Source organism: Neoarius graeffei, chromosome 4, assembly GCF_027579695.1.
Source record: "Neoarius graeffei isolate fNeoGra1 chromosome 4, fNeoGra1.pri, whole genome shotgun sequence".
In the NCBI taxonomy this organism is placed as follows: Eukaryota; Metazoa; Chordata; class Actinopteri; order Siluriformes; family Ariidae; genus Neoarius; species Neoarius graeffei.
The window spans coordinates 45,527,014-45,671,192 of NC_083572.1; the positions used below are offsets into that span (position 1 = coordinate 45,527,014).

General features: G+C 43.8%; 1 protein-coding gene across 1 annotated transcript; it reads right to left on the reverse strand.

Annotated features, from left to right (window-relative positions):
• Positions 1-21,278: 21,278 nt before the first annotated feature.
• Positions 21,279-119,831, reverse strand: rbpjl (recombination signal binding protein for immunoglobulin kappa J region-like). Its single transcript, XM_060918425.1, has 10 exons — positions 119,719-119,831; positions 117,602-117,672; positions 117,338-117,453; positions 113,857-114,031; positions 101,210-101,347; positions 100,433-100,545; positions 75,238-75,378; positions 72,547-72,702; positions 31,025-31,128; positions 21,279-21,552 (listed from the first exon to the last, which is right to left on the reverse strand). Exons 1-10 carry the CDS (start codon positions 119,829-119,831, stop codon positions 21,279-21,281), a joined length of 1,401 nt encoding a protein of 466 aa, XP_060774408.1.
• Positions 119,832-144,179: the final 24,348 nt, after the last annotated feature.

Sequence of the window (144,179 nt, forward strand, 5' to 3'; positions counted from 1 at the left end):
CTGCAGCCGACTCCCCCCCCCCCCCTTGGTGGGAGAGGAAGTCCGCCACGACCATCTGCGCTCCCGGCCTGTGGACCACCTTGAAATTAAAGGGTTGGAGTGCCAGATACCAACGAGTGATCCGCGCGTTGGCATCTTTCATGCGGTGGAGCCACTGGAGGGGCGCGTGGTCCGAACAGAGGGTGAAAGGGCGCCCCAGCAAGTAGTACCGGAGGGCGAGGACCGCCCACTTGATGGCCAGACACTCTTTCTCTATGGTGCTGTAGCGCCCCTCACGCACCGACAGTTTCCTGCTTATATACAGGACGGGGCGGTCCTCCCCCTCCACCTCCTGGGACAAAACCGCCCCCAGCCCTCTGTCCGACGCATCGGTCTGCAACATAAAGGGGAGAGAAAAGTCAGGAGAGTGTAGAAGTGGCCCCCCACACAGTGCAGCCTTTACCTCTGAAAAAGCCCGCTGGCATTGCTCCATCCACTGGACCGGATCTGGTGCCCCCTTTTTAGTGAGATCAGTCAGCGGGCTGGTGACATCCGAATAATTAGGTATAAACCTACGATAATAGCCAGCCAGCCCCAGGAACTGTCTCACCCCCTTTTTGGTCTTGGGCCTCGGGCAGGCCGCAATCGCTGCGGTCTTATTAATTTGGCGATGCACCTTCCCGTTGCCCAAGTGGAAGCCCAGATACCGTACTTCCACCCGCCCAATTGCACACTTCTTTGGGTTGGCTGTGAGACCTGCCCGCCTCAGCGACCTAAGGACGGCCCTTAGGTGTTCCAAGTGCCTCGGCCAGTCATTACTATATATGATAATGTCATCCAGATAGGCGGCCGCATAGGTGGCGTGGGGGCGGAGGACCCGATCCATCAGCCGCTGAAATGTAGCGGGCGCCCCAAACAGCCCAAACGGAAGTGTGACGAATTGGTGTAACCCAAACGGTGTGGAAAAGGCCGTTTTTTCTCAGGATAGTGGAGTCAAGGGGATCTGCCAATATCCCTTCGTCAAATCCAGTGTCGAATAAAAGCGAGCCGTGCCTAGTCGATCGAGCAGCTCGTCAATACGAGGCATTGGGTACGTGTCAAATTTAGACACCGCGTTGACTTTCCTATAGTCCACACAAAACCGGACCGACCCGTCGGCCTTGGGTACCAAGACCACCGGGCTGCTCCAGTCACTGTGGGACTCCTCGACGATGCCCATTTCGAGCATGGTCTCAAGTTCTTCCCGAACCACCTTTTTTTTGTGTTCGGGTAGCCTGTAAGGGCGGCTACGCACTACCACCCCCGGGGGCGTCTCGATGTGGTGCTCTATGAGGTTAGTGCGACCGGGCAGGGGCGAGAACACATCCGAAAACTCGGCCTGCAACTGGGCGACCTCCGTGAGTTGGGTCGGGGAGAGGTGGTCTCCACAGGGGACCGGAGAGGTACGTGATGCCAATGTCCCCTTTTGAACCTCCGGCCCCAGCTCCGCCTTCTCCGGAACCACCGACACCAACGCCACGGGGACCTCCTCGTTCCAGAGTTTAAGCAGATTGAGGTGGTAAATCTGTAGCGCCCCACCCCTGTCTGTTCGCCTCACCTCATAGTTGACGTCCCCGACTCGCCGTGTGACCTCAAAGGGTCCTTGCCACTTGGCGATCAATTTGGAGCTCGACGTGGGCAATAGTATGAGTACCTTATCTCCCGGTGTGAACTCTCTAAGGCACGTACCCTTGTTGTACAGGTGGGCTTGCCGTTCCTGGGCCTGCCGCAAATTCTCCTGAGTTAGGTGGGTGAGCGTGTGGAGTTTTGCGCGCAGGTCCATAACATACTGAATTTCGTTCTTACTTTGTGAAGGTCCCTCCTCCCAATTTTCCCGCAGCACGTCCAGGATGCCGCGCGGCTTACGCCCATATAATAATTCGAACGGGGAGAACCCCGTGGAGGCTTGGGGGACCTCTCGCACTGAGAACAGCAAGGGTTCGAGCCACTTATCCCAATTACGTGCGTCCTCACTTACGAATTTCTTAATAATATTTTTGAGGGTGCGATTGAATCGTTCCACTAAACCGTCCGTTTGTGGGTGATACACGCTGGTGCGGATCGGCTTAATCCCCAATAACCCATACAGTTCGCGCAGTGTTCGTGACTTAAACGTAGTGCCTTGATGAGTCAGAATATCTTTCGGGATTCCAACTCGGGAGATGACGTGGAAGAGTGCCTCTGCAATACTGCATGCTGAGATATTGCGCAGAGGCACTGCTTCCGGGTATCGCGTTGCATAGTCCACCAGAACTAATATAAAGCGGTACCCTCGTGCTGACCAATCTAATGGCCCGACGAGATCCATCCCAATTCTCTCAAATGGGGTCTCGATTAATGGTAGAGGGCGCAAAGGCGCTTTTGGAATGGCCACTGGGTTTACTAACTGGCATTCGCGGCATGCCGCACACCACCTACGGACATCGCCGCGAATCCCCGGCCAATAGAATCGGGCCATTATTCGGGCTAGTGTTTTATCCTGCCCCAAGTGTCCAGCCATGGGATTAAAGTGAGCTGCCTGGAATACCAATTCCCGGCGGCTCTTCGGAATTAAAAGCTGCATGACTCGCTCTTTGGTTTGAGTGTCCTGCGTCACTCGGTATAATCTATCCTTCATAATCGCGAAGTAGGGGAAGGACGGGGTGGCGTTCGGCTGGAGTGTTTGACCATCGATTACTCTCACTTGGTCAAACGCATGCCGCAGAGTCTCGTCTCGTGACTGCTCTAATGGGAAATCCGCGAGGGATTCCCCAATAGAGAGAGGAGCCGGCGGCTCCTCACTCTGACGCGGAGATGACGTAGACGGCTCTGTGACAGCTGCTCCCGCCAAAGCGACACCGGGACCTCCCCCTGTCAAATGGCAGGACCCACTCTCTACTAGGCGTGTCATTAAACCCCGAAATCCCGGCCAATCAGTCCCCAAAATTAGAGGGTGGGTAAGGCGGGGATTAACCGCCGCCTTCACTATAAATTTTTCCCCTCAAAAAATAATGTGGACCGACACCAAAGGGTAGCTGTGAAGCTGCTGTGCTCCAGGTCCCGGGTTTCGGCACCACTGTAACGGTTCAGCATTTGTGGGTGGAGCACAGAGGACGGCAGGACAGAGATCAGGTTTGACAGCACGTTTATTTGCCACACTTTTCAGTCTAACAATTATGTATGCACTTTTCAGATACATATTCACACACTCAGCGCCTGGTTCCACCAGCACTCCTCTGCTCTCGCTCTCCCTCCTTAAGTAGGGCGCGGTCACTGGGAAGACACAAACACAGGTTAATTGCTCTCAGGTGTAGTGATTCTGCCACTCACCTTCCCTGACTCCGCCCTTCTGTCACAGACCGGCGCTTGACCACGCCCCCGCTGCCACAGACTTATTTTTGTACTTCATAATTGTGTTGGGCATACTTTGCATGGAAGGAAAATTGACGTGGTGATCTTTGTTTACATGAAAGTAGTATCGTGCTAGCTAGTAGGGGGTAGGGCTTTCCTTAATGTCATGCAAATGAGCACCTTTATGTGCCCGCCCTACACCCAGAGTAGCTGAGATGGAAAACTTTGAGGGTGATTTTCTCCCTTTTCTGTTTTAAGAGGTATACACTTTCAAAAAGCCACACATTCTTCAAATATTGTCAGATCTCCACATGGAAGGCATCATTGGAAAGCTTAGAAACTGTACTTTCTGAATCTGTCAATAACTCAAAATGCCCCCGGGCAGACATGTGTCCCTGGATTCTGTGATCTGCCACAAATGACCTTATGTCTCGGCTGGACATTGTTTGGGAACATTTTGCTTATTTTGATATGAAATGTGTATTATTGATCAGAGATATGTCTGGATAGCGCCAAGGTCTGCAATGATGTCAGATCAACCCACACACACCCGCACAGCTGCATAAGCTAACATATTTGGGAATAAAAATTAAACTTAAAGCTATGATTTAAGTTAGTTTTATAGCTAGGATTGTGATTTAAGAGTGTTAGAGTTAACCAGTTCCTTTAATGTTGAATCTGAAGTTGAAATGATTGAATGTTGGATGTAATGGTAGCCTTATTGCTGCACAAAGTGTTAAGATCCTTTATTATTTTTGGACTATTGCATATACTATGGCAGTGATTTTAGATTTAATTGTTAGGTCTAAGATGCATTTTAGTGATTAATGTTAGTTTTATAGTTTTAAGTTAGTTTTATAATTACAGAATATAATTTAGGATTGTTAAGACTTTATGATTCTAATGTTTTTAGTTTAAAAACATTAAACTAATTTAGTTTTTAGTTTTTGTTATGAGCTTAATCCTGAATCCTGTTTGACCTTCCTCATTTCTTTGGTTTGCCAGACATATTCTTATTTTTCTTATGTTTCGTAGGACTTTCTTTGTTTAAGTTTATTCTTATTTTTGTTTACTTTCTTTTAATATATCTTTGTTTAAAATTGTTAAAGACATATTCTTATTTGTTATTTTGCTTATGATTGTCTTACTACATATTGATGAAATCAAGATGTAATTTGCTGACTTAGCACACATTCATGTGTTAAGAAATTATGATTTTAATATTTTAGCTTTTAAATCCTTTAAACTATTTGTTCAATTTGGCATTAATTTCTGATGTATTTTTCTTTGACTAAGACTTAGTAGACTAGATATATTATCTGTGTTTAAAAATTCCATCACCATCTTAAGTACATATTGCCCTATGTTATATCTGACCTGAAGGGGTGTACGTCAGCAAAGACCTTTAAAATCTGTCTGTACCTTGCTATCATGTCATATGATCAGAAATATGTTATGATGTTATGATTGATTCAAGATTTATACACACACACATTCCTATGCCACATTCCTATGACTCACACACATAACACACACACCCACCCCTATTGACGCACACACATAGAGCCAAGGTCTCCAGTGATTCACACACAGAGACATGCCCACACTCTGCCTTCAGAGAGATAAACAAAATGTATAAAAAAGTCTCTATGAGTTCTCCATCTTTGACGAGGGAACTGTGAATAAACTGGCTGTGAAACCATATTTCTGGTTTTCCTGGTCTGTTTCTTTCGCGGTGTCTCTGTCCCGGATCCGTGGGGGCACGAAGGCATTTGGGGTCTCGAGAAATAAGGACCGTTCAGACTGGGTGAACCTAAGACGTTTCACCTCTCATCCGAAAGGCTTCTTCAGTTCTGTCTGACTGGTAGGGAACATCAGGTATTTATCCTCTCATGGATGAAAAGCTCATCTAAGGTGTCATTCAGTGCGTTTACATGCACATAGAGAGAATCGAATTTCTGCCGTTGCTCGACTGAAATCGAAGTTCAAAATGCCATGTATACACCTTAATTCGGCTGAAATTGAACCGAACTTGATTTCTCGGAATCGAGCTACACAACCTAGATTATGCGATTTCTGCTGAGCTACTTAGTGCATGTATTCCCTATCGAGCTACGTATTCGAGCTACTTACTTCAGCACTGCCCCTTCTGGAAGTGACGAGTGACGAGACCACAAGCGGGAAACACAACAGCCTCGGTCGGCATGACAATGGCATGAATCTTTTCTTTTTGTGGCATTGTTTGCACTGTTAAAATTTAGCTCACTTACTGTATCACCAAATACATCTGTACAGCTGTTGCATAGCTGTGAATTGTGTACATAAACAAGTCACTGTATTTGTGTGTGTGTGTGTGTGTGTGTGTGTGTATATAGATGTCCAACATCTGAAGAATGTCAATAAAAACAAAACAATTGAACTTTGTGTGTTTATTAAGACATAAGTTAAATTGTAAGCAAAAAATGGACTTTAGAAAAATATTTTTGTAAGCAAAAAATGGACTTTAGAAAAATATTTTTTGTAAGCAAAAAAAAAAATTTTTGTAAGCAAAAAATGGACTTTAGAAAAATATACAATTGTGCAAAATAAGTTGTCTTACAAAACAGTGGTCTGCGCAGGACAGTTTGTAGCCATACAGTCTGTTAGAGCAAGCCTAACAGCTTGAACAGGAACTTGTGAACACAGAACTGCCAGTGTTGCCAGATTGGGCGGTTTTAAGTGCATGTTGGCGGATTTGAACATGTTTTGAGCTGGAAACCGTCAGCATTATCTGGCAACACTGCTGATAACTTTGTTTATAGACCCTTTTCAGTCATGTGACCTTCGTAAATGTGACCACCATTTTGGACATGTAGTGGACTTCGGCTTGAATCGGTTTGAATGGGAGGTAGGCGACAAACATAAAAGAAAAAGGAGCGAGATGCAGAAAACTGTATTTACTAGTTGACTGTAATTGTGATCTGGCAGCTATTTACACCGGATCCAGTGTAAATAGCTGCCGGAGCCAACGTCCGAGCTTGCCTGAGCGTGCTCCAGCTGGCCGCGAGCTAGCGCGCCCCGGCCGGCCGCGAGCTAGCGCGCTCCGGAACCTCGGACGTTGGCTCCGGCAGCTATTTACACTGGATCCGGTGTAAATAGCTGCCAGATCATAATTACAGTAAACTAGAATGGAATGTTAACAGCAATGTAATGCCTTTTCTGGCTAATTTGATTCGTCTTACCTCCAACAAAGTGATCACTACACAAGCGTTGGTATGCCGCTATCCATCTTCTCAGTCGGTCAGCATCTACCAGGATCCGATAAAATGATAACCCTTGCCTTGTTTGTTGATGGTTACTACATCCAGGTGCACAACAATATAGTGGCATGATGGAAGTCTTGCTGAAAATAAACACTTTCTTTGCTGCCGTTCCTCAATGTTGGCTGTGGTAAACTACTGGTAGTACATGTCCAAAATGGCGGCCGTGTTTGTCGTGATGTCACATGAAAAGGGTCCATACTCTTGAATAGCTCTTCTTCATGACGACAATCGGAAGTGTACCAACACGATGGGGCGTGTAGCGCCACCTGTGGCTCGGGTGCACAATGTACCTCACACAATAGCTCGATTTCCTTGTGTGCATGTAGGATTGGATTTCTCTGGCACCCCTGCTGGGACCCTTAGCTCGATTACCGACAGTAGCTCGATTTGGATGTGCATGTAAACGCACTGATTGAGTCATCCTGTTGGTGTGGGTCACTGAGGGCTGGTTGTGAATGGCCTCAAAAGTCATTAGGATGATCAATGGATTGCCCGTTAATCCATTGATCATCCTAACGACTCTCGAGGCCATTCACAACCAGCCCCCAGTGACCCACACCAACAGGATGACTCAATGATACCTTAGATGAGCTTTTCATTAATGAGAGGATAAATACCTGATGCTCCCTACCAGTCAGACAGAACTGAAGAAGCCTTTCGGATGAGAGGTGAAACGTCTTCAAGAATCTTCAAGCAAGTCCAGTTGCTCTCTTTTACCACCCACAGTTTACTATGACCTGGATGACTGAGAATCTTCGCAGACATACCTGGTCAAAGATTTACATACACCCACTTAGTTTATTAATTCAGTGGTGCTGAAAGTACCAAAATGTCTTTGAGTACAAGTTATTGGGATGTGTAGCCATTTCCCCAAGCCAGTTTGCTAGAAGAAGATTCACATGGTCACAAATGAGTATAAATTATTTTGTATGGTCAGGGACAACTCAAGGCCAATTTATGCTGACAACCCAGTCCTCGCAGATAGCGTCGCAGACAGTGTCTGCGTAGCCCCCCCACCTTCGCAGACGCTCTGCGCGCACCTCCCAAAAATTGTGACCACCGCAGAAGCCTCACAGACAGCGCCGCAGACAAGAGGGCTCTGATTGGTCCACTCTACATCCGCTGTACACGCACTTCCGCTTCCCTACTTTCCCGGTTTGTTTTGTTTTCACGACCGGCATTTTTAAAAACACAAGCGAAGATGGAGCAGCACGAAGAGCGGTTGATTGAGGAAGTACGTACATCTATACGACTCCAGTTCTAGTCATTATAAAAAAAAAAGTTCTAGTCATTATAAGTAACCGGAGGATAAACACTCCACTAACCACACCCACCAACTACTCCTAGCGACTTCGCGCCCCCTTGCGTTATGCCGGTGAATAACATCACGCACGCCTATACTCCCCGCTCAACGATAAATTACAACTGTCTGCGAAAAGCTATCTGTGAAAGCCTTGTCGCAAGAGCATGCAGAGGCCTTCAGAACCCACCAAGGCACAGGCTTGTCATAAACTGGAAGCTGGTAGAACACTGTCTGCATTCAAATGAATTTTACATCACAATGGACCAAGTGGCTGCCATTCAAGAAAGAAGCCACAATGACCAGAGGTATGTCTGGAGGTATAGATAGTTTTCACTGACGTCACGGCATTCCGGGGAACACCCCCCAGCTGCCATCTTGGGGGGCAAACAAAACGGACCATCGCCACTACCGGCTACGTTATCTCGGACGAATTTATGAAGTTATATAGTCAGTTTTCTAAAATAAAGATCAATGTCGGCAAAATCAAGCAAACAGAAGTATATAGATACATTAGATGACATCTCACGACAACGGTATGCAGCCAAACTGGCCTTGATTGGTGGAATTGACCCCTACAAAGTGGACAAAGATGCATTTTCAAGTGATTATGCAGGGCTGCCAAAGCCTGAAACTACCAAAGCCTGCTCCAAAGCCTGAAACTGACTTAATCAAACTTTAAAGGCTGTCTGATATATACAACTCTATATATTCACAGCGCGCCTTTTGGTGGATGCCGCCTGAATCGCGCAGATCCGATTTTTTTTTTTAGGGGGGGCGTTGGAGTGTCTGATTATAATTTCAAAGTAAATTCTGTATTAAAATTACTAAATAAGCAAATCCGTTACAGTCCATGAAACAGGAAGTATAAGGATGAGAAAAAAAAACAGTTTAAATCGGGAAGCTGCACACATTTGCGCAGCCTGAGCGGTGTGCAGGACTGCGCAAATGTGCGCAGCTTCCCGATTTAAACTGTTTTTTTCTCATCCTTATACTTCCTGTTTCATGGACTGTAACGGATTTGCTTATTTAGTAATTTTAATACAGAATTTACTTTGAAATTATAATCAGACACTCCAACGCCCCCCCCCCCCCCCAAAAAAAAATCGGATCTGCGCGATTCAGGCGGCATCCGCCAAAAGGTGCGCTGTTTGCATCCCAAACACAAATCAAATCATACAGAATAGACCTAAAATGTTTTTCAAAAATGACCCTTGCGTGAGTGAAGTGACAAGTTTCAAATAGAAACGTGACAAACGAGCGATATTAAGTGTGCATTACAATGTAAACGTACACTCAGCGGTTCCAGTTAGGCATTCTCCAGAGATTGTTCACATGATGTTTTGGTTTCCAAAAACAAACTTAAACACAATTGATTGTTTATTTAAACAACTTACCACTTATAAAATGATCGGAGCAGACTTTGCTGTGTTTGGAAGGCTGATAATCCTTGCGGTTGATTCTCGCAAGCCATAGATTTCTCCTTTGTATGCTGAGTTTGTTTGCTCACCTTCGTGCTCCCGTACAGTGGGAATTCCATAAAAACTCCACTTGACTTCATCATTTGACCTATTACGACAGCCGTGAATACAACAGGTGTGCACCATTGCTAGCTTTAAATAGCCTGCTTGGGTTCTTTTGAAGACTTTGTACTCGCGCGTTACAATGTGTGCTCAGTCACCCGTACGGTAAGCTGGACCCCCAAGATGGCCGCCACTAGGGAATCCCCGACTCTGTGACGTCATGTGAAAACTATCTATAGAAGTAAGGCAATCCCAAGAGCCCTGTACCAACTGTTAAGCACGTTAAAACAAAGTAGATGGAATAATCAGAATTAATTCATTCATTTTCCATACGGTTTATCCATTGCACTGGGAGATAATCCCAGTTGACACTGGGCATGAGGCAGGGTACATCCTGGACAGGTCGCCAATCCATTGTAAGGCCAACAAAGAGAGACAGACAGCCATTCACACCTATGGACAATTTAGAGTAGCCACTTCAACTAATCTACATGTCTTTGGACTATGATAGGAAACCCATGTAGACACAAGGAGAACATGCAAACCCCACACAGAATGGCCCCAGTTGGCCATGGGGATTGAACCCAGAACCTTCTTGCTTACCCCCTTTCCACCAAATCAGTTCCAGGGCTGATTTGGGGCCAGTGCTGGTGCTGGTTCACAACTCGTTCAACTTGCGAGCCAGCTGAGAACCAGTTTGCTTTTCCATAGCTCGCGGTGCTAAGTGGAGCCACGTCATTACATCGCTGTATACGTCATTACGTCACTGTATATGTCAGTTATGTCACTGTATACATCAGTTACGGCGCTACGTTTACATAAACCTTGGCACGAATATCAAAGCAAAAACAACACGGAAGAAGCAGCAGCAGCGGCAACAACAATAATAACAATGGATGACTTCGCGTTTGGGGGGCGGCACGGTGGTGTAGTGGTTAGCGCTGTCACCTCACAATAAGAAGGTCCGGGTTCGAGCCCCGTGGCCGGCGAGGGCCTTTCTGTGTAGAGTTTGCATGTTCTCCCCGTGTCCGCGTGGGTTTCCTCCGGGTGCTCCGGTTTCCCCCACAGTCCAAAGACATGCAGGTTAGGTTAACTGGTGACTCTAAATTGACCGTAGGTGTGAATGTAAGTGTGAATGGTTGTCTGTGTCTATGTGTCAGCCCTGTGATGACCTGGCGACTTGTCCAGGGTGTACCCCGCCTTTCGCCTGTAGTCAGCTGGGATAGGCTCCAGCTTGCCTGCGACCCTGTTGAAGGATAAAGCGGCTAGAGATAATGAGATGAGATGAGATGAGACTTCGCGTTTGTACAGCTGCTACTTCTCATCGCTTAAAAATGGCGATCTTCCGCGGTCTTGTTATTGTTGTTGGTCTTAACAACTCTGCCCCCCCCACTGACGTAAGCGATTCTTTCCTCTGGCCCAGCAGAGAGTTGGTGCTAGCCTGGAACCGGTTTTTCTGGCCCCAGAGCCAGTTCTTTGTCAGTGGAAACAGAAAACCCGGTTCCAAACTAAGCACTGGCCCCAAACCAGCCCTGGAACTGCTTTGGTGGAAAAGGGGCAGCTGTGAGGCAACAGTGTTAACCACTGCACCACCTACCTCAGTATTAGCCAGCATAATTTCAAACCATCAGAAAGTTGGCCACAATTGGAATACCCAATAGGACAATGATCCCAAAAAAACATTAAAGATGGTTGTGGAATTGATAAAGCAGGTTAAAATTAAGCTTAAAACAAGTTCTAACCTCAACCCTATCAAAAATATGTGAACTGTGCTTAAAGTTCAGGTCTGTGCCAGGGAACCAACAAATTTAACTGATCTTTTCCAGTTCTGCCAAGAAGAGTGGTCACATATCCAGTTCTGCCAGAAGTTTATTGGTGATTACCAGTAGCATTTGCTCATAGTGAAAGCTGCTTTGGGACATTTAACCAAACATTACATGTGCTGGGTGTAACATTTTGACCCTGTATCTATAATTTTGATTATGTTTTGACTTCAGAAAAACTTGCACCAAATTCTTGTTTACAACTCCATCCATCCATTATCTGTAGCCGCTTATCCTGTCCTACAGGGTCACAGGCAAGCTGGAGCCTGTCCCAGCTGACTATGGGCGAGAGGCGGGGTACACCCTGGACAAGTTGCCAGGTCATTGCAGGGCTGACGCATAGACACAGACGACCATTCACACTCACACCTACAGTCAAATTAGAGCCACCAATTGGCCTAACCTGCATGCCTTTGGACTGTGGGGGAAACCGGAGCACCCAGAGGAAACCCACGTGGACACGGGGAGAGCATGCAAACTCCACACAGAAAGGCCTTTGCCGGCTGCTGGACTTGAACCCAGGACCTTCTTGCTGTGAGGTGACAGTGCTAACCACTACACCGCCATGCCGCCCTGTTCACAACTCCAGATCAGAAAAAGTTGGAACAGTATGTTGAAATTTAAATTGAAAACAATGATTTGTAAATAATCTTTGACCTCTATTTCATTGAAAACAACACACCAACACAATATTTGATGTTTTATTGTTGTTGATTTTTTTTTTTACAAAATAAGCACATTTCAATTTTGATAAATTAAAATAAATTAAGTATTTACATATACAAATATAAAAAGAATAAGATATGGGGAAGAGAGGAAGGGGGAGAGAGGGGGAAGGAGGAAAAAAGGGGAGGGGGCGGCAGGAGAGATATTGCATTTTATATTGCACATTATATTGCACATTGTCTGGTATTGCTTATTGTTAGGCTAGGCTACTGCTTCTTCCCGTCCTCTGTCCTCCTGTTACCCCTCCTCCCCCCAGAGAGGAGTTGCACAGTCTGATGGCATGAGGGACAAAAGCGTTTTTGAGTCTGTTTGTCCTGCACTTGGGAAGGAGCATTCTGTCACTGAACAGGCTCCTCTGGTTGCTGATGACGGTGTGAAGAGGGTGACTGGCATCGTCCATGATGTTCAATAGTTTGTCCATAGACCTCTTCTCTGCCACGGTCACCAGAGAGTCCAGCTTCATGCCGACCACAGAGCCGGCCCGCCTGATCAGTTTGTCCAGCCTGGATGTGTCCTTTTTGGATGTGCTGCCCCCCAGCACACCACAGTGTAAAACAGAACACTGGCAACCACAGACTGATAGAACATCTACAGCAGTTTCCTGCAGATGTTAAAGGACCACAGCCTCCTAAGGAAGTATAGCCTGCTCTGTCCCTTCCTGTATATGTGTTTGGTGTTGCAAGTCCAGTCCAGCTTGCTGTCCAGCCACAGCCCGAGGTACTTGTAGGAATCCACAGCCTCCACCTTGACTCCCTTGATCAGAACTGGTCGTGACCTTCGTCTGGACCTCCCAAAGTCAATGACCAGCTCCTTGGTCTTTGAGGTGTTGAGCTGCAGATGGTTCCTGTTGCACCACACAGCAAAGTCCCTCATCAGGCTCCTATACTCCTCCTCTCTGTTGTCACTGATACACCCAATGATGGCTGTGTCATCAGCAAACTTCTGAATGTGACACAGCTCCGAATTGTAGCAGAATTCCGCTGTGTACAGGGTGAAGAGAAGAGGGGCCAGCACCATGCCCTGGGGTGCTCCAGTGCTACTAATCACAGTGTCAGACGTGATGTCCTTCAGCCTGACATACTGCGGCCTGTTAGTGAAGTTGCTGGAGATCCAGGTGACCAGGCAGGGGTCCAGTCGCATCCTGTTCAGTTTATCCTGAAGCAATAGGGGCTGGATGGTGTTGAAGGCACTTGAGAAGTCCAAGAAGAGGATCCTCACTGTGCCATTTCCCTTATCCAGATGTGAGTGGGCTCGGTGTAGCAGGTAGAGGATGGCGTCTTCCACACCAACACCTGCCCGGCACGCAAACTGCAGACAGTCCTGGGCATGTTGTACCTGGGGTCTGAGGAGGCTGAGGAAGAGCCGCTCCAATGTCTTCATCAGATGTGAAGTGAGTGCCATCGGTCGGAAGTCGTTCAGCTCACTGGGCCAATTCTTTTTGGGAACTGGAACGATACATGATGTCTTCCAGAGGGTGGGCACTCTCCTCAGCTGCAGGCTAAGGTTGAAGATGCATTGGAGTAGTTCACCCAGTTCAGCAGCGTAGGTCTTCAGTAGTCAGGGATACACCTTGTCCGGGCCTGCTGCTTTCCTGGGGTGAAGCTTCCTCAGTTGACCTCTGACCTGGTCTGCAGTAATGCATGGAGGAGTCTGTGTTGAGGTGGGGGATGAGGTGGGGGAGGAGGGGGCTGCTGTGATGACTGGGGGGAGGTGTGTTGAGGGAAGAAGGAGAGATGGCTGCAGTGAGGGAGAGGGTGGGGGGGACGTGGGCTTGTTGAACCGATTGAAGAAGTCCTTCAACTCATTCACCCTCTCCACTGTCCCCTCAATGACTCTGGTCTTTGTATTGTGGCCTGTGATGTTTTTCACACCTTCCCAGACCTCCCTCATGCTGTTCTCCTTCAGCTTCTGCTCCACCTTTCTCCTGTAGCTATCCTTAGCTTCCCTCATGAAGCATTTTACCTCCTGCTGTGCTGCTTTCATTGCCTCCCTATCCCTGCTCCTGAAGGCAGCCTTCTTCCTGTTGAGGACAGCTTTGACTTCCTGTGTTACCAATGGCTTGTTATTAGGGTAACTCCGTACAGTCTTAGCGGGGGAGACCACGTCTGCACAGAAGTTAAGGTAATCCGTCAGACAGTGTGTCAGCCCCTCTATGTCCTCACAGTGTGGGCTAAGCAGCACATCCCAGTCCGTGATGTCATAGCAGTCCCTGAGGGCATCTTCCATTTCAGGGGACCACCGCCTGATAGAGCTAGTTGTTGCAGGCTGCCTTTGAACCAGGGGGGTGTACTTCGGCTGTAGATGAACCAGGTTATGGTCAGACTTCCCTAGTGGGGGGAGGGGTGTGGCTCTGTATGCATCCCTCACATTAGCATACAGTAAGTCAATTGTCCTGTTGTTCCTTGTTGGACAATTCACAGCCTGGTAAAAAGCAGCCAAAGTAGAGTCCAAAGTAGCATGATTAAAGTCCCCAGATATGATCATAAATGCCTCAGGATGCTGTGTCTGCAGCCTTGCTGTGACAGAGTGAATCCTCTCACATGCAGCGGCTGCGTCTGCCCTTGGAGGGATGTAAACACAGATGGTGATCACGTGACTGAACTCCCTCGGCAGATAATATGGCTGCAGGCTAACGGCTAGCAGCTCCAAGTCTGGGCAACATAAAACTGTCTTTACGGAGATATGTCCCAGGTTACACCAGCGGTTGTTAACATAAATGATGAGTCCCCCACCTTTGCTTTTCCCGCATGTGTTAGTGTCTCTGTCGGCTCTCAAAGCAGTGAATCCCCGCAGGTCCATGTTAGCATTTGGTACAAGGTGTGTTAGCTATGTCTCCATAAAGATAAATAAGCTGCTCTCCCGGTAAATCCGCTGGTTGTTCAGAGCGGAAAGCTCATCGACTTTATTTGGCAGCAAGTTCACATTCCCCATGATAATGGAGGGAATGGATGGTTTGGAGCGTCACCAGTTGTCCACTAGCCTAGCCTTTAGCTTAGCTCCAGCCTTGCAGCCCCTGGGTTTCCTCCTCAGCTCAGCTGGGATGGGGTGTCGTATCCCAGCTCATCCCATTGTTTTCAGGGCCAGCAGCTTCTCTCTCGAATAAGTGAGAAAACTGGCTCCTGGTTGCATGTTAAAGTTAAAAATATCCATGTTATATAAGTAAAACACACTCTGTCTTTGTAAGAAGAGCAGAAAAGTAAAAAAAGGTGGAAAAAAAGAGGTTTAAAGAGCTAAAAACTACAGAGCTACTGGAGAGGCAGCCGTCTCACACAGCGCCCATACTATGCCTCTAAGTTTAGGGACTGAAGACACAAACTGATAGTGTTTCAGGTGTTAATTTTGTCCCATTCTTCCTGCAAACAGGTCTTAAGGTGTGCAACAGTATGGGGTCATTATTGTCGTTTTTAGTTTCAAAATTCACCACACATTCTCTACTGGGGACAGAGGGGACAGGCACCCTCTTGTTCTGCAGCCATGCCTTTGTAATGTGTGCAGAATGTGGTTTTGCATTGTCTTGTTGAAATATCCTTGGAAAAGGTGTTGTTTTGAAGGCAGTATATGTTGCTTCAAAATCTCAATGTACTTTTCTGCATTAATGCTGCCATCACAGAAATAAAAGTTACCTTTGCCAAGGGCACTGACACAACCCTATGCTATGACAAACAGTCTCTTTTGGACTTGTTGCTGGTAACCATCTGGATGGTCCTTTTCATTTTTTGGTCCGGAGCACACACTGTCCATTAAAGAACAAGACCTGGAATACTGATTGATCTGACCACAATACACATTTCCACATTATGATGGTCCATCCCATATGCCTCTGAGCCCAGAGAAGTTGACAGTGCTTCTGGACACAGTTAACATCAGGCTTTCTTTTTGCCCAGTAAAGTTTTAATTGGCATTTGTGGATGTAAGTCCATATTGTAGTGCTTGACAAAGGTTTGCAAAAGTAATCCCATGCCCATGTTGTCATATCAACTATAGATGAATGAGGGTTCTTGATGCAGTACTATCTGAGGAATGGAGATCACGGGTGTTCAGGTTTGGCTTGCGTAGTGCTCTTTACACACCAAAATTGCTCCAGATTCCTTGAATTGTTTAATGATATTATGCACTGTAGAGGTTGATCTATCCAAATCCCTTCCTATCTTTCTTTGAGGAACATTGTTTTTAAAAAAATTAATTTTTTCATGCATTTGTTGACAAATTGGAGATCCTCAGGCTGTCTTTGCTCCTCAAAGAGTAGGCCTTTCCTAGATACTGATTTTGTATGAAATTATGATTTACAATCACCTGTAGACATCACCTGCATTAAATCACATCATTATTTAATTGTTTTTACCTCATGACTGGTTTCTCTGCAGCAATTCAGCCTTGATTCATGCAGTCTCCTCCGAACAGTTGATGCTGAGATGTGTCTGCTACTTGAACTCTGTGAAACATTCATGCTGGCTCTAATCTGAGGTACTGTTAATTGGGAATTTCTGAGTCTGGTAACTCTAATAAACATATCCTCTGCAGCAGAAGTCTTCCTTTCCTGGGACAGTCCTCATGAGAGCCAGTCTCATCATCACATTTGATGGTTTTTGCAACTGCATTTGAAGATACATGCAAAGTTCTTGCAATTTGCCAGATTGACTGACCTTCATGTCTTAAAGGAATGATGGGCTTTCATTTCTCTTTACTTAGGCCCTGTCCACACGGCAATGGATTCAGGTGAATCTGATAAAATTTTTTATCATTTCGGCCTGGCATCCACACGGCACCGGCGTTTTGGGTGCCCCAAAATGAAATCTTTTAAGAATGGGTTCCAGAGTGAAAAAATCTGGCAACGGCGCCGTTGTGAAGTCGTCTGAATGAGTAGAACGGATTTGTTTACGATGATGTCACAACCACATGACTAGAACAAGCAGCACTCTCGCACGCATCATTCGTAACAACAGAAATTGAAATTATTTACACATTAACCTGACTGACCTGCCAGACAGACAATTTACACCTGCTTTGATGAACAGAAAGTACAGCCTTCCACACAAAGCAACAGTTACCTGACTATAATGGAGGCAGAGGGGAAAAGGGTCAGGAGACCCTTCAACAGACTGTTTTGTATGAACCACTGCATTGCATTCACTTTTGTATACAGCTTTTCTTTTAAATAAACAAGTAACTGAACCATTTCTTGAATTTCTTTTTTTTAATTGGATAAGACTGCTTTTCAAAATGTTCACACACAATATAAAAAGTTATATAAATTATATAAAAATGCTTTTCAAAATGTTCACACACAATAAGAAAATTAAGTTATATAAAACTAATTTGTACACACAGAAGACACGATTTCCTCGCGTAGTCGCAGCCATCTTCTTGTTGTTGTTGTGTATTTGTTCCTGTGAGTGCTTCACGCCGGATAGAAGAAGGGGTTTATGCGTGTAACAGACGTTGTGTTGTTCACCAGTCTTTTTATTCTGAAGAAATGAGACACAAATACATTGCTGAGGACGGGCTGCAAACGTCCAGTGGCATTGGCGCTTACATTTCCAAAACGAACTGAAAGAGGCCAGCGCCTCGTTCCCATAACTACCTGCGCTCTTAAAGGGCCAGCGCAGAATTTCCCCACCACTACACACAATGACAAGTGGAAAAAAAAAAACCCGTTACATGCGCATGCGTCCTACTTCTTCTTCTATTGTTCTGGTGTCTCCGATAGAGGTGTGGCATATGTATTGCATCATTTTCAGCAAGCGTTGTGTTGCCATATGGACCTGATATTTTACTGATCCGTTGCCCATGTGGACGCAATATTTTTTTTACCCGCTAAAAAAAAAAAAATCTCGTTGCCGTTGTTGTGTGGATGTAGCCTTAGTTGAGCAGTTCTTGACATAATATGGATTACTACAGTTATCTAATAGGGCTATTTACTGTATACCAGCACTACCTTGGTACAAGACAACTGATGGTCTCAAACACATTAAGAATGGAGGAAATTCCACTAATTAAATTTTTACAAGGCACATCTGTTACTTGAAAAGCATTCCAGCATTACCTCATGAAGCTGGGTAAGATATGTTGTGGAAACTCTCAAAAACTTAAACTCTCCCAAGCAAAAATGATTCAAAGTCAAAGAGGTTGCAGAAAAGTTTTGACTTTTATTAAATCAATTAATAAAAGCTGAGTTTGGTCTGCAGAGTGGACTGACTCAAAATCACAAAGTTCTCATATTATACAGCTTCAAAAACAAACAAAAAAACCCACAGTGTATACAAATAATCTCATTGGTTAACATGTCACGTCATATCACTTCAACATTTTCTATTGGGCAGTACATCTCATGCTTCTCATATTTTGCATCAACCGGGCCAAATTTTCCAATATGAATGGTCAATTTAGGAAGAATCAAAACATATGATAAGAAGTGATACGTCATGAACAACACAGCATTCAGAGCATACAATATATGATTCAAAATGACTGGAGCCAAATCAGGTTAAAGATTGATACAGGCTGCAGGTGCAAATGAGCACAACACTCGTGGCCTTGGCCAGTCTACCACAACATAGGAAAAAAAAAATGTACATTGCAACTGTAGAGCTTGTGCTGTAGCAATAGCCAATTCAGAATAACTTGATAAAATGTTTTATATTAGCATGCAAAACATTCCAGAATGAACTGCTTAATTCAACATGGCCTTGGCTCACTCATTACAAAATATGATAACTCTGCAGGCACTGGAATTAGGATAATACACTTTTTGAATAGGCCTGTGATTTAGCAGAAAACAACCTTCAGTATAAACAATCTCAGTGTCTTTACTGTATTTTACTGTAATTATGATAATTCATAAATCAATGTATTATTACTTTTAATCAAATCAACTTCATTTACTCTTCACTGAAAATCAACATACTTGGCTTTGAATTAATATATAATCATTATAAACCACATTACTGCTTATGTGATTACATCAAGGTGTGTGTGGTTACATCTCATCTCATCTCATTATCTCTAGCCGCTTTATCCTTCTACAGGGTCGCAGGCAAGCTGGAACCTATCCCAGCTGACTACGGGCGAAAGGCGGGGTACACCCTGGACAAGTCGCCAGGTCATCACAGGGCTGACACATAGACACAGACAACCATTCACACTCACATTCACACCTACAGTCAATTTAGAGTCACCAGTTAACCTAACCTGCATGTCTTTGGACTGTGGGGGAAACCGGAGCACCCGGAGGAAACCCACGCAGACACGGGGAGAACATGCAAACTCCACACAGAAAGGCCCTCGCCGGCCCCGGGGCTCGAACCCAGGACCTTCTTGCTGTGAGGCAACAGCGCTAACCACTACACCACCGTGCCGCCCCGTGTGGTTACATATGAATCAAAATACATTCATCATAAACCAAATTATTGTTTATATGATGATATCAAGGCATGTGTGAATGGTTACATATGGTTATATTAAGGGTATAGAATCACCACAGATAATGCAAATAGTGTGCAAAACTGTCATAAAGGTAAATGATTACTACTTTGAAGAATCTAAAATATGAAGCATATTTTTAAATACTTTTTTGTTTACCACATAATTCTATATGTGCTCCAGATGTTATTTCATAGTTTTGGTGTCTTCAGTATTGTTCTACAATGGAGAAAATAGTCAAAATACAGAAAAAACATGAGGAGGTATGTCCAACCTTTTGACTGGTATTGCATGATTACCTAACCTACTTATTTCTAGACATTTTTACTCATTTCAGATTTGAAATCTTTTTTTTTTAATTCTATTGGTAGATAATTTTCGTCTTTCTAGAAATAAATGCGACAAATTAGCAAAATCGTCTGCCAATAGAAAAAGACTATTTTTAGCTGGACATGAGTACAAATAGAAATAAGCTTAATAATCTTGTCAGGTGGCAAAGACTGCAGCAGTTGCAAAGAGTGATTTTTATTTAAAGAACTGACAATAACAAAAAAGTCAAATTGTGAAGCAGAGCTCAAGGTCAAAAGGCAGGCAAAAGATCAGGTGACATGCAAACAGGTTATCCAAGAGCAAGGCAAGAATCATAAAACAATCACTGCAAAAAATGATATCTTAGCAAGTGAAAATATCTTGAAAATAGTTGAAACGATCTAGCATTTCCTATTAGAAGAAAACAAGACACCAATTCTGAGATTATTAAACCTAGTTCTAGATTGCAATCAATTTATTCTAAGATGTCTTATCAAGTAAAAATATCTGTCAATGCGGCAAGATAATTTCACTAGTATTAAGTAATTTTCTCCTCAAATTCAGTTTTCAATTTTTTGCAGTGATGTAACAAAAAACAGAATCAGCAAGCACGAACAAAAGGCTTGGTACATAAACACAGTGCTGAACAAATACTTCACAGCGTGAGTGACTGTGGAGTGTGTGATGTGGATTGTGTCTGTGTGCGCAACCAGTAATCAGGTAACTGAACATGATATTGAATGTGGCTTAGTGTTGTACTCCAAGGTGTCCATGTTTGTAGTTGGAGGTGCATTGTGGGAAATGGAGTTTGTCATTGATTCCAGTGATGACATGAGAAATTGATCTCATCTCATCTCATTATCTCTAGCTGCTTTATCCTGTTCTACAGGGTCGCAGGCAAGCTGGAGCCTATCCCAGCTGACTATGGACGAAAGGCAGGGTACACCCTGGACAAGTCGCCAGGTCATCACAGGGCTGACACACAGACACAGGCAACCATTCACACTCACATTCACACCTACGGTCAATTTAGAGTCACCAGTTAACCTAACCTGCATGTCTTTGGACTGTGGGGGAAACCGGAGCACCCAGAGGAAACCCACGCAGACACGGGGAGAACATGCAAACTCCGCACAGAAAGGCCCTTGCCGGCCATGGGGCTCGAACCCGGACCTTCTTGCTGTGAGGCGACAGTGCTAACCACTACACCACCGTGCCACCCTGACAAATCGATATTTGCTTTATTATAATCTTATAATAGGAAATGCTAGCTAAATCTGACTATATTGAAAGTATTTACATTTGTAAAGATGTCATTTTCTGGAGCGTAATAGTTCTTTAGAATGGAATGTTATTGGTGTGTGTGTGTGTGTGTGTGTGTGTGTGTGTGTGTTTTAATGTTCCCACGCATGTCCAGCTCATTGACACAAAACTATGCATTTTATTTTTGGAATGGACAAAGCCAAAACATTTTACATGAGTTTGTGAAGATAGGATTAGTTTCTTTGTGTTTTACACTCAGTCTCTCTCAACTCTGCATGAACAGGTGAAAATTGGTTCTGGTGAACTCCTGGTGTATGGTGTCAATGAGTGTGTCTGAGTTGGCAGTTCTCTCAGCAGTAGCACATGTCTCAGAGGAAGAGTTGTGTTCGGGTGTATATGTGAATGTGAATGAGCTTCTGTAGATAATCCCATCCAATCGTATCAGAGACAAAGGTACTGTGATGGGCTGTCTGAACCACCGCCACTCTCCACCGAACACTGAAATATCAGGAACAACACACAGCAAAGACCTTGGACTCCTGGCAGGAAAACAGAAGAATTGTGATGGCATGTTATTATATACATACATTTCTTCTTCTTTAGTGTTCTGCCTGATGGCAAGTCCACTCTGATGGCTTCAGCCATCAAAGTTTCTCGGGAACTTTAGTTAGTAGCAGTTAGTAGCGGCTACCCGTTGCTTTCTACTGGATTATTATAGAGGTGTCCTCCTCTCAACCATTTACACACACATTCACACATATGGACCATTTAGAGTATCCAGTTAACCTAACTGCATGTCTTTGGGCTGTGGGGGAAACCAGAGTGCCCGGAAGAAACCCACACAGACACTGGGAGAACATGCAAACTCCACACAGAAAGGCCCTCGCCGGCCCCGGGGCTCGAACCCAGGACACACACACACACATATACATACAGTACATACATACAGTGCCTTGCAAAAGTATTCATCCCCCTTGGCATTTGTCCTGTTTTGTCACATTATATGCTGCGTCATGGCGCCCCTCGAGGCAGACGTGTTTGCTTGCTCTGCTCTTGAATGCCGGCTTTTATTTTTTGTGTTTTTTTCTGCCATGCACAAATGTCATGCACTGCTAACATAGACAGGCACTGCTGGACATCGCTAACACACACAACCATTTGGAATTTACTGGCTTTATACCACCGGAGTTACAACTCATTGTTTGCTCCCGCAACCACCACCAGGCCCAGGAAGGCCCTGAAGCACTGGGCCCGAGTGAGCATACTGACCCCAGGAGACTGCTCTGGAGATGGCGACGCAAGCGAGGCGGGGGGGGGGCTCCATGCTAGGCTAAAAGCTTGCGCTAGCTGACCACCGCTACCCAGCCTCCTGCTAGCCAACATGTGGTCTCTGGAAAACAAACTGGATGAGCCAGAATCACAGCTCAGTGGGAAATAAGAGAGTGCTGCGCTCTAATTTTCACCGAGACCTGGCTCTCAGACAAAATCCCAGAATGCGCCATTCAGCTATAGACTCACTCTGTACACTGAGGAGACTGGACCGCAGCCTCGGGTAAGGCTAAATGGGGAGGTGTGTGTGTATTAACAAATCTTGGTGTGGAGATATACAGACTGTTTATAAGCACTGTTCACCAGATGTGGAGCTGTTATTGCTGAAATGCCGCCCCTATTATCTCCCAGGGGAATTCACTGCTGTGTTTTTGGCTGCTGTTTACATCCCCCCATGAGCTAACTCCATGGCAGCACTCAGTAACCTCCACGATGACATCAGCGTGTTAGAGACGGCTCATCCCGACGCTGTTTTTACCATTGCCAGTGACTTTAATCAGTACAATTTACGGACTGTATTCCCTAAATATTATCAACATGTGGACATCCCCACCCATGATAAAAACACACTGGACCATGTTTACAGCTACATACGCGGTGCATACAGGGCCACGCCCCACCCCCACTTCGGACACTTGGACCACATCTCTTTGTTCCTGTATCCGGCCTACAGACAAAGACTAAAACAAACAAATCCTGTCACCAAACAAGTCAAACTCTGGAGCCCAGAGACTGAGAGCACCCTTCAGGACTGTTTTGCTCAGACAGACTGGGATGTGTTTAAAGCTGCAGCCACTTTGGAGGACTCTTCTGTCAGTATACAGGACTTTGCTGAGTATGTGACTGGGTACATCAGCACACGTGTCTGCAACATTGTGCCCACCATACAGATAAGGAAGTTCCCCAACCAAAAGCCTTGGGTAAACAGTCAGGTACGACGCATGCTGTGTGCTCAATCTCTTGCATTTAGATTCAGGCAATGAGACAGAGTATAAAGCGGCGAAGTAGGGACTGAGAAAAGCCATTACAGTGGCCAAGAGGCAGAACAGAGAGAAGCTGGATGGCTTCTATTCTACTGCTGACCCCGGGTGAATGTGGCAAGGCCGGCAGCACATCACAGACTACAGGACCACCACCAGCACCATCAGCTCCATAGACAGCCTGCTGGATGACCTCAACACTTTCTACACCTGCTGCAAGACCACCAGCTACAGCACAGAGAGGAGGCACACACACACCTGGACCACCCAACCCCTCTCCCCCCACCAACAGTCTCATCAGGCCAAGTACACAAAGCTCTGAGGAAGAGCAACCCCAGGAAGGCAGCAGAACCAGACAACATCCCAGGGCGGGCCCTCAGAGTATGTGCCAATGAGCTGGCTGATATTTTCACCACCATCTTCAACCTTTCCCTCAGCCAGAGCACCATTCCCTCCTGCTTCAAGACCACAACCATTGTCCCTCTTCCCAAGGTCCAGACCAAGGCCACGACCAGTTCTGATCGAGGGAGTCGAGGTGGAGGCTGTGGATTCCTACAAGTACCTCAGGCTGTGGGTGGACAGCAAGCTGGACTGGACTTGCAACACCAATCACTTTTACAGGAAGGGACAGAGCAGGCTATACTTCCTCAGCAGGCTGTGATCCTTTAACATCTGTAGGAAACTCCTGTGGATGTTCTATCAGTCTGTGGTTGCCAGTGTCCTGTTTTACACCGTGGTGTGCTGGGGGACAGCACATCCAAGAAGGACACATCCAGGCTGGACAAACTGATCAGGCGGGCCGGCTCTGTGGTCGGCATGAAGCTGGACTCTCTGGTGACGTGGCAGAGAAGAGGTCTATGGACAAACTACTGAACATCATGGACAATGCCAGTCACCCTCTGCACACCATCATCAGCAACCAGAGGAGCCTGTTCAGTGACAGAATGCTCCTTCCCAAGTGCAGGACGAACAGACTCAGGCCAAGTTTACATTAGAGCGTATCTGTCTCGTTTTCTTTGTGGATGCACTGTCCGTTTACATTAAAACACCTGGAAACGCCGGGAAACGGGAATCCGCCAGGGTCCACGTATTCAATCCAGATCGTGTCTGGTCCGGTGCTGTGTAAACATTGAGAATACGCAGATACGCTGTGCTGAGCTCTAGCTGGCGTCGTCATTGGACAACGTCACTGTGACATCCACCTTCCTGATTCGCTGGCGTTGGTCATGTGACGCGACTGCTGAAAAATTGCACGGACTTCCGCCTTGTATCACCTTTCATTAAAGAGTATAAAAGTATGAAAATACTGCAAATACTGATGCAAATACTGCCCATTGTGTAGTTATGATTGTCTTTAGGCTTGCCATCCTTCCACTTGCAAGTGGTAAGTGACGCGCATGCCCGATATGCACTGGGATCACACACACAGCGGCTCAGTCCCGAATCACTGCTCGTGCGCTTCACTCGCGCGCTCTGTGAGCTGCACAGGGCCGGAGTGTGCACCCTCCAGAGGGCACTTGCTGTTCAGGGTGGAGTGATTTGGAGCGCAGGATGCCTGCGGAGCCGAGCGTATCCATGTATTGGCGTTGCTGTGTGCACGCGAATCGTGTATTGGCGTTGCTGTGTGCACGCTAATCATTTTAAAAATGTTAATCTGATGATCCGCTGATACGGTCTAATGTAAACCCCACCTCAAAAACTCCTTTGTCCCTCATGCTATCAGACTGTACAACTCCTCTCTGGGGGGGAGGAGGGGTAACAGGAGGACAGAGGATGGGAAGGAGCAGTAGCCTCGCCTAACAATAAGCAATACTGGACAATGTGCAATATAAAGTGCAATATCTCTCCTGCTCCCCCCTTTCCCCCCTTCCCCATATCTTATTCTTTTTATATTTTTATATGTAAATACTTAATTTATTTTAATTTATCTAGAAGTTTTCTCTATTTCTTTTCTGTTTATCTGTAATGATGCTGCTGGAATCTTAATTTCCCTGAGGGAACCCTCCCAAGGGGATCAATAAAGTTTTATCTAATCTAATCTAATCTAATCTAATCTAATCTAATCTAATCTAATCTAATCTAATCTAATCTAATCTAATCTAAGAAGAGCCCACCCACCTGCCTGAATGATTACAGGCCGATAGCACTCACGCCAATCATCTCAAAGTGCTTTGACAGAGTGGTACTGGCCCACATTCAGAACAGCATACCGGAAACCCTGGACCCCCTGCAGTATGCCTACAGGCCCAACAGGTCCACCTCAGATGCCATCGCTGCTGCCCTCCATTATGCCCTCTCCCACCTGGAAAGCAAAGACTCTTACATCAGGATGCTCTTTGTTGACTACAACTCTGCCTTCAACATGGTCATCCTCCACAAACTCATCCATAAACTGTCCACACTTGGTTTGCACCCCACCTTCTGTGACTTGCTCCTCGACTTCCTGACTGGCAGGCCCCAGACTGTCAGGATTGGTAATAGGACTTCATCCAGCATCATCACAAACATTGGCACCCCACAGGGATGCGTCCTCAGCCCCATCCTCTACACTCTGTTCACCCATGACTGTGTCGCCTCCCACAAGGACAGCATCATCCTGAAGTTTGCGGATGACACCGTAGTGATAGGACGCATCACTGGTGGTGACGAAACAGCCTACAGGAGGGAGGTGGCCAGTCTGGTGTCATGGTGTGAGGACAACCTCACCCTCAACACGGACAAGACAAAGGAGATGATAGTGGACACAAGGAAAGAGAGGAGACCTCATCGGCCACTGTTCATCCGGGAGCTTGAGCAGCTTCAAATACCTGGGTGTTCACATCAGTGAGGACCTCACATGGACACTTAACACCACACAGCTGGTTAGGAAGGCTCAACAGTGACTGTACTTTCTGAGGAGGCTGAGAAAGTTTGGTATGTCACCCAAGATCCTCAGCAACTTCTACAGCTGCGTGATTGAGAGCATCCTGACCAACTGCATCACTGTGTGGTACGGCAGCACTACAGCAATGGACCGCAAACGCCTGCAGAGGGTGGTGAAGACTGCTGAGAGGATCACCAAAACTCCACTGCCCTCTCTGTAGAGCATCTACCACCGCAGAGTCTATAGGAGAGCTGCCTCCATCCTCAAAGACCCCACCCACCCCAGCACGGACTGTTCACGCTCCTACCCTCAGGCCGGAGGTACAGAAGTGTGAAATGTAAGACTGTCAGACTAAAGAATTCTTTCTTTCCCACCGCCATCAGACTCCTGAACAGCTGACAGGAGTCTATAACCATGGATTACCTCCCTGTAAACTGTCCTTGACTGTTTACATTTGTTTGCACATTACTGCCCTTTTTGCTGCTGTTCCTTGACTGTTTACATCTGGTTACATTGTTTGCACATTTGCACATTATTGCCCTTCTGCTGCTATGTCTGATCATTGCCTTATTTTTGTATTACACTACCTATTTTTCACTATATTTACCTTTATTTTGTACTACACTGGGTGTTTTTGTTGCTTTTGGTTTTCTTTATTTTTGTACTATAATGCCTTTACTTTGTATTACTTCTTCCACCTATTTATTTATTTGTAATTGGCATTCATGGTGGACAGCAAACTAAGAATTTCATTGTGCAAGTGGACATGTCCTTACTGTGCATATGACAATAAACACTTTGAACTTGAACTTACAAGCTGGAATTAAAATGGATTTTTGGGGGGTTAGCACCATTTGATTTACACAACATGCCTACGACTTTAAAGGTGCACATTCTGTTTTTTTTATTGTGACACAAACAATAATTAAAATGAAAAAAAAAAACAGAAATCTAGAGTGTGCATAGGTATTCACCCCCTTTTTGTATGAAACCCCTAAATAAGAGCTGGTCCAACCAACTCACTTCATAAGTCATATAATTAGTTGATTAAGATCCACCTGTGTGTAATCAAAGTGTCACATGATGTCTGTATAAAATCAAACTCTTCTGGAAGGACCCTGACTCTGCAACACTACTAAGCAAGCAACATGAAACCAAGGAGCACTCCAAACAGGTCAGAGACAAAATTGTGGAGAAGTATAGATCAGGGTTGGGTTATAAAAAATATCCCAAACTTTGAATATCCCAGGGAGCACCATTAAATCCATTATAACAAAATGGAAAGAACATGGCACCACTACAAACCACTGAGAAGGCCACCCACCAAAACTCAGACCGGACAAGGAGGGTATTAATCAGAGATGCAACAAAGACACCAAAGATAACACTGAAGGAGCTGCAAAGATCCACAGCGGAGATGGGAGTATCTGTCCATAGGCCCACTTTAAGTTGTACACCCCACAGAGTGGGGCTTTATGGAAGAGTGGCCAGAAAAAAGTAATTGCTGAAGAAAACATGTTTGAAGTTTGCCCAACAGCATGTGGCAGCAGACTCCCCAAAACACATGGAAGAAGATTCTCTGGTCAAATGAGAAAAAAATTTAATTTTTTGGCCATCATGGGAAATGCCATGTGTGGCGCAAACCCAACACCCTAAGAAAACCATTCCTACAATGAAGCATGATGGTGGCAGCATCATGCTGTGGGGATGTTTTTCATCTGCAGCGACAGGAAAGCTGGTCAGGACTGAAGGAAAGATGGATGGCACTAAATGCAGGGCAATTCTGGAGGAAAACCTGTTTGAGTCAGCCAGAGGCTTCAGACTGGGATGAAGGTTCACAGTCCAGCAGGACAATGACCCTAAACATACTGCTAAAGTGACACTGGAGTGGTTTAAAGGGAAACATTTAAATGTCTTGGAATGGCCTAATCAAAGCCCAGACCTCAGTCCAATTGAGAATCTGTGGCAGAACTTAAAGATTGCTGTACACCAATGCAACCCATCTAACTTGAAGGAGTTGGAGTGGTTTTGCCTTGAGGAGTGGGCAAAAATCCCAGTGGCTAGATACGCTAAGCTAATAGAGACATACCCCAAGAGACTTGCAGCTGTAATTGTAGCAAAAGGTATCTCTACAAAGTATTGACTTTGAGGGGGGTGAATACCTATGCACACTCCAGATTTCTGTTTTTTTTTTTCATCTTAATGTTTGTTTCAAAATACAAAAACAATTTGCACCTTTAAAGTGGTAGGCATGTTGTGTAAATCAAATGGTGCTAACCGCCCAAAGATTCATTTTAATACCAGCTTGTAATGTGACAAAACAGGACAAACACTAAGGGGGGATGAATACTTTTGCAAGGCACTGTATAAATATGCAAAATTTTGATTCACTGACTCTAGAACTAGCACCTAGCAATTTACAGGACCCTGTGAAGAAGACCCAACTACTAAAAAAAAAAAAAAAAACACTTCCTGGCCAAAAAAGTCACAGACACTAATATTTCATTGGACTGCCTTTATTATGGCATGGTTGAACCACTTCTTAAAGTCTTCTCCAGCACATCCTTTCAATAGGGTTAAGGTCAGGATACTGTAGTGGTTGACTCACGTGAAAATTATTCCTCATGCTCCCTGAAATATACCCATGCCATCAGAGAAGAAAAAAATCCTTTTACGGGATAATCTGGTCATTCAGTACATTCAGGTAGTTAGCTGATTTTGTTTTATTGCCACATAACCTTGCTGAGCCTCAACCTGACCAATTGAAGCAACCCCAGATCATAACACTGCCCTCAGAAGCTTGTACAGTGACCACTATGCATGATGAGTGCATCACTCCATACACTTCCCTTCTTCCCCTGATGCACCCCTTGCTCTGGAATAGGGTAAATGTGGACTCCTCAGACAACATGACCTTTTTCCATTGCTCCATAGTCCAATATTTATTCTCCCTCAAAAACTGAAAGCTTTTCTTCCAATTAGCCTCATTAACAAGTGGTTTTCTCATGGCCACACAACTTTTTCGTCCCAATCTTGTGAGTTCTCATCACACTGTGCGCGTAGACATGCTCTTACTTTCACTTTTAACAAGTATGTAGCTGTGTGTTCCACTGTCCTTTTTTATGATTTGACTTCACAAAGCATTTAAGCTATCTCTAATCATGATCAAGAGTTTTTCCAACCACATTTCTTCCTCAAAGTTGACGGCTCACCACTATCCTTCCAGGTTTTAATAATGTGTTGGATAGTTCTTAACCCTTTCACCACTACAGACCGCTATTCCAGTCTCATTGTAGTCGGGAAACCCCTGTGTATTTTATACGCCAATTGTTTGAGAAGTTGGATTCCCCAGGATTTCCTATGACATAATTTAGAGAAGCACAATGTTATTTTATGTTAATTTGTCAGCTGGGTGAAATATTCAACCATGGATGGTTGGAGACGGATGTAAGTGCAGAAGATGTTTATTATAGAAAAGACAATCAGGCAAACAATCCAAATCGGTGAGCATAAATCAAGAACAGTGAAACAGGCAATTGGTTGAGTGAGGTACAAACAGACTATAATAGACTCGGCAGGATCAAAACAAGGAAACAGGAAATCAAGGATCAGGAAACCAGGAGAACAATCAAGGAACAAGGCTTGGTAACATGTCAACAACACGACTCAATACTTCGCAAAGTGTGAGTGGTTTTAGAGTCCTTATATAGGCATGTTGATTGCACCTTAATCCCGTGCAGGTGTGAGTCAATAGCAGTGCGCGCGAGTCCATTTGGAGCACACACTGTCCGGAGCATTCCCAAGAGTCCATCTGTAGCATGTGCCAAAGCGTGCAGGTGTGACATAATTAGGGTGACACATCTTTCTTTCAGTAAATATTAGTGGATAAAATGCAAATTTACCTGTGTTCAGTTTGTTGTCATACATGTTACATATTCTCAAAGCAGAATTCCTTTAATTTCCAATAGTACCAAATATGTCACGATGGCACACAATCTAGTTTGTTATATTTTCTTTTAAAATTGTGTACTGGCTTATATTGAATTTATCACAAAGTTACTTAATGTTAATGATATTTCTGATATAAAGTTATATAGTGTATACAGCATAGGCTCCAGCTTGCCTGCAACCCTGTAGAACAGGATAAGCAGCTACAGATAATGGATGGATGGATGGATGGATGGAGTGTCTACAGCAGTCTGTAAATGAAGTTATGCAGTGGTGAAAGGGTTAACTCTCTTCTGACATGGTTGTCTAAGAAATGAGAAGCTACTCATTGCATCAATTAGGGTTAAAAGAACTTTTGCCAGCTGAAACATATTAATCACTGCAGTAATTATCCAATCAAAGGCTCTTAAATATTTCCTTATTAAAATTAACTTTTCTTTTCCATCTACTGTATATTGCTGTTTATAGTAAAGCTTCACAAGTTAAAATGCCATTAATGGTTTGCTTTGAGATCATCTTAGAATGTGACATACCTAAATTATAGTTTGTTTGCTCGCTTGCTCTCTATTTTTGAGCCAAGTCTGCACCTTCCCTTGTGTAGTATAGACTGCCCTCCTCGTTTACCTTTATGATATGTTGTATTGAGTATAATTTAGGAACAAGTTACATGTTTGATACAGATGGGAACACTGTTCATCATTCATTCCTTTAGGAAAGAGGAAGCCTGAAAATTATAGAAGATTCAACTAAAAGTAGAAGACTACTTGTCTGGAAATGTTGCATGATAACATTTTTCTCCCAAATAAGCACAACTTCACAGAATAAATCCTACATTTTGGGAGGAGATAAGAGAACTGTTACTGTAACCAGAATAAAAGAGACTGTCCTTACCTGAACATAGTTTCAGCCTCCGTGTTTCCAAACCAGACCTTTATGTAAGGACTGAAGTTTTCTCCATGGAGCTCTAACATGGCCACATGGCCTCCTCCATTTAGCTACAACACAGAATTAGTCAAATGTGAATCCAATTCAATTTATACCACCTTTTATAGAACAATAAAAGGTGGTATAAAAAGTAGACGTTATTTTTTGTGATATGAAATTAAAATGTAATAAGATAAAATTATGTTCAGTTTGTATTTTGTAATGAAATACTTGTATGCATCACAACTGCACTACCTTGCGAAAAGTATCAGCCATGTGCTTCAACACATGGATAATATTGCTATTTAACATTTTCTCTTTGCTTTTCTTTTTTTTTTTTAAGATATTTTTTTGGGCTTTTTGCACCTTTATTGGATAGGACAGTGTAGAGACAGGAAATGAGCGGGAGAGAGAGAGATGGGAAGGGATCGGGAAATGACCTCGGGCCGGAATCGAACCCGGGTCGCCCGCATTCATGGTATGGCGCCTTAACCACCTGAGCCACGACGCCCCCTCTTTGCTTTTCTTAATGTCTTGGAAGTGTCTATCACTTGTACCACACAAATGGTCATTTGAACTACACGAGACAAGATTATATAGTAAAAACAGATTTGTTTTAAAAAGCACTTGACCTGTTCTGCAAGTATAATATAGTTAAAAGTTCATAGCAATTTCCTTCAAAATAGAACCATGGCTCTCAGTAATAGCTATTATTGTTATTCTTACAGTATATTAAAATTACAGTATGTTTGGTAGTCTTGTTACCTATCTAGCTATCTTATGTTAATTAATTTCTGGATACACAGTTATTTATCCAGCAAAGATCTATCCATTGTCCGCAACCGCTTATCCTGTGCAGGGTCATGGGCAAGCTGGAGCCTGTCCCAGCTAACTATGGGCGAGAGGCAGGGTACACCCTGTACAAGTTGCCAAATCATCGCAGGGCTGACACACAGAGACAAACAACAATTCACATTCAATTTAGAGCCACCAATTAACCTAACCTGCATGTCTTTGGACTGTTGGGGAAACCAGAGCACCTGGAGGGAACCCATGCAGACACGGGGAGAACATGCAAACTCCACACAGAAAGGCCCCCATCAAACACCCAGAACCTTCTTGCTGTGAGGCGAGAGTGCTAACCACTGTGCCGCCCCTTCCAGCAAGATGTTGCTTACAAATAATAAAACGAAACATTATTGTTTTTGGACTCCTCATAAGTATAATATTTGAAAACATATTCAGAAAAATGTGGGCAGTGGCAGCTTGGTTGCCTGTATAGTGTTCTTGAGTATATAAAACCCAATCTCAATATAGTAAATAAAATATATTTATTAAAATAATATGCATTATTTTGGTCCTATTTACACTTGGAAACCATTTTCCCTGTCTTTGTTTTTTAAATACCCTTTTTTAATGGAAATTTAATCAATATAAAGAGTTAAAAAAGAGTTAAACTTTAGGCTTCCAAGGGCTCATTTAATCAGCTTCGCTTGAGCAAAGAAAGTAATAGAATGGTGAAGACCAGTTAAAGATGGTGTATTAAAATTATTTTAATACCTCCTGGGACCAGGGCCTTTTTTTTTTTTTAATAAATGGTGTAAGAAGTTGCTTAGGGCCCTCTGACCATTAAGGGGTTCTGTGAGTTTTAAAACAGATTAAAAAACAAAAAACAAAACATGCATACTTAATTGTTAAAATGACTTATTATTAGGGAGTCATATGGGGCTCCACTGTGGTGTGAAAAGAATACAAACTTCAATTTACATAGCTAAATTAGATAGCTAATGTAACTAGCATCAGAAGATCACAAAGAAGCAGTGATAAATAATAAAAACAATTAAAAAAACATAAAAAGAAAAAGCTGAAGAGAAGAAACAGACCCAAATTGGCATTTTTAATAACAATCGGATTAACTGGATTTAATCAATTTGTCTGCTTTCTTGTTTCCACTTGTCAACATAATCAAACTGGATAGAGTTAGTACTATAACTCCTGTAACTAACTGGCTAGTATTTAGAGTAAGAGTGTTAGGCTTATGAAGGATTACAACAGCAGCATGTTGATTTTAAAGGTGTTCACTCCTCAGGTGGTGAACACCTTAAAGTTCTTTTCGGAACTATAGCAACTCAGATTTTCCTGATCTCAAACCTTTCACCATGCTAAGTAGCACAATTATCATTGTCAAACAATGAAAACATTCAGAAAGTCAAGCGACTGGCAAATAGATTGAACCAAGGCAAAACGAGCATCAAAAGTATACAAAAATAACCACAGTTCATACAGAATAGCAATCAGGGAACAAAAGTATAAAATTGTTGTTAGTGCTAAGATAGATAGATAGATAGATAGATAGATAGATACTTTATTTACTAAAACATTGCAGCCATATTGGCTGAATTCCGTTTAAGTTAACAAATGCATAAGAATGAGAAAAAAAATTACAAAAATAGAAAAATGATTTGGGTGGCATGGTGGTGTAGTGGTTAGCGCTGTCGCCTCACAGCAAGAAGGTCTGGGTTCATGGCTGGTGAGGGCCTTTCTGTGCGGAGTTTGCATGTTCTCCCCGTATCTGTGTGGGTTTGCTCCGGTTTCCCCCACAGTCCAAAGACATGCAGGTTAGGTTAACTGGTGACTCTAAATTGACCGTAGGTGTGAATGGTTGTCTGTATCTATGTGTCAGCCCTGTGATGACCTGGCGACTTGTCCAGGGTGTACCCCGCCTTTTGCCCGTAGTCAGCTGGGATAGGCTCCAGCTTGCCTGCGACCCTGCAGAACAGGATAAAGCGGCTACAGATAATGAGATGAGATAAAAATTATTTTATATTGGCAGACTGGGGTGGTGGTCCCCCTTTTTAAAAAGGGGGACCGGAGAGTGTGTTCCAACTACAGGGGATCACATTTCTCAGCCTCCCTGAGAAAGCCTATGCTGGGGTGCTGGAGAGGAGAGGCCAGTTTCTCTGAAACTGAACAGAACCTCAGATTCAGGAGGAACAATGTGGTTTTCATCCTGATCGTGGAACACTGGACCAGCCCTTTTCCCTTGCAAGCGTACTGGAGGGTGCATGGGAGTTTGCCCAATCGGTCGACATGTGTTTTGTGGACCTGGAGAAGGCTTACGACCATGTCCCTTGTGGTGCCCTGTGGGGGGTGCTTCGGGAGTATGGGGTTCAGGGCCCACTACTGCAGGCCATTCAGTCCTTGTATGACTGGAGCAGAAGTTTGGTTCGCATTGCCGGCAGTAAGTTGGACTCATTCCCAGTTCATGTTGGACTCCGCCAGGGCTGTCCTTTGTAACCGGTTCTGTTCATAACTTTTATGGACAGAATTTCTAGGCGCAACCAAGGGGCGGAGGGTGTCTGGTTTGGTGGCATCAGGATCACATCTCTGCTTTTTGCGGATGATGTGGTCCTGTTGGCTTCATCAATCTGTGTCTTACAGCATGCACTGGGATGGTTTGCAGCTGAGTGCGAAGTGGCTGGGATGAGGATCAGCACCTCCAAGTCCGTGGCCATGGCACTCAGCTGGAAATGGGTGGAGTGCCTACTTTAGGTCAGGGGGGAGTTGCTACCTAAAGTGGAGGAGTTTAAGTATCTCGGGGTTTTGTTCACGAGTGAGGGTAAGGGGGAGCAGGAGTTGGACAGAAGGATTGGGGCAGCATCAGCAGTGATGTGGACGCTAAACCAGTCTGTTGTGGTAAAGAGACAGCTGAGCCAAAAGGCAAAGCTCTCAATTTGCTGGTCCATCTACGTTCCCACTCTCACCTATGGTCACGAGCTATGGGTAGTGACCGAAAGAATGAGATCGCGGATACAAGTGGTAGAAATGAGTTTTCTCTGCAGGGTGGCTGGGCTCTCTCTTAGAGACAGGGTGAGAAGCTTGGTCATTCGGGAGAGACTCGGAGTAGAACCGCTGCTCCTCCACATCGAAAGGAGTCAGTTGAGGTGGTTCGGGCACCTTGTAAGGATGCCCCCTGGACACGTCCCAAGGGAGGTTTTCTGGGCATGCCCCACCGGGAGGAGACCCCAGGGCAGACCCAGGACATGCTGGAGAGATTACATCTCTCGGCTGGCCTGGGAACACCTCGGTATTCCCCCAGAACAGCTGGTGGAGGTGGCCAGGGAGAGGGATGTCTGGGCTGCTCTGCTTAGGCTGCTACCCCCGCGACCCAGATCCGGATAAGCGGGAGAAGATGGATGGATGGATAAAAATTGACTTAAACTTTAAAATTTGACTACAACCCCGATTCCAAAAAAGTTGGGACAAAGTACAAATTGTAAATAAAAACGGAATGCAATGATGTGGAAGTTTCAAAATTCCATATTTTATTCAGAATAGAACATAGATGACATATCAAATGTTTAAACTGAGAAAATGTATCATTGAAAGAGAAAAATTAGGTGAGTTTAAATTTTATGACAACAACACATCTCAAAGTTGGGACAAGGCCATGTTTACCACTGTGAGACATCCCCTTTTCTCTTTACAACAGTCTGTAAACATCTGGGGACTGAGGAGACAAGTTGCTCAAGTTTAGGGATAGGAATGTTAACCCATTCTTTTCTAATGTAGGATTCTAGTTGCTCAACTGTCTTAGGTCTTTTTTGTCGTATCTTCCGTTTTATGATGCGCCAAATGTTTTCTATGGGTGAAAGATCTGGACTGCAGGCTGGCCAGTTCAGTACCCGGACCCTTCTTCTACGCAGCCATGATGCTGTAATTGATGCAGTATGTGGTTTGGCATTGTCATGTTGGAAAATGCAAGGTCTTCCCTGAAAGAGACGTCGTCTGGATGGGAGCATATGTTGCTCTAGAACAGGGGTCACCAAACTACGGCCCGCGGGCCAGATCCGGCCCGCCACCCCCCTTTGACCGGCCCCCCAGCCCCTCTGCCCCCCATCACTTGAACCGGCCCTATGAGGCAATCCCCAAAAGTGGTCATGGCCTATTTTTTTAAACTGCTTTTCGGCAAATAATAACATGTCTGCATCTTGTATTTTGTTGATTTTATCAATTAAATTGATATTTAGTTATAAAATGAACTATTCATATTTTCCGAATTTTCGTCATATGCTCGCGATCAAGCAGTGACCGACAGCGCACGCGCAGAGAACTGCCAGTGTTCAGGACAGCAAAATGGCGAGCGGTCAGCGAAAAGCTGACAGAGAGTGCAGAGTTTTTAAAGAACAGTGGACCACCGATTATTTTTTCGTTCAGTGTAAGCAGGGTTCGAATTATAAATTTGACCCTATGGGGGTCTCTATTTAAAAAAAAAAAAAAAAAAAGCAATGCATACTCGCTCTCCTGGACCAGCGCACTTTTGCGCACTGCAGTGCACAGCTTTCACACACAGGTGCGCGCATGCACGCACCCACACGGTGTTGCATATATATATATATATATATATATATATATATATATATATATAGTTAAACAAAGGAAGATCGTTGTGAGATAGAGGACAAGTCTTCTTCGGACTTAACTTCACATTCGATTTCGCAGGCTGCAAATTTCAGTTTGCGCGCATAGTGGTGTGGTGGTGAAGTACAGCCGTACATGTTGCGGTTTAATAACACATTCAATACAAAGTTATGGCTGCATGGTGATCGGAAATGAAATGAGTTTTATTTATATTTATATGGTGATATAGGCTATTCAAGCTTATTATGGTGATATATGACGTATTTGAGAGACTTCCACAGAAAATTAAGTTTGCTTCTTTCATGGGAGCCTGAGGGAATGGGAGCTCAGCTCCCATTGGCTCCCACGTAATTCGAACTATGAGTGTAAGGACCGTGCAGTTTGTCTTGTATGTAAAGAAAGTGTGTCGGTTTTCAAAGAATATAATCTGCGTCGTCACTATGAAACCCGCCACAAAGAGTATGCTAGTTTGCGAGGGCAAACAAGAGAAGACAGGATTCGGAGGATGAAATGCGGACTGGCTGCACAACAGAATGTATTCCTTCGCCAAACCCAGATCAACCAGGCTGCTGTCCGAGCTAGCTATAAGGTAGCTCACCTACTGGCTACTCATGGAAAGCCGTTTACTGATGGGGACTTTGTTAAAGTATGCATGCTTGCTGTGGCCGAGGAGGCGTGTCCCGACAAGAAGGATGCGCTCAACGCGGTGAGTCTCTCCGCACCTACTATGACCAGGCGAACCGAAGATTTGGGGGACAACGTGTATGACCAGCTGAATGAGAGAGCGTCAGAATTCGAGTTTTTTGCTTTGGCCATGGATGAGAGCAATGACGTGCAGGACACAGCACAACTGCTGTGATCTATTGCTCATATTATTATAATTTCACTGTTTTTTTAAATGTATTTATTTTATAGGCCTATTTATTTGACCTTTATTAAGTGCTGCATACAATTATTATTTATATTATTAATAATATCAACAGGCCTACCTACAATTTATAATTTTCCACTCACCTTTGCCAGTGTCAATCACCTCAACTAGGCAGATGTTTCTTACCTTGACAGCTTTGATGTTATTTTTATTAGAAAACAAATAAATGGAATATCTGTGGTATTTCAAATTAAAACAAAGTGTGAAGACTCAATTACTACTTTTGCAAACCACTAGTAAAGATAAACAAATATGTGCCAGGAATCAAGTGTTGATATAGTAGTGGGGGATATAGTAGTGGGGATACAGTAGTGGGGATACAGTAGTGTGCATATAGTAGTGTGGGTATAGTAGTGTTGATATAGTAGTGGGGATATAGTAGTGGGGATATAGTAGTGTTGATATAGTAGTGTGGGTATAGTAGTGGGGATATAGTAGTGTGGATATAGTAGTGGGGGATATAGTAGTGGGGATATAGTAGTGTGGGTATAGTAGTGGGGATATAGTAGTGGGGATATAGTAGTGGGGATATAGTAGTGTGGGATATAGTAGTGTGGATATAGTAGTGTGGATATAGTAGTGGGGATGGCCGTGCCAGGCTAGTAATCTCTACTACACAATGAGGCCTGCTGGTGGTCATATTTGTCTGGGTCATACAATTCTATGTGATATAGCTGACCCGACCCCGGCCCCCCATCACAGTCAGGAACGACAATGTGGCCCCCAGAGAAAAAAGTTTGGTGACCCCTGCTCTAGAACCTGGATATACCTTTCAGCATTGATGGTGTCTTTCCAGATGTGTAAGCTGCCCATGCCACACGCACTAATGCAACCCCATACCATCAGAGATGCAGGCTTCTGAACTGAGCACTGATAACAACTTGGGTCGTCCTTCTCCTCTTTAGTCCGAATGACACAGCGTCCCTGATTTCCATAAAGAACTTCAAATTTTGATTCGTCTGACCACAGAACAGTTTTCCACTTTGCCACAGTCCATTTTAAATGAGCCTTGGTCCAGAGAAGACGTCTGCGCTTCTGGATCATGTTTAGATATGGCTTCTTCTTTGAACTATAGAGTTTTAGCTGGCAACGGTGGATGGCACGGTGAATTGTGTTCACAGATAATGTTCTCTGGAAATATTCCTGAGCCCATTTTGTGATTTCCAATACAGAAGCATGCCTGTATGTGATGCAGTGCCATCTAAGGGCCCGAAGATCACGGGCACCCAGTATGATTTTCAGGCCTTGACCCTTATGCACAGAGATTCTTCCAGATTCTCTGAATCTTTTGATTATATTATGCACTGTAGATGATATGTTCAAACTCTTTGCAATTTTACACCGTCGAACTCCTTTCTGATATTGCTCCACTATTTGTCGGCGCAGAATTAGGGGGATTGGTGATCCTCTTCCCATCTTTACTTCTGAGAGCCACTGCCACTCCAAGATGCTCTTTTTATACCCAGTCATGTTAATGACCTATTGCCAATTGACCTAATGAGTTGCAGTTTGGTCCTCCAGCTGTTCCTTTTTTGTACCTTTAACTTTTCCAGCCTCTTATTGCCCGTCCCAACTTTTTTGAGATGTGTTGCTGTCATGAAATTTCAAATGAGCCAATATTTGGCATGAAATTTCAAAATGTATCAAAATGACATTTGCTATGTTGTCTATGTTCTCTTGTGAATACAATATCAGTTTGAGATTTGTAAATTATTGCATTCCATTTTTATTTACAATTTGTACTTTGTCCCAACTTTTTTGGAATCGGGGTTGTAGAATTGACATATTAACATGTAAATGCAAAACTCATTATAAAACTATTCTTAAAACGTTCAGTCTTGCAAGGGGGGCAGGCAAACTTCCTAGAGTTCCTGAGGCTACGTTTACACTAGACCGTATCTGTCTCGTTTTCTTCGCGGATGCACTGTCCGTTTACATTAACCCCCCTGAAAAAGCGGGGAAACGGGAATCCGCCAGCGTCCACGTATTCAATCTAGATCGTATCAGCTCCGGTGCTGTGTAAACATTGAGAATACGCGAATACGCTGTGCTGAGCTCTAGCTGGCGTCTCATTGGACAACGTCACTGTGACATCCACCTTCCTGATTCGCTGGCGTTGGTCATGTGACGCGACTGCTGAAAAACGGCGCAGACTTCCGCCTTGTATCACCTTTCATTAAAGAGTATAAAAGTATGAAAATACTGCAAATACTGATGCAAATACTGCCCATTGTGTAGTTATGATTGTCTTTAGGCTTGCCATCCTTCCACTTGCAAGTAATAAGTGATATGCGCTGGGATCTCACACACAGCGGCTCAGTCCCGAATCGTGGCTTGTTCACTTCACTCGCGCGCTCTGTGAGCTGCGCAGGGCCGGAGTGCACACCCTCCAGAGGGCACTCGCTGTTCAGGGCGGAGTGATTTGGAGCGCAGGATGCCTGCGGAGCCGAGCGTATCCGCGTATTGGTGTTGCTGTGTGCACGGCTAACGGTTTTAGTGTAAACGCGAATCATTTTAAGAACATTAATCTGATGATCCGCTGATTCGACGTAATGTAAACGTAGCCTTAATGTGTAAGTGCAAATGTTCCTTGCAGGGAGGAGCTTGTAGAGCCTGTGCTGCGGGTTAGAACTCATCTCACCAAACAGTTTGAATGCCCCTGCCTCTCTTGTGGGTGGTAGAAATGGGCAACTGGACTTGCTTGAAAATTCTTGAAAACGTTTCACCTCTCATCCAAAAGGCTTCCTCAGTTCTGTCTGACTAATAGGGAGTATCAGATATTTATCTTCTCCTGGATCAGAATCAGAATTCTGATGACCAGCTCATCTAAGGTGTCATTGAGGCATCATGTTGGTGTGGGTCACTGGAGGCTGGGTGTGAATGGCGAGTCATTAGGGTGATCAAAGGATTGCCCGTTAGGGTGATCAATGGCAATCCGACTCTCTCTGTCCTCCTGTGAGTCACCGAAAACAGCTGGGTCCTGGCGTACATCCAGCCGTATGGGAAGAGTGTCCAAGACCGCCTTGGCTCAAAATCGGCTCAAAATCTGGCTTGTTCTTTGCAAAGCTAATCCTGAGTTCCTTACATTTGATTTCATTCAGCCGAAATCCTTCAGAGCTAGATTGACTGGAAATAGTGTCCACAACAGATTGAATGTTGGTCTCCTGGCCTTTCTCCACTACTTCTGAGATCATGGTGTCATCTATGTACTTCCACATGTTGATCTGTGCATCAAGGTCGTTGATCATAATGAGAAACAACCAAGGGCCTAGTTTGGTCCCCTGAGGAATGCTAGCAGACACAGAATTCCAGAAAAACAGTCTTGTGCTAATTTAACGTGCTGCTTTCGGTCCATCAGGAAATCGACGGTCCAGCTCTTAATCTGCATTGGAATATGTCGAAAGTTTCCTAACCAGCATGTTATGATCAATTAGGTCAAAAGCTTTACAGAAATCGAGCAAAACCACTCAGATCGTGGGTCAATTTCCATCAGTTGCCAGTGTACCAATTATGCAATATGCTAATAAGTGCATGCGTGGTACATGAGTGAGGCACAGATAGGATTTGCCAGGTCAGCGGGCAGTAAATCACGTATTCCCTCAAGGTGACAGACGGACTTCAGCACATTGTCCTTGGTTGCAAAAGAATTAGTGACGCCACCCAGTCGCTTTATTTCTTTCCACCAATCTGACGGGGAACACTCCTTTAGATGCTGTACCTTTCTCTCATAATATTTGGATCGACATTTCTTGTGTTCACGATTGATACGGTTCCACAGGTATCTAAATTCAATATGATTGCCTTGGCTGAGAGCTCTTTGGCTTTTTTTTTTTAAACTTAGTTTTTATTTCAGTTTCATTCAAAATCATATATACAGAATCATATTCATCATAACTGCTGTTTTTCAAGTTTTTCAATACACATGGTAACAACTATGATACAACAAGGGAGACGGAGACTATAATGACAAAGAAAAATATAAAACAGAATAAAACAAAAGATAAAAGAAATAGAATTTTAAAAAATCAGATTAATAATACAGATCGGATTCATATTGTATGGGTTCCACACTATAACAGTATACCCACAGCAGGGCTCCACCTTCTAGTGAATATATCTTTTTGAAGTCTCAGGGAATATGTTATTTGTTCCATTTGATATATTTCCTTTATTTTTTCCGTCCACATATTGTATGTTGGAGGGTCAGGCTTCAACCACCTTACTGTAATGCATTTAATTGCTGTTGCTAGCAGTATCTGTAAAAGATATTTTTTTTGGCTCTTTCTTTGATGCTTCTTGGTAATAGACCTAGTAGAGCCACCATTGGGTCCATTGTAATATTTCCACCAAATACTTTATTAAGTGTTTCAAACACTTCCTCCCAGAATGTTTCCAGTTTCGGGCATAACCAAAGTATGTGGGTCTGATTGCCAATGTGTGGGCCACAGTTTCTTCAGCATTTATTTGAGCATATAGTGCTAAATTTAGCCATAATTTCAGGTGTCCGAAAGAACCTCATGATTACCTTCCATTTAAATTCCCTCCATACATTCGAATTAGTTACCAAATAATTCTAATTCGAATGTATGGAGGAAATTTAAATGGAAGGTAATCATGAGGTTCTTTCGGACACCTGAAATTATGGCTAAATTAGTTACCAAATGTACTTCAGTACAGTGGGCGGCACGGTGGTGTAGTGGTTAGCGCTGTCGCCTCACAGCAAGAAGGTCCTGGGTTCGAGCCCCGGGGCCGGCGAGGGCCTTTCTGTGTGGAGTTTGCATGTTCTCCCTGTGTCCGCGTGGGTTTCCTCCGGGTGCTCCGGTTTCCCCCACAGTCCAAAGACATGCAGGTTAGGTTAACTGGTGACTCTAAATTGACCGTGAGTGTGAATGGTTGTCTGTGTCTATGTGTCAGCCCTGTGATGACCTGGCGACTTGTCCAGGGTGTACCCCGCCTTTCGCCCGTAGTCAGCTGGGATAGGCTCCAGCTTGCCTGCGACCCTGTAGAACAGGATAAAGCGGCTAGAGATAATGAGATGAGATGAGACTTCAGTACATATTTCTTCCCACATATCATGTGATATGTTGGAGTTAATTTCAATTTCCCATCTCTCTTTAATCTGTGCAGTATTATTCAAATTCATGCCCAAGAATATTTGGTAGCAATAGCTTATTAATTTCTTATCCCACTTTCTTGTTTGTACTTTCATCAATAATTCTTCAATTAGCATTGGTTTAGCAACTTTGACCCAGTCTTTGTGTTTTAATAAGAAATCCCTTAACTGTAAGTACCTGAAGAAATCTGTGCTTGGTAGTTTAAATTCCTCCTATAGCTGTGCAAATGATTTAAAGTTGCCAGCATCGTGGAGTTGATATAAGTTGGTGAGTCCATACTTCGACCATTTTCTGAAATCTGTATCTCATTTAGAGGGCACAAAATCATTTATATATCCAATATTTGTAAGTGCTGAAATTGTTTTAGACAGGCCAAATGTATATTTTATTGTCTTCCATATTTTTAACGTGATTTTGGTCCATTCTCCCATATTTATTTTGCTTGAATGGACATCTAGGAATGGCAAGGCCTGTAAAGGTCTTTCACATAAACTCTTTTCAATATTGAGCCAGTGTGTATATGATGGGTCCTGAATCCATATTATTAATGGTTTTAGTTGCGCAGCCCAAAAGTAATATCTCAAATTAGGTAGTTTGAGCCCTCCCTTTGCTTTAGATAACTAACATTTTTAGTCTGATTCTTGGTCGCCTTCTCTGCCAGATAAATATTGAGATTAGTTTGTCCAATTTGTCAAATGTAGTTTTGGGGATGTCAATGGGTAACATTTGAAACAGATATAGTAATTTAGGCAGCACATTCACACGGACACTCTCAATGCGGCCCAGTAGAGATAGAGGCAATATTGACCATCGGTCCAAGTCCTTACTAATGTTTTGGATTAAACTTTTGTAATTGAAATTGTACAGTTTTTCTAATGAAGGTGGTATATGAATGCCCAGATATTTAATGCCATTTACTGGCCATTTAAACCCATCCTGCAATTTAGTTGTATCTGAGATGTTGCCACCTATATCCATGGCCATTGTTTTGTCCACGTTTAACTTGTAGCCCAAGAAGTATCCATACTTGGAAATGATGTTCTTTAAGTATGGTATTGTTGTTATAGGTTTTGTACAATACAGCAGTACGTCATCTGCATACATTGAAATTTTATGCTGTTCTCCATTTATCATAACCCCCTTTATATTATCATCATCCATAATCAGCTGTGCTAATGGTTCGATACGGATATCAAATAACAAAGGAGATAGTGAGCAACCTTATCTACACCCATGTTCTAGGGTGAAGCAGTCTGAGAGAAACCTGTTCACCTTAACTGCAGATTGTGGATCCGAAATATAAGATGTGTATCCATTTGATGAAGTTTGGGCCAAATTGGAATTGTTTCAGAATTTGAAATAGGTATTGCCAGGATACTCGAACGAATGCTTTCATGGCATCTCAGGATAGTATCATTGACTCCTCTTCTTTAACTTTTGGGTGTGTCGTTAAATTTAACAACCTTCTGATGTTGTCCCCATAGTATCTTCCCTTTATGAACCCTGTCTGATCAGGATGGATAATTTCTGTAATAATTTTATTGACACGTCTCGCCAGGATAAATGTTAAAATTCATAAATCTGTATTCAATAACGAGATCGGCCTGTATGATTGGCATTTGGTGGGATCTTTGCCATCTTTATGTATTACCACTATAGTAGCCTCTCTCCAAGAGGGGGCCATAGTTCCAGATTGTAATGCATGATGGTAAGCGTGTAGTGATAAGGGTGATATAACCTCTATAAAAGCTTTATAAAATTCGTTAATATACCCGTCTGGGCCGGGGCTTTTATTGTCTTTCAGTATGGAGATTATCTGACGTATTTCCAGGTCCGTGATTGGTTCATCCAATTCTCTTGCCATAGATTCAGGTAGCTCTTTTAATTTGATGTCTTTTAAAAATTGTGCCAATTCCTCATCATTTGTGCAAGTATCTGTATTTTTGTACAGGGTCTTCTAAAATTCTGCAAAGGACTGTGATATTTCATCCGGTTTTGTGAGAGTTGAATTATTATCTTTTAATTTCTGTACTATATTAGATGATTGTTGTTTTTTAAGTCTTAATGCTAGTAACCTGCTCACCCTATTACCATTTTCGTAGTATTTTTGGTTAATAAACCTTAAATTGCCCTCTATTTTTTTCATTAATTAAGCTGTTTAGGTCCCTGCATGCCTCTGTAAGATTATTCAATAAGCTTGAGGTTGGGTTTCTTTTGTGTTGCTGCTCAAGCTGCCTTATTTTGTCTTCTAGCTCTTACTGTTTTTCTTCCCTTTTTCTTTTTCTGGCGCTTGTAAAGGAAATGATTTGGCCTCTAATATATGCCTTTGCACAGTCCCATAGAATAAGGGGTGATATTTCAGGCGCGGTATTAGTATCAAGATAATTTTTTAGTTCAGTTTTTATAAATGCAGTGAATTCTCTATCATTAAGGGGCGATGCATTTAATTGCCATTGTTTAGTAGATGGCCTGTTACCAATGTTCCATGACCATACAAGAGGAGCATGATCGGATAATGTAATTGGGAGGATCTTTATGTCAACTATTCTATAAGATTCTGCCTTAGGAGTGAAAAAGAGGTCTATTCTGGAGTATGAGGAATGCCTATGCAAAAGAAAGGTAAAATATCTGCCTTTAGGGTGTTTGCTTCTCCAAATGTCCACCAGACCAGATTCTGTTGATAAATGCCTAAGCATATTGCTCATCTTAGAAGTAGAAGTGTTAGATACAGGTTGTCGATCCAAATGTTGGGACATGGCGCAGTTAAAATCTCCTCCTAACAGTAAAATACCAGAGCTATGCTGTAATATTATGGAGAAGATTGTATGAATAATGCTAGGCTCATCCTCGTTTGGAGCATATATATTCACAAGGCAAACTTCTACTCCATCAATCAATCCACTCACCATTATAAATTTCCCTGCAGAGTCTTTATGAATTTTGGTTGATGTGAAATTGACCTGTCTATGTATCAAAATAGATACACCTCTTTTCCTACCAGATGAGTGTGACGAGTAAAATACCTTATCTGCCCAGGACTTCTTTAGTTTCTCATGTTCTGTATCTGAGAGGTGAGTTTCTTGCAAGAATGCAATCTGGCAGCTATTTCTTTTTAACTGATTAATAATTTTCTTTCTCTTGATTGGGCTATGGAGACCTTTAACATTATAACTTATCACCTTAAGAGATCCCATAACTCAAAGCAGGGTCAGATGTGATGGAAAAGAAAGAGAGAGTAAAATAATATGAAATAAGTAAGTTAAAAAGAAAAAAAAAGTTGGGGAAAATAAAATCAAACAAATAATAAAGTGTGTATACTTATAAAGACTGGACGCTACATGTAAAATACCTGAGAATTATGAGGAAAACAGCAGCATATGCTTTGTAACATTTCAACTTTAACAAAGGATTCTTATTCTGAAAGAGTATGGGGATGAAAAATTTCACTATTGCTCTTATTCTTACTAGATCCCCGAGGAACAAGAGGATCGTCACAAACAGAACTGAACATAGAACTACAATAGCCAAGAACTCGGCTGACATAAGTGTCCGATTGGTCCTGTGGGGCACAGTTTCAGGCTGCATCTCGAACATGCAGCTGTGCGAACAGTCCTTAAAGAACAGAGTTTGCTTTGGTTTGGGCTGAAGCCAAACAATATTCCTGAGTCAGTAGATATACACCTCGAGCTGCCCCAGAACCTCAGATCAATGTATAAAATAAAGACACCTTAAACTCAATAACTTGTGTTTCAAATGTAATTGTATGTTTTAGTAACTTACTTTTGCCAAAACGGCGGGCAATTGTGTACTTTTAAGTAGGCTGTGTCGATAATCTCGGGCTCTCACTTATTCATTACACCATGTGCAAAAGGACATACCCCCATTTTAATCAGCTCGCTTTCTCACAATAGATCGCATATCCTATCACATTGCCATAAAGGTCGTAGTCATAGCATATCAGAGTTTTTTTTTTTTTCTTATATTCAGACCTGATGCCCGTTAGGATACTGTCGCTCAGTGCTCCAGTCCATCAGCTGGAAGGATGTGTTTCTTTATATAGTCCATTGCCTTAGTAGCATCCACGAACTCCCGCTCGTCATTGTTGTTGGAGATGCAGAACCTGGCTGGATACAGCAGACCATAGTGGACCCCAGGTTTCCCTCGAAGCGTCTTTCTGGTGGCCATAAACGCCGCCCTGGCTCTGGCGACATTAGCAGTGTAGTCCAGGAATATAGCGATCGGGTTTTCATTGTAGTTGAGTTGGCTGCCCCGGTCTCTGGCTTTCCTTAGGATGTTCATGGCATCTCCCTCATTGTGTAGCTTTGCAATAATTACATGGGACTTGTCTCCGGGTCTTCTTTGTGTCAGGCTGTGGTGTGAGCGTTGGATTAATACCTCTCTGTCCAGGTGTAACACTTCTTTGAGGAGTTTGGAGACCACGGTGGGAGAGCTCGACCCCAGCTCTTCGGCTACACCCATGATCCGAATGTTTCCTCTCCTCATTCTGCCCTCCATGTCCTCACACTTTTCTTTTAAATCTTCGACTTGCTTCTTGAGGTCCGTTACCATAGTTTGCACCGATACAACTTATACGACCACGCTGACAGTCCGACTTCAACAGCCTTCACATTAGCTTTCATATGCTCAACCTCTGTGCGGATAGTGGTTGTGTTGTTAGCTATCTCAGTTTTCACGTCTTTTATTTCCTTCTTCAGTGATTCAAAATCCTCCGCCAGCGCGCTCTTCAATTCTTCTCTAATAACTGACAATATATCTTTTCTTAATGAGGAGAGGATGTCAGGTTTGATTGTTTCGGTGTCCATGCTTGTACTTACTTCAGGTACAGGTGGGGTCAGGTTGGATTTGTCTGGACTTTTAGCTGAGAAAGTTTTAGGCCTTGTGTCAGACCAACCTTTGTATTTGTATTTTTGGAGATTTGCTGCCATCAACGTCGGTTCTGCAACCCTCTGACCTCGCCGAGTGTTGTTAATTACACAGTTACCACATTTAGTTTATATTTTCGAGCGTAGATGTCATATATGTTAATAGTTGAGATTCTGCAGGAGCTCACAAAAGTGTGTCTTACTCCATTGCGGCTCGCTAGCGCCCCTCCTCTTTGGCATTTTTTAATCATATTCTTAAGAGCAGGACTGATCCATGGTGGCTCTGTAGGGTACACTGTTTTGGTTTTCAGTGGAAGTAAAGAGTTGAGACCAGTCTTGACGATTGTTTGGAGCATTGACAGCTTTCTTTCACAAGAGTCCACAGTGCTGATCATGGCTGGAACATCAACCTGCTCTAAATAGGTCCGCATTACATGAGGATTACTGATCCTCAAATCCCGAGAGATGATTGTTTGTTTTGTTTGAGATGTTTTAATTCTCTGCTTTGGCTTCACTTCGACAGAAACGTGGTCAGACAAATCAAAAGCTGGACGCTTGATAGGTGATTCGTAGTAGTCCTTTAATTTGGTGAGGACCTTACCAAGAATGTTCTGCCCATGAGTAGGAAAATGGACGATTTGCTTCAAATTGAAGTTGGATTTTAACCTAACATCATTCACAATTGATTCAAATCACCAACCACAAAAAGCCCACTGTTCGAAAATTGCATCTCCAGATCAATCAAACACGTCATTAGATACGCCAGCATTTTAGAATTATCAGCCTTTGGTGGATGATAAACGAGTGCAGTGATAATGCATGTTACCCCTTGTGGGAGTCGAGATGGATGCATTTTAACCCACAAAACTTCCAAAGCCCCACTTTCGTCTTCGAAATCTTCAAGAACAGTGAAAGGGATCAATTCCTTGACATACATACACACTCCACGGTGGAGTGGGCTATGTGATATGGGAAAAAATGAATATCCCAATACATTTTCTCCATTTCATGATATATGATATATATATCTCGATATATTGAAATCTCCTCTAAAAGACCCCATGAAATCTAACTTTTACTCTTTACTGTTTTCACTACAATCCCTGCAGATTAAATAACATTCCTAGTTAACTTTACAGGTGGTTTTCAACAACACATTTTAAATTTTCATGTTAGTGATTAATCACAATTGAGTTGAAATAAGACTATTTTTATTCAACAAAGATGTGGCACAAACTGCAAAAACAATCTTGAAAATTGCAACAAAGGGGCAAGACAATACAGAGCTGCTCAGAGCTCAAATCAATGAAGTGCAAGCTCAACACTGAGAAAGACATTTAGCCTAAATAAGAAAAGTGCTCTTTCATTAAATTATTTAAAAAAATAGAGGTAGATCTCCAAGCTGACTACTGAGAACCACTGGAACATTCACAATAGAGAGAGAGAGAGAGAGAGATTGAGAGAGAGAAGGAGAGAAGAGAGAGATCTGCAAAACATAATTTTTCTCTTTGCACACTTTTGAACTGAATGTTTTCTGGCTCTGCCTCTCAGATGTGTATAATTCCGGTATAGATAGTTTTCACTGACGTCACGGCATTCCAGGGAACGCCCCCCAGCCGCCATCTTGCGGGGCAAACAAAACGGACCATCGCCACTACCGGCTACATTATCTCGGACGAATTTATGAAGTTATATAGTCAGTTTTCTAAAATAAAGATCAATGTCGGCAAAATCAAGCAAACAGAAGTATATGGATGCATTGGACGACATCTCACGACAACGGTATGCAGCCAAACTGGCCTTGATTGGGGGAATTGACCCCTACGAAGTGGACAAAGAAGCATTTTCAAGTGACTATGCAGGGCTGCCATCCATATCGTACCCTGATATTGTGAACTATTTCGTGACTAGTAAAAGCGCCTACACACTTGATGACCTCAAAGCATACAAGTCGCTGGAGTCATACAATTATTTTGCCTGTGGCTGGGTCCGTGAAGTCCACCAAAAACAAGTGAGAGTCGTGTCCTAATTACAGCCAAGGTATGTAAACATTGGAATTTTAGAGCTCTCAACACTGCATATAAATATGTGTGTGTATAATATCGAGTTGATTTAAGACAAATTTTACATCCATTAGTGGTATTACAGTACCATGTCAGTATAAACTTTGTAATATAATTAACTGGTATGTAGGCTTGTTACACAATTGATTGTTTATTTAAACAACTTACCACTTGTAAAATGATCGGAGCAGACTTTGCTGTATTTGGAAGGCTGATAATCCTTGCGGTTGATTCTCGCAAGCCATAGATTTCTCCTTTGTATGCTGAGTTTGTTTGCTCGCCTTTGTGCTCCCGTACAGTGGGAATTCCATAAAAGCTCCGCTTGACGTCATCATCTGACCTATTACAACAGCCATGAATACAACAGGTGTGCACCATTGCTAGCTTTAAATAGTAATAATGTAACTATAAATGTAAATAATATATAAATAAATGTAACTCGCACGTTACAATGTGTGCTCAGTGACCCGTACGGTAAGCTTGCCCTACAAGATGGCCGCCACCAGGGAATCCCCGACTCTGTGACGTCATGTGAAAACTATCTATTGCCTTCTCTGTAAAATGTCTGCGACCAGGCAACTTATATTTGGGATCGAGTGTGTTTAGTAATTTTTGGAAGCCTGGTTTTTCCACTATACTAATTGGCATCATGTCTTCGGCAATGATGTTAGTGATTGCATCCGTTATAGCTCTCCATCTCTGACTCATTTTCTCATATGGGGTGGCTTTGGAGAACGAGGCCGCTATGGTCATTTGTTTAGCTTGGGGGGGTTTTAGCTCGTGGGCAAGTAGTTCGGAGTTTAAGAGACTCTTCATACTGTACCGGGTGAGTTTTCAGGTGATGGAACATATTTGTAGTGCTGCTGCCTTTCGTGATGACAGTTTTTTTGCACGATTTACAAATTGGCATTTGCTGTTCCACGTCCTCCTCGTGATATCCAAAAAAATGCCAGATGACTGACCCCTTACTAGTTCTTTTAGGAACCAATTCGTCCACTTCCATTTTTAATTTGTCGTTGAAATTGACAGAGCTTACACGGTAGCCTATGCAACACCAGCGATTGCACGAACTGAGTCAGCACTGTAAACCGAAACTAGAAAATCTTCCCTCAAGTTCCTTTCAGCACCTAGATGTTGCCCGGGATTGATTGGTGAGTGTGTGATGTTGTTGTTTTTTTTTCACCCTTAGGCAGCCTCTCACATTACTGCCTGAGGGACAGGGAGAAAACCACCAGAAAATGTTTTAAACAAATGCAACAAACACGAAACAAACGCAAGTCAGCAGATGACCATAAAATACTCAATAGTTACGATATAATAATTTTATGTATCTCACACAGAATTTTTGGGGATATATCGAGTATATTCGATATATTACACAGCCCTAACTCCACCATGAGAAGCATCCTGCCTGTCTCGTCGAATAAGATTGTAACCATCAATTGTCACCACAGAATCCTGAATATGTTGTTGTAGCCAAGTCTCTGTTATGCAAACTAAGTGGAAATTTGCATTCTAAATAACATGGCTAACTTCATCCATTTTGGGGGAGAGTGACATAACATTAGACAAAAAAAGTGATGGGACAAAATAAAAAGTTTGTCCTTCATCTATCATCTGTGGACCCAACTTTATAGCAATGTTTATACGGTTCTCAGGATTGCGGGAACACGATTTAGCCTGAGCATACCTGACATTCCTCGGTTGAACACATAAGATGTTATAGCAACGGCTCCTTTCCTTCGCTTGTACACATTGACTGGCTCTTCTTCCTCTATATCGCAGCCACCTTCCCTTCCTAAGGGTGTTCAAATGCAATCCTGGATGGATTAAAGTCATTTTCTCACGGAAATGCCATATAAAAATCGAAAATTTCCGCAGAGCTCCCGGAAGTGCAGCCATGCATGGCGCATACCAAAAAAAAAAAGGTGTCACGTCAGAGATGGGTCTCACATAGCTGGTACCACTTCATGGTAGATGCTAGTAGACAATTTTGAGCCATCCGGGGGTCAAACAGCCAGCATTCCAGGCCCTTCCATTGGAATATGTGAGAGTCAGGGAGCTACTTTGACAACCAGTAAGGTGTGGCTTCCATCTCTGGAAAGTTTCATTGCGTTGAAAATTGCCATGGATCAAGTGCCGGATGAGTTCATCTGTTACAACCGCAAAGGCATACAGGAGCATGCTTGAGGCATACATGAGGCTTACATGGGCTACTGGGGGTTACTGTAGCATTCCGTCGCAACCATCAAGCTCAAAATGTTCATGGAGCAATATTCTGCAGAAAGTGAAAAGTTTGCCCTGGGGGCATGGTTTATTTCATCTTGCCGTGGCTGTGCTGTACTGCAGCTGTAAAAACCCTACACACTGCTGTCATTACCATTAGGCCATACGTCAGTATACACTGCTGCTGCCATTGGTTTCCCAGCATCTTACGTCGCTACGTCACAGCTACCATGGCTTAATTTGCATATTTTTCAGTTTTCACGGATCAGCTGGCTATGTGTGACCTTATCATTGTGCGAGGAGTGAGACTTCACACTGATTGCACAAAAGTAATACTGATTACACATCCAGTATTTAATGGGAGTGTGTGATTAGAAACAGTTGAACTGGGCCATGTGGGAAGTAGGTGTTTGGTTCAGTCATGGAATTTGTGGGGGAAGTGGGTGACATTTTTCAGGTGCTATAAGGAAATATTTTGGGACTTTGTCAATGTTAGAACCAACTGAAAATGATGCAGGCAAATTCAACATGCATTATGGTTCAGAAGTTTACATGCACTCATCATGCACATGAATGTCACGACAATATTGGGCTTTCAATGATTTCTTTGAACTGTTCTGAACATTCTGGGGCAGTGTCATGAGCTCTCCCTTGCTCTGGGTGTTCTGCAACACTCCGTTTTCCAGAGTACATGACAATGCAACATGGGGTTCTGCCTGACTCAGTTTCCAAGAATTCCTCACGGTGTGGTGGACACAGGACTCCAGTTCCTAGTGTGCATTGCAAGCCTTTGCTCCCACTGGAATTATTCCAGCAATAACAAGCACACGCAGCTTGTTCTGAATCATGCTAGAGACTATAAAAGGGCTCATTAGACACTTGCACAGTGCGAGGCATTGATGTGTTTCCTTGAAGCTGGTGTGGCTGTGTTAAAAGCCAAGTATACCTAGTTTTTGTCTGTTTGCCAAGTGTGCCCATTTCGGTTCTTAGTACAAAGTTTGTGGTTAAGCTAACCTGTGTTGTCGATTATCCTGCCTCAGTTTGTCTTTTGCCTGTTTTGAATGATTATGTTAGAGCTATGCCAGCCATCTAAATAAAGCTTTAACACCGCATCTGCACCCCGAGTCTGCCTGTTCCTTGTACGTGTGTGTTCCCTGGTTCCTGATAGGCAGAATGATTGTACAATATATACAATATCCTTAATAGAAATAACCTGGTTTTGTGATTGGCTGTGGTTCACATCATTTCATCTGAGCAAAGTGTTGCTGTGTTGAAGCAGTGGAGAGTGGATGAGCTGGAGAACTAAGTCTAGAGCAGAGTACATTGTTATGGATGGATCTCAAAACTTGAAGAATTGGCAGGTAAATGAATCAGACCTCTATATTCTTAGCAAAGGTGTGGTGGAGTTACACAGTACTAAATTGCTCACATGAAATGCACTGCATTTCTCTAGCTCATCTACTCTAAATCCACTGCTTCAACATCAATAGCATTCACCGACGGAAACCGCATGAGTCTGCCCCCAAACTGTCAAAACCACCCCATGTCAAACCTCAACTACAAAAATTTCACTTGAGCACAGAGAGTAGCTGAAGGTAATCCACTTGGTGTGTAAGGACAACTATCAAATCGAGAAGGCAAAAAAGATGGTTTGAGTGCGATATGATAAAGACGCATGCAATTCTTCTTTCTGTGCTTGTCATTTGCACATGTGAGTGATATTTATGCATGTTAAAACTTGCCGGTATACAATTTTCACCTGGTGTTTTAGCATCATCTAGTTTTAATATTATTGTGCTGAATTATGTTGGTCTGTCAGCAGTTAAGTTCAAAGTGGCATATTTCTAAATATATTTATTGGATCACCATGAAGTTTTGTGACAACTTTCATGTTGGCATGAGACCTAACAATTTTCATGACCCCATGACCCTCTCTATAGCTACACCAGCAAGCCCAATCTGCTCTGCTCTTGTTTAGAAGGCATTTGAAAAATATTTGCAACAAACCATTGAAAAACTAAAGTTTATATGTAGATCTTAGAAGTGAGACAACTATGAGAAGACAAAAAATATACAGAGTTTAGACTTAAATTTAATCACAGACAAATTTCTGATGATTTGCCGGCTCAGTTATAATCCAGTTGAATTTTCATTTGGATCTTACAGTTATCTCAAGGGCTGATTATATCAGACATACAAAGATCAGTGCAGTGAGAGAAATGGAGAATCTGAAATCGGGATCAGGCTGAGACGTGAGGAAGTCTATATTTTAGGAGCTGAATTTAAGAAGTATGAGAATATGGTCAAAATCTCATATCAATGTTAAATTGAGTTCAATTATGTCTAGGACAAATAGACTAGACAAAGAAGAGATCTTATTTAGAATTTTTCCTTCCTCTGGGTCTTTGCCAACATAAAAATGGAATGTTTCACAGCAGTCACTAAATTGACCAACACATAGTACAATGGGAAGGTATCCGGTTATTTAGCACATAAGTCTTTTAGCACAAGTCTTTTAGCACAAATCAAATGTCTCTTAGCACAACTCTGGATTATGGTCACAATAATAATAATAAAAAAACCTCATCTTTATATAGGAAGGGGTTTATTATGATTGCTTAGGGACTGGAAGCTGGAATTTCTGCTGCTGTGCATGTTAAGGATCAGTTGTTGATCCCTGAAACGTGAACTGAAAATCCGATTCTTTGGTGTTTTTGGATATTTGTAGTTAAGCCATAACAAACCTTGAATTGTGGGCACCTTCATCAATAACTTCAGTCACTTCTGATCATATCACAAATTCAACTGTCAATAATTACGCGTTTGTCAAATTAATTAACCGGGGGATTATGTCTCTTGCCCTGCTTGACGTGTTTTGCTGACTAAGAAGTAACCAACGTTGCAATATGCAAACAAACGACAGAAACTTCCAGTAAAGCAGTGATTCCCAAAGTGGGGGGCGCGGGGCGCGGATGGAATGAATGAATGAATGAATGAATTACACTGCTAGCATAACATGGATAAGTTTTTGGCAGGGGGCGTGGGGCTCCCACATAAACGCAAATCAGAGGATGAAGCATCGCCAAATATGCTTCCAAAGCAAATTCATTCCAAGGCAAAGACAAGAAAATATGACAATGCATATCTTGTCTTTGGCGTCACCTGTACAACGGTGAGTTATGAGGAGAGACCGCAGTGTGTTGTCTGTCTTAAAGTGCTAGCTTGTGACAGCTTGAAGCCGAACAAGCTAAGACGCCACTTGGAGACAAAACATCCAGAGCACAAAGACAAGCCAGTTGAGTTTTTCAGACAAAAACTCGTAAACTGCCATGCTCAACAGTCCCTATTTACTAAAGCTGCATCCATGCCAGCAAATGCTCAACTCGCCTCATATAAAGTTGCCTACCGAGTGGCACGGTGTAAAAAGCCACACACAATAGCGGAGGAATTAGTACTTCCCTGTGCTATGGACATGGTATCAACTATGCTTGATGACACTGCAGCCAGCAAACTAAGGGCTATTCCTCTGTCCAACACCACCATCGGCAGGCGCATTTATGACATGTCAAAGGACATAGAGGAGCAGCTTAATGACAAAGTGCATGACAGCCGCTTTTCTCTTCAGATGGATGAAGCCACTGACAGTAACAAAGACTGTTTATTAATTATTTACATCAGATTCATAGATGGAGATGACATGAGAAAGGAATTGCTTTTCTGCAAAAAAGTTACTGGCAGAGCCACAGCAGAAGAACTGTTTAAAATCATTGACTCTTACTTGAAAGAGGCCAACCTGAAATGGGAGGACTGTGTGGGGATCTGCACTGACGGGGTGCAGGCTATGGCTGGGAAACGGGCAGGGCTGTAAGCGCTCATCAAGCGCGTCTCCCCCAATGTGCAGTGGATGCACTGCATGATACACCGCGAAGCACTGGCATCTAAACAGCTGAGTCCTGAGCTGAATGATGTAATGACCGACGTTATTGCCACCGTTAACTACATCAAAACACGACCTGTCAAAGCCCGGATTTTTTCGGTACTGTGCGAGGAAATGGGCTCCGACCACACAGCTGTTCTGTTTCACAGCGAGTCCCGATGGCTGTCATGTGGGAAGGTGCTGTCCAGGGTCTTTGAACTGCGAGATGAAATCCGCATCTTTTTGAAGGAAGAGGGCAATGATCTTGCCCACAAATTTTACTGTAACAGGTTCCTCATGAAACTTGCATACCTCAGTGATATGTTTCTGAAACTCAATGAAGTGAATTTGCAGTTGCAGGGCACAAATACACACCTCCCACATCTGGCAGATAAAATCACATCATTCACCAGAAAACTTGAGATGTGGCTGCAGCGAGTGAAGGTTGGAAACGTGGACTCATTTGAGAACCTGAAATCATTCATTGAAGACAACAAACTGCAGAACACAGTGATCCCAAGAATATGACTGGATCCGTGAACCCTTCAGTGCAACACCACCTGCCGACTTCAGCACATCAGAGGAGGAACAGTTCATTGATGTCACCTCTGATTCAACAATGAGGCTGCAGTTTCAGTCAAAGACACTGGCTGCATTTTGGATTGGAGTGGAGATAGATTACCCACTGCGAGGTAAGAGAACCCTGGCCATACTTCTTCCTTTTGCCACATCCTACCTATGTGAGAGAGGTTTTTCTGCTGTGGCCTCAATCAAGACAAAATACAGATCAAAACTGGACATTGAAAATGAACTCAGAGTGGCAATCTCAAAACTGCAGCCCAGATTTGAGAAGATCTGCAGCCAGGGCTCGAAATTAACTTTTTTTCTTTGTGTCCCCCAGTGGTCCCGAATTCTGTGTTGTATTGTCCCGAATGGAAGCAATAGTGTCCCCATTTTTTTCCTCTCTGAAATAACCAGTGGTTAATATTATCATATGAAGTTACTATTATTTGTAACTATGCGATTTTTGTGCCTCTAGGTGGAGCGCTAACACAAAATTTAGACCTGCCTGTTCACTCGTAACGTTGCTTTGGAAAAATCTACTGGTGGTGGCGGGACGAATACTGATTTGGGATCAATGTAGAATATGAAAGAACAGACTGCAGGGAACGGGCGGCAGCTAATGGGTCTGAAACGCGGGAGAAACCCAGAGAAAGGGGAATGTTGGCAGCTAAGCTGGCGACAAGTGTTTCTTGACAGAATATGACAGACAACACAAGTCAGATCATATTTTATCGGCTAGACTCACGTTTCCTCTCACATATAATTTTCCCTGACAAATGAACATTGTGCAGACTGTAACTTCGCCGCTTTGAGTACCCAACCTGACTTGACATTTCACGACTTTTCACACTGCCCTAGCAACAGCTCATTGACAAACGTTATACAATCCAACCAGGTATATTCCGAATGACTGTGTGTATGATAGCATCTAATGACGAACGTACCGTTCATAAATGTGTGGAATCTCCACTGCAGTGTCTTTCTTTAAGTTTGGTTAGTCTGCTAGCTTCTAGGCTAGGAACTTTCGCTGACGAAACGTGGGTGCAAATGTTAGCAACATCAACATAGTGCCAGGTCCTAGCCTAGTTGTGCTGCTGACTGACTAAACTTTCTGAACTAGAAAGACACCAAGAAAACTCACTTATTCTGTTGAACGGTATCTTCTGTCAATATCATCCACATCAATCCTGTTGTATTTTATAACGTGTCTAAGAGTGTTCATTAAGTTCATTCAGTTGCTAGCGTTGCCTGCAGACCAACCCTATCCACAGTAGTTCCTACCTAACCATAGCATCATAAGTCATAACCTAATAATCACAAATAACTTACCACATTGACAGGCAATGACACTTTGGATCCTGAAGGTCCCGGAGACGTTATGTCTGGGTTTTCAGTTTCTTCCCTGTGGTCGGTCCGCTTCAACTACTTCATCATTTTTGTTCTGGCAAGAGTCGGCGCAGCGTGTGTGGTAGCAATTCCATTCCAAGTCCATATAATGCGGACTCCGGCCGAAGATTCTAGAACAGAATGCGCTGCTCTGTAGCCTACTGATGCAGGTGCATCGAAAGTGTAGCTACTAATGTATTTTTCGCTGTTAACGTTTTAAAATTAAAATTGACAAATTAGGTGAATGTCTACGTATGTGTTACGACTTTGTAAATAATATTAATGTAGAACTTTTTTCTAGATCTATTTTTTTCCATTGTCCCGGATATGATAATTTTGTGTCCCGATGACATTTTTTATGGTCCCCGGGACGTCGGGACACCATTAGTTTCGAGTGCTGTCTGCAGCATAAAGCAGGCCCACACCAGTCACTGAAAAGATGCGAGGATTAAAAGTGTCATTTTTGCACAACAAATCTTTAGGTTTTTGTTTTTTTTCTTCTCAGGGAGTTGGTCATGTTTTAAAACCCATTTTTGCAGAGAGGCAATGTTTGAAAACTGCATTGATAATGTTGAATATTAAAAAAAGAAACCTGTTACACAGTTAAGGTGCTTGAAAACAGTTATACTTAAAATAATTATATTGCAACCTGTAGTTTATGGCAGTTTACTTTTATTTGTTCAAAAAAGGTTGAGGTTTGTATTAATAAACTGCAATGGAGTCTGAAAACAAAATATGTGTATGTGTGTCCTGTTTGTCTTTTTTTTCCTCTTTTCGTCTGGGGGGGCGCAAATATTTTCTTATCTACCAAAGGGGGGCCCAGCAGAGAAAGTTTGGGAACCACTGCACTAAAGTATCCTAGAACGAATGGCAATTAAATAAAAATGCAATCTAAACGTTCAGGAATGACAAAACAACAAAAATTAATATCAATTGTTTATAATATGGCAATTGTGAAGTAAGAAGATGAAGAAGAAGAGATTATGCTAAGATGTAAGGGTTGTTTGATCATCAAGACAAGTCCTGAAGCTGTGGCTAGTTTACAGGGAAATTCACTTTGTTGCAGCATATTTATATTTGATTTCAATATTTCTTTTTTGTTCAATGCTATAAACTGCTAAAATAGTTTATTTAACACTAAATTATCAAATCAATAAACCACAAACACTCATTTGTAGATTGTGCGAAAAAACCGCAGTGCACAGATCACAGACAATTTGCACAAGTCGATCAGATCAAGAACAGCTTGCACTTTATTTGAATAAAGTCTATTATGTTTTTGCATCGTTCTTTAAACCTGTCATTGAAATAACAATGGGATAGATGGCAAAAATTTTCACTTCTCTAATCCTGTTGTTTTCTTTTAATTGAGCACCCGGTGAACAGAAATTGATGTATAACCAGGGCTTTGAACCGGTTCAAGGAACTAAAACGAAAACCGGGAACTTCTTCTATTGCACATGGAACAGAAACGAAACCAGAAACTTTATTATTTTTTTATGTTCCAGAACAGAAACGCTTATTAAAAATAATGGTAACCGGTTAATACCGGTTTTTATTTCGTTCCTCAAAGTTTCCGTAGCCTACAAATAAAAAAAGTCATTCTTCTCCTGCGCAAGTTTCTATGACCCGCTGGGGTTCACTTCCTGTGTGACGTTCGCTGACTGAATGGAGAGAGCGGGAAGGTGGACTACTATCACGTCTCCATGTGATAATAAGTGAGTAAGTGCATTACTGAGTGTCTGAGCAAAGAAGAGCCTGAATGTTGCAACCTCCCTATTGGCTGTTTGTAAAAATGTATCAATTGTTGCCCTTCCCACGGGAATCATCGCGGGCTTGAGAGACGAGACCTGACGAGTTAGTTCGTTGGTAGCAGAACAAAATGTCTGGACACAAATCAGGTTTTCAGAAAAGGAAAGAAAATAAACGGAGGGTCGAAAATACAAAAAAGGAGGCAGAAAATGCAAAACGAGTTTTAAGGTAGGACAAATGGTTACTTTTCTGAGGCAGCCCGCCGTGGCTGCAGGCTTTCAGTTGTGTCATTGAATGGTTACTTTTCTGAGGCAGCCCGCTGTGGCTGCAGGCTTTCAGTTGTGTCATTGAATGGTTACTTTTCTGAGGCAGCCCGCCGTGGCTGCCTGCAGGCTTATTTATTATAGCCCATTTAGTTAAAATAGTTGATATAAAATGTTTATAGTTATAGTTATGTGATGGTTGTCCTGATTTAGACTGGTGTTTTTTTTTTTTTTTGGTTGCGCGATGTTACACCCGGGTCCAGATTAGGGCAGAACCGGCCCTGGCTACATTTCAGGTGTAGTTTGTTTTACGTATGTATGTACTTGCATAGATGTGTACTTGGTCTTCCAATATGGCGCCTAACAAAATCTCGCGGCGCGGTGACGTCATGCGGTAGCCCTCTATAGGGCCTGACTAGCCTTTGGTAACACACTAAACGAATTATCTTTCATTTTTGGCACTTTTTCTGTTTGTGTAGATGGGAAGACATACTGAGAATCCAAATCGCCAACATTTGAAATAATAATTGTTTTGAATTATTTCTTGTCTTATTTAATGAAGGTTGTAATAGAATTAGCCTACATTTGGCTTAAGCTGGATGAGACAGAGACATAACTTTATAGCCATTTGTTAAACAGCTGACAGGGAACGTAATTAACCGTTCCGGGAACGAAATTTTTTTGTTCTAACCGGTTCAGGAACGTCTATTTAATGGTGGAACCCAAAACCGGAAACATTAAAATTCCGTTTCTGTTCGGAACGAACCAATAGGAAAAACATTCTGGTTCAAAGCCCTGTGTATAACACACATCCACACAAACACTCAGACATGCTCTCTCTGTCACTCTGGTTCACACACACACACACGCACACACACACACACACACACAAACATGCTCTGTCTCTCTAACTCTCATACTGACACACAAACACACACAGATTCATTCTCTCTCTCTCTCTCTCTCTCTCAGACTATCTCTCTCACGCGCGTGCGTGCACACACACACACACACACACTAACATGCTATCTAACCCTCATACTGACACACAAACACACAGATTTTCTCTCTCATATGCATGCACAGACACTAATGAAATTAATGTTGTCCAACTTCTTACAGTTTTTTTCAATTGCTTACACACAAAACCTTTATATATTACACTATTTTTAAACTCTGTCACTCAAACTTCACAACTCCACCTCAAATCAGCAAAACCATAAACTAATTCTCAGCCTTGACACAGTTTTCAATTTAGCTATTCACTTTCTGCAAATCAATACACACAATTCTCTACCTAACACACGAAAATCTAACAGGAAGTAACTTGATTTCCTATTTCAAACACAACCAATCAAAATGCCACACTTATTCATCAGTGCCTCAGACTATGTCCTCATAGGTGCAAACAATAATTGCTTTAATGAACACCAACCAATCACTGCCTGTCATAGGCCTATAAATAGGGTAAAGGTCAAGTTATCAGTCTTGAACAATGGATAACAACAATGCAGAGAGAGCCAGGGGAGTCAGAGGAAGGCACAGAGGATGACGAGGAGTTCGGGTTCGTGAAGGACGCTTTGGAAGGGGAGCAGGAAGAGGAAGAGGACGAGTTGAAGGAGGAAGGGACAAAGAACCAAGAAGAATAGTCTCTGATGAGACTAGGGCTACTCAGATTGATCACGTGATCAATCATGGGTTGACCATGAGAGAGGCTGGACTCAGAGTCCAGCCCAACTTGAGTCGATTTACAGTGGCGGCCATAATTCGAACTTTTCGAAATGAGAACAGGTATGCAACAATCAACAGTACTGTAATGTACATGTAATAGCCATTCCTGCATAGCTGTAAAATACATGTATACTATTGTAGCTCCAAGCATCCATTTTACTGCACTACACTGTATGAATGGTCACAGAGCAGTACAACCTTGACTTTATACAGCACTCTTACAGTACTACTGTATTTCTGAAATTTCTAGAGTGGAAAGACAACAGCATCATGGAGGACGAGGTCGTATATTTTCACAAGAGCAGGAGACCGCAATTGTGAATATGGTTTTGGCAAATAATGCCATTAGAATCCGTGAGATTCAAAATCATATTTTGGAAGACATCACCATATTCAACAATATTGATGCTGTTAGTCTATCTACGATACATCGGGTCCTCCAGAGGAATCAGTTACGGATGAAGCAGCTGTACAGGGTCCCATTTGAAAGGAACTGTGACAGAGTCAAGAACCTACGGCGTGACTATGTGGAGGTATGTACATAGCACTGCCAGTACATCAGACTTTCACCTGCTGAGACAGACTATTGTATTGTGCGTATCCTAATCTATTCTTTTGTCCAATACAGAGAATTTTGGAGATGGATGCCCACCCCATCCTCCATGAATACATTTATGTGGATGAGGTGGGATTCAACCTCACAAAATCAAGACAGAGGGGGAGAAACATCATTGGACAGAGGGCAATTGTCAATGTCCCAGGCCAACGTGGAGGAAATGTCACCATGTGCGCTGCCATAACACACAATGGTGTCCTGCACCACCATGCAACACTTGGCCCCTATAACACTGGTCATATCCTAACATTTCTGGACAATATTCATGGTATTCTTGCTCCAAAAGAAGAGAATCCAGAACAGGCAAGATTTGTGGTTATATGGGATAATGTCAGTTTTCATCGCTCCCAGCTGGTCCAAAATTGGTTTGTCAACCATCCCCATTTTTCTGTTGTCAACCTGCCTCCATATTCACCATTTCTTAACCTGATCGAAGAATTATTCTCAACATGGAGTTGGAAAGTGTATGATCATTATCCCTATGCCCGCCTTACACTTCTCCAGGCAATGGAGGAAGCATGTGGTGACATTGATGCTGCTTCTATCCAAGGTTGGATACGCCACACAAGACGATTCTTTCCTCAGTGTTTGGCAAGAGAAAATATAGCATGCGATGTTGATGAAATATTGTGGCCAGACCCAGCCCAGAGGAGAGACTGATCCTAAATACACACCCAACTTGCTCTCCTCATCAACACACACACTTTTTCATAAATGTCTATTTTTTGGTTGCTGTATCACCATATGTGGTGGTTGGTGTACTTTGCTTTCTTTTTTTCTTATATGCTGTACAATACTGCATTCACAACAGCAACTGATTTATTCAGAAAATTAAATATTTTTGGTTCCAATATTGCTTGTATTGACTTCTATTTGCATAATACTGTATTTTCATTCTTGTATGGCAATATATAAAAAAAATATAAAAACAAAAGAGCTTTAGATTTAGAGCAACAGTGTGTAAATGATATACACACGTATGTGATACTATGGGAAATGTGTTTATGATGTGAGACAAATGCTTGCTTTTGAGGTGTGTTTAGAATATTCTGAATACTGTGTTTCATTTCGCAGGAGATAGGGTGCTTTTTGCATTTCGTGTGAGCAATAGTTGGATTGGCGGCACGGTGGTGTAGTGGTTAGCGCTGTCGCCTCACAGCAAGAAGGTCCTGGGTTCGAGCCCCGGGGCCGGCGAGGGCCTTTCTGTGCGGAGTTTGCATGTTCTCCCCGTGTCCGCGTGGGTTTCCTCCGGGTGCTCCGGTTTCCCCCACAGTCCAAAGACATGCAGGTTAGGTTAACTGGTGACTCTAAATTGACCGTAGGTGTGAATGTGAGTGTGAATGGTTGTCTGTGTCTATGTGTCAGCCCTGTGATGACCTGGCGACTTGTCCAGGGTGTACCCCGCCTTTCGCCCGTAGTCAGCTGGGATAGGCTCCAGCTTGCCTGCGACCCTGTAGAAGGATAAAGCGGCTAGAGATAATGAATGAATGAATGAATGAATAGTTGGATTTGTGTGTAAAGTTTTGAGAAAAAGACACAGAGCTTTGAAAATGTGTGTAAGCAGTTGAAAAAAATGTAAATCGTGTGCATTTTTAGTGGCACCTGCAGTTTAATTGATTATCAAGTTGTTTTGGTTTTTTTTGTTTCAGGTTTAATTATTTCACTTTCTTGCATTTAGAAGTCACAGCAATTATCTAAAATGTAAATAGCTTAATAAAATAATTGAAATAGCTGTACATAGTTTTCCTTTCTTTCAACCTTTTTCTTTTGTAAAAAGAACAAACTAAAAGCTTTCTTATAAATTTTGCTTGACTTTTCATTCTTTATTAAATTAGCAAACTGTAAATAATACATATGATATAATTTAAGCTTAGCACTTTAATAAAGACAAAACGAATCTGGAAGTTGGCTGTAGCGGTGTACTGTCAGGGTACATGCTGTGTTAAATAATTTGGAGGGAGGATTGGTGACTAACATATGGGCTACATCAAAGATGGTGGTTTCAAAATGGCAGAATGGGGAAATACAAATCACTCGTCTTCAATCGGAATCTCGGCAACTTTTATTCAAAAAATCCATCAAACATCTTTAAACATGATCAGTAAGTATTCATAATAAAGATTAAGTGTTCTTGGATCTTGTGCTAAAGAACATAGAGTTGTGCTAAGAGACTTTAGAACTTGTGCTAAAAGACTTATGCTAAAAGACTTTTGTGCTAAATAACCATAAACCCAATGGGAAAGTCCAAGGAGCTCACTGCAGATCTGAAAAAGATGATCATACATTTGCACAACTCAGGAATGTCTCTTGGAGCCTGTTGCAATCGTTTAAGGTGGGTGGAGCACAGAAGCACGGCAGGCCAGAACTGAGTTCTCAAACTCTTTATTTTAGCTTTTCAGCTGTTATTTACTACTCTCTGTCACACACACACAAGCGTTCTGGTTGGGGAGAGCTTCCTTCCTCTGCTCTCTCTCTCCTTTTTATAGGGTGTGGTCACTGGGGAAGACACACAAACACAGGTTAACTAACATCAGGTGTAGTGATTCTGCCACTTACCTTCCCTGACTCCGCCCTCCGTTCACAGACCGATGCTTGACCACGCCCCTGCTGCCACATACCCCCACCGCCTGACTCAGGCTGGGGAGCCGTCCGGCCTGCAGCCACCCCCCCCCCCCCCCCCCCCCCCTTGAGGGGAGAGGAAATCTGCCACGACCATCTGCGCCCCCGGCCTGTGGATCACCTTGAACTTAAACGGCTGGAGTGCCAGATACCAATGGGTGAGCTGCGCATTGGCATCCTTCATGCGGTGAAGCCACTGGAGGGGCACGTGGTCCGAACAGAGGGTGAAAAGGCGTCCCAGTAGGTAGTAGTGGAGGGCGAGGACTGCCCACTTGATGGCAAGGCACTCCTTCTCTATAGTGCTGTAGTGGCCCTCACGCACCGACAGCTTCCTGCTGATGTACAGCACTGAGCGGTCCTCCCCCTCCACCTCCTGGGACAGAACAGCCCCCAGCTCCCTGTCCGACGTGTCTGTCTGCAAAACAAAGGGGAAAGTGAAGTCAGGGGAGTGTAATAGTGGCCCCCCACACAGTGCAGCCTTTACCTCAGAGAAAGCCCGCTGGCATTGCTCCGTCCACTGGACCAGATCTGGTGCCCTCTTTTTAGGTGAGATCAGTCAGCGGGCTGGTGACATCCGAATAATCAGGTATAAACCTACGATAGTAGCCAGCCAGCCCCAGGAACTGTCTCACCCCCTTTTTGGTCTTGGGCCTCGGGCAAGCCGCAATCGCTGTTGTCTTATTAATTTGGGGATGCACCTGCCCATTGCCCAAGTGGAAGCCCAGATACCATACTTCCACCTGCCCAATCGCACACTTCTTCAGGTTGGCTGTGAGACCCGCTCGCCTCAGCGACCTAAGGACGGCCCTCAGGTGTTGTAAATGCCGTGGCCAGTCATTACTATAGATAATAATGTCGTCGAGGTATGCGGCCGCATAGGTGGGATGGGGGCGGAGGACCCTATCCATAAGCCGCTGGAACGTAGCAGGCGCCCCAAACAGCTCAAAAGGAAGTGTGACAAACTGGTGTAAGCCAAACGGTGTGGAAAAGGCCGTTTTCTCTCGGGATAATGGAGTCAAGGGGATCTGCCAATATCCCTTTGTCAAATCCAGTGTCGAATAAAAACGAGCCATGCCTAGTCAATCAAGCAACTCGTCAATACAAGGCATTGGGTATGCATCGAATTTAGACACCGCGTTGACTTTTCTGTAGCCCACACAGAACCGGACCGACCCGTTGGCCTTAGGAACCAAGACCACTGGGCTGCTCCAGTCACTGTGGGACTCCTCGACGATGCCCATGTCGAGCATGGCCTCGAGTTCTTCCCGAGCCACCTTTTTTTTGTGTTCAGCCAGTCTGTAAGGGTGGCTGCGCACTACCACCCCCGGGGGCGTCTCAATGTGGTGTTCTATGAGGTGGGTGCGGCCGGGCAGGGGCAAGAATACATCAGAAAATTCTGTCTGCAACTGGGCGACCTCCGTGAGTTGGGTTGGAGAGAGGTGGTCTCCACAGGGGACCGGAGCGGTGGGCGATGTCAATTTTACTTTTTGAACCTCCGGCCCTAGCTCCGCCTTCTCTGGAACCACCGACACCAATGCCACGGGGACCTCCTCGTTCCAAAGTTTTAACAGATTGAGGTGGTAAATCTGTAACGCCCCACCCCTGTCCATTTGCCGCACCTCATAGTCGACGTCCCCGATTCGCTGTGTGACCTCAAAGGGTCCTTGCCACTTGGCGATCAATTTGGAGCTCGATGTGGGCAACAGCACGAGCACTTTATCTCCCAGTGCGAACTCCCTAAGGCACGTGCCCCTGTTGTACAGGCGGATTTGCCATTCTTGAGCCTGCCGCAAATTCTCCTGGGTTAGGTGTGTGAGTGTGTGGAGTTTTGCGCGCAGGTCAATAACGTATTGAATTTCATTTTTGCTCGGGGAAGGTCCCTCCTCCCAATTTTCCCGCAGCACATATAAGATGCCACGCGGCTTATGCCCATATAATAATTCAAACGGGGAGAACCTTGTGGAGGCTTGTGGGACCTCTCAAACTGCGAAAAGCAGGGGCTCGAGCCATTTATCCCAGTTATGTGCGTCCTCGCTTACAAATTTTTTAATTATGTTTTTAAGGGTGCGATTAAACCGTTCGACTAAGCCGTTCGTTTGTGGGTGATAAACGCTGGTGCGGATCGGCTTGATTCCCAGTAACCCATACAGTTCGCGCAGTGTGCGTGACATAAACGTAGTGCCTTGATCAGTCAGAATCCCTTTGGGGATTCCGACTCAGGAGATGACGTGGAAGAGTGCTTCCGCAATACTACGTGCGGAGATATTGCAACGCGGCACTGCTTTCGGATATCGTATTGCACAGTCCACCAGAACTAAAATAAAGCGATACCCTCGTGTTGACCGATCTAATGACCCAACGAGACCCATCCCAATTCTTTCAAATGGGGTCTCGATTAATGATAGAGGGCGCAAAGGTGCTTTTGGAATGGCCGCTGGATTTACTAACTGGCATTTGCGACACGCCGTACACCACCTACGGACATCGCCGCGAATCCCTGGCCAATAGAACCGGGCCATTATTTGGGCTCATGTCTTATCCTGCCCTAAGTGTCCAGCCATGGGATTAAAGTGAGCCGCCTGGAATACCAATTCCTGGCGGCTCTTTGGGATCAAAAGTTGTGTTATCGGCTCCTTAGTCTGAGTGTCCTGTGTCACTCGGTATAATCCATCCCTCATAATAGAGAAATAGGGGAAGGACAGGGTGGTATTTGGCTGGAGCGTTTGACCATCGATTATTCTCACTTGGGAGTGCAGGTGGCCAAGTGGTTAGAGCGCTTGACCGCTAAGCGAATGGTCCCTGGTTCGAGCCTCGGCTCGACGGGGATCTGGGGCTCGCTCCCTGTCCACCCAGCAGTGAATGGGGACCTAGTGGAAACACTGGGGAAGTTAAAGGCGGTGAGGAAAGGAACTGGCCACCCTACCTCACTATGCCAATGGCCCAGGACAAGTGCGCTCTCTAACAGGCACTCCCCCAATGTACGAAAACGTATATGGGACTCCCCTTTGCTTTACTCTCACTTGGTCAAATGCATGCCACAGAGTCTCGTCTCGCGACTGCTCTAATGGGAAATCCGTGGGGGATTCCCCGAGAGAGGAAGGAGGAGCCGGTGGCTCCTCACTCTGACGTGATGATGACATAGACGGCTCTGTGACAGCTGCTCCCGCCAATGCCACATCGGGACCTCCCCCCGCTAAACTATGGCCGGACCCACTCTTCACTAAATGAGTCATTAGCTCCAGAAATCCCGGCCAATCAGTCCCCAAAATTATCGAGTGGGTAAGGCGAGGATTAACCGCCACCTTTACTCTAAACTTCTTCCCTCGAAATAGAATGTGGACCGACACTAAAGGATAGTTGTGAACATCCCCGTGCACACACAACACCTTCACCAATTGTGCTCTCCCCAATGCCTCGTCTTGCACCAGGCTTTGGTGGATTGAGGTCTGATTACAGCCAGAGTCCACCAAAGTCTGATACGTATCCCCTTGGATACTCACCGGTATGCGATACGCTCCAGCCCGATCGAGGGCAGTCCCTGGCACATCGGGGATCTGGACCACCGTGCCCACCTCCATCGCCGAGCACTGATACTGGAGGTGCCCCGGCTCCCCGCAGAGCCAGCAAAATGGCCCAGGCTCTCTCTCTGCACCGGTGTTTTGGAGCTCACTCACCTGAAGGGGGGGAAGACACAGACATGGAAGTAGGAAACGGTAGGGCACCGCGGGTGCGGCGGGCCGGCTGGGGTGGAGCCGGCCCCCGCCTCCGCGGAGGGTGAATGGGGTGAGGACAAGAAACAGAAGGGGAAAGAGAGAGAGAAGAGAGGGGAGAAGAGGAGACACGCCATCCTGCCATTGGAACAGCCACCATATGGTCCTCTGCCAGCTCGATGGCCTGATCCAGCGATGCCGGGCGATGGCACTGGACCCACTCCGCTGCTCCTTCTGGAAGTCAGGTGATGAACTGTTCCAGCGCCACCAGGTCAATGACTCCCTCGGCGTTGTGGTTGTCGGCCCTCAGCCACCGCCGGCAGGCATCCCGGAGTTGCTGGCCAAACGCGAATGGCCGGCCGACCTCCTCCAGGCGCAGCATGCGGAAGCGCTGCCATTACTGCTCCGGGGTGTGCCCCACATGTTGGAGGACGGCCCTGCGTAGGTTGGCGTAGGCCAGCCAGCTGTCGGTGGGGAGCTGTAGCATGGCCAGCTGTGCCTCACCCGTTAGCAGGGGAGGAGGCGCGCCGTGCGCTGTTCCACCGGCCAACCCCACACCTCTGCTGCCTGCTCAAACAGAGTGAGGAAGGCTTTGGGGTCATCATGCGGACCCATCTTCGTTAGGGTGAGGTGGGGAGGGTCCGCGGTGGTGGTGATGGTGAACCCCGCCGATGCGAGCAGGAGCCGGAACGCCTGGCGGTCTTCCTGCTGCGCCAGCACCAGGGCTTCAAACCATTGTTCCTGCTCCTTCCGGAGGGTGACCAGCGCCTGGCGCTGGCTCTGTTGGGCTGTGGCGAGGGCATGGATCAGGTCTTTGAAGGGGGAGGACTCCATGAGGCTGTTCTCTTCTGTACTCCGGTTCCCGGGTTTTGGCACCACTGTTGCAATCGTTTAAGGTGGGTGGAGCACAGAAGCACGGCAGGCCAGAACTGAGTTCTCAAACTCTTTATTTTAGCTTTTCAGCTGTTATTTACTACTCTCCCAGTCACACACAAGCATTCTGGTTAGGGAGAGCTTCCTTCCTCTGCTCTCTCTCTCCTTTTTATAGGGCATGGTCACTGGGGAAGACACACAAACACAGGTTAACTTACATCAGGTGTAGTGATTCTGCCACTTACCTTCCCTGACTCCGCCCTCCGTTCACAGACCGCCACTTGACCATGCCCCCATTGCCACAGAACCATTTATATACAATTGCAGATTCCAAGATTATCCGTGCAAACAATTGTACATATGTAAAAGGTATTGGGAGGTGTAGCCATTTTACGAAGGTCTCAAAATAGACCCAAATTGTCACCCTCAGCTGAGAGGAAAATGGTTTGGATAGCTAGGTACAAGCCAGGAACCACTACGGCACTGGCTGACCATGAACTGGAAGCTGATGGAAAACCAGTGTCACTGTCTACAGTCAAGCGAGTTTTACATCGCCGTGGACTGAGAGGCTGCCATTCAAGAAAGAAGCCCCTGCTCCAAAATCGACACTTTCAAGCTCAACTAAAGTTTGCAGCTGACCACATAGGCAAAGAAAAAGGCTTCTGGAAGAAAGATTTATGGTAAGATGAGACGAAGATTGAGTTGCTTGGTGACAATGACTCGATGTATATTTGGAGGTATAGAGATAAGGCAACCCCAAGAACATGGTACCAACTGTTAAGCAACTGTTTTGCATGTTAAAACAAAATAGATGGAATAATGGAGTACCGTAGAAGAAGGACTACCTCAGAATTATTCAGCATAACCTCTAACCATCATTTAGAAGGTTTTAACTTGGACACAATTGGGTGTTACAACAGAAAATGACCCCAAAACATGCATCAAAGCTGGTTGTGGAATAAATAAAGCAGGCTAAAATTACAGTGGTGCTTGAAAGTTCGTGAACCCTTTAGAATTGTCTATATTTCTGCATAAATATGACCTAAAACATCATCAGATTTTCACACAAGTCCTAAAAGTAGATAAAGAGAACCCAGTTAAACAAATGAGACAAAAATGTTATACTTGGTCATTTATTTATTAAGGAAAATGATCCAATATTACATATCTGTGAGTGGCAAAAGTATGTGAACCTCTAGGATTAGCAGTTAATTTGAAGGTGAAATTAGAGTCAGGTGTTTTCAATCAATGGGATGACAAATCAGGTGTGAGTGGGCACCCTGTTTTATTTAAAGAACAGGGATCTATCAAAGTCTGATCTTCACAACACATGTTTGTGGAAGTGTATCATGGCACGAACAAAGGAGATTTCTGAGGACCTCAGAAAAAGCGTTGTTGATGCTCATCAGACTGGAAAAGGTTACAAAACCATCTCTAAAGAGTTTGGACCCCACCAGTCCACAGTCAGACAGACTGTGTACAAATGGAGGAAATTCAAGACCATTGTTACCCTCCTTAGGAGTGGTCGATCAACAAAGATCACTCCAAGTGTTATAATCAGCGTGTAATAATCGGCGAGGTCACAAAGGACCCCAGGGTAACTTCTAAGCAACTGAAGGCCTCTCTCACATTGGCTAATGTTAATGTTCATGAGTCCACCATCAGGAGAACACTGAACAACAATGGTGTGCATGGCAGGGTTGCAAGGAGAAAGCCACTGCTCTCCAAAAAGAACAGTGCTGCTCGTCTGCAGTTTGCTAAAGATCACATGGACAAGCCGATTGGAAAAATGTTTTGTGGACGGATGAGACCAAAATAGAACTTTTTGGTTTAAATGAGAAGTGTCAGATTTGGAGAAAGGAAAACACTGCATTCCAGTATAGGAACCTTATCCCATCTGTGAAACATGGTGGTGGTAGTATCATGGTTTGGACCTGTTTTGCTGCATCTGGACCAGGATGGCTTGCAATCATTGATGGAACAATGAATTCTGAATTATACCAGTTAATTATTAAGGAAAATGTCAGGATATCTGTCCATAAGCTGAATCTCAAGAGAAGGTGGGTCATGCAGCAAGACAACGACCCTAAGCACACAAGTCGTTCTACCAAAGAATGGTTAAAGAAGAATAAAGTTAATGTTTTGGAATGGCCAAGTCGAAGTCCTGACCTTAGTCCAATCCAAATGTTGTGGAAGGACCTGAAGCGAGCAGTTCATGTGAGGAAACCCACCAACATCCCAGAGTTGAAGCTGTTCTGTACGGAGGAATGGGCTAAAATTCCTCTAAGCCGGTGTGCAGTTACACAGTTCAACAGTTACCGGAAACGTTTAGTTTCAGTTATTGCTGCACAAGGGGGTCACACCAGATACTGAAAGCAAAGGCTCACATACTTTTGCCACTCACAGATATGTAATATTGGATCATTTAACTCAATAAATAAATGACCAAGTATAATATTTTTGTCTCATTTGTTTAACTGGGTTCTCTTTATCTACTTTTAAGACTTGTGTAAAAATTTGATGATGTTTTAGATCATATTTATGCAGAAATATTGAAAATCCTAAAGGGTTCACAAACTTTCAAGCACCACTGTAAGTTTTTAGAATGGCCTTCTCAAAGTCCTGACCTCAACCCAATCAAAAATTTGTGGACTTTGCTTAAAAGTTGTGTTTGTGACAGGAAACATATTGAACTCTACCAATTTTGCCAAGAAGAGTGATCAAATATCCAAACAGAATTTTGTCAGAAGCTTGCTGATGGCTACCAAAAGAACCTGGTCAAGGTGAAACTTGCTGGGGATATTCAACCAATTATTTGGTGTAATGTATATATAATTTTGACTCTGTATGTATAATTTTGACTCTGTGTTGACATCATAAAACCCAAAATAAATTAAAACTTGTGCACTAAATTCTTGTTTTTTTCTATTAAAGATGTTGTTAAAGATGTATATTCTTCTCCAGAAAAAGAACTGTACAAAGACATAATTGAAAGCCAAATATTCCCATGCCATTCATGTCCATGATGAGTGTATATAAACGTCTGACCACAAACTGTATCTAAGTAGTTAATTAGATAACTAGTGTTTCTGTGCATTGTAAGTTATTAGTGTATTTGGCATTATTGTCTGTTTATTTATATGCACAATTTAGTTGTTTAATAATTTATTTTTCTTTAACTCAATTTTGTTTTATTTCTAATTAATTGACTGATTGATTGATTGATTGATTGATTGATTGATTGATTGATTAATTAATTAATTAATTCATTCATTGATTGATTAATGTGTTAAACTTCTGTCTTTTGGTGATATCGTAACTTCAAATAATTTTACCAAGAAAATGGACAAATGCTATAAAAGGTAATTTAATCATTCCTTGATTCTTACGAAGGTAATAGAAAATTGGGTTCTTGTCTGACCTCCAGTCCATTAATGACAGGGATGGGGCTGATGACAGTTGGGCTAGTGCTCAGACTCTCACTGAAGGTGTACTCAACAACCTCTGTACCAGTGATGGTCCAACATGAACCATCATTTAACAGCTCTCGACTGCTGTCCTTTGGACATGGAGAAGCCTGAAGAAGGATGTCCATAAAAGAATCATTGCATCACTTACCATATATAAAATACACAGAAAAGTCACATTATGTACAGTATGTAGAAGAGGAAAAGGCAAATATTTGGTGTAGTACTGTAATTAAAACATCTTAGTAAAAGTTAGTTTAAAAAATGTATGTTGTGAGAACAACAATATTTATTGGGAATAGCTAATAATATACTATTTTCACACTTCCAACTGAGATGTTCTCCATTCTAGAAATGTGCTGTAATTTTATGGGTTAAGTACTGCAAGACTAACAGACAGATGATAACTTTTGCTGTAGTAACATTAAGAAATGTCAATCAAAATTATAAAATTTAAAATCTTATGGTAAAGTTAAAATTTACGTGAGTAGTCTAGTGCATTTTAGTTGAGTAGTTCTATTTCACCCTTCCCAACTGCCAGGAGTATTGAGAATCACCTTGTGTACATATGCATCCTGAGATCTGTAATATCATGAATTGAGGCATCTAACTTTCCCTTTCTTTAACTTGCATCATAGACATTTTGAACCACATATACATCATATAGAGCTGTGGTATTGCTTACCACACAACATTCTCAATAAACTTGCACTGTATAGTTTTTCTTCTCTCCTTCACGAGTACCACTTACCTCTAATTCTCCTCCTCTGTCAGCTTCTGGCTTGGCATTGTCTTTCAAAGAATTTCACATCTTCCAACATCTAGCCATCTAGCAAGTTTTGTGCTGCTAGCATGGTTGAGTGTTCATTCTAACATCTATGTGCTCATAGCTTGGGGATTAAGCCATTTAGCAAACTTTGTGCTGCAAGCATGATTGAGGCTTCATTTGAGCATTTATGTGCTCATGGCCTGGGAATGAAACATCTAAAAATAAAAACCACAGTGGCTGACTCCGACATCCCCTGAACTCATTACACAGCAATGTTGATTCCAACAGGAATAGCTTTATTTCCAGACCCTGATTTGCAGACCAATCTGACTCAAAGCCTGCAGCCCAAATGCTTGTTGTTTGAAAGTGCTCATGTCCATTGTCAACTGATAGGCATAATAAGGAGCCCTGAAAACAGTCTGACTGGCTTCCTTGAGGAATTGATAACTTGGCGGCATATGTGATTCAGCTGAAATAATTGATTCAGGAGCTGAGACTGCTCGTCATTCAACAGAGCCCTCCCAATGTATAGTCATCCTCCTCTTAGGGGAGAAAAGGATGCTATATCTACAGCAATGTCTCAGTCATCCAAACTGATAATAACCTAAAAATTGAACTATGGTGGGAACTCTTAAAATGACAACAACCCAAGTTGGTTTAGATGGTGAAAGGTAACAGACAGCACTTGGTGCACTCTCACAATACTGGTTGTGGCAGCCACAGTGCAAGGATTTTATTGCACATTTTAATGGGGTAAATTATGAAAACTTGTGATTACATGCCCTGGCAATATGTCAACTGTCTTACTGTTAGCATTGGAGAAGTTACTCCAAACTACAGTCATAGATCCCTCTGTGCAGGATCACCTCACTCCCAGCACTGGACTGGTGACAGGATCTTTACAGTCAAAGAGATCACCTAGCTGGCAGCTACTACATCAGTGGGCCCTGATTATAAGGTCACAGTGGTACAATTGCAGTTTCACTGCCAGCCCTCAACCTTCTTAGGGGTCAGGACTTTGTTGATATCAGACCTAAAATCATTACCCAGATCCAAGAAGTTTGTTTTCTTCTGGAAAGAAATATAGGCCCAATAGTTCAAAACCAGGATTGAAAACCAAGTACACAATGTACTTCCTTGTTCAAAAGGACAAGCAGGGTAGATTCACTGAGAATTCACTTGCCAATCAGATTCAGGCAGACTGCCATGTCCTGTCCTGGCTTCTGTCAAGAATGCTAGTACTAATGACAGTGGCCATAACAATAACTTTCCTAGGCTTGCTGGAGCTACAAGCTTTCTAGGACTGTGTTTTCTTAAATTCTCAAAAATCAGCAATGCATGGCCCCAACACAACACCTTGATTTCCAGTACTGCTTTTGATGGTGGTTGAGATACCCTGCCAGCTTTCTCCAAGGGAATATCTGCTCTCTCAGATGGACAGAGAGATTTAACACTCTCTGCCAGGTCATCTGTGCCTGTGATTTTGTCCTGCAGCATGAATCAACAACTGAGCAAACTCAACTGAAGGCAAGACCCAACAGTACACTGATCTTGTATGCCTTTAGGAGGAAGCTGTTCTGGAATGGTCTGCTATGTTAAATATATACATACATGTAAGATGAACATATTGATAGTTAATTTTTCTGCTCAAGGTCTATCTAGGTACCTAATTGATTCTCTTCATCCCTGAAATTTATTTGCATATACATTACTATATATCAAGTTTATATATATATATATATATATATATATATATATATATATATATATATATATATATATATATATATATATCAACAAACAACTCGTGATTCTAGTCCATCAAAATAAGTACTAGGTGTTCTTTAACTCTTGTGCATTCTGAGTGTCTTTTCACCTGGTACTGTAAGATTTTTTCATTGGAGAGGCAAAGGTACATGTGCTTGCTGTTTCTGAGCTGAAATGCACATTTATGAAGCTGGGACACTGGCTCATCTATATCCAGGCATGCATGCTGTTTATTCACCTTACGGATCACCTATAAAGAGGATAAAAGTACAATTTAGTCACAACTAAAAAAATTCAGCTTCAATACGTGATACTTATGGAGTTTGACACACTATATGGCCAAAAGTTTGTGGACACCTGACCATAAGGCCAATCCCAAAGTGCTGCCACAAATTTAGAAGCACACAATTGTATAGAATGTCTTAATATGCAATAGCATTACAGTTTCCCTTCATTTGAACTTAGGGCCCAAGCCCAGTTCCAGCATGACAGTGATCCTGTGCACAAAGCAAGGTCCATGAAGACAGTTTCCCAAGACCGGAATGGAGAAACTCAAGTGGCCTGCACAAAACCTTGACCTCAACCCCACTGAAGACCTACTTGAATGTTGACTGTGCCCTAGGCTTCCTTGTCCAATATCAGTATCTGACCCCACTAATGCTCTTGTGGAGAAATAGGACCCCACAGCCACATTCCAAAATATAATGGAAAGCCTTCCCAAAAGAGTGGAAGTTATCATAACAGCAAAGGAGAGACTAACTCTGGATTGGGATACTCAAAAAGCACATTTGGGTGTGATGGGCATGTGTCTACATACTTTGGCCATGTAGTGTAGATAACTTTGAGAAAACTGAATTTGAAGTCCCTGACCACCAGTGCTATGTCATTCCACAAGGTTTGATTATTAATATTCCCTGCTTAAAGTGGTATGATGCAACTTTTGAGGAGTTTGCTATTTTAAACCCTCTGACAAAAACATGTTGTTGTAAGCCACATGCAGAAGAATTCACTGATTATATTTCATCCCTCTTAACCCTGCTGTTTAACACCTGGATATATTCTTGTGTATGTACACACACACACACACACACACACACACACACACACACACACACACAGGTGACCTGTCCTCCAAAGCTGGTGATAAACTACTAGCAGCTTCTCTTTATCTTTGAGTTAGCTATGAATTGTTATTTGGCTGAATGTCTTCTGAAGTTAGTGGACATTCAACACACATATACAAGTAGGATTTGGGTTTCCCTCCATTTCTCCATATCTGAGCCAAGTAGGGCCTCCCTATGCATTTTTGTAATGCTGATGCAACGTGCATAGCTGGAATATTTACAGGCTGAATTTGAGTCAGATCTGACCTAAGCACTCTGACCCAACCATGAACATTCATGGACACTGGGTCTATTTCACAGTGTGTAGATCAGAGGATCTCAAACTTTTTGTGATCTTCTGCAGTCCTGGCCACAAAGGTTTTCATTGTACCACAGTGGAGATATTATATTGAGAACTTTAAACTAGGCTTTTGCTCATCAGCTGCACCTTGCCATGGCAGTGCTTTAACCAAATTGGATGATTGTGAGCCCTTGACACTTGCATGATTTACATTTATGGCATTTGGCAGATGCCCTTATGCAGAGTGACTTACATTTATCTCATTTTATATAGCTGAGCTGTTGAGGGTTAAGTGCATTGCTCAAGTGCCTGGCAGAGGAAGCTTGGTGGTACTGGGATTTAAACTCATGACCTGCTATTCAAAACTCCAATATCTTATCCACTGAGCTACCACTGCATCAAATCAATGGAGTTTCACCAAATGAAACACTACACTCAGATGTATGCTGCCTAAGCACCAAATGCAGGTATACTGATGATATTCATATGAGGTCTAACAAGATTATCTCATACATGGCATACACAGGGAATATGCTAGCAATTTTACTGCATGAAGTTTCTGAAATGGCTGTAATTGAACTGATCATAACTGCACTATTGGCAGTTTGAAACTTTGTTGAAGATTCAGGGAAGCTCTGTAGTAATCCACTTCTTGGCAGGGGCCAACTTTATTGACCTCTAGCAGGCAACTTACTTTCAGGATCAGCCCTACAGGAGATACTAAGCCACTGCTAAAGAATCCTGTGAAGCTCATAGATGATGGATGGTATCTCACTGGGGGTTCACAAATTGTTTCAGCCTTTCTGAAAGGAGTGTGGCATCTTTGCCCACCAAACTTCAACAAAAGCCCAGCTTATATTATACTGGGGTTGCTTAAGACTTTTCCTAATGGACCCATATAGGATGCCACAGTGCTTAATTTGTGAAGTGGGAGGTCCCAGAACACAGGAGGTGGGTGGGTCCGGCGACTCAAAAAAAAAAAAAAAAGGCGGGGGGCGGTTTACTATAACTTTATGCACACACACCTATTGCATGACATGTATTGCAACAGCACCAGTTATCAAATCCTGGACAACAATGGACAACGCTCAGAATGTTCTCCAAACAGGCACTCAAGTTCACTCTCGCTCTCCACACATACGTTAAGGCAGGGGTCGGGAACCTTTTTGGCTGAGGGAGCCATGAAAGCCACATATTTTCAAATACATTTTTGGGAGAGCCATATATAAAAAGTGATGCTGAATACAACTAAAATGCATTTTTACGTATGACCAACAATTTGAGTGTAATATATTCTTTTTCATAATGAAGAGGCTCTTGACATGCCGTCTTCCTCCTGTCCCCCGCTGAATATTTTGACGCAAACGTAGCTTGGCGTGTTTCGAAGTGCCGCTTTATTTCATTGTTTCATCGATGCAATCTTGTCATTGTATAGGCATATTGGACACAAAGCAGAACCCTCTCACCCCACAAAGGCGAATTCCTCTGTCCATTCCTGTTGAAATGTACGGTAGCCTACCAGTCACCTTTTTTCCCTTTTTGCCATGTTCTTTGTCAAAAGGCTTTGCTTTGCGGACAGCTAACTGACTTTTTCATTAAATGGAGGTGTACTTCTTGATCTCAGTGTGAGCTGATTAATCTGCGAGCCAGATGCAGTCGCCAAAAGAGCCACATCTGGCTCCCGAGCCATTGCAGACCCCTGTGTTAAGGCAACAACTGGATCAACAATTAACAAATCAAAACACAGGTTACAATATATTGATGGCCATAATAAAACACAGCAGAGTAAAGACTTAATCTTGCTTGTGTATCTGACTGAGATTATAAAGAAAGTAAATAAATAAAACGGTCCTGGCACTTGCACCCACAACGCAGCCCCATAGACCGTAGAACGCATTTGAACAATAGACCTACCACGTGTCGACCGATCCGGCAGTGGCCCCGCTTGGCAAAAAAATAAATAAATAAAATAATATCAGACATTATGATCTTAGAAAACGCTTTAGTGATGAACAGTTACAGACAGTAATATGTCGTGATATTATGTTATAAAATATTATTTTTTATTAGGCTATATACACTTGCAGCAGGTGCTGGTGCAGTGTCACTGTGTCCAACGTCATCCATTTTAGGTTGTTTAGGATCCGGCTGTCCTGGGACTTTGAAAAATTTTAGTAAGCTTTCTTGTTTTTTTGCCATTTTTTCCACAGCGCAAGCTAATGGCTACAAAAACCCCGGCGTTCTATTGAGCAGAAGTATACACCCCATGTCCCCCCTTCCCCTTTTGCATAGATTTTGTGGATGTCATAGGAGAGAAATAAACAACAGATATCAAAATCAAAACTGAACACTAAACAAATTTTTATTTACTTAATTTATTGTTTGATTTTTTTTTCCCTTTGTGATGGTCACGGAGGTGATCTGATCCATTTAAATAGCTGCCGGAACACCAAATGAAATGAAAATAGCTGCCGGATCCGACGACGGAGGTTACGGATCTTGTTCCATCATGTTCCTGCTCAAATTAAGCCCTGGGATGCCATACAAAAATGGGTCTCTCCAAAAACAACATTTTTGCTAGCAATCATGGTAGCATGCCTTAGCTGTGGATATTCCATGCAATCATTGGCCAGATGATTATGGTGTGATCTTGTAGCTAAACTCTGGGTTTGTACCCAAAATCATATAAGCTACCTTCTATTCACTTCATAACATTCCGGGGGGAAGCTGCAAAAAAGCCACACTATGCCCAGTGTGTGGATTGGATGGCAGCAATTTAATCAGCAGATCAATTGTTTATCTTCTATGGGGGAAGACATGGGGAACCTCTCTGCCAAAGTAGAAACTGGTGGATGTCATCAACCTGGTCTACAAGCAGGTCTGACACCAAGCAGCTACAGTGACATGTTACTCCACAAGGAGCATCCTCAAAGGGCAGTAGTTAAAAGCATGCCATTCCAGGAGGTCTATGCTGTAACTACCACAAAATCATAACGTACCTTCCTCAAATTCTACAAGGTTAACATTGCCCCTTCTACTGTGATGAGCAAGGAAATTGTATTAAAACACCCTTCTAATTAGTCCTAGGATGAAGATTACCGAGTGGTATAGTTTATCAGGTGTTAAACACCACCCCTAGAATTTATGATGGGTGAATTAGAACAATAATTAGCTATGCAATTATCTATAAACACAGGACAACCACCAGGGTTTCCTGTTACTTGGAACGAAAGCCTACCAGGAGGGAACTCCACAAAAAGGATTCAGGGACAGACAGGCATTTGTGATGGGGATTTTACAGGAAATATTATTTCATATGGTCACCACATTTTTTTTTTTTTGCAAGGTGATGTGTGCACACACACAAGAAGGTATCCAGGTGTTCAGCACAATGCATGATGCTTATCCAGTGTTCACTGAACCACAGTTTGATACATAACTACATTTTCCATCCATCCATTATCTGTTGCCACTTATCTCATTCTACAGGGTCGCAGGCAAGCTGGAGCTTATCCCAGCTGACTATAGGCGAGAGGCAGGGCTGACACAGAGACAAACAACCATTCACACTCACACCTACGGTCAATTTAGAGCCATCATTTAGCCTAACCTGCATGTCTTTGGACTGTGGGGGAAACTGGAGCACCTGGAGGAAACCCACGCAGACACAGGGAGAACATGCAAACTCCACACAGAAAGGCCCTCACCATCTGCTGGGCTTGAACCCAGGACCTTCTTGCTGTGAGGCGACAGTGTTAACCACTACACCACCATGCCGCCATAACTACATTTTGTAAAATGGATTCATGGACAAATTAATGAGCTCTAGGAAACCACTGCCCAAGCAATGCATTACTCCTCACACAGCCACTCCCGTGATGCTGAAGAAACTCATCTTAGATGGAGTGAAAGTGGAAATGTGTGCTGTGGTCAGATAAGTATGGTCATATTTCAGCTTGTTTTTGGGAAAACTGGACATCAAGTTCTCAATGCCAAGGGTGAACATGACTATCCAGTTTGTTATCAGAGAAAGGTGCAAAAGCCAGCATGGTATGGAGGTGCATCAGTGCCAACAGCATGGGTGAGTTGCACGTGTATGAAGGTACCGTAGAAATATTAGAGCATATATTGGGATTTTAGAGAGACATATTCATCAAGGCAACATCTCTTCCCAAGAAGTCCATGCTTATTTCAGCAGGATAATGCCAGGCCTCATTCTGCATGGGCTACAACAGCATGGCTTCATAGATACAGTGTGTGTATGCTTGACTGGCCTTCTGCCAGTCCAGATCTGTCTCCAATTAAGAATGTATAATACATCATGAAGAGGATATTCAGACAATGGCGACCATGGACGGTTGAGCAGCTGAAGTCTTGTATCAAGCAAGAGTGGGCAAAAATTCGAATTGCAAAACTGCGACAATTAGTATCCTCAGATATCACACTATTAAAGTGTTATTAAAAGGAAAGCTGTTGTAACACAACAGATATAATGTATCTGTCCTAGCTTTTTTTTTTGAGTGTGCTGCAGACATAAGTTCTGTCTTTATTTACATTTACAAAATACAATTATGTTGGTCAGGAAAATGATAGAAAATCTTTTCTATGTACTTTTGTCAGTTAAATAAAGGTTCATGTGAATTAACAAATAACAGATTTTTGTTTTTATTGTACTTTGGAAAATATCCCAACTTTTCTAGAAATGGTGTGTGTGTGTGCGCAAAAATAAAGTTATACACACAAACACACACACACATATATATATATATATATATATATATATATATATATATATATATATATATATATATATACACACACACACACACACACACAGAGTGGTGCTTGAAAGTTTGTGAACCCTTTAGAATTTTCTATATTTCTGCATAAATGACCTAAAACAACATCAGATTTTCACACAAGTCCTAAAAGTAGATAAAGAGAACCCAGTTAAACAAATGAGACAAAATATTATACTTGGTCATTTATTTATTGAGTTAAATGATCCAATATTACATATCTGTGAGTGGCAAAAGTATGCGAGTCTCTAGAATTAGCAGTTAATTTGAAGGTGAAATTAGAGTCAGGTGTTTTCAATCAATGGGATGACAATCAGGTGTGAGTGGGCACCCTGTTTTATTTAAAGAACAGAGATCTATCAAAGTCTGATCTTCACAACACATGTTTGTGGAAGTGTATCATGGCACAAACAAAGGAGATTTCTGAGGACCTCGGAAAAAGCTTTGTTGATGTTCATCAGGCTGGAAAAGGTTATGAAACCATCTCTAAAGAGTTTGGACTCCACCAATCCACAGTCAGACAGATTGTGTACAAATGGAGGAAATTCAAGACCATTGTTAGTTCAAGTTCAAAGTGTTTATTGTCATATGCACAGTAAGGACATATCCTCTTGCACAATGAAATTCTTAGTTTGCTGTCCACTATGAATGCAATTACAAATACAAATAAATAAAGAGGTGGAAGAAATAATACAAAGTAAAGGCAATGTAGTGCAAAATAAAAGCAAAAAAACAGTATAGTAAAAAATGAAGGTAAATGTAGTGCAAAATGGGCAGTATAATACAAAACTAAGGCAATGATCAGACATAGCAGCAAAAAAAGGCAGTAATGTGCAAATATGTGCAAACAAATGTAAACAGTCAAGGACAGTTTACAGGGAGGTAGTCCATGGTTATAGACTCTTGTCAGCTGTTCAGTAGTTTGATGGCAGTGGGAAAGAAAGAGTTCTTTAGTCTGACAGTCTTACATTTCATGCTTCTGTACCTCCGGCCTGAGGGTAGAAGTGTGAACAGTCTGTGCTGGGGTGGGTGGGGTCTTTGAGGATAGAGGCAGCTCTCCTGTAGACTCTGCGGTGGTAGATGCTCTACAGAGAGGGCAGTGGAGTTTTGGTGATCCTCTCAGCAGTCTTCACCACCCTCTGCAGGCGTTTGTGGTCCATAGTTGTAGTGCTGCCATACCACACAGTGGTGCAGTTGGTCAGGATGCTCTCAATCACACAGTTGTAGAAGTTGCTGAGGATCTTGGTCAACATACCAAACTTCCTCAGCCTCCTCAGAAAGTACAGTCACTGTTGAGCCTCCCTAACCAGCTGTGTGGTGTTAGGTGTCCATGTGAGGTCCTCACTGATGTGAACACCCAGGTATTTGAAGCTGCTCACCCTCTCCACCTCAAGCTCCTGGATGAACAGTGGCCAATGAGGTCTCCTCTCCTTCCTCCTGTCCACTATCATCTTCCTTCATCTTGTCCATGTTGAAGGTGAGGTTGTTGTCCTCACACCATGACACCAGACTGGCCACCACCCTCCTGTAGGCCGTTTCGTCTCTGCCAGTGATGCGTCCTATCACTGTGGTGTCATATGCAAACTTCAGGATGATGATGTCCTTGTGGGAGGTGACACTGTCATGGGTGAATAGGGTGTAGAGGATGGGGCTGAGGACACATCCCTGTGGGGTGCCAATGTTTGTGATGATGCTGGTTGAAGTCCTATTACCAATCCTGACAGTCTGGGGCCTGCCAGTCAGGAAGTCGAGGAGCCAGTCACAGAAGGTGGGGTGCAAACCAAGTGTGGACAGTTTATGGATGAGTTTGTGGAGGATGACCATGTTGAAGGCAGAGTTGACTTCCAGTCAGGAAGTCAAGGAGCCAGTCAGAGAGGGTTACCTTCCCCAGGAGTGGTTGACCAACAAAGATCACTCCAAGAGCAAGGCATGCAATAATCGGTGAGGTCACAAAGGACCCCAGGGTAACTTCTAAGCAACTGAAGGACTCTCTCACATTGGCTAATGTTAATGTTCATGAGTCCACCATCAGGAGAACACTGAACAACAATGGTGTGCATGGCAGGGTTGCAAGGAGAAAGCCACTGCTCTCCAAAAATAACAGTGCTGCTCGTCTGCAGTTTGCTAAAGATCACATGGACAAGCCAGAAGGCGATTGGAAAAATGTTTTGTGGACGGATGAGACCAAAATAGAGCTTTTTGGTTTAAATGAGAAGCGTCCCATTTGGAGAAAGGAAAACACTGCATTCCAGCATAAGAACCTTATCCCATCTGTGAAACATGGTGGTGGTAGTATCATGGTTTGGGCCTGTTTTGCTGCATCTGGGCTAGGACGGCTTGCCATCATTGATGGAACAATGAATTCTGAATTATACCAGCGAATTCTAAAGGAAAATGTCAGGAAATCTGTCCATGAACTGAATCTCAAGAGAAGGTGGGTCATGCAGCAAGATGATGACCCTAAGCACACAAGTCGTTCTACCAAAGAATGGTTAAAGAAGAATAAAGTTAATGTTTTGGAATGGCCAAGTCAAAGTCCTGGCCTTAATCTAATCAAAATGTTGTGGAAGGACCTGAAGCGAGCAATTCATTTGAGGAAACCTATCAACATCCCAGAGTTGAAGCTGTTCTGTATGGAGGAATGGACTAAAATTCCTCCAGGCCAGTGTGCAGGACTAATCAACAGTTACCAGAAACATTTAGTTGCAATTATTGCTGCACAAGGTGGTCACGCCAGATACTGAAAGCAAAGGTTCACATACTTTTGCCACTCACAGATATGTAATATTGGATCATTTTCCTCAATAAATAAATTACCAAGTATAATATTTTTGTCTCATTTGTTTAACTGGGTTCTCTTTATCTACAATCCCAATGCCAAAAAAGTTGGGATGCTGGGTAAACTATCAATAAAAACAGAATGCAATGATTTGCAAATCATTGAACACCCGGTATTTCATTGAAAATTGTACAAAGACAACATGTCAGATGTTGAAACTGAAAAAGTTTGTTGTTTTTTGAAAAACGTGCTTGTTTTGAATTTGATGTCAGCAACACGTTTCAAAAAAGTTGGGACAGAGGCGTGTTTACCACTGTGTTGACTCACCCCTACTTTTAACAACACTCTGTAAACGTTTGGGAACTGAGGAGACCAATTCCTGTAGTTTTGAAAGAGAAATGTTGTCCCATTTTTGCCTGATATACAATTTCGGTTGCTCAACAGTTTGGGGTCTCCTTTGTCGTATTTTGTACTTCATAATGCACCAAATATTTTAAATGGGAGACAGGTCTGGACTACAGGCAGGCCAGTTTAGCACTCGGACTCTTTTACTATGGAGCCATGTAGTTTTAATCGGTGCAGAAAGCAGTTTGTCTTGCTGAAAGAAGGAAGGTCTTGCCTGGAAAAGATTTTGTCTGGATGGCAGCATATTGCTCTGAAACGTGTGTATATCATTTAGCATTAATGATGCCTTTCCAGATGTACAAGCTACCCATGTCATGTGCACTAATGCACCCTCATACCATCACAGATGCTGGCTTTTGAACTGTGCATTGATAACAAGCTGGATGGTCCCTCTTCTCTTTAGCCTGGAGGATGTGGTGTCCATGATTTCCAAAAAGAATATTTACTTTTGATTTGTCAGATCTCGGGACAGTTTTCCACTTCGCCTCAGTCCATCATAAAAGAGCTCGGGCTCAGAGAAGGTGGCGGTGTTTCTGGATATTGCTTATATCTGGTTTTAACTTGCATTTGTGGATGCAGTAATGAACTGTTTTCACAGATGATGGTTTTCTGAAGTGTTCCTGAGCCCATACAGTGATTTCCACTCCAGGCACGTGGCTGCGTTTAATGCAGTGTTGCCTAAAGGCCTGAAGATCACAGGCATCCAATGTCAGTTTTCAGCCTTATCTCTTGCATACAGAGATTTCTCCGGATTCTCTGAATCTTTTGATGATGTTATGTACCACAGATGATGTGATCCCCAAATTCTTTGCAATTTTATATTGAGGAACGTTATTCTTAAATTCTTGCACTGTTTGCCCATGCAGTCTTTCACAGAGTGGTGAACCCCTCCCCATCTTTACTTCTGATAGACTCCGCCTCTCTGGGATGCTCTTTTTATACCCAATCATGTTACTGACCTGTTGCCAATTTATCAAATTAGTTTTTTTAAGCTTTACACAACTTTTTCAGTCTTTTGTTGCCCCGTCCCAACTTTTCTGAAATGTGTTGCTGACATCAAATTCAAAATGAGCATATATTTTTCAAAAACAATACAGTTTCTCAGTTTTAACATTTGATCTGACGTCTTTGTACTATTTTCAATGAAATACAGGGTTTCCATGATTTGTAAATGATTGTATTCTGTTTTTATTTACAGTTTACACAGCATCCCAACTTTTTTGGAATTGGGGTTGTACTTTTAGGACTTGTGTGAAAATCTGATGATGTTTTAGGTTATATTTATGCAGAAATATAGAAAATTCTAAAGGGTTCACAAACTTTCAAGCACCACTGTGTGTGTGTGTGTGTGTGTGTGTGTGTGTGTGTGTGTGTGTGTGTGTGTGTGTGTGTATGTATATGTCCTCTTTGCTGTTTGGGATTCTCCTCAGGTGCCCACTTGCTTCACTCCTTTCAAGCTCCTGTTTGTCAGAAGGCCCAGGGGCCTGCTCTATGTTGCAAGAGAGGCCTGGGAGAAGCAGCCATTGCCTTACTGTTGTGTCATCAACTATGTCCAAGACATGCAGGCCCAGACTGACAAATTGACATCCATCAACCAGGAACATCAGCAGTTAGCCCAGGCCAAACTATACTGCATGTACAACCATCCCATTCAGCCCAGGCAGTTCAAGCTGGGTGACTGCATGTTCCTGCTCCTCCCCAGTGTTACCTACAATTTTCTGGCACATTGCCAAGGCCCCTATGCTGCCATGGAGAGAGTAGGCCCAGTCAACCATTGCCTGCAGCAACCCAGGAAGCATACACCAACAAAATTATACCAGGTTAACTTTTTGAAACATTGGGTTGAGCCCCATTCTACTCTCACAATGGCTCTTTTCTCTCTGCTCAGGTCTGTTAAGCAGGTCCACATGGAGGAAGACCTCACCCCCACTCAGTGACAAGATCTTTGGGAGTTGGAGGACCAGTTTGGGGATATGTTTTTGGCAATGCCCAGCCAGACCTACCTTGTCCAATATGATATAAAGACCCCTCCTTATACTATCGTCCCTGGGCTCGGGGACACACCACCAGGCTCTTGAGAAGGAAGTGACACGGACACTTTAGAAAGGGGTCATTGAGGAATCCATCAGCCCCTGGGCCAGCCCAATCATGGTAGTGCCCAAGCCTGATGGAAGTCTTTGGTCCTGCAGCAATTTCAGGGAGTTGAAAACGATCTCCGAGTTTGATAGTTACCCTCTGACATGAGTGGGTAACCTCTTTGAAAGGCTGGGGAAAGCCCAATTCATATCTACATTGGACCTGACAAAGGGCTACTGGCAGCTAACACCAAAGGCTGAAGACTGCCTTTAGCACCACCATTGGGCACTGGCAGTAGAGGTTCTCCCCTTCAGCCTCCATGGGGCCCCAGTGAGATTCCAGAGGCTCATGGACATCATTTTGCAGCCCCACCACCAGTACACAGGCACTTACATTGATGATGTGATTGTTCACTCCACCAACTGGCAGGACCACCTACACCATTTCAGGGAGGTGCTGTCTGAACTCTGCAGAGCTGGGCTGACTGCTAACCCCCATAAGCATCATTTGGGGCTCACAGAGGCATGGTATTTGGCTACTGCATTGGCCGAGGCCTCCTGAAGCCACAGGAATCAAAACTGAAGGCCATCAAGTGCTATCCTCGTCCTACCACCAAATGCCAGGTATGTGCCTTCTTGGGGTTGGCAGGGTACTACAAATTATTTATACCTAACGGAAAGGTGAACCAGAGAAGGTTCAGTGCAGTGAGGACACAGAATGGGCTTTCTAGAGGTTGAAGACAGCACTGAGCAGCTCCCCATTGCTGAGAAACCCAGAGTTCAGCCTCTCTTTCCTGGTCTACATGGATGCCTCAGAGACAGGACTGGGTGCTGTTCTGTCTCAGGTCTTTGACAGAGAGAGAAATACCCCATCGTGTTCTCCAGCCATAAGCTGACCCCAACTGAGCAGTGCTATGCTGCCATTGAACAAGAAGCCTTGGCCATTAAATGGGTAGTGGAGGAACTGTGCTATTAAGGCCAATTTATGCTGACAACCCAGTCCTCGCAGACGGTGTCGCAGATGGTGTCTGCGTAGCCCCCCCCACCTTTGCAGACGCTCTGCGCACACCTCCCAAAAATTGTGACCACCGCAGAAGCCTCGCAGACAGCGTCGCAGACAAGAGGGCTCTGATTGGTCCACTCTACATCTGCTGTACACGCACTTCCGCTTCCCTTCTTTCCCAGTTTGGTTCGTTTTCACTACCGCCATTTTTAAAAACACGAGCGAAGATGGAGCAGCACGAAGAGCGGTTGATCGAGGAAGTACGTACATCTATACGACTCTAGTTCTAGTCATTATAAGTAACCGGAGTATAAACACTCCACTAACCGCACCCACCAACTACTCCTAGCGATTTCGCGACTTCGCACCCCCTTGCATTGTGGCGGTGAATAACATCGCGCACGCCTATTACTCCCCGCTCAACGATAAATTACAACTGTCTGCGAAAAGCTATCTGCGAAAGCCTTGTCGCAAGAGCATGCAGAGGCCTTTATGTGACGGGGTGCCATTTCACAATGGTCACACATCACACACCACTCCAGTGGATATCCCTTTTTCTAATACTTCTCGTTTCAGGTCCAACATTGTGCCAGGGCTCAGCACGGCAATGTGGATGGCATCTCCAGTAAGTTCACACTCGTGGCCCAATCTCCGATAGTGTCTCAGAGCTGAGAAGGGTTACTATGGCAATGTACTGGTAGTGTGTGCCTCCAAATAGGCAAGCACTTCTTGCTGTGCTGCTCTGGTGGTGCTGAAGGGACAGTGTCACCCTCCTCACTATGCTCTGCATTGGCATTTCACCACCACCAATGTTGTGGTCCTATAGCATGTACATAGCTAGAGGGTGGGCCTCGCTCACTCTGCATAGCTGGAACACATTAATCACCTACTGTCCACAAGCCGTTGAGGGAGTATAAAGGGGTGCTGTTCACACACTCAAACAAGTTGTCTCCCTCTTGCCAATGCTCCTGCAGGAGTATTGGCGAGAGGGAGCCAACTTGTTTGAGAAATGCCTATTCTCTGTGCCTACAGACAGCAATGACAAGAGTTTTCTGCACACTGTGGCTGACACACTCCCTCATGCTCCCCAGAGCTGCTCCAGCCAGTGAGAGCCAGCCATGCAGCCCACACTTCATCACTACTCCAGCACCAAGAGCTCCCCACCTACACTTTCACTCACACCTCACTTGTAAAATAAAGAGCACTATTTTCTGCACTGTACCACTACCTCCTGTCCCCGTTTCCAGCATCACCCTGAAGAGCTTACAGCTCACATCATACATCAATAATATCATCTCTGTGACTTTGTGACATAGTAGTTGGTCCCAAATGGGCTGATTTGAGTATTTATTTTGATCTCCTGGGATTTTCACACAAAACTGTAATTGAGTGAATGACAGTTCTGTGGGTGGAAATGCCTTGTTCATAAAAGTCAGAGTAAAATGACCAGATTGATTTGAACTGCCAGGAAAGATATAGTAACTCATACAATCACTCAGTACAAACGTGGTGGGCAGAACAGCAACTCAGCATTCACAAAACATCAAAACTTGAGGTGGATGGGCTACAACAACAGAAGACCACATTGGGTTCCTCTCCTGTTAACCAAGAAACAAGAATCTGAGGCTACAGTGAGCACAGCTTCACAGAAAATGTACAGTGGATGATTAGAAAAAAATTCTGGTATTTTTATAGTCTTCAACTATCCAGTTTCAGCGAGTGTGTACCCATGAAAGCCTCAGATTCTTGTTCATGTCTGAGAGGAATGGAGTTCAATAGAGTAAATAGGGTTGTGGTCAGGACTTGTCTTAAGCTGAATGCTAGCCTGCTTTATCCAGTCTACAAACAGCTTTGATGTGTATTTGGGGTCATTGTCCTGTTGGAACATCCAATTGTGTCCAAGATTCTGATGGTTTGAGGTTACACAAAAGAACTCTGAGGTTGTCTGCAAACTTTACTCAAGCTTGAAGGTATCAATTTTGTAGCAAGGGCTTCATTCTTGGATGTCAGCCTCTCAGTCCATGATGATGTGAAACTTGCTTGATTGCAGACAGTGTTCCAGCAACTTCCGCTTCATGGCAAGCCGGAGCCTTGGATTGTTCCTGACCATCTTAACCTATTTCTTCTCAGTAGAGAGTGACCATTTGCATCTTATTTCTTGCCAGTAAAGTGGCTTGGCAAAGTGGCTACATCTCACAATAACTTGTACTTACATACAGTTGTTTGAACTGATGATCTTGGCATCTGCAATTGTTTAGAAATGTCAAGAGACATTTCTGAGTTGTGGAAACCTATGATCCTTTTTCTCAGATCTGCACTGAGCAGCTTGGACTTTCCCATCTTACTGTATTGGTCAAGACAATGAGAGCTGATATTATATATGAGAGAGATGCTCTTTGCATCTTGGCAGACAGTCTTAACAGCTATGGTGATGTGTCTCTTTGTAATACAGCTTCGCTCATGGCTAATTCTGCCAATGTTTGATCTGCAGAAGTAGCCACACAAGTGGCATGGAAAGTTAACATCCCCAGGTGGTGTTTTGGCACTCTGTTTTCTACAATGGTGCTTCTCTTCCCAGTCTGAGTGCAGGCATTGTTCCTGCAGAGCGACTCCTGTCTTCAATGCACTTTGCCATACAGGCTGGACTGCGGCGATATGTTCCCAGGAGGAGTGGTCAATTCCAAAATGCTTCATGGTGTCCTTGCACACATCTTTGAAGCATAGCTTGGGCCTTTCATGAGGATATTATGCATTTGTAAGCTCACCAAACAGGAGTTGCTTTGGATGGTGTTTTCCATCCTCTTCACATGTCCAAGCCATCTCAGTCTTCTCTTGCTCATAATGGAGGTGATGGTCATTTGGTCTACCATCTCGAGAACTCTTGAGTTTGGTACCTTGTCCTGCCAGCTGATTCCTAGAATCTTACGGACACAGTGAAGGTGGAATGAGTTGAGTTTCTCTCCTGCCACTTGTAGATGGTCCATGTCTCAGGGGCATAGAGTAGTGTGCTGAGCACACAGGCTTTGTAGATGTGAATGCATGTCTTGGTGGTCAAGTACTTGTTCTGCCAGGCTTATTTTGTCAGCCTGCCAAAGGTTGTGGCAGCTTTTCCAATTCTACAGTTGAGTTCTTCATTGAAGGAGACAGCAGATATCACTGTTGATCCCAGGTAGCAAAATTTATGCATGATTTTAAGTGGTCTTCCATCAAGTCTAAGTGCATCAGTGGTGGAGGGTGTTCCTTGGGTTAGAACAACCATCTTCTTGACACTGACAACCAGAGAAAATGCTTTGCATGTCTTGTTCAGAGTATCTATCATCTCTTGCAAGGTGGTCTGACTGTGGGCAACAAGTGTGGCAGCATCAATAAAAAGGAGATCTCTTAGTGTTGCTTGCTTCACTGTTGTCTTTGTCTTAAGTCTTGCCAGATTGAATAGTGAACCATCTGCTCTCCATTGAAGGAGTATGTCTCAAGGTGAGTCCTTGAAAGCAGTTTGAGCAATACTGCAAAATATATATTAAAAAGTGTTGGCACAAGAACACACCCCTGCTTCACGCCACTTCTTATTGGAAAGCTGTTAGATGTGGGTCCATCAAATTGAACAGTGGCTTGCATCTCATCATGGAAGGATGCTATGAGACTCAGTAATCGCAGAGGACAGCCAATCATTTTGAGGACATGATATAACTCTGAGTTTCAAGATATGGCCGGTGAGTAGGCTGCTGTGGTAACTGCTCCGACCACACTTTCTATCTTTCTTACATTTTTAGTTATTCAACTGGTTGTTTTTAGACATTTTTTAGTTATTCAGTATGGCAACAGTGATTAGATATGATTGAAATACCTTTACTTCTATTGGCCAAAATCTATTCACATACTGGCATTTTTAACTCCAGACCCAGCCTGGCTGAGGGAGATCTTGAGGAAGAACAAAGGTCATGACCCTAAGTGATGACCTCGAGGGAAATGAGCTAGCATCAAGAACAGGCTGCAGGCTCATGGACATTGTGCACCCATACCTAGTATCCTGCTAGCTAATGTACAATCCATTGAGAACCTCAGGGCCAGAGTCAAGTTCCTTAGGGACATTCAGGAACACAACCTTCTCTGCTTTACCAAGACATGGCTGAACCCAGTGGTACTGGACCATGCAGTACAGCCAACGGGGTTTTGGTTTAAGTATAGTGAGAGCAATGGAGTTGGGGAAAGCAAGAGGAGGTGGTGTGTGTCTGATGGTGTGTCTGAGCAAAACAGAATCAAGCTAGAAAAGGTGAAATTAGACCTACAGTATTACAAATTAAATCTGGTCAAAGATGGTAAAGTGCCTCAGTTTACTGCAACTGATGCAACTGGGGTTTTCAAACGAGTGGCTGAGGCATGGGGGTGGTCTGATGTGGACAGAGTTTTGCTTCTTCAGTTTTTCAGGTTGAAGCATTTGTATTAATTCTAGTATGTCACTGATTGTGTTCATTGACCACAATCCGTTGTTATTCTTGAATTCTTTGTGTCCAAATCAGAGGTTAATTTGGTGGTTGTTTCTACAGTCGTCATACTGTCTTGATATACACCATGTTAAAGGGTCAGAGGATATTGGAGCAGATGCTCTTTCCCGTGTTTACAGTTAAATACTACACTGAAGTACATTGTAGCCTATGTGCCTTCGATGTTTACACTTAGCCATGCTACTTTGGAAATTAGTCAAGGATTTTTTCTTGCATTTGAAGAACTTGCCTGCGCTTAAGAATTAACTGTATATCACCATTTACCCTTTTTCCTTTGCAGGGGTCCATGAAGGGACCCAATTTTGAGGGGGAGGGTGTGATGGCCTCAGGGCTGTCAGCTTGTTGGGGTGCTGGCCATTTAAATAGGTAGTTATCTGTGATTGTGTTTACCTGCCATTGTTTTCTTTATATTCTTCTCTTTTAGGCCTACTCAGGCAAAGGGGACAGATGGGTGGCAGGCATTTGCCCTTTTGTTTTGGCTTGTGTTCCTTTTATTTTTCATGCCTCAACAATCACACATGCATCCACTCTTTGCATATACTACTGATTATTGACTGATCATACTGACATTGCTTGTTTGAGTTATGCTTTACATCTTATTTTTGATCTGTTTATTGAATAAATTCTTGAGTTTCTGAAATTTAATTGTGTGTCATTCTCTTTTGTGACGGTCTCAAGCCAGAGCATTACAAGTCCTCAATAACCTAAAAGGAAGCATGACAAATTGGTGTAATCCAAACGGTGTGGAAAAGGCCATTTTCTCTGAGGATAGTGGAGTCAAGGGGATCTGTCAATGTCCCTTTGTCAAATCCAGTGTCAAATAAAAGCCAGCAGCACCTATTGTGATCGAGCAAGTGGTATGGGCGGCTACACACCACCACCCCTGGGGGCATCTCAATGTGGTGTTCTAGGAGGTGGGTGCAGCCAGGAAGGGGTGAGAACATGTTGGAAAATTCCATTTCCAACCTGGCTACCTCAGTGAGTTGGGCCAGTGAGAGGTGGTCTCCACAGGGGACCGGAGCGGTTTGAGTGGTTATTTTTGTTTTTACCTCCAGCCCCAGCTCAACCTTCTCTGGAACTACTGAAGCCAATGCCATGGGGACCCCCTCATTCCAATGTTTTAACAGGTTGAGGTGGTATATTTGTAGTGTCCTACCCCTATCAGTTCACCTCACCTCATAGTCGATGTCCCCAATTTGCCATGTGACCTTGAAGGGCCCTTGCCACTTGGCGAGTAATTTAGAGCTTGAAGTTAGCAATAATACGAGTACTTTCTCTCCCAGGGTGAACTCTCTAAGGTGCGTGCCCCTTTTGTACAGCCGGGCTTGACGTTCTTGTGCCTGCCGTAAATCCTCCTGGGTTAAGTGCATGAGGTTGTGGAGCTTTGTGTGCAGGTCAAGAACTTACTGAATTTCATTTTTGCCAGTTGAAGGTCCCTCCTCCCAGTTTTCCCACAGCATGTCCAGAATGCCACAAGGCTTACGTTCATATAACAATTTGAATGCAGAAAATCCCATGGAGGCTTGTGGGACCTCTTGTACTGCAAATAACAGAGGCTTGAGCCATTTAACCCAATTATGTGCATCTTTGCTTACAAACTTATGAATTAAATTTTTGAGTGTTTGATTGAACCGTTCTACCAAGCCATCTGTTTGTGGGTGATAGATGCTGGTGCAGATGGCTTTAATTCCCAATAACCTATAGAGTTTGCAAAGTGTGCATGACAAACATACTGCCTTGGCCAATCAGCATTTCTTTGGGAATCCCAACTCAGGAGATAATGCGGAAGAGTGCCTCCGCCATACTGCATGCTGAAATATTGCAGAGACACCACTTCCGGACATCGTGTTGCATAGTCCACCAGGACTAAAATAAAGTGATATCCCTTTGCTGACTGATCTAATGGCTTGACAGATCCATGCCAATTCTCTCGAAGGGGGTCTCGATTAGAGGGGGAGGGCGCAAAGGTGCTTTTGTGGTGGCCATGTGGATTTACCAGTTGGCATTCGTGGCATGCTGCACACCACTGATAGACATCCCCGTGAATCCCTGGCCAATAGAACCGGGCCATTATTTGGGCTAGTGTTTTATCCTGACCTAAATGTCCAGCCATCAGATTAAAATGAGCCACGTGGAATACAAGTTTCCTATGGCTCTTTGGGATTAACAACTAGGTTATCTGTTCACTGGTTTGAGTGTCCTGCGTCATTTGGTACAGCCTATCTTTAAAAACTGCAAAGAATGGGAAGGAGGGTGTTGCATTTGGCTGGAGGGGTTGACCATTGATTACTCTCACTTGGTCAAACACATGATGCAGAGTCATGTCTCACGTCTGTTCTAATGGGAAATCCTCATGGTAATCCCCAAGAGAGGGAGGAGGGGAAGACTTCTTCCCACTCCTCATATCACCCTGATGTGGTGCTGATGTAGATGGTTCTGAGACAGCTTCCCCGGTCAATGCCACACCAGGATCCCCCCGTCACGTATTACTGCAGGACCTGCCCACTACTATATGCTCCATTAAGCCTCTCAACCCCGACCAATTGGTTCCCACAGTCAGTGGGTGGGTGAGACACGGGTTAGCCACCACCTTTACACTATGCTTTTCCCCCTGAAATAGGATGTGGACAGACACTAGCAGATATTTGTGAACATCTCCATGCACACACAAAGCCTTCACCACTTGGGCTCTCCCCAGTGCCTCACCTTGCACGAGGCTTTGGTGGATTGACATCTGATTCCAGCTGGATTCAACCAACATGTGGTATGTATCCCCTTGAATACTCACCAGTATACAATATGTTCCGGCCTGATTGAGGGCAATCTCTGGCGCATCAGGGATCTGGACCACAGCTCCCACCTCCATCACAGAGCACTGGCCCTGGAGATGCCCAGGTTCCCCACAGTGCCAGCACACTGTCCCAGGTGATATGGAAGTCACTCACCTGTGGGGGGACAAGACACAAACACAGAAGGGGAAGACAGGAGGGGAACACCATGGGTGCAGTGAGCTGGTTTGGGGGGGCAGCCCTCACCTCCGTGGTGGGGAAACAGAGTAGGGATGGGAAGAGGTGAGAGAGGAGGAAGGAGAAGGAGAGAGAAAAAGAGAAGAGGTGGAATGACCGCCTGCCACTGAAACCATTGCCAAATGGTCCTCTGCCAACTCGATGGCTTGATCCAGCAATGACAGGCAGTGGCACTGGACCCACTCCACTGTTCCTTCCAGAAGGCATGAGATGAACTGTTCCAGTGTCACCATGTTGATGATCCCCTTGGCGTCGTGGTCATCTGCCCTCAGCCACCCCCTGAATGCAAATAGCCAGCTGACTTCCCCCAGCATCAACATGCAGAAGTGCTGGCGGTGGTGTTCTGGGGAGTGGTTGACCATTGTGACTTGCAGGATGATTTGCTTCAAGTTGGCTTAGACCAGCCAGCTGTCAGCAGGGAGCTATTGCATGGTAAGCTGCGCCTCTTCCGTCAACAGTCTTAATAGATGGGCCAGCATTGCTCGACTGGCCACCCCCATGCTTCGGCCACCTGCTTGAAGAGCGTGATGAACGCCTCCGGCTGATTGTGCAGCTCCATCTTCATTAACGTGATGTGGGCTGGCTATGCTGTGGTGGTAGTCAGGGACCCTGCTGACGTGAGCAAGTGCCAGAATGCCTGGCAATTTTCCTGCTGGGCCAGCAGCAAGGCTTTGAACCATTGTTCCTGCTCCTTCTGGAGGGTGAACAGCGCTTGGTGCTGGCTCTGTTGGGTGGCAACGGGGGCATGAATTAAGTCTTTAAGTGGGAAGGACTCCATGGGGTGGTTCCCTTCAGTATCCTGGGTTTCAGCACCACTGTCGTATGTTCCTGATGTGGGTGTAATACTGAAGCATGGCAGGCAGGGACTGATGTCAACAGAGACTTTATTTTTTCACTTCTTGCTTGCTTTTCAGCTTACTATTTTTGTTTGCTTGCTCTCACAGACATGCACGCACACACACACACACACACTGGTCGGGAAAGATCCCCTTTCTTTGCTCTCTCCCTCCTTTTCTATCCTCCGTTGTCACTGCAAAACACACACACAAATTGACAACAGGTATACTAACTTTGCCACTCAGGTTCCCTGGCCCCACCTTCCATTCACAAACTGATGCTTGGCCACACTCCCCTGCCACAATATTTCTCTTGTCCAACCCAATTTTAGTGCAATATGTTGCTCGTGTGCAATATATTTGTACAATTTCTGTATATTATTGTGTATATATATGTAATATATTCTGTATCTTCTGCACAGCACTCCATCATGCTCTTATTTTTTTCTTTTTCTTATATTTATTACATTAAATTTTACTCCCTCTTTTTTTAACAATCCCCCACCACCACCTATCCTCATGACCTATGGAGTACTGCAGCAAGTATTTCACTGCATGTTGTACTCCGTATGATTGTGTATGTGACAAATAAATTTCAATTTGATCTGCTGACTGTGTCAAAGACTTTCGTTAAGTCAAAAGTGATGAAAAGGTTTCTGTTGCTTGAAGCACTTCTCTTGCAGTTGGCAAAGTGAGAAAATCATATCTATGGTAGACTTGTTAGAGAAGAACTTGCACTGACTTTCTAGGAGTGCTCCCTCTGCCAGCCTTTGTAGTCACTGCAGGATGACACAAATAACTACCTTGCCTGTAGTGTTGAAGAGTGAAATACTTCTGTAATTGTTGCAGTCTCCCTTGTATCCTTTATTCTTATACCAGATAACAATATTTGCATTTCTCATGCCATAGGGCACTGTATCTTTTTGCCAGCAATGGTGAAGGAGTTGGTGAAAAATTGGTAGAAGGGGCTCCTTGTTCATCTTCAGTAGCTCAGCAGGTATAGCATCATTGCCAAGTGCTTTGCTGCACAAGAGTGCATCAAGTGCTCTGCTAAGCTCCTCCATGCTTGGTTCAGTGTCAAGGTCTGTCATTTCAGAGAGTGGATCAAGGAATATTGTCTCATCCAGATGACATTTCTCTGAGTACAGTTCGGAATAGTGCTCAATCCATCAATCTAACTGTGGATTTTTGTCTTGGATTGGCTCACCAGTTTTCAATTTATTAGTAGCTACTTTCTGCACTTGAAGTCCAAGAGTCACCTTCATTTTTTAGTACAGTGTTCTTGTGCCACCTCTGTCATTGGCCTCCTGCATCTCCAGGCAGAGCTTGTTCCAGTATTCATTGGCACACTTCCTTGATTCTCATTGGAGTCTGCATTTGGCTTCTTTGAGCCAGTCTGATGTTGTTTGAGAGCATGTGTTCTTGTGGACAATTAAAGCTTTCTTTTTTGCATCTATGAGTGGAAGTAAGATGTCAGAGTATTCTTCAACCCAGTTCTCGCTCGCAGTCTGTTTCTTCCTGAAGCATCCAGTGCAGTGTTGTACATGGTGGTTCGTAGCTCTTCCCACATACCACTGGGGGTCTGATGGGTAATGAGACGTCCATTAAACTTTTCTTTAAATTCTTTTTGTCAGCTTGGGTCATGCATGTTGACAATGTTTAGCTTGGGTGCCATGAAGGGTTTGGCACAGTGTGTCTTTTTTGGCTGAATCTTTATCTTTGACTGCACTGGACCAGTGCATGATCTGTGTCATAGTCAGCATCATGGTAGGATCTTGTCGTTTTCACTGAGTTTATGTCTGCTCTCCTTACCAGAACCACATCCAACTAGTGCCACTGAGATTATCTAGGATGGCGCCATGAGACTTTATGCTTTGGTTTGCAGTTGAAGTGGGTATTGGATATGCACTGTTGGTTCTCTGAGCAAAACTCAAGTAACCTCTGTCCATTGTCTTTCATCTTTCTTATGCTGAACTTACCCAGGCAGGATGGCCATGATTGATGTTCAGCTCCAACTCAGGCATTGAAGTCACCCAAAACAAAGAGTTGGTCTTTGCTGGGCATTTGTTGAATAACACGACTGATCTCATCGTAAAACTTGGCTTTGCTTTTCTGATCAGCATTGAGTGTTGGTGCATAGGCACAAATGACAGTTACTTGGCCAACACTAGTCATCGTCCTCAGTAATGTAAACCTTTCAGAGATGGCAACTGGGGTACTGATGCAATCCAACAGTCTATCGTGTCTAAGCCATGAAGACAGTGATCTTCCTTGAGGCCCTGCCAGTAGAATGTGTAGTTCCTCTCCTTGATGGATCCAGATTCAGCCAGTCGGGTTTCTTGGAGGACTACTATGTCTACTCTCAGGTTGCTCAACTCACTGTCCACTACAGCTGTTTTTCTGATATTGTCCAATTCTGTGAAATCTTGTCCAAACTCATTGCAAAGGGTTCTGACATTCCAAGTTGGATTGGGGTAGTTTACTTTCATTTGTTTTTAGGTGCTATAATGCATCTGCTTTCTGGTCTAGCCACTTGCACCCAGAGAGGCAAGCAAACATGCTGGATCAGCACCTTACTGGCTGGGGGCTGCCCAGCTTTAGTGGGTGGTAGCCAATCAATGTGCCTAAAAAGTCACTCCCACTGTCAAGGGAGGCCCCTGGCATTCACTCTGGCATCAATTTGAGCAAATTGATAACCAGTAACTGCCTACGTCAGTGTTGGCTCCTCATGATCACAGCTCACAAGTGTGAAGTGTCCTCTCCACTCACCATGCTTTAAGCTGCGATGCCTAGGCAAAGGATATGGAGAAAATGTGATGCTCAAGTTCCACTTCCCCCTCTTGGCCACTCTAAGGGTATCCAAAAGACAGACAAGGTCAATACAAGGGTTTAGTCTGACTGCAGGGGATGCCAAATGAAAGTTTGAAGAAAGTATCTTGCCAGTATCTGCCTAAGGGTCCCGCCATCCTGATTTTTATCTAGTTTACTCCCTTAGCCTTATCCCGAAAAGGAACATCCAACAAGGCAGCAGGAGGATTTGAAATTAGATTTACCTTCTCCTAGCCTTTGCCTGAGGAGGCAAACCCTACAAGGCAGCAGGTGGGTTTGAAGTCAGAGTTACCTTCTCTTATCCTGAATGCTGGCTAGGCTAGGTCAGACAGGAAGCGGGCCATACAGATAAGAAGGAGGACCAGATCTACCAGTAGGGACATAATCCTTTGGCAAAGGGCCCCTTCTGGGGTAAGGTGCTACCTCTCTTCCTTTCTGTGGTTGCAGTTTAACCTTGTACTCAGGAGGAATATATAGTATCTATCTATCAAATATATACAGTATATACACAGTTTACACCTTCTAAATATTTTTTTCCCTTTATTATTATGCCGAAAGCATCCATCCATTATCTGCAGCCACTTATCCTGTGCAGGGTCATGGGCAAGCTGCAGCCTATCCCAGTTGACCATGGGCGAGAGGCAGGGTACACCCTGGACAAGTCATCAGGTCATTACAGGGCTAACACAGAGACAAACAACCATTCATTCTCACATTCACACCTACGGTCAATTTAGAGCCAAAAATTAACCTAACCTGCATGTCTTTGGACTGTGGGGGAAACCAGAGCACCCGGAGGAAACCCATGCAGACACAGGAAGAACATGCAAACTTCACACAGAAAGGCCCTCGTCAGCCACTGGGCTCGAACCCAGGACCTTCTTACTGTGAAGCGACGGTGATAACCACTACACCACCATGCCTCCCATGCTGAAAGCAAAATGTTTTATATTTTAGATTCTTCAAAGTCACCACCTTTTGCTTTAATAAAGTGTTTGAAACCATCAGTTGTGCTGTGTCAAGGTAGTGTTGGTGTACAGTGAATAGCCCTATTTGACAACAGTAATAATCCATACTATGTCAAGAACTGATCAGTATGTTCCAACTTTTGGCTGGTACTGTATATAGCTGTATAACAACTGAGGAGGTTGAAGATACATGCTTTCTCCAATAAATGCATCTTTTTTGTCAGGTTTTGCTAGCCAATGCATCTTTTTGAACTGCTGCTCATGCCAATTCATGGTGCATGACCTCATAGACTGGCAGAGCTAGCTAGTGTTACTGTGATTTGACAGGGGAGAGTGCAGACAATTTTGCTTTCTTCATTTTCTTATAGATGGTTGCGAAATCACTGAGATTTGAACTTAAGATCTCCCGGAAAAGCATATCAGTTATGTGCTGCTTTGTTTGGTTATATGCATTTGCATCTTCACTGAGGATTGCAGAAATGCCCCTTAAGATGTCATTTATAAATATAAAAACATAAGTAGCAGTTTGATTTGTTATGAAGTAATTTTTAGTCAAATGGTTTCCATTTATCGGCAGTTCAGTTACTTTATTGTCCTTAGGTTTGATTCAGGTCTAATAAAAAATGAAGCAATTCAGCCATTCAGATATATTTGAAAGGAAAGAACTAAAGTGTATACCATGGGTGGCAGTGCAACTCCTGAAATGGTGCATACCAGCTGAACCACACAGCCATAATAGATATAACTCTCATGCACAGAATAATCACTGTGGTCAGTCTGCTGATCCTCCACTTCAGAGAGAGAGAGAGAGAGAGAGAGAAATGGTTGATCAATGTTGCATGTTAGAAACATACATAAATGCTCACAAATTTAAAAAAAATGTCTACATAAAGTAAACAACACAGGTGAATTTCTATTTTCCTAAGCATATCTTTTCTTCAGGATGTTTTTTTTTTTCATGCAGGTCTTCCAAACATCTTGCTATAATAGATGCTAAGTCGAATAGATGATTTTAAAGTTTAAGCACACTAGGAATTAGATCTTTTGGATGTTCTTTTGAAAGGCCAATATGATAATGTGTCCTGGAAATATTTTCAGACTTCTGAAACTTTTTAATCACAGCCCTAATGGCATTTAATGGTATGTTTTTTCTTATTCATTATCAAACTTGGGTTCATCGCTCTCATCTCCCTCTTTTGTGTTGCAAACTCTTTGGTTTCTCTTGATCACATCCAATGAGTTAGTGGCACATATGTTTGTTAATGGTACTATAAGTAGTTTCTCCAACTGTCTGAGTCAAAAATATGAATCATTTGGTGCATGCTGTGCTGACAATGGTCCACCACTCTATACTATATAATTATAACTATGTATTATATTAGATATAATATACAGTGTATCTCCAAATCACCAGTGACTGGATGGAAAAAGAAAAAAATAGAAAATCTTTCAGACCTAGAATGACAGTAAAAGCAGTCCATTGTCTGGCACTAGCCACAAAAGCTCCACCCTCCACTGCAAGGTAACGTGTACTGACTGTCTGAGACCTCAGGCGATTGAACAATGACACTCTTGAACCAGATGGGATACACACTGAAAACACATATAGAGACATAAGCAAAGTGAAACATATTGAAACACAGACACATGCTAACAGCAATGACTGACATAGAACAACCAAAGTCAACCTGGTGTTTTTTTGGTCATAAATTCATCTCATTTTGTCTCTTTCCCACCAGAAAGCGAGGAATTCAACATCACTTCACCATAACAGACATTTACAGCACTCCTTTTTTCCCCTAAGATCTTCTTGTCGGACAAAACTGCCAATGTCAAGAGAAATTGGCCTTAACCATTTGTTTTAGAATCAAATAGCCAAAGGTCAAATGCTTCACTTCTTTGGGTGCTGGACAGGCCTACAACACATTTAAAAAAGTCGTAATGGGAGCAATTTAGGGCTAGCAATAAAACAATTAAATAATGATGTGATTTGAAACAGATGACCTTAACAGGTAATCTCATGATTTGATACAAAATCAGGATCCAGGAAAGGCCTAGTCTTGGAGGAGCAAAGATGGGCCAAAGATCTCCAGTTGGTCAACAAATGCATGAGAAAATTATTGCAAATGTTCTAAAAAAAAAAAAAAAAAGATAGAAGGGATTTGGATATATCACCCTCTATGGTGCATAATATTAAATGATTCAAGGAATCTGGTGCCGAAAGAGCAATACACAAGCCTAAGCTGAACACCTGTGAGCTCTGATCCCTCAGATAGTACTGCATCAAGAACCATCACTCATCTATAGCTAATATAACCACATAGGCTTGGGATTAGTTTAGTAAACCTTTGTCAAGCACTACAATGTCTATTGTTAAAAGTGCTATAAAAATAAACTTGACAATATGGAGTTACATCTACAAATGCCAGTTAAAACTAAACTGTGCAAAAAAGAAGCCATATGTTAACTGTGTCCAGAAGTGCGATCAACTTCTCTGGGCTCTGAGGCATCAGGGAAGGACTATCACACAATGGAAATGTGTATTGTGGTCAGATGAATCAGTATTCCAGGCCTTTTTTTGAAGAAGAAAAAATGGACTCCATGTGCGCTGGGCCAAAGATGAAAAGAATCATCCAGACTGTTACTCAGTCCAAAAGCCAGGGTCTGTTATGGTATGGGGTTGTATCAGTGCTCTTGGTAAACATAACTTACACTTTTGTGATGGTAGTATTAATGCAGAAAAGTATATTGAGATTTTGGAACAACATATGCTGTGTTAGGGGTGGTGAGATTAGGATCCAGAAGCAGAACACACAGGCAGTAATTCAATAAATAATGAGATTTAATCCAGGGAAAGGGCGTGGAAAAAAAGGTAAACAAACAAATGGCAAAAATAGTCCAGGTAAAAAGAGACAAAAAACTTGACAAAAACACGAGACAGACGAGGACAAAAACACAAGAGCAAAAAAACAAACAAGAAAAAACCCTTAGTGCAAAAACCATGAACTAGAAAAATAGCTTGAGCAAAAACCATGAAACACAATAAAGGCATAGAAATGGCTACAATAGCAAAACGAGACGTTCTGGCAAAGTCAGGGTCTGAGAACAGCTTATTTATACACAGCAGAGAGAACCAGGAAGTGAAATGCAGGCTAGATGGAATTCCCGTCCCGGATCCGGATTAGCGCTGACCTGGGAGATAAGTAATCTCCGGAGTGGAAGTTCAGGGTGAAGCATGACAGTACCCCCCCTTCAAGGAGCACCTTCAGGCGCTTTAGGAAGAGCGTCAGGGTGTTGCTGGTGGAAATCTGTGATGAGTGTTGGGTCCAATATGAACCTGGAAGGGACCCAACTTCTCTCCTCGGGACTGTAATCCTCCCAGTCCACCAGGTACAGGAGTCCTCTGCCTCTGCCTCGCCGCCGCACCTTCAGCAGTTTCTTGACCATGTAGGCCTCGCTGCCATCGATGAGCCTGGGAGGAGGAGGATGGAGGGTGGGAGGAGGGTTTGGAGGGTGGGAGCAAAGGACTGGAGACCAGGGCTTTAAGCTGTGATACGTGAAAGGTGGGGTGAACACATCGCATGGTGAGTGGTAAAGCCAGTCTGACGGAACATGGATTGATTATCTTGCTGATGAGGAAAGGTCCTAGGTACCTGGGAGCCAGCTTGTGGGAGACAGTTCTGAGTGGCAGGTGGCATGTGAAGAGCATGACTCATTGCCCCACCTGGTAGGTGGGCGCCTTAGAGCGGTGTTTGTCGGCCTGCCTCTTGGATGCTAGGGGAGAGCGAACGAGTCTTCTCCGGGCCATTGCCCACGTCCTCCTGCAGCGGCATATGAAGATCTGGGCTGAGGGTATGGCGACCTCCTCCGCCTGGCTGGGGAACAGTGGTGGTTGGTACCCTAGTGAGCACTGGAATGGAGAGAGACCTGTGGCAGATGAAGGAAGAGTGTTAGGAGCGTACTCGACCCAAGGTAAGTACTTACTCCAAGAACCGGCATCCCTGGATGCCATGCACCTGAGTGCCACCTCCAAATCTTGGTTCGCCCATTCTGCCTGGCCATTGGTTTGAGGGTGGAACCCTGAGGAGAGACTACAGGAGGCCCCAATGAGTTTGCAGAAGGCCCTCCAGAACTGCACAGTGAACTGAGGACCCCGGTCAGAGACGATGTCAGTGGGGAGTCCGTGTATGCGGAAAATATGGAGGATGAGTAATTCAGCAGTTTCTTTAGCTGTAGGAAGCTTGGGCAGAGGGATGAAATGGACTGTCTTGGAGAAATGGTCGATAACTGTGAGGATGCATGTGTTGCCACCTGAGTTGGGGAGTCCTGTGACGAAGTCCAGGGTGATGTGAGACCAGGGTCGATGAGGAATCGGGAGGGGTCTTAGCAAGCCGGCAGGGGGTCGATTGGCTGTTGTGGCAGCGGGGGCGTGGTCTAGCATCGGTCTGTGACAGGAGGGCGGAGTCGGGGAAGTTAAGTGGCAGAATCACTACACCTGTTGTTAATTGATGTTTTTGTGTGTCTTCCCAGTGACCGCGCCCTTCTTAAGGAGAGAGAGTGAGAGCAGAGGGACGCTCTCCACAACCAGACGGCTGATGTGTGTGCATGTGTCTGAGTGTGTGTTTGCAACTGAAAAGTGCAAAATAAAAGAGTTTTGTTAAAACAGTTCTGTCCTGCCGTCCTTCTGTGCTCCACCCACCTACATGGACTGCTACAGTGGTGCCGAAACCCGGGACACGAGCACAGAAGACAACAGCCCCATGGAGTCCTCCACCTTTGCCGACCTGATCCACACCCTCGCCACAGCCCAACAGAGCCAGCACCAGGCGCTGCTCGCCCTCCGAAAGGAGCAAGAACTATGGTTCGAGGCCCTGGTGCTGGCGCAACAGGAAGATCGTCGGGCGTTCCGGCACCTCCTTGCGTCGGCGGGGTCCACCATCTCCACTGCCGCGGGCCCTTCCCCCCTCACCCTCATGAAGATGGGCCCGCAGGATGACCCCAAGGCATTCTTCACGCTCTTTGAGCAGGTAGCAGAGACCTCGGGGTGGCCGGTGGAACAGCGCGTGGCACGCCTCCTCCCCCTGCTAACGGGAGAGGCGCAGCTGGCCGCGCTACAGCTCCCTGCCGACCGCCTGCTGGCCTACACGGACCTTCGCCGGGCCGTCCTCCAGCGGGTGGGACGCACCCCGGAGCAACAACATCAGCGTTTCCGCGCTCTGCGCTTGGAGGAAGTCGGCCGGCCGTTTGCGTTTGGCCAGCAACTCCGGGACGCCTGCTGGCAGTGGTTGAGGGCCGACAGCTGCGACGCCAAGGGACTCATCGACCAGGTGGTACTGGAACAGATCGTTGCGCGTCTACCAGCGGGAACCGCAGAGTGGGTCCAGTGCCACCGCCCGACGTCGCTGGATCAGGCAATCGAGCTGGCGGAGGATCATCTGGCGGCTGTCCCGACGGCAGGACAGCAGACGACCTCTTCTCTTCTCTCCTCGCTCTCTCTCTCCCCTCCTCCTGTGTCTTCTTCTCGCCCCATTCCCCCACCGCGGAGACGGGGACCGGCGCCACCTCAGCCGGCCCACCGCACCTGCGGTGCCCTTCCATGTCTCCCTTCTGTGTCTGTCTCTCCCCCCCTCAGGTGAGTGAGCCCCAGAGCACTAGTGCAGAGAGGAAGCCCGGGCCGGTTTGCTGGCGCTGCGGGGAACCGGGCCACCTCCAACAGCAGTGCTCGATAATGGAGGTGGGTGCGGTGGTTCGGATCCTCAATGCACCAGGAGCCGCCCTCGATCGGGCCGGAGCGTATTGCATACCGGTGAGTATCCAAGGAGATACATATCAGGCGTTGGTGGATTCTGGCTGTAATCAGACCTCAATCCACCAAAACCTGGTGCAAGACGAGGCATTGGGGGGAGCACAATTGGTGAAGGTGCTGTGTGTGCACAGGGACGTTCACAACTACCCTTTAGTGTCGGTCCACATTATGTTCAGAGGGGAAAAATTTATAGTGAAGGCGGCGGTTAATCCTCGCCTTACCCACTCTTTAATTTTGGGGACTGATTGGCCAGGATTTCGGGGTTTAATGACACACTTAGTCAAGAGTGGGTCCTGCCATTTGACAGGGGGAGGTCCCGGTGTCGCTTTGGTGGGAGCAGCTGTCACAGAGCCGTCTATGTCATCTCCGTGCCAGAGTGAGGAGCCACCGGCTCCTCCTCTCTCTATTGGGGAATCCCTCGCGGATTTCCCATTAGAGCAATCGCGAGACGAGACTCTGCGGCATGCTTTTGACCAAGTGAGAGTAATCGATGGTCAAACGCTCCAGCCGAACGCCACCCCATCCTTCCCCTACTTCGCGATTATGAAGGATAGATTATACCGAGTGACGCAGGACACTCAAACTAAAGAGCGAGTCATGCAGCTTTTAATTCCGAAGAGCCGCCGGGAATTGGTATTCCACGCGGCTCACTTTAATCCCATGGCTGGACACTTAGGGCAGGATAAAACACTAGCCCGAATAATGGCCCGATTCTATTGGCCAGGGATTCGCAGCGATGTCCGTAGGTGGTGTACGGCATGCCGCGAATGCCAGTTAGTAAATCCAGCGGCCATTCCAAAAGCGCCTTTGCACCCTCTACCGTTAATCGAGACCCCGTTCGAAAGAATTGGGATGGATCTCGTCGGGCCATTAGATCGGTCAACACGAGGGTACCGCTTTATACTAGTTCTGGTGGACTATGCAACGCGATACCCGGAAGCAGTGCCTCTTCGCAATATCTCAGCACGCAGTATTGCGGAGGCGCTCTTCCGTGTCATCTCCCGAGTTGGAATCCCGAAAGAGATTCTGACTGATCAAGGCACCTCATTTATGTCACAAACACTGAATGAACTGTATGGGTTATTAGGTATTAAGCCGATCCACACCAGCGTTTATCACCCACAAACGGACGGCTTAGTGGAACGGTTTAATCGCACCCTTAAAAACATGATTAAGAAATTTGTAAGTGAGGATGCGCGTAACTGGGATAAATGGCTCGAACCCTTGCTCTTTGCAGTGCGAGAGGTCCCCCAAGCCTCCACGGGGTTCTCCCCGTTTGAATTATTATATGGGCGTAAGCCGCGCAGCATTTTAGACATGCTGCGAGAAAATAGGGAGGAGGGACCTTCACCAAGCAAAAATGAAATTCAATACGTTATTGACCTGCGCGCAAAACTCCACACACTCACACACCTACACCAGGAGAATTTGCGGCAGGCCCAAGAATGGCAAACCCGCCTGTACAACAAGGGTACGCACCTTACAGAGTTTGCACCGGGAGAGAAAGTACTCATACTGTTGCCCACATCGAGCTCTAAATTAGTCACCAAGTGGCAAGGACCCTTTGAGGTCACACGGCGAGTCGGGGACGTCGACTATGAGGTGAAGCGAACGGACGGGGTGGGGTGCTACAGATTTACCACCTCAACCTACTCAAACTCTGGAACGAGGAAGTCCCCGTGGCGTTGGTGTCGGTGGTTCTGGAGAAGGCGGAGCTGGGGCCAGAGGTTCAAAAAGGAACATTAGCATCACGTCCCTCTCCGGTCCCCTGAGACCACCTCTCCCTGACCCAACTCGCGGAGGTTGCCCAGTTGCAGACCGAGTTTTCGGACGTGTTCTCACCCCTGCCCGGCCGCACTAACCTCATAGAGCACCACATTGAGATGCCCCCGGGGGTGGTAGTGAGTAGCCGCCCTTACAGGTTACCCGAACACAAGAAAAAGGTGGTTCGGGAAGAACTCGAGGCCATGCTCGAAATGGGCATCGTCGAGGAGTCCCACAGTGACTGGAGCAGCCTGGTGGTCTTGGTACCCAAGGCCGACGGGTCGGTCCGGTTCTGTGTGGACTATAGAAAAGTCAACGCGGTGTCTAAATTCGATGCGTACCCAATGCCTCGTATTGATGAGTTGCTCGATCGGCTAGGCACGGCTCGTTTTTACTCGACACTAGATTTAACAAAGGGTTATTGACAGATCCCCTTGACTCCATTATCCCGTGAAAAAACGGCCTTTTCCACACCGTTCGGCTTACACCAATTCATCACACTTCCTTTTGGGCTGTTTTGGGCGCCTGCTACGTTTCAGCGGCTGATGGACAAGGTCCTCCGCCCCCACGCCACCTATGCGGCCACGTACTTAGATGATATCATTATTTATAGTAATGACTGGCCGTGGCACCTACAACACCTGAGGGCCATCCTTAGGTCGCTGAGGCGGGCGGGTCTCACGGCCAACCCGAAGAAGTGTGCGATTGGGCGGGTGGAAGTACGGTATCTGGGCTTCCACTTGGGCAACGGGCAGGTGCGTCCCCAAATTAACAAGACTGCAGTGATTGCGGCCTGCCCGAGGCCCAAGACCAAAAAGGGGGTGAGACAGTTCCTGGGGCTGGCTGGCTATTATCGTAGGTTTATACCTAATTATTCGGACGTCACCAGCCCGCTGACTGATCTGACTAAAAAGGGGGCACCAGATCCGGTCCAGTGGACGGAGCAATGCCAGCGGGCTTTTTCTAAGGTTAAGGCTGCACTGTGTGGGGGCCACTTTTACACTCCCCTGACTTTTCTCTCCCCTTTATGTTGCAGACAGATGCGTCGGACAGAGGGCTGGAGCCGTTTTGTCCCAGCAGGTGGAGGGGGAGGATCGCCCCATCTTGTACATTAGCCGCAAGCTGTCGGTGCGTGAGGGGCACTACAGTACCATCGAGAAGGAGTGCCTGGCGATCAAGTGGGTGGTCCTCGCCCTCCGGTACTACCTGCTGGGACGCCCTTTCACCCTCTGTTCGGACCACGCGCCCCTCCAGTGGCTCCACCGCATGAAGGATGCCAATGCGCGGATCACCCATTGGTATCTGGCACTCCAACCCTTTAACTTCAAGGTGATCCACAGGCCGGGGGCGCAGATGGTCGTGGCGGACTTCCTCTCCCGTCGGGGGGGGGAGTCAGCTGCGGGCCGGACGGCTGCCCGGCCTGAGTCGGGTGGTGGGGGTATGTGGCAGCGGGAGTGTGGTCTAGCATCGGTCTGTGACAGGAGGGTGGAGTCGGGGAAGTTAAGTGGCAGAATCACTACACCTGTTGTTAATTGATGTGTTTGTGTGTCTTCCCAGTGACCGCGCCCTTCTTAAGGAGAGAGAGAGCAGAGGGACGCTCTCCACAACCAGACGGCTGATGTGTGTGCATGTGTCTGAGTGTGTGTTTGCAACTGAAAAGTGCAAAATAAAAGAGAGTTTTGTTAAAACATTTCTGTCCTGCCGTCCTTCTGTGCTCCACCCACCTACATGGACTGCTACAGCTGTCTTGTTCTGGGCACATGTGTCGCAGCCTGCCATGAACTCCTGGACATCTTCCTTGATGGATGGCTACCAGAAGCGCTGTTGGACGAGTGCCAGGGTTCGAGCAGCTCCCGGGTGACATGCCAACTTGGAGCCATGACCCCACTGCAGCACCTGGGTTCGCACAGAACAGGGAACAAACAGATGGTTAGGTGGTATGTTGCTTGAGTTACCTTCACCGGGGTCCTGCTCCAGAGCCTTCTGCACAAGCATCTCAACCTCTCGAATGGCGTCTCCCACCAGGCAGCGTGGAGGAAGGGTGGTCTTGGGTGGCTTGGACTCCTCTTGGTGGGAAGAGAACATCCTGGACAGGGCATCGGGTTTGCCGTTCTTGGAGCCTGGGCGGTAGGAGAGCATGAAGTTGAACCGGGGGAAGAAGAGAGACCAACGGGCTTGATAGGAATTGAGACATTTGGCAGACTTGAGGTACTCCAGGTTCTTATGGTTGGTCCAGACTAAGAAGGGGAGATCCGACCCCTCGAGCCAGTGCCTCCGCTCCTCCAAGGTTAGCTTGATGGCCAACAACTCTCTGTTGCCGATGTCGTAATTACATTCAGCAGGGGACAGCCGGCGAGAGAAGAAGGAGCAGGGGTGGACCTTGTTATCGCTGACCCTCTGGGAGAGAATGGCTCCGACCCCGGACTCGGAAGCGTTGACCTCCACAATGAACTGTTTGGTCGGATCGGGTATGGTGAGAATGGGTGCTGTGGTGAGCTTGAGGTTGAGCATGGAGAAGGCTTTCTCTGATTCCTCCACCCACTTGAACTTGGTCTTAATTGAGGTCAAGGCAGTGAGAGGTCTGGCCACCGTGCTGAAGTCGCGGATGAAGTGCCTGTAGAAATTAGCAAATCCCAGGAAACGCTGGCGCTCTCGTCGCGAGGATGGGGTAGGCCAGTCTGCGACTGCCTCAAGCTTGAGGGGGTCCATCTGGATCCTAGCCAGGGAGATGATGAACCCCAGAAACGAGACAGAGCTCTGGTGGAATTTGCTCTTTTCCGCCTTGACAAACAGCTTGTTTTCTAGCAGGCACTGGAGGACCTGTTGGACGTGGCCCTGATGTACCTCCAGGGAGCGAGAGAAGATCAGGATGTCATCCAGGTACATGAAAACAAAGATGTTAAGAAAGTCCCTTAGGACGTCGTTGATTGCCTGGAAGACTGCGGGCACGTTGGTCAGGCCGAAAGGGACCATGAGGTACTCGTAGCGGCCAGTGGTGGTGTTAAAGGCTGTCTTCCACTTGTCCCCCTCCCTGATCCTGATGAGATGGTAGGCATTGCGTAAGTCCAACTTGGTGAATATCTTGGCTCCCTGGAGTAGTTCAAAGGCCACAGACATGAGCGGTAGGGGGTAACGGTTCTTGATGGTGATGGTGTTGAGACCTCGATAGTCAATGCAGGAGCAGAGCGACTTGTCCTTCTTTTCCACGAAGAAAAATCCCACCCCTGCTGGGGAGGAGGAAGGGAGGATGATCCCAGCTGCCAGAGACTTGGAGATGTACTTCTCCATGGCTTGCCTTTCAACAGGAGAAAGAGAGTAGAGTTGCCCTTTGGGTGGCGCTGTCCCAGGCAGGAGGTCGATTCCACAGTCATAGGGTCTGAGAGGAGGGAGGGACACTGCTTGGGTCTTGCTGAAAACAAGTCTTAAGTCCAGGTATTCCAGAGGCACGTGAGAGAGGTCAGGAAACTCGTTGGCTGAAGGCTGCAGTGGTTTGGCAGGAGGCAGGGCAGAGTTCAGACAGGAAGCTAGGCAGGAATGGCTCCAGCCTAGGATGGTATTATTGGCCCAGTTTAGTTGGGGGTTGTGCTGCGTTAACCAGGGTAATCCTAGGATGATGGGTACGTGGGGGTTGTTCATGACGTGGAGTTGGATGGTTTCAGAGTGGTTGCCAGAAATCCTCAGGATAAGCGGGGCGGTAAGGTGGGTGATGGTGGTCAAGCCGGTGCCATTGATTGTCAGGACTGTGAGAGGGATGTCGAGGGCGAGTAGTACAATTCCCAGATGCTTGGCGGTGGCGGAGCAGATCAGGTTCCTGTCCGCCCCTGAGTCAACGAGAGCCTGGAGATGGTGATGCTGGTTGTTGTGGATGATGATGATAGGGAGTAACGGTCGATCAGCTGGGGGCTGGTTCCGAGTGTTGCCCACCAGGGCCCCTCGATTCACTGGTGGTCTCGTTCCCTTTAGTGGGCAGGCTTGGCAGATGTGTCCTCGCTGACCGCAATAGAAACAGGCCCCTGTGCTCCGCCGGCACTGTCGTTCCTCTACTGACACCCAACCCCGGTCTACCTGCATGGGTGCAACGGACGCAGTGAGGGGTGGAGAGGAGGTGAAGCTGGGGAGGTTCTTCTCTCTCCTCCATTGCTGGACCCAGGTATCGATGCGGTTGGCGAGGTCCATGAGGCTGGAGAGGTTCAACGGCAGTTCCCGCAATACTAATTCATCCTTAATAGAGTCAGACAGGCCGTACAGGAATGCATTGATCTGGGCACTCTCGTTCCACCCGCACGATGTCGCCAATGTCCAGAACTCAATGGCCTAGTCCGAGGTAGACCGGGACTACCAGACGCAGCTCCATGAGCCCTCTAGCCGCCTCCCGGCCGGACAGAGGGCAGTCAGAGGTTCGCCTCATCTCCTTGGAGAAATCCTTGAAACAGGAACAAAAGAGTGCATCGGCATCCCAGACCACTGTTCCCCACTCTCTGGCCTTGCCGGTGAGGAGCATGATTGTATATGCTACCTGGGAGCTTTCTGTGAGGAAGGCCAGAGGTTGTAGTTCTAGGCTCAAAGAACATTGAGACAGAAACGATCTGCAAGTACCTGGTTCTCCATCGTAGGGCTGAGGCGCTGGAAGTCTCGGTTCGTGGAGAAGAGCAGTGGCAGGAGCTGAAGTAGGAGACGGCTGGGCAGGGGTAGGCACAGCTTGATAGCGCTGCATCTGTGTGGTGAGGAGGTTGAGTGAGTTGGACAGGGTGGCGAGGTTCTGGGTGATTTGCTGGAGGTCTTGTTGATGGGTCCTGAAGAGAGTCCCTTGCTGCTGGATGGTCGTTCTCAGACGAGTGAGTTCCGCTAGATCCATCTGGCCAGAACATACTGTTAGGGGTGGTGAGATTAAGTGCAAAAACCATGAACTAGAAAAAAAACCCTTTAGTGCAAAACCCATGAACTAGAAAAATAGCTTGAGCAAAAACCATGAAACACAATAAAGGCACAGAAATGGCTAGAATAGCAAAACAAGACGTTCTGGCAAAGTCAGGATCTGAGAACGGCTTATTTATACACAGCAGAGAGAACCAGGAAGTGAAATGCAGGCTAGATGGAATTCCCGTCCCAGATCTGGATAAGCGCTGACCTGGGAGATAAGTAATCTCTGGAGTGGAAGTCCGGGGCGAAGCATGACAATGCTGTATTCAAGATGACACCTTTTCCATGAATATTTCAACAAGACAATGCAAAACCACATTCTGTACATATTACAAAGGCATGGCTATGGAAAAAGAAGGTGCCTGTCCCCTCTGTAACCATTAGAGAATGTGTGGTGAATTTTGAAATGAAAAATGACTGTGACAAACCCATAATGTTGCACACCTTAAGATCTGTTTGCAGGAAGAATGGGACAAATCAACACCTGAAATGCTTCATCAATTGATGTATTCAGTCCCAAAACATCTTTTAAGTGTTGTGAGAAGGAATGGCAACATTACAAAGTGGTAAATGCTTTATTATCCCAACTATTTTTTTTAAGTTTGGGGCAAGAATCAAAATTGAAATGTATTCATTTTGAAAACAAACAAACAAACAAACAAAAAAACATTACAATTAATGAGGTAAAACATTAAATACTGTGTTGTTGTGTTGTTTTCAATGGAATAGCGATCACTATTACTATGAATTAGTAAGTGTATCCAAACTTTTGTCTGGTACTTTAGATATGGAAAAATATTATGACAACAATTCATGTGCAGTAATAATTAAACAGGCCGTGGGCAAAACACCACTCACTCACTTTTCGTAACCACTTTATCTTTGTCAGGGTTGTGGTGCTTTTCAAGCCTTGAATGGGATGCTAGTTCTTCACAGGGCAAAACACCAAGTATCATATAGATATTTAAGTTCCAAAAAAGTACTCTCTGGGACGTGCCAGGCTCAATCAATTGTAAGAATATTTAAAACAGTAAAATGTCTAGCTTGGGTTATGAAGTTAATTATGCTGATATTCTGCTTTCAGTGAGGTAGGGACTTGTAAAATCTGCCACTCAGTTTAGTTTAAGCTATTGATTATTTATTATCAAGATATATCCTTCCCCACTAAGAGTAAGGCTAAGATTATTGCTTTTTTGGAAAAAAAGTCCATGAAAACAAATGTGTGAAACTACAATATTTTTTGGCTGACCAGGCCTGTTACTGTATATAGCAGTCTAGAAATGAAAGTCATCAGTTACTGTTCAATCGACCAGCTGTTATCACTGGAAAAGAAGAAAATCTTTTAAGTGAAAATTCTAAAATAAATATAATTTTGGTAGATTCAAATTAGAGCATGTCAAAGAATTAAACAATTAATCCACTGAAATGTAATTTTATGTCATCCTGCTAAAACCTTTCCAAGAAGTAGTAGCAATTTCCCATTAATTATGTGAATTGCTGTATTTGAAAGTTTCTAAGATTCTGACTGTTCTCACTTCCACACCATTGTAGATGTGGTCTGAGCCTATTCTCAGTCACCATTTGTCACACTAACACAAACAAACTGACTCACAATCTGCGTTCTTCATGGATTGTCTTTTCTGTGATGGTTTGGAGATGACTTTAATAAGTCTACTTTGGAAACAGCCGATCTCCTGCCCTCCATTGTGGAACAGACGAAGCAGCAAACGGAAGTGTTTCCGCTTGTCTGTATCTGAGATATACAGGGTTTTGGCACAGGCAAACATCTAAAAATAGGATTTCAGAAAAAAAAATTAATAAAGGAAAACATCAGCCTATCTATCTATCTATCTATCTATCTATCTATCTATCTATCTATCTATCTATCTATCTATCTATCAACACACACACGCAGTGGTGCTTGAAAGTTTGTGAACCCTTTAGAATTTTTGATATTTCTGCATAAATATGACCTAAAACATCATCAGATTTTCACACAAGTCCTAAAAGTATATAAAGAGAACCCAGTTAAACACATGAGACAAAAATATTTTATTGAGAAAAATGATCCAATATTACATATCTGTAAATGGCAAAAGTATGTGAACCTTTGCTTTCAGTATCTGGTGTGACCCCCTTGCGCAGCAATAACTGCAACTGAACATTTCGGGGAACTATTGATCAGTCCTGCACACCAGCTTGGAGGAATTTTAGCCCATTACTCCATACAGAACAGCTTCAGCTCTGGGATGTTGGTGGGTTTCTTCACATGAACTGCTTGCTTCAGGTCCTTCCACAACATTTTGATTGGATTAAGGTCAGGACTTTGACTTGGCCATTCCAAAACATTAACTTTATTCTTCTTTAACCATTCTTTGGTAGAGCAACTTGTGTGCTTAGGGTCGTTGTCTTGCTGCATGACCCACATTCTCTTGAGATTCAGTTCATGGACAGATGTCCTGACGTTTTTCTTTCCAATTCGCTGGTATAATTCAGAATTCATTGTTCCATCAATGATGGCAAGCCATCCTGGCCCAGATGCAGCAAAACAGGCCTAAACCATGATACTACCACCACCATGTTTCACAGATGGGATAAAGTTCTTATGCTGGAATGCAGTGTTTTCCTTTCTCCAAATCTGACACTTCTCATTTAAACCAAAAAAAGTTCTATTTTGGTCTCATCCGTCCACAAAACATTTTTCCAATAGCCTTTTGGCTTGTCCATGTGATCTTTAGCAAACTGCATATGAGCAGCAATGTTCTTTTTGGAGAGCAGTGGCTTTCTCCTTTCAACCCTGCCATGCACACCATTGTTGTTCAGTGTTCTCCTGATGGTGGACTCATGAACATTAACATTAGCCAATGTGAGAGAGGCCTTCAGTTGCTTAAAAGTTACCCTGGGTTCCTTTGTGACCTTACTGACTATTACACGCCTTGCTCTTGGAGTGATAATTGCTAGTCAACCACTCCTGGGGAGGGTAACAATGGTCTTGAATTTCCTCCATTTGTGCACAATCTGTCTGACTGTGGACTGGTGGAGTCCAAACTCTTTAGAGATGGTTTTTTAATCTTTTCCAGCCTGATGAGCATCAACAACGCTTTTTCTGAGGTCCTCAGAAATCTCCTTTGTTCGTGCGATGATACACTTCCACAAACATGTGTTGTGAAGATCAGACTTTGATAGATCCCTGTTCTTTAAATAAAACAGGGTGCCCACTCACACCTGATTGTTGTCCCATTGATTGAAAACACCTGACTCTAATTTCACCTTCAAATTAACTGCTAATCCTAGAGGTTCACATACTTTTGCCACTCACAGATATGTAATCTCATCTCATTATCTCTAGCTGCTTTATTCTGTTCTACAGGGTCACAGGCAAGCTGGAGCCTATCCCAGCTGACTATGGGCGAAAGGCAGGGTACACCCTGGACAAGTCGCCAGGTCATCACAGGGCTGACACATAGACACAGACAACCATTCACACTCACATTCACACCTATGGTCAATTTAGAGTCACCAGTTAACCTAACCTGCATGTCTTTGGACTGTGGGGGAAACCGGAGCACCCAGAGGAAACCCACGCGGACACGGGGAGAACACGCAAACTCCGCACAGAAAAGCCCTCGTTGGCCACGGGGCTCGAACCCGGACCTTCTTGTTGTGAGGCGACGGCGCTAACCACTACACCACCGTGCCGCCCCTCAGATATGTAATATTGGATCATTTTCCTCAATAAATAAATGACCAAGTAGAATATTTTTGTCTTATTTGTTTAACTGGGTTGTCTTTATCTACTTTTAGGACTTGTGTGAAAATCTGATGATGTGTTAGGTCATATTTATGCAGAAATATAGAAAATTCTAAAGGGTTCACAAACTTTCAAGCACCACTGTATGCGTTTGTGTGTGTGTGTATATATATATATATATATATTTTTTTTTTTTTTTCTAACAAGTAAATTGATTTATTTACTACTTCATTAAATTATAACAGGGCTATGCAGGGTGGTAATGGAATAGTCAACTAAATATTTACTAAAGTAGAAAGGATACATTTTCCACTAGCATTATGAATAAAGGCACCATATTCTCAGAATTATGCCACAAACCTATATAAGAAGAAATCTTGAGAATGGAGCCACAGGGAGGAAAAAGGACTGAACAGAGATAGAGACACTGGCTGAATGGTACTCCAATTTGCTTCAGAAAGTTAAATATTAGTTGAACCTTTCCTGATTTCCAAGTTTTTGACTCCACACTCAATAAATATAAAATTTAAAATTTCCTCTGAAAAGGGTTTTGCTATTTGACAAAGGTCAAATATTGTCATATATTATGAAGAAAAGGTCGGTAGACAAAAAAAAAAGGTGCCTAAAATTATCAGACAGAAAGTGAATATGCATAGAAACAAATTAGTTAACATATCAGAGCGCATCATGTCATCCAAGAAAAGTGAGGGAGTTCCCTTTAGGAGCTGTTTTGTTAAATATGGTGATCTCAATTAACAGCTATGAAGAAACATCAGTGAAATGCAAACACAGTAATAGAAATGAGCTTAAAGGGGTAAATCAAATTAGGTCATTTGAACTAATTCCGGCGGCACGGTGGTGTAGTGGTTAGCGCTGTCGCCTCACAGCAAGAAGGTCCTGGGTTCGAGCCCCGGGGCCGGCGAGGGCCTTTCTGTGTGGAGTTTGCATGTTCTCCCCGTGTCCGCGTGGGTTTCCTCCGGGTGCTCCGGTTTCCCCCACAGTCCAAAGACATGCAGGTTAGGTTAACTGGTGACTCTAAATTGACCGTAGGTGTGAATGTGAGTGTGAATGGTTGTCTGTGTCTATGTGTCAGCCCTGTGATGACTTGGCGACTTGTCCAGGGTGTACCCCGCCTTTCGCCCGTAGTCAGCTGGGATAGGCTCCAGCTTGCCTGCGACCCTGTAGAAGGATTAAGCGGCTAGAGATAATGAGATGAGATGAGATGAACTAATTCCTTCAACATAGCTGTTCCTTTATTACAGGTATTTTCCTAGATGGTGCTCCAGTTGTTCAGTCTATGTCAATCTATAGCTTTCAGATTGGGTCTAAAGTATTGTTTTACCTTTTTTTCTGCTTGTTCTTCAAAGATCAGCTTGAAGTTTTCTGCTTGAGTCCCAGGGGAGCCATCCAGACCCATGTAACCCCACACATGACAACTAGACTCACCAAAGCCCGATGCTTGTGAGAGAGGTCATAGTTATGTAATCATGTAAAAGTCCATTCGGAGTCTATAATACAGTCTTGTTCAATTAAAGGTATTTCAGTTATGATCTATGTGTTAATAATGCAATTATGATTAAATAACAGAAATGATCGGCTAACAAACCTTTCAGTTGTTCTTGTTGGAGATTCCATCCAGCTCCACAGAGGTACACACAAGGAGGAGGACAGAAAAATCTGTTTGCATAAATACCAAATTGCTAAACACTGGAATTATACGGTGGTGCTTGAAAGTTTGTGAACCCTTTAGAATTTTCTATATTTCTGCATAAATATGGCCTAAAACATCATCAGATTTTCACACAAGTCCTAAAAGTAGATAAAGAGAACCCAGTTAAACAAATGAAACAAAAGTATTATACTTGGTCATTTATTTATTGAGGAAAATGATGCAATATTACATATCTGTGAGTGGCAAAAGTATGTGAACCTTTGCTTTCAGTATCTGGTGTGACCTCCTTGTGCAGCAATAACTGCAACTAAACATTTGCGGTAACTGTTGATCAGTCCTGCACACCGGCTTGGAGGAATTTTAGCCCATTCCGCCATACAGAACAGCTTCAACTCTGGGATGTTGGTGGGTTTCCTCACATGAACTGCTCGCTTCAGGTCCTTCCACAACATTTCCATTGGATTAAGGTCAGGACTTTGACTTGGCCATTCCAAAACATTAACTTTATTCTTCTTTAACCATTCTTTGGTAGAATGACTTGTGTGCTTAGGGTCGTTGTCTTGCTGCATGACCCACCTTCTCTTGAGATTCAGTTCATGGACAGATGTCCTGACATTTTACTTAAGAATTCGCTGGTCTAATTCAGAATTCATTGTTCCATCAATGATGACAAGCCGTCCTGGCCCAGATGCAGCAAAACAGGCCCAAACCATGATACTACCACCACCATGTTTCACAGATGGGATAAGGTTCTTATGCTGGAATGCAGTTTTCCTTTCTCCAAACATAACACTTCTCATTTTAACCAAAAAGTTCTATTTTGGTCTCATCCGTCCACAAAACATTTTTCCAATAGCCTTCTGGCTTGTCCACGTGATCTTTAGCAAACTGCAGATGAGCAGTAATGTTCTTTTTGGAGAGCAGTGGCTTTCTCCTTGCAACCCTGCCATGCACACCATTGTTGTTCAGTGTTCTCCTGATGGTGGACTCATGAACATTAACATTAGCCAATGTGAGAGAGTCCTTCAGTTGCTTAAAAGTTACCCTGGGGTCCTTTGTGACCTCACCGACTATTACACGCCTTTCTCTTGGAGTGATCTTTGTTGGCCAACCACTCCTGGGGAGGGTAACAATGATCTTGAATTTCCTCCATTTGTGCACAATCTGTCTGACTGTGTATGGGTGGAGTCCAAACTCTTTAGAGATGGTTTTGTAACCTTTTCCAGCCTGATGAGCATCAATAACGCTTTTTCTGAGGTCCTCAGAAATCTCCTTTGTTCATGCCATGATACACTTCCACAAACATGTGTTGTGAAGATCAGACTTTGATAGATCCTTGTTCTTTAAATAAAATAGGGTGCCCACTCACACCTGATTGTCATCCCATTGACCTTACTCTAATTTCACCTTCAAATTAACTGCTAATCCTAGAGGTTCACATACTTTTGCCACTCATAGATATGTAATATTGGATCATTTTCCTCAATAAATAAATGACCAAGTATAATATTTTGGTCTCATTTGTTTAACTGGATTCTCTTTATCTACTTTTCGGACTTTGTGTGAAAATCTGATGATGTTTTAGGTCATATTTATGCAGAAATATAGAAAATTCTAAAGGGTTCACAAACTTTCAAGCACCACTGTATACAGTCTTGCACTTGAACTTAACTGACAGGTGTAACAATTATAAAATAACAAACATACCTGACATAAATGTTTATCTCTTGTCTTTTTCCTTTAATCTTGTTTCTGCTCACTAAAACCCAATCCTATACAATGTTACACACAATCTCAAGAATCCTTACTTGTAGTATTTACGTGAGAGTTCACATTAAATATAAATGTGAATATTTCTTATGATATTTTTGATAATACCATATAGCTACTGGGTTTAAAACAAATTCCACTGAAAAAAAAGTACCATCATAAAATCTAAGCTAGACGGAGAATTTAGGTTTCTAGGTACATAATGAAATTTTACACAATTAAAATTTGCTAAATTCAGTGGAGGATATTTCATTCTTCATTGTCTTATATGATATTCTTACCGTTTCTCATTTCCATAGGACTTCTGAGCAACTCTGGCATGGAGAATGAGCACTGATTGGTCCGGTCTGTACTGAAGGTACTGTGTCACTGAGTCTCTGCATATTCTTGGCATTAAAGCAAAACGATGATCCACCCTATGGATGCAAACAATTTTTATGCTAAATTGTTCTGGTCTAAGCATACTAAGTATGTGGAAAGATAATTTAACAAAAGAGTTTAACTAGACATTTTTTTGAGCACATAATTTTTTTTTTTTAATTTCATTATATTTTCATAGTATGGTCAAATGCTACAAACAATAACATTATAAACTCACTGAACAGTTAGTCCAAAAGCAGCATAAGGCAGCAAGACTTGCAGACAAGTGTCCATATAGTACCAACCTTACTAATATGCACAGCAATTTGAAATGTTTAAAAGTGGAAGATATCATGCGTGATTGCACAAAGTTACCTCTGAGTGTACAGTATGTGTGCACGTGTGCGCGCACACACACACACAAACTCTACCACACTATCGGCCAGTAATTTACTGACTGGTGGTCAGTAACCACAGTATGATATCAAGGAGGGGAGCCACTGTTATCCTACAACAATTCATCAAAATTTTTCAGAGACACTTGATTAAAAGTGGGATTTTCATGAGTAAGCAGAACTGTAAATTGACATGAAATTGCAGGTTAAAGACTGTTCATGGGAATTTACAGGCAGCAGCGTGTACATTGCAACCCCACTATAACAAACTACTTGGGGGACGTCCAAATAGTTCATTATACTGAAAATATTGTAATACTGAAATGGACCCAATTATCACACCAAACACTCAAGCTTATGTAAAACAATACCAATTGTGTTTAATTTATATTCACGCTTAATTCATTTATTTCCTTTAGTTTGTAAACACGTAAGTCTCTCTTAAGGAAATAAATTACTCTTAAGGAAATAAGTCACACTTGCCATCATTTGCTTACTGCATCTTCTTTCTTTTCAGTCCATCATGTTGATTACAGTGATGAATGAAGTCTCTGAGCTCTTTTTCTTTAAAAGTTGAAATTGAATTTTTCAGGATACCATATTCTTTAGAAAAAATAATTGCCTTCTCACCACACTTTAGACACTCCAGGATATAAAGTTTGTCTTCAACTGTGTAACTTCCTTGCACACGCAGTGGCACACCTCATACTGCTACTCATGTACACACATGCAGCACCATTAGGACTAATTACCATGCATCTGTTCCAGATTAGAGCACAATCACCGTGCATGCTTATAAGAACTCTCACAACACAGAGACTTTGTATAGTACATACACCGTACCTTGTGTCTCACGGTGCCAAGCCTTTTGTAGCACTGGGTTGATATTCTGGTTTCCAACTCTGTTTTGTATTTTGCTCTTTTTCTCCGCCTTTGATATCCTGTCTGTGCCTCGCTTGACCATTTCCTGTGTCTTGACTGATTTTTTTTTATCACTGATTTGGATCTGTTTGCTAGCATGTTTTTAAATAAAAGACTTCCAGCGATTCCAATAAAACTGCTTTTAGCTTGTAAAATAAAGTCCTTTTAAAGGATTTTTTAATTAAGGATTGTCATTCTTGATAATTGTTAGTTATTATCACCTAAGTGAGGCTAGTTAAACCTTTGTTTTATGACATTAACATTTATTGTTAACTTGACTGTGGACTTGATTACTTATGTAGGTATCATGCCGCCATCTTGTGTCTAAGAACTACAACTCCCAGCCAACTTCCGTGTTGACTACGTCACGCCTGGGCGGGATCACGTACATCACATTCCTCAGGAATTCACATAAGAGACTTGGAAAACTCCATTTTCCTTTGTCTCTAAGTCTGATCCCGAGCGGAACGGACCTAAGAAGAGACACTCATCATCAGACGTCTGAACCGCGCGTTTTCTCCTCTATCTAACCCTGATCAAGTTAGATCTCGGAAACACGCGATCATCAACTCAAGCGAGTTATTAAACCGGTTTTTGCAAGTATTATTTTCTTTTAAAAGTGTACGCAACTGTGAGCAAGAGCAGTTTTCTTTCTTTTAAATCCATGCACGGTACTGAACAAAGACTGTTCGTCTTCTCAACTACGAAGATCTCCAGAGAAAACTTCTCTCTTCCTCACCGAAGCGCAAACTTCCTCCGAGACCCACTTCTCCAGTAAGACCGTGCTTCCTACAAAAAGGCGAGACTTTTTGCAGTAGCAGGCATTGGGCAAACAGAAGTTTAAGTCTTAGGAATTAGTTATTCACTTAATGTGAAGTTATATGAAGTTAAATGAAGTGTATACACTGAATTTTGGTTCTCTGTCATTTGTTTGTTGATTTAAAATTGGTTAATCCATAAGTTTTGCATGCTCTCTCTCTCTCCTAACATTCTAATTTCATTTAACTCACTCATATTGTGACCTCATTAAGATTTCAGTAGATTAAATGATACTACAGAAATGGGTGAGCGGGTTGTAATGTTTTGCCTCCAAAAGGGGCCTTTGCATGCTTAAGGCCCGGTCCCACTGCACTTACGGATGCAAAGAGGATGTAAAACGTAAAAAAATCTTTGCCATCCGTTGGAAAACGCTATGCATCCGTTGTGTACTCATTGCATACGTGCTTCATACGCTCTATCCATCGAGCATCCGTCCACTGTGATTTCATCCGCGCAAAAAGTTTTGAGCTGCACAAAACTTTTAGAACGGATGAACTTTCCGCCGTGTACGATGTAAATCCGCGACATTTCCGAGCAACAAACGTTCTATGTCCGTTATCATCCGTTAAACGTCTGCTGTATCCTCTCTGCATCCTCTGGGCATCCTCGCAACTCACATCCGCTGCAGCTGAAAACGGAAAGAGGGAGGAAAGATAAGGTACATGAAATGTCTATTCATCGTTAGTAGCACGGAAATAGAAAGGATGTAAGCGTATGCATCTCGTATATAAAGTATTCAAAACGGACAAAGCGTTTATATCTGGGATGTATCTCGTATATTTAGGATGTCTGGAGTATGTCTAGAGTATGTAGAAGGACACCTAGCGGACAATCGATATTTTGTATAAAAAGGGGGAGAAAATCATCTAGTAGTAGAGATGTATCGATGTAGCCGTCAGCACGTCTTTCCGCTTTATGCTGACGGCGTGCGTGCTGCATCCCTTTATATCCGCGGAGCAGACGCAATTCATACCCCCCGCATGCGCAGTGAACGGTCTGCATCCGATATACATCCGCGCAACATCCCCTTTGTTTCCGTTAGGCGTACGTGATGCATCCCCTTCATCCGCTATGCATCCACTCTTTCTGCTATGCGTCCGCTTCTCAGTTATCACCGGTAACCCCTTCGGAGCTGTCATCCACTTCCATCCGCTAGGCTTCCTATGAACATGCGTTTAACATCCCCGCTATATACTACCCACGTCCGTTCTTTTTTCGCAAATTTTCGCCAATTTTGTCCATTTCTGGAGCGGATGAAAACGGATAGCACCACCCCCGAAATTTTGCTCGTCCGCTGTGTCCTTTTTGCATACGTTTTGTGTCCATCGGCCAGTGGGACCGGGCCTTTAGGAAGAGCCCCTCCTCCTCTCCTTTGTTCTCATCACGAGGCCTGTATCTCAGTATTAGATAAACATCATAAGTCCTGAGTTTAATTCAACCTTGATAGCAATTCTCCTGTCTCCATTTAAAGCCATATAGACTACAGATGACTGTTTGAATGTATTTTAATCATTAATTTCTGGTTTTTGACACACATAGTTTATTAGGCCAAAGCACATGTTAGCTTTCTCTTTGTCTGTTAGCCACAAAGCTAATCACGTGGCGACCCCCATATTAGGCCAAAGCACATGTTAGCTAGCCTTTTGTCTAGTGTAGCCACATATGGCCCTTTTCCACTACCCTTTTTCAGCTCACTTCAGCCCGACACGGCTCGCGTTTCGACTACCAAAAAACAGCACGACTCGGCTCGCTTCAGCCCTGCTTAGCCCCTAAAACTCACACCGTTTTGGAGTGGGGCTGAAGCGAGCCAAACCGTGCCGAGTGAGGCTGGGGGCGTGAGCAGACACTCCCCTGTGCACTGATTGGTGAGGAGGAGTGTCCTCACATGCCCACACACGCCCCGCGAGCACGCTGGGATCTGTAAACACCGCAAACCCGGAAGAAGAAGAATTACGAATTACGAGAATTTCTGAAGCCTTATGCGCCTCGCCTCATCTATACGCTCTTGCCAGCATCTGTTGGCGTTGTCGGTGACAACAAGCCACAGCACCAAGACCAGCAACACTAACGACTCCATGTCCTCCATGTTTATTGTTTACTATTCGGGTCGTGAGACTACCGCTTAAAAGCTCACTGATGTCACTGTTTGCGCTGCTTAACGACATCACGTGACGTCCACCCACTTTCGCTAACTCCACCCAATGTGTCCACCCACTTCCAGCCAGCACGGTTCAGCGTGGTTGTAGTCGAAATGCAACTCCAACAGCCCCGCTCAGCTCGACTCAGCACGGCTCAGCCGCGTTTGTAGTGGAAAAGCGGCAATAGCTAATCACTCGGCTACACACACACACACACACACACTACACACACATACCAAGATTGCAGACAACACACCCTGGCCCATCCTGGCATGGACCAAATTCCTTGAAACTTAACTCCTTCCCCCCCCCACACACACACACATACACAGAGACATACTCTGTTATAAAGGTTTCATTCTATTGCCATTCAATTATTAAGTTTTCATTTTTCCTTTTTTTATTTCCTTTTATTATCTTTTTATAATAAACTCCATTATTATTGAAATTGTGTGGTGTCTATCTGCTGTTCTAATACTTTTGAAGTTGCCCAATCGCAAAGAATTCAAGGAAAGGTGTAGATAATCTGTAATATGGTAAGTGATCAATAATAATTTGAAGATACCATTTTAGCTGTCTGGTAATTTACCCAGGATCAATGGTATGATTCATTCAGCGGTTCCCAAACTTTTTTGGCCACGCACCCCCTTCTATACTCCAACCAGGTTGACGCACCCCCAGTTCCCCAGTTTCAAAAAAACACACGCTCTCTTATAAAGGAAGCATCTTTAATCGTGCTAAATGATAACAAACATCGTTTGCCACACCTGCAGGAAACCACAAAAGTGAAAAAACAACAACAACACCACCACCACCAAAGCTTTCTTACAAAGGCAGCACGTCGTGCTCGAATGAGAACATCGAATCACATTAACATGTTATGCGCTCTCGTATTTGAATTAGATAGAATTTGATTGAAATGTAACAGTTTTAAAACGTTGCAACATGGTAAATGCGCAAATTCATTACAAAGGGAGATCACATCGAGGCATGTAGTCAACCAGCCAGATATGGGGAAAATATATGATTTTCATCCGTGTTTAAAACACTAGCAACACAACCCTGTCATTACAAGGTTATGAAAATGAATTGAGAATTAATTTAATTTGCAAAAAAGTTAACATATAATAACAATGATAATTATGAACATATGCATTTTAAAGAGATACAACAATTAAGGAGCATATCAGGAACAGATAAGAGGATCCATCTGATTGTGAAGTGCAGCGCTGGCGGCTCAGTCTGCAGCGAGAGAGAGACAGACAGACAGACAGACGGTGGGTGGGTCAGTAGGCTATATAGGTCCTATTTTCAGTAGCAGTATATATTTTTAGCAAGATCAATGCCATTTGGCCACATACATACCAATATTAATGCGACGGATGGGCCTGCATCTTGGCACAGAGCTCTCCGATGTTTGGGGTAATTGAAGACAGTCTCAGCCTCAAATCTTTCTCAACATCTCCCAGTCTTTGCCAATGTTTAGTTGCCGATCGGCATTTAGTTTTGCCGATTTCAACCAGTTGAGCATCGCGAATGAATGAATTAATGAAGCCACAAACTACTGCAGAACCCTTACGGCGTAGAAGAAGAGTTAAAAATCGCCATTACATTTTTTATCTTGCGCACCCCCTAGTGGCAGCTCCACACTTTGGGAACTCCTGCATTAAATGATTCATTGAACGATTCACTAAATGATTCACTGATTCACTAAATGATTCCCTGATTCGATTCATTGAAATGATTCACTTCAAACGATTCAAATGAGACTGATTCTATGGTATGATTCAATTCAAATGAGTTAAATTAAACGATTCAATAGGATTGATTCATTTTAATTATTAACCTTCAAATTTTAATGAGACTGATTTCATGTAATTACTAAAGATTGATCACTTATCCAATCTTAAATACACAAAATCATTAATTACACCTACACTTATTGTCTGTCTCTGGTGGGAAGAGGAAGGCATGGCTCAATGATGTGTTTTTTTTCAGACTCCAACTTATGGTCATTAAAGGCAGGGGACACAAACTTATTTTGTTACCTGTGAAAGTTCATAGTAAAAGAGTTTGTTACAGCGTGGTTGCAGTGTACTACCAGGAACTGTCAGAAATTGCCATGGCGAAGTTCTATCAGAAATTGGCAGTTGAACCACCCAGGTCTAGGGTTAAGGCTTTCAAATGTAAATGCAAAAATGCTGTGAGCTATACAAATGCAAACCAGGATAGCAAGAAGAGTTTGATTCACCACTGCTCCAGAGGTTACACTTTTTTCTAAAACATTCTAACTCAGTTTTAAGAAAATCTCTGGTATAAATAGACCTGGCTTAGCATAATTATAGACTCAAATATTGTAACTTGAATAAATTTGCCTTAAGTTTGCATGCTATGATGCAAACTTGTATGCCACTAACAGTGGTCAAGATTAAAAAAGCTTCATCATCAATATGTCCATATACAAATACACAGTGCACTGAAATACCATTTTGCTCAGGCTCCCCATGGTGCATTTATAGAGAAATAGAAAGATAAAACAAGGTATAAATAACTCTATAGCTATCTAAGTAAAAATTTAGCCATCTAAACATATAGCTATCTAAGTATAATAAACAAGAGACAAAGACAGGTGCAAAGTGGCATTGTGTATTTGTGTGCAAATGGTTATTTTAGTGCAATCATACAAGAGACTACAGTTCCAGTAAGATGGGCTCAAGTTTACCAGGATATTGGTCACTAATGCTATGGAAGAAAAAACACCCCAAACAAAGAACACAAAATAGGACAATTTGGTTGAACAAATTTATTTCATTTCACTTTAACAGTAAAATTCAAGCACTTTTAATGTATACAAACCCAAAATTTCTCAATTCTCAAAGCCTTTAGCATCACATTTAAATTGTTACTATGAATGCAATTGCAAAAAATAATTTACAGAATTCCTTTAATTCAAGAATGAATCATATTATGGATGCTATTGCTCCTTTAAAAACCAAAAGAGTCATAGACAAAGGGAAAGCACCCTGGAAACTAAATCCAGCAGTTAAAATGTTAAAGAGGGAATGTAGAAAGTCTGAAAGAAAATGGCGTAAATCTAAACTCCAGATTCATTATCAAATCTACAAAGGGATGTTATGTAAACACAACTTAGGCCCTGTCCACACGGCAACGGATTCAGGTGACTCCGATACAATTGCTTATCGTTTAGGCCTGGCATCCACACGGCACCGGCGTTTTGGGTGCCCAAAACGCAATCTTTTTGAGAACGGGTTCCAGAGTGGAAAGATCTGGCAATGTTGCCATTGCGAAGTCGTCTGGATGAGTAGAACGGATTTGTTTACGATGACATCACAACCACATGACTGTGAGTGCTTCACGCCGGGTAGAAGTGTAACGAACTCGATGCGAGTTGTCAACAAATCCTATAACTTGGTTCATGAAACGCGCTTACAAAATATTTTCACTGTGAATATTTATTGTGTAATGGTGCAAAGTGAGAGAGAGAGAGAGAGAGAGAGAGAGAGAGAGAGAGAGAATAGCCCTTAGGGCAGAGTCAATCCTGCCAGCAAAAATAGGGAAAAAAGGAGCGATCTCACCTCTTCAGATGTTGGTTTAAGTCCTACAATACATTCCTCAAAAAGGGCGTAGAACAACAAATTAATTCATCAACGTGTAGCATTCAATTTATTCCGGACCATTAAAGATGCCGCCTTCCGCGTAGAATCATACGTCATCCTCGCCGCCATATTGGATAGGTCAAAGCAGAGAATAAAGATGCCTCATTCATGTGCTGCGTTTAACTGTACCAACAGGTTTACCGTCCAAATGAGATCACATGGGATTACCTTTCACAGGTGAGACTGGAAAAATACTTTTCATTGTATTTGGTCATTATAATGTAATTTTACGAGCAGATTTTCCTGACTTTGTGGCTAATATGAAGTCTCGCGCATAATAGTTTATGCGCATGCGTCCTTACTTCTTCTATTGCTCTGGTGTCTCCGAAGGGGCCGTCTTACAGCGCCCCTAGAGGTGTGGCATGTGTATTGCATCGTTTTCAGCAAGCGTTGCGTTGCCATATGAACCTGATATTTTACTGATCGTTGCCCATTTGGACGCGATATATTTTTAAATAACATCTCATTGCCATTGTCGTGTGGATGTAGCCTTAGAAATTTCTAAAGCAAGACAGTCTTTTTTTGCTGACATTATTAATAGGAATATCAACAATGCCCGTGTGCTATTTTCTACAGTTGAAAAGCTAACAAACCCATCAAGACAAATGCCTTCTGAATTTCTCTCAGTTAATACATGCAATGACTTTGCATCTTTTTTCAAAGGAAAGATTGATAAAATACGTATGAATATGGGCGGCACGGTGGTGTAGTGGTTAGCGCTGTCGCCTCACAGCAAGAAGGTCCTGGGTTCGAGCCCCGGGGCCGGCGAGGGCCTTTCTGTGTGGAGTTTGCATGTTCTCCCCGTGTCCGCGTGGGTTTCCTCCGGGTGCTCCGGTTTCCCCCACAGTCCAAAGACATGCAGGTTAGGTTAACCGGTGACTCTAAATTGACCGTAGGTGTGAATGGTTGTCTGTGTCTATGTGTCAGCCCTGTGATGACCTGGCGACTTGTCCAGGGTGTACCCCGCCTTTTGCCCATAGTCAGCTGGGATAGGCTCCAGCTTGCCTGCGACCCTGTAGAAGGATAAAGCGGCTAGAGATAATGAGATGAGATGAGACGTATGAATATAGCCACACAGGTGCAAACACTTCAAAATCTGGAACCATTGGATAAAGAGAGAGGGGTCGTAATACAATGTCAACATTTAGTTTAATTGATGTTGAGACTCTGAGAAAAACAGTACAAAGTCTCAGCTCCTCCACATCTGAACTGGACATTTTACCTACAGTCTTTTTCAAATCTGTTCTTCACCTAATATCAGACGAGGTACTTCAGATTATCAACACCTCCTTACGAACTGGCATGTTTCCTTCATCTCCGAAAAAAGCGGTTGTAAAACCCCTACTAAAAAAGAATAACCTGGATGTCTCAGTACTCAACAACTACAGGCCCATATCCAATTTGCCATTCGTTGGTAAAATAATTGAAAAAATTGTTTTTAATCAATTAACTGCCTTCCTGACATCAAACGGATGTTTTGATAAGTTTCAGTCAGGTTTTCGTGCCAATCATAGCACTGAAACAGCTCTTACTAAAGTCATGAATGACCTACGTCTTAATTCTGATGCTGGTAAAACATCAGTCTTGGTGCTTTTAGACTTAAGTGCTGCATTTGACACGGTAGATCATTTCATACTGTTACATCAACTGGAGCATTGGGTTGGATTTACTGGTATAGTAATCAACTGGTTAAAATCTTACCTACAACAAAGATTTTTTTATGTGGCCATTGGAGGCCACAGTTCATCACCCGTGTCCTTGAACTGTGGGGTTCCCCAGGGCTCAATCCTGGGACCATTACTATTCAACCTTTATATGCTCCCACTTGGACAAATTATTAAGAATAACTCAATAAACTTTCATTGCTATGCAGATGTCACTCAGCTTTACTTAGCTATGTCACCTAATGACTATGCCCCTCTTGAGTCTCTTCATAGATGCATTGACCAAATTAACAAATGGATGTCTCACAATTTTCTTCAGCTGAACGCAGATAAAACTGAAGTAATTATATTTGGCAAAAAGGAGGAAACGCTTAGGATTGCCACTGTTCTTGAAACTAAGGGGCTTAAAGCAAAGGATACTGTCAAAAACCTTGGTGTCCTTATTGACAGTGAACTTAACTTCAACAGTCATATGAAAGTGGTAAAAAAGTCTGCATTCTATCACCTAAAAAACATTTCTAAACTCAGGGGTCTCATGTCAAAGCATGATCTAGAAAAACTTATTCATGCTTTCATCTCCAGTAGGGTTGATTACTGCAATAGCCTTTTCACAGGTCTTCCAAAAAAGACCATCAAAGAGCTTCAACTAATCCAAAATGCAGCAGCAAGGGTTCTTACAAGAACAAAAAGGGTAGTCCATATCACTCCAATCCTAAGGTCTCTGCACTGGCTTCCAGTGAGCTATAGAATTGACTTTAAGGCATTACTTCTTCTATTTAAAACATTAAATGGGATGGGACCCAGCTACCTACTGGATATGTTTCAATTATATGTACCAACTAGGTCTCTAAGATCACAGGAGAAAAACTTGCTAGTAATACCAGCTGTCAAAACGAAGTGTGGTGAAGCAGCCTTTAGTTGCTATGCTGCTAAGCTTTGGAACCAACTTCCAGATGATATCAAAAATGCTCCTACTGTTGTTAGTTTTAAATCCAGGCTCAAGACAAAGCTGTTTTCAGATGCTTTCACTTGATTAATTTTTACCTAAAGTGTAATTAATTTCCTTTAACATAATTTCTTTTAATTTTGATTTTAATGATTTTACTTTAATTCTTTATTTTAATTTCTTTTTAATTTTGGATTTTAATGATTTCACTTTTACTTTAATTCTTTGTTACTGTTCTTATGCTTTTATTTTTTGTGAAGCACACTGAATTGCCTGTGTGTATGAAATGCGCTATACAAATAAACTTGCCTTGCCTTGCCTTTATACCCACAAAAATCAATGTATATTGATAGTATATTTTATCAGTTGTTCCTATTAAATTTGATTGTAAGCTACATTTTATCATGATTATTTACTTCTTGCTAATTTCCAATGTAAGGGATCAAACAGAGGACTTCTCTTGCTACAAATGACAAGGGAACACAAGAAAATGGCTTCCGTTGTTGAATCTTTAATGGGGTCTGTAACAATTTTAACATTCAGGCAATGAAGAACAGGGAGACAGGTGTCACATTACAAGTGCTTTTTTTTTTTAATCTCCGATTTTACTTTTCAAACTAGCTCAAACTAAAGAGGTTTATTTTAGCTTGATGGTGCACAGGGAGCCCAAAATCAAGTCTCTCTTATTATGCCGCTTTTCCACTACAAACGCGGCTGAGCCGTGCCGTGCCGAGTCGAGCTGAGTCGAGCTGAGCGGGGCTGTTGGAGTTGCATTTCGACTACAACCGCGCTGAACCGTGCTGGCTGGAAGTGGGTGGACACATTGGGTGGAGTTAGCGAAAGTGGGTGGACGTCACGTGATGTCGTTAAGCAGCGCAAACAGTGACATCAGTGACAGTGGCGGAACAAGTCAGAGCCGGGCCGGGGGCGGGGCAAATGACCGGGCCCTTTATTAAAGCTTATCATAACATCATTTTAGGCTACAAAATGTCCGCAACTGCGGTGTTTACCAATTTCAACACTACCGGGTGCAACTATGTTATTTAGTACATCAAGTCCTTCAAACGAACATGTAACTCAGAAACAAAAAACATTAGGATACTGTACATGGCTCATAATAAAACATCAATAGCCTATACTGCGCACATTATTTGAAGGGCATACGAATGAGCGCTCAGAGTGGTGACAGGAAGAGTCAGAAATAAAAGGAGGGCGGTGCAAACCTCACTGAATGCACTGTGTTTACCAATTTCAACACTACCGGGTGCAACTATGTTATTTAGTACATCAAGTCCTTCAAACGAACATGTAACTCAGAAACAAAAAACATTAGGATACTGTACATGGCTCATAATAAAACATCAATAGCCTATACTGCGCACATTATTTGAAGGGCATACGAATGAGCGCTCAGATTGGTGACAGGAAGAGTCAGAAATAAAAGGAGGGCGGTGCAAACCTCACTGAATGCACTGTGTTTACCAATTTCAACACTACGGGGTGCAACTATGTTATTTTGTACATCAGTTCCTTCAGACGAACATGTAACTCAGAAACAAAAAAACATTAGGATACTGTACATGGCTCATAATAAAACATCAATAGCCTACTGCGCGCATTATTTGAAGGGCATACGACGAGCCTTGCGCTCCGCGAACTCGTCCACGATGCTCTGTATGTCACTGATTCAGTGATCTTTTAAGCGGTAGTAAACAATAAACATGGAGGACATGGTGTCGTTAGTGTTGCTGGTCTTGGTGCTGTGGCTTGTTGTCACCGACAACGCGGACAGACACTGGCAAGAGCGTATTGATGAGGCGAGGCGCATAAGGCTTCAGAAATTCTCGTAATTCGTAATTATTCTTCTTCCGGGTTTGCGGTGTTTACAGATCCCAGCGCGCTCGCGGGGCGTGTGTGGGCATGTGAGGACACTCCTCCTCACCAATCAGTGCACAGGGGAGTGTCTGCTCACGCCCCCAACCTCAGTCGGCACGGTTTGGCTCGCTTCAGCCCCACTCCAAAACGGTGCGAGTTTTAGGGGCTAAGCAGGGCTGAAACGAGCTGAGTCGTGCTGGTTTTTGGTAGTCGAAACGCGAGCCGTGTCGGGCTGAAGTGAGCTGAAGCGAGCTGAAGTGAGCTGAAAAAGGGTAGTGGAAAAGGGCCATTAGAGGCTAGAGTGCAACCCAAATTTTATATGTAATGGAGGCCTAGCTGTATCTGTACAAGCATTTGAATTGTGTCAGTTTGATTGGTATAAACCTGTATTAAGTCCACTTTGATAAGTCAGTAACTAAAAAAAAAGCAGATTAAGTGAAGAAAAAGTGAAGAATATTTCTTTGACTTCATTTTTCAAGGAAAAAAGTGGAGAATATTTTTCAGAACCCAGGGGAAACCCTGAACTACCTTAAGAAGTGCTGGTGCAGTACTGTGAGTTGGGCAAAAAAACCAGACTGAAATACAACAGTTTTTGTCTGGTCAATGTTTTGTCTTGTCAACTTCATTTCATTTGTGAATATACATCCATTCCTGTCGTTCAGGCCTGCAACACATTCCAAAAAAATGTTGGGACAGGGACAATTTGAGGCTAGTGATGAGATAAAACAATGAAATAATAATAATGTGATTTAAAACAGGTGATGTCAACAGGTCATTGTAATCATGATTTGGCACCCTTTATTTCACCCTCTATGGTGCACAATATCACTAAACAATTCAAGGAATACTTCAGGGATATTTCAACAATACAATGCAAAACCACATTCTATACACATTACAAAGGCTTGGCTGTGGAAGTAGAGGGTGTCTGTCCCCTCTTCAGTCCCTAAATATCTTTTAAGTGTTGTTAGAAGGAATGACAACATTACAAATTGATAAATGCTTAACTGTCCCAACTTTTTTTTTTAAATGCATTGCAAGAATCAAAATTGAAATATGTATATAATTAAAAAAACCCAATAAAATTCATGAGGTAAAACAGCAAACAATGTGCTGCTATATTATTTTGAATGCAATACAAGTCAAAGATTATTTACAAATCACTGTTTTCAATTTTAATCTCAATTTCAACATACCATCCCAATGTTTTCTGATTTGGGTTATAGTTCATAAAGATTATTAATGGCAAGATGGGACTTGAGCTGGGAGGCAGCAATCCCATCAAGAAGTTTTGCAATGTATGGTACATTCGAGATTGGTCTATTGTTACTAAAATCAGATGGATCAAGACCAAGGGTTTTTTTTTAGTACTGGAATAACTGCTGCATTTTTTTTTAAAGGAAATGGGATAATACCAGAGATAAGGGATCTGATCTAATCAGATGATGAATAGGTGAAGCAATAATGGATATCAGGTTTTTTACGAGGGGAGTGGGAGGAGAGTCTAATTGACAGTAAATATTAAATAATCAGGTAATTACTACCAAGGACAGTAATATTAAATATTTCCCAAATAACATAAATTTAGGCAATTTTGCCTCAGATTAGTTTCATAAATCTTCCAAGACAAATAGGAAAAATGAGAGGGAGAAACAGAGCTGAGCAACACAGAGCCATGTGTGTGCGTGTGCACAGAATAAACTAAAATAGCCGAAAAGCAAAAGTGAACGAAAATAAAGCACACACTTTTAAAAAATCCAATAGCAAGCCAAAACACTATTTAATCTCTTAAAATTTAACAGTCCTGGTCTTTATTTGTCTGTCCATTTGTGCGTTCAAACTCCATGCATCAAAGCAGTTGATGTAGCTGTGTGCCTGTAAATAAATTTAATAAATTATATAAAAAAAGTGAAGAGTGCGCAGTCTAATGTAACAGAGTGCAAGTGCATTTTTAAATCGTAAAAGTATGAGAGTAAAACTAAATAGTACAACCCCAAATCAGAAAAAAAATGGGATGGTATGGAAAATGCAAATTGAAAAAGAAAGAAAGAAAAGAAAACAGTGATTTCTAAATTTACTTTGACTTGTATTTCATTGCAGACAGTGTGAACCCAAGACGTTTTATGTTTTGTCTGATCAACTTCAACCACCCTCGCAGTTTCTAAGTAAGGAAGTAAAGTCAAAGGTTATGAGGTTATGCATCTAACCATAGTACTAGAAGTAGGTGGAGGACTTCCTAGGCCACCTGGGCCAACCGAGGAGATTAAGGCCCTGTCCACACGGCAACGGATTCAGGTGAATCTGATATAATTTTTTATCGTTTCGGCCTGGCGTCCACACGGCACCGGCGTTTTGGGTGCCCCAAAACGATATTTTTTGAGAACAGGTTTCAGAGTGGAAAAATCTGGCAATGGTGCCGTTGCGAAGTCGTCTGGATGAGTAGAACGGATTTGTTTACGATGACGTCACAACCACATGACTAGAACAAGCAGCACTCTCGCGCGCATCACTCACGCATCATCTGTCACTTCTGTTCACTGCTTTTTTTAATGTACCAATCACTTTTGTATATAGTATTCTTTAGTGTGGATTTAGTAAACTGTGTAGGTGTTGTACATAGACAAGTGACTCAAACCATTTCTTGCCTGCTTTCTATTGGATAAGAATCTTTTGAAATTATTTACACATTAACCTGACTGACCTTCCAGACAGACAATTTACACCTGCTTTGATGAACAGAAAGTACAGCCTTCCACACAAAGCAACAGTTACCTGACTATAATGGAGGCAGAGGAGAAAAGGGTCAGAAGACCCTTCTAGGGATGGCGAAAACTAAAAAAAATCTTGACCGACCACGAGCCTCATTAGCCGGTTAAAGTCGGTTAACCTATGAGTTTAACAGGGATGCAAATGGTGCGCCTTTTGGCGGATGCCGCCTTTTTCACGGCTGAATCGTGCAGATCCGTTTTTTTTTTAGGGGGGCGTTGGAGTGTCTGAATAATTTCAGCGGCATTTGCTTATTTAGTAATTTTAATACAGAATTTACTCTGATGAAATTATTCAGACACTCCAACTAAAAAAAAAAAAATCGGATCTGCACGATTCAGCCGTGAAAAAGTCGGCATCTGTGCCTTTAGTTTGTGTGGAGAGATATGATCTGCAATAACATGCATTGTTGGCTACAGACCGAAACATACTTTCAGAATGCACTGGCCAAGGCAGGACTAAACTCGATGTGCCTTCTAATAATAATTAAAAAAAAAAAAACAGAATAGAAATTTGTAAGCTAAAAAGCCTGTGTCTACACTTTTCTCTTGCCGAGTGGCAGCTGTTTTCAACTGGGGCGGGAGGGCAGGACATGACTGAATGGGTGTTTCTGATTTGTCAGCTGTCTTCAACTGGGGCAGGAGGGCGGGACATGACTGAATGGGTGTTTCTGATTTGTCAGCTGTCTTCAACTGGGGTGGGAGGGCGGGACATGACTGAATGGGTGTTTCTGATTTGTCAGCTGTCTTCAACTGGGGCAGGAGGGTGGGACATGACTGAATGGGTGTTTCTGATTTGTCAGCTGTCGTCCTTACACCGCATGGCATGCCCCAAGCATTTACAACACAGAATTCCAGGTTCTCCGCTCCAAAATCGGCAGCTTCAAAACGATTGATTTTTTTTTTAACCGACAACCAAAAAAAAAAAATTAACCGGTTGACGTTGATTCGGTCAACCACCGGTCAAACGGTCATCGGTTAACATCCCTACCTTCAACAGACTGTTTTGTATGAACCACTGCATTGCATTCACTTTTGTATACAGCTTTTCTTTTAAATAAACAACTGAACCATTTCTTGAATTTCTTTTTTTTATTGGATAAGACTGCTTTTCAAAATGTTCACACACAATATAAAAAGTTATATAAATTATCTAAAAATGCTTTTCAAAATGTTCACACAATAAGAAAATTAAGTTATATAAGACTATGCACACTAATAAAACTAATTTGTACACACAGAAGGCATGATTTCCTCACGTAGTCGCAGCCATCTTCTTGTTGTTGTTGTGTGTTTGTTCCTGTGAGTGCTTCACGCCAGGTAGAAGAAGGGGTTTATGCGCATGCGTCCTACTTCTTCTATTGTTCTGGTGTCTCCGATGGGACCGTCTTAGCCCATGTTTACATTAGACCGTATCAGCGGATCATCAGATTAACGTTTTTAAAACGATTAGTGTGCACACAGCAACACCAATACACGATTTGCGTGCACACAACAATACCAATACACGGATACGCTCGGCTCCGCAGGCATCCTGCGCTCCAAATCACTCCGCCCTGAACAGCGAGTGCCCTCTGGAGGGTGAGCACTCCGGCCCTGCACAGCTCATAGAGCGCGCGAGTGAAGCACACTAGCAGTGTTTTCGGGACTGAGCCGCTGTGTGTGTGATCCCAGCGCACATCACTTACCACTTGCAAGTGGAAGGATGGCAAGCCTAAAGACAATCATAACTACACAATGGGCAGTATTTGCATCAGTATTTGCAGTATTTTCATACTTTTATACTCTTTAATGAAAGGTGATACAAGGCGGAAGTCCGCGCCGTTTTTCAGCAGTCGCGTCACATGACCAACGCCAGCGAATCAGGAAGGTGGATGTCACAGTGACGTTGTCCAATGAGACGCCAGCTAGAGCTCAGCACAGCGTATCCGCGTATTCTGAATGTTTACACAGCACCGGAGCTGACACAATCTGGATTGAATACGTGGACGCTGGCGGATTCCCGTTTCCCGGCGTTTCCAGGCGGTTTAATGTAAACGGACAGTGCATCCGCGAAGAAAACGAGACAGATACGGTCTAATGTAAACGTAGCCTTACAGTGCACGTAGAGGTGTGGCATGTGTATTGCATCGTTTTCAGCAAGCGTTGCGTTGCCATATGTACCTGATATTTTACTGATCCGTTGCCCATGTGGACGTGATTTTTTTTTACCCGCTAAAAAAAAAAATCTCGTTGCCGCTGTCATGTGGATGTAGCCTAAAATGGCTGGGGGATAAGCATTACTTAGCAGGGATTTTTTAACTTAGCTTTTAGCCTTCAGAAACAAATACATCAGAATACAGTTATATTAAACAAGTAATCAAGCTTTGTTTTATATGAGGATAGATTTATGTTAAATGACTAATAGAAATACAAATCCCATGCCCAGAAAAGTTGGGATATTTTTCAAAACACAATTAAAAACAAAAATCTGTGATTTGTTAATTCACTTGAACCTTTATTTAACTGATAAAAGTACAAAGAAAATATTTTCAGTCGCTTTACTGACCAACTTAATTATATTTTGTAAATATAAATGCAGTTTGAATTTCTGATATTGGACTTGTATAGCTCCATTTCTGTGAGTTCCATAGTGTTGGAATCATTCTTTCTTACAGCTAAATAGCTGAATTATGAAGGACACAGCTCAATATGGCCAAGTTGAAGGTATACAAAGGCACTGCTGACAGTTGCACTGTCAGCACTGTCAGGCACTGCTACTTGTGCTCAGATATTCACATCTATGGGCAGTTTAGAGTAGTCAGTTAACCTAACTACATGTCTTTGGACAGTGGGGGAAAATGGAGCACCCGGAGGAAACCCACGCAGACAAGGAGAGAACATGCAAACTCCACACAGAAATGCCCAAACCCAGAACCTTCTTGTTGTGAGGTGGCAGTGCTAACCAATACACTACCATGCCATCCAAATGTAAGTGAAATTGATGCCTGCAACACACTGACCAACTTAATTGTATTTTGAAAATATAGATGAGGTTAGAATATGATGCCTTCAACCCACTCAAAAAAAAAGTTAGGACAGAGGAATTATTACCATTATATTACATCACCTTTCCTTTTAATAACACTTTAATAGTGTGATATCTGAGGATACTAACTATTGTAGTTTTGCAGTTGGAATTTTTGTCCAATCTTGCTTGATACAGGACTTCAGCTACTCAGAAGTCCGTGGTCACTGTTGTCTGATTCTCCTCTCCATGATGCATTACACATTCTCAATAGGAGATAGATCTGGACTGGCAGCAAGGCCAGTCAAGAACATGCATTCTGTATCTATGAAGCCATGCTGTTGTAGCCTGTGCAGAATGAGGCTTGGCCTGCTGAAATAAGCATGGACTTCCCAGGAAGAGATGTTGCCTTGATGAATAAGCCTCTCTAAAATCCCAATATATGCTCCAACATATCAATGGTACCTTCACACATATGCAACTCACCCATGCTGTTGGCACTGATGCACCCCCATACCATCACAGATGCTGGCTTTTGCACCTTTCTCTGATAACAAATTGGATAGTTGTGTTCACCCATGGCACTGAGAACTCATCCAGTTTTCCTGAAAACAAGCTGAAATGTGGACTCATCTGACCACAGAACATGTTTCCATTTTTGGTCCATCTGAGCTGACACGGAGTGTGGACGTGTTTTCTGTTGCTCCGTGTTTTTGTCCTTTTTCTAATAGCGACTGTGAGCTGCAGTTCGCAAAATTTAATATTTAACTATATTTGATACTTATTCAGGGGCGGCACGGTGGTGTAGTGGTTAGCGCTGTCGCCTCACAGCAAGAAGGTCCGGGTTCGAGCCCCGTGGCCGGCGAGGGCCTTTCTGTGCGGAGTTTGCATGTTCTCCCCGTGTCCGCGTGGGTTTCCTTTGAATTTGGAAAATTCAAAGAATTTTCCAAAAATTGAATTCCAATATTTCGAATCTGTATGCTGTTTAATGCATGACATTCGAAACAGGATTGCCCCAACCAACATATTAAATATTTTTACTGATACCAGCAGCATCCATTCATACAGTACTCTGTTGACTTCCAAGAACTTTTACATAAAAAAGCTAGACTAGAAATACGATGTAATGTATTTTCTAGAGTAGGAGCAAGGGTGTGGAATGACCTGCCAGTGTTATGAAGAGAGCTTCCAAAAAAACAATTTAAAGTAAAATTGCATACTGCCCTGATCGATAATCTTAAATATGATTATATTGATATTTTTCAAATCAGTGCAGCGCTAAAGAATTCCAGATTTTGATTTTTTTCTCTTTCCACCTTGATAAATGGTGCTTTTATAGTTATGTTTATCTTTTCTCCAAATCAACTATTTTTCCTTCCTGTCCAACTGTAACAATTTCAATCTCAATTTCTTTCCAAGCTTTTAAATTATTATTATTATTATTATTATTATTATTATTATTATTAAAATATATGTAACCCCGATTCCAAAAAAGTTGGGACAAAGTACAAATTGTAAATCAAAATGGAATGCAATAATTTACAAATCTCAAAAACTGATATTGTATTCACAATAGAACATAGACGACATATCAAATGTCGAAAGTGAGACATTCTGAAATTTCATGCCAAATATTGGCTCATTTGAAATTTCATGACAGCAACACATCTCAAAAAAAGTTGGGACAGGGGCAATAAGAGGCTGGAAAAGTTAAAGGTACAAAAAAGGAACAGCTGGAGGACCAAATTGCAACTCATTAGATCAATTGGCAATAGGTCATTAACATGACTGGGTATAAAAAGAGCATCTTGGGCCCCGTCCACATGAGTACGCGGCCTCACCCAATACGCTGTCGTTTTGAAAAAAATCTCCGTAAACATAACGTCGTTTCGATTCACTGGAAACGACCCAAAACGTTGTAGTACATATGCCAGGCCTGTATGTGGCGCTGTGACGCCGCCACACCAATACACTAAAACTGGAAGAGAAGCCATGGAGCATGTATAAAGTATAAAGGTCACGCGCTGTTTACAAAACAAGCTCATAACACGAGAAGTTTTGTTGCTCCTCACAGTAATATAAAAGCAGAAGGTTTCGTTGTAGCAGCCGTAATAGACTGAGTTGTTTCTGCAGTACGAGCACAAGCCTGTAGTCCACTGTTGTTGTTGTTATGACGCGTCTAGCGGCGGCGGCTGAGGTTAAAGGTTAGAGAGGCGAGGCTTATACGTCATCGTTTCTGAAAAAATCCGCTTCACCGTCCAGACGACTCCGGGCTATCCGGCATTTTAGGATTTTCCCACTCTGGGACCCGTTTTCAAAAAATATCGGTTTCACCCCTCAAAAAAGCCAGCTCTGTCTGGACGCGAGGCTGAAACAATAAAGTATTTATGCGGATTCGACAAAAAAGTACTCGTGTGGACAGGGCCTTGGAGTGGCAGCGGCTCTCAGAAGTAAAGATGGGAAGAGGCTCACCAATCCCCCTAATTCTGCACCGACAAATAGTGGAGCAATATCAGAAAGGAGTTCGACAGTATAAAATTGCAAAGAGTTTGAACATATTATCTACAGTGCATAATATCATCAAAAGATTCAGAGAATCTGGAAGAATCTCTGTGCGTAAGGGTCAAGGTCAGAAAACCATACTGGGTGCCAGTGATCTTCGGGCCCTTAGACGGCACTGCATCACATACAGGCATGCTTCTGTATTGGAAATCACAAAATGGGCTCAGGAATATTTCCAGAGAAGTCGAGACAAAGCAAAAAAAAACAAAACAAAACTGAGCCTCTGGAATCTCTCCCAGCCTACCAGCCGCCTCCAGCATTGGCACCTCCCCTCGCTTCTCAGTCACACACGAGATCCGGTCTTGCATATGGTGACGGAAGAGACACCCTCCTGGACCTGACCACATGCTCACCAGTGGGTCCACAAGGCCATAACATAAGGTCTGAAGTCTTTCATCTTCCAATGGTAGAAGTGGCTGGAGCTGACAGCATGCTTCTAGTCCACAGACCCTGGATGACAGCTGACATGAAGGAGTGCATGGCTTCCCTTCCCAACATGAGAGAGGTAGGAGGAAAGAGATTTGGTAACAAACTGTTGATGTTTTGCAAAGAATTCCGGCCAACCACCCATGAACTTGGCCGCCTACTCATGACCAAGATGGGTATAGATTGGAACAAGGTTTTCAGAGAGTGGCCAGAAGCTGACCAGCGAATGGCAATAGTGAGTCTAGAAATACCCTCACTGCTCTCTGTGCCCGTCTGATCGAAGCTTTTCCCTTGAACATAGACATGACTAAGCTCAGTATGTGTAAGCAAGAAGATGGTGGTGTCAGCGTTTCTCGCTTGTCTCACTGTCGCGCATGAGAAACACAGTGGCCTGACCAGGCCCGTGACCCTGGCTGCAGTGGAGGGCACTCCTGAGCCTCACCAAGATCGAGCAGTATGCTGTGCACGCAGAAAGGCTGCTGAAAGAGAAGGAGAAGACAAAGTCAACAAAAAGAGACCAAGACCTACACACCACCACTCTCACTCTTCTCCAGACTGCTCAGCCTGGACAAAGAGGAAGAGGTCGAGGTAGGGGCCGAGGCAGGATGACCTGGGGTGACCCGTCTCGAGTTTGTTGATGGTGTAGTGGCTGGCTGCTTTATGTCCTGGGGCTCCCTCATGCCTGTGTTACCTTCTAGCTCTCCCCTTTTAGTTATGTTGTCATAGTTAGTTGCCAGAGTCCCTGCTTGTACTCAGTGCAATATGTATACTGTTCCTACTTATTCAGGTGACATTGGGCATACCTCACAACCTGTGTTTTCTCTCCTCCTCTCTCTCTCCCCCCTCCCTCCAAATCTGTCCCTCTGAGTTACATGGAGTCAACAGGTAATCTTTTGGTGGAGAGGGTGGAGACCTCGACTGGCTCTCGTAGTCAGTCATTGATGGCTGAACATTGATGGCTGGTCTACGCGGACCTCCGCAGGGCCATCCTCCAGCGCATGGGTTACACTCCGGAGCAGCAGCGGCAGTGCTTCCACACGCTGCGCCTGGAGGAGGTCGGCCGGCCGTTCGTGTTTGGCCAGCAACTCCGGGACGCCTGCCGCCGGTGGTGGAGGGCCGACAACCGCGACGCTGAGGAGATCACCGATCTGGTGGCGCTGGAGTAGTTCGTCACTCGACTTCCAGAGGGAACCGCGGAGTGGGTCCAGTGCCATCGCCCGGCGTCGCTGGATCAGGCCATTGAGCTGGCGGAGGACCATATGGCGGCCCTTCCAACGGCAGGACAGCGTGTCTCCCCTTCTCCCCTCCCCCCTCTCTCTCTCTCTCTCTCCCCCCTTCTGTTCCTCTCCCTCGCCCCATTCCCCCACCGCAGAGGTGGGGGCTGGCTCCACCCCAGCCGGCCCGCTGCACCCGCGGTGTCCTATCTTCTACTTCTGTGTCTGTGTCTTCCCCCCATCAGGTGAGTGATATCCGGAACACCGGTGCAGAGAGAGAGCCCGGGCCAGTATGCTGGCGCTGCGGGGAGCCGGGGCACCTCCAGCATCAGTGCTCAGTGGTCCGGATCCCCGATATGCCAGGAGCCGCCCTCGATTGGGCCGGAGCTTATCGCATACCGGAGAGTATCCAAGGGGATACGTATCAGGCTTTGGTGGATTCTGGTTGTAATCAAACCTCAATCCACCAAAGCCTGGTGCAAGACGAAGCATTGGGGGGAGCACAATTGGTGAAGGTGTTGTGTGTGCACGGGGATGTTCACAGTTACCCTTTAGTGTCAGTCCACATTCTGTTTCGAGGGGAGAAATTTAGAGTAAAGGCGGCGGTTAATCCTCACCTCACCCACTCTATAATTTTGGGGACTGATTGGCCGGGATTTCGGGATTTAATGAGTCATCTAGTGAAGAGTGGGTCCTGCCGTAGTTTAATAAGGGGAGGTCCTGGTGTCACATTGGCGGGAGCAGCTGTCACAGAGCCGTCTACGTCAGCTCCGCGTCAGAGTGAGGAGCCGCCGGCTCCTCCTCTCTCTATTGGGGAATCCCTCACAGGTTTTCCATTAGAGCAGTTGCGAGACGAGACTCTGCGGCATGCCTTTGACCAAGTGAGAGTAATCGATGATCAAATGCTCCATCCAAATGCCACCCCGTCCTTCCCCTACTTCGCAATTATGAAGGATAGATTATACCGAGTGACGCAGGACACTCAAACTAAAGAGCAAATCACGCAGCTTTTGATTCCGAAGAGCCACCGGGAATTGTTCTTCCAGGCGGCTCACTTTAATCCCATGGCTGGACACTTAGGGCAGAATAAAACACTAGCCCGAATAATGGCCCAGTTCTATTGGCCAGGGATTCGCGGCGATGTCCGTAAGTGGTGTACGGCATGCCGTGAATGCCAGTTAGTAAATCCAGCGGCCATTCCAAAAGCGCCTTTGCGCCCTCTACCATTAATCGAGACCCCATTTGAAAGAATTGGGATGGATCTCGTCGGGCCATTAGATCGGTCAGCACGAGGGTACCGCTTTATATTAGTTCTGGTGGACTATGCAACGCGATACCCGGAAGCGGTGCCTTTTCGCAATATCTCAGCACGCAGTATTGCAGAGGCACTCTCCCACGTCATCTCCCGAGTTGGAATCCTGAAAGAGATTCTGACTGACCAAGGCACCACGTTTATGTCACGTACACTAAAGGAACTGTATAGGTTGTTGGGTATTAAGCCGATCCGCACCAGCGTGTATCACCCACAAACAGACGGTTTAGTTGAACGGTTCAATCGCACCCTCAAAAATATAATTAAAAAATTCGTAAGTGAGGACGCACGTAATTGGGATAAGTGGCTCGAACTCTTGTTGTTTTCAGTGCGAGAGGTCCCACAAGCCTCCACGGGTTCTTCCCATTTGAATTGTTATATGGGCGTAAGCCGCGCGGCATTCTAGATGTGCTGCGGGAAAATTGGGAGGAGGGACTTTCACAAAGTAAAAATGAAATCCAATACGTTATTGACCTGCGCACAAAACTCCATACACTCGCCCACCTAACCCAGGAGAATTTGCGGCAGGCCCAAGAACGACAAACCCGCCTGTACAACAAGGGTATGCGCCACAGGGAGTTCGCACCGGGAGATAAAGTACTCATACTGTTGCCCACATCGAGCTCTAAATTAATTGCCAGGTGGCAAGGACCCTTTGAGG

Excerpts from the sequence above, each read along its gene's own strand:
- rbpjl (XM_060918425.1), bottom strand. The coding sequence starts at position 119,831 with ATGCCAAGAATATGCAGAGACTCAGTGACACAGTACCTTCAGTACAGA. Across the intron at positions 117,673-119,718 it reads TCCTATGGAAATGAGAAACG|ATTTTTCTGTCCTCCTCCTT; the intron begins GTAAGAATATCA and ends TTATGCAAACAG. Across the intron at positions 101,348-113,856 it reads ATCCATGAAGAACGCAGATT|TGTGTATCCCATCTGGTTCA; the intron begins GTGAGTCAGTTT and ends ATGTGTTTTCAG.